The sequence below is a fragment of the Mus musculus genome, chromosome 10 (genome assembly GCF_000001635.26).
Source record: "Mus musculus strain C57BL/6J chromosome 10, GRCm38.p6 C57BL/6J".
Lineage (NCBI taxonomy): Eukaryota > Metazoa > Chordata > Mammalia > Rodentia > Muridae > Mus > Mus musculus.
Window position 1 is genome coordinate 102,734,997 of NC_000076.6, and position 144,179 is coordinate 102,879,175.

At 37.8% G+C, this 144,179-nt stretch overlaps 1 pseudogene; it reads left to right on the forward strand.

Moving 5' to 3' along the window:
- Positions 1–30,983: 30,983 nt before the first annotated feature.
- Positions 30,984–84,966, forward strand: Gm5175 (annotated as a pseudogene).
- Positions 84,967–144,179: the final 59,213 nt, after the last annotated feature.

The following is a 144,179-nucleotide window of genomic DNA, read 5'->3' on the forward strand; positions in this document are numbered from 1 at the left end:
CTCTCTCTCCCCCTCCCCCTTCCCTCCCTCTCCCTCTCCTCTCCCTCTCTCTGTCTCTCTGTCTGTCTCTCTCTGTCTCTATCTCTGTCTGTCTGTCTCTCTCTCTTTCTCTCTCTCTCTCTCTCTCTCTCTCTCTCTGTGTGTGTGTGTGTGTGTGTGTGTGTGTGTGTGTATGTGTGTTTCTGTCTCTTCTCCTCCTATACACATGTGTAATATGTGTAAATATCTACTTTATTGGTATGGATGAAATTCAAACACAAAAGCAGGCAATGTCATATACAATGGCCAGCAACACTACGGCAGAAGTTATTACTGGTTATGGTGTTGCAATAAAGAAATGACCAGGACTAGACATAACTTGTAGCAAGATGGTTAGTAAGGAGTCCAGCTGTGCCTATTTAGGATCGATCTAATCGAGGTGTGGTGCCATCTAGTGGCAAATTTCTCTCTATCAAAAATGCTAATGAAGCCAATTCTAGGCTCTTGAGTTAAGAACTAATTTTTCTTTGCATCTCAGGAAGCCTGGAGTCTTTCCTCAGCACCTTTGAGGAGTCTTTTTAGGGAAGTAACACAGCAAAGACCTCTCAATGCTCTCTGGCAGGTTCTCTCAGCTTTTTGTCTGATGCTTGCCCCAGAGTGGTGTCAGGGGATTTCCCTTGCTTCTTATTTCAGACTGAGTTTCAGTAAACTGGGTGTAGTACCAGTTCTGTAGCACTTCAAACGGGAAAATCCTGGCAAGGATCATCTTGTCATAGCTGCAGCATTTGGGGAGTTTGCTAGGAGTATAGAAACAGGATTTTGTGCATGCCTTCTAGTCCCATTTGCATGCCTATAAACTGAGCAGATTCCAAGGGGCCCCTTCCTTGACACCACACTAAACACACCAATAGAAGCCCGCAGGGTAGTTGCTTGCCTGGTTATTTGTATTAAAAGGAGCTGGTGAGGAAGGAGGGGTGAGGCATCCTCTAACTGGCACTTACACTCCTTCAAATTTTTATTGAGACTTCAGATACTTTCCTTTTATGTGTCCATCTGCTGCTTCTACCTTTTATATTCTTTCAGAGAAAAAATAGTTTGTCTCTCTGTTGTCTAGGTAGGGGTCTTACCACCATTTGGAATCTGCTTAATCTTGTCCCCTAACAATCACTGCTTTCTGAAGAAATCAAAAGGTATTGGAATATGGAGAGTCTTCCATCAGTTAAAGTAAAAGATAGCAGATTCCTAAGAATTCCTATACCATGACAGAGGTAGGGTGAAAACTAGTAGGTAGGTAGTGTGGAAACTAGTTATATTGAACTATAACCTTGATGCATTAGTTTTACTGCTCCAGGTCTCTTGTTGACAGAGCGTTTTTACTTTCTGGTATCAGTGACACGTCTATGCTGCTATGATACCTTGCTCACATGTCTATCACTAGCAGCTCTGGGAACACTTCTGAGCCAGTGAATGCATCTGATGTGCCATTACAATAACTCACACATTCATATTTGATGAATATTTGCTATGAAGAATCCTCTTTTGCACTAGAGCTTTGTAACTGTATTGGGTGTTTTTATCAACTGTATAAGCAGGCTTCAGAAGTGTACTGGCTGGTTTTGTGTGTCAACTTGACACAGTAATTTGGAAGTGTAAGCTGAATAAACCCTTTCCTCTCCAACTTTCTTCTTGGTCATGATGTTTTGTCCAGGAATAGAAATCCTGACTAAGACAATTTGATACCAGCATAGTGGGATATTCCTGTGACAACCTGAACATGTTTTGGGGAGAATTGTGGAAGCACTTTGGACCTTTCGTCCAGAAGATTCATTTGGTGTTAAGAGCTCTGTAGGATGTTGTGTAGGAGCAGGCAAGATAATGTTGAAGAAAGAAAGTATTTTAGTGGTGCCCACAGTTAAGAGACTTTAAATTTTTAAAAGGCTTTGAATTTTAAAAGATATTGGATATTTTAAAAGGATTGAACTTTTAATATGTAAAGACTGTTGGACTTTTAAAGTTATTTAGATCTTGGGGATGAAAAAGAAAATAAGGGTTGAGACTTAAGAGTGATTTGTTTGTGTGTCAAGTTGACAAGGGGTCAGTTGTACTGGCTGGTTTTGTGTGTCAACTTGACACAGGCTGGAGTTATCACAGAGAGAGGAGCTTCAGTTGAGGAAATGCCTCCATGAGATCCAGCTGTGAGGCATTTTCTCAACTGGTGATCAAAGTGGGAGGGCCCATTCTGGGTGGTGCCATCCCTAGGCTTGAAGTCTTACTTCTATAAGAGAACAAGCTGAGCAAGCCAGGGGAAACAAGATTGTAAGAAACATCCCTCCATGGCCTCTGCATCAGCTCCTGTATTCTGACCTGCTTGAATTCCACTCCTGACTTCCTTTGGTGATGACCAGCAGTGTGGAAGTGTAAGCTGAATAAACCCTTTCCTCCCCAACTTGCTTCTCGGTCATGATGGTTTCCCCAGGAATAGAAACCATTACTAAGACAACAAGTGTACAGCCTTTATAATAAAATATAAAACCTTGTTCCCCATAAAGTTTTTTATTTAGATTAAAGTTCTTGAAATTCTTAGTAATTCCTGTCTTGAGTTTCATGTCAAACCTGGGAGATGATGTGGTACAGACTGAGTGGTGTTGGTTCAAGGGTGGACTCAGGGCTATAGGGTTGATACTGGAATTAAGCAACTGAAAAGGAGGCAGAACATATAGTTGCAAATGACAGGAAAAACAGGGCACTCTGTGTCCCTTCAATGGCCAATGTGATCTGAAGCCACATTAATAACTATGGTATAAAATATATCTGGTGGTAGCTGTGTCCTTGGCTATAATAAAAGTGATTCAACTTCTGAGCATGTGATTCAACATTGTCACCATGGGAAGAATAGAACTGGGCATTCCATTGCCAGAGCATATCATGGAGCATGTACACAAAAACTAACTCTTCCACTTGGGGAATCCACAGGACTGTTAATGCCAATGCATATATAGAATGTTAGGGCATCTTTCACAAAATGGAAAAAGTCTTCATAGTACAATAGAACACTTCAAGAACCGACTGGGATTCTTCAATAAATGTGGGAGACTGGCTTAGTGCAGCGATGTTGGAAATCAAATATTCACAACCTTCCAGAAAGAAATTACAAAGAAAACATAATTTCCACATGAACCTAAAATTAACTGCTGAAACAACTTTAAAATTGCTCTTCCTTTTAATCAAGAATACAAAGATAAAATGCATTAGGAGACATTTTGAGTTATAGATGTATCATGAATCCACTTTTTGCTTCTTAAATTGAGCCCTCAAATTACAGGATATGTCAGAGGAGTATTAAAATATCGTTGTCTAACTTTTAATTTAAAATTAAATTTAAGGTTACATGAAACCAAATTGTGTTAGTTAAAAATATTCTTAACACTACTTATAGTGACACCTTTAAAAAAGAATCTTCTCAAATTTAAAAATTACCAAGTATTAATTGTCAAGAGTGTCTGATCAAACTTTTAAATAAATAATGGGAAAATAAAGCTGTTGCAAAAATTTTGATAGCCTAATAAATTAATTTGGATAAAAAAGTGTACCCGAATTTTATTCAGTGAATTGAGGTAAAAAGTTAATAGCTATCATTTTATTATACTTCATGAAACTGTAAGACCAAGTAATTTCCTTTTACTGTTTTAAATTTATTCTATTAAACATGTACCATTAATTTTATATGTTCTTAAATATTGTGATACAATGAAATTCTAAACGTATTTTCATTGTTTTGGTAATTTTAATATCGTTTTTCTTCTTTTTAAAATAGGCAACCTATATTAACATTCACAGATATTTAACAAGTTTGGAACTGAGAATACAAACAGATGAACTGAGTTTAAAAAAAATTCAGATAGAAAATAATCATAATTTGAACCCAAAGATGAGCCCATCAAATCTGAGGTCTCACCTCCTAGGCTAGGTACGACTTATGCATTATGAAGTCAAAACTGCTGTTTAAATGTATGTAGCAGTCAACTAGCAATAAAAGTGATAGAAAAAAAAAAACAAATTGTATCTCTTCGAACAATGCAGATCCTGTTCCTTGACTTCAGCCTCCTGAAGAACTTAATTCTTAACAACCAGGACAACTTACCAATAATCTTAAGATGGCTGCTCTTCTACTTGAAAGGGCTTTGTTCACAGTAACTGACCTTAAATTGAAAATGTCCACTCCACAATGCATCCAGTATCATAAATTAATGTACTAGACCCTGTTTGTTTGATTCCTGCTTGTATAGTTTGCCTTAGAGCTCTCATTTCATGCTTCTGCCTAGCATGCTGATGGAGAATTATACAGGATATAGCTAACATGAGGAATATTCAAGAAATTGAGGGATATATCAGAGTGTCACATCTCTATTCCTCGTACTCAGGAGGCTGAGCTGGGAGCACTAAGAGTTGGCAGTAGCCTGTGCTGTAAACCCAATACAGACTCAACCAGCATAAGCAAGAGCCTGTCTGTAAACTGTGAGGAGAAATGGAGAAGTGCAGTTGTTACTAAGCATCACCTTTGCAGTTCTGAAAGTGGAAAAGTCCAGAGTCAAAAGTTTCTAAGTTCATTTGGGATCATCTGTACCCGTGGTAGTTGGCTAGACTCACAGGAACTGAGTATAGAGCTGGAAGGATGAAGAAATGTTTCAGAACATTTCAGAGTTTCAAATCTCTGTGGGATCCATGTGCTGGTGAATCAATACTTTGCAGCCTGGGAGTGAAAACACTTCCAGAACTTTCTCCATAGATTGAACATGTTTATCTTACCCTTAGGTCCCTTTACGTCATCTATGGTTTAGTTTTGCTCTGTTTGTTATTGTTTTTGTTGCTGGTTTGGTTTGGTTTGGTTTGGTTTGGTTTGGTTTGGTTTGGTTTGGTTTGATTTGGTTTGGTTTGGTTTGGTTTGGTTTGGTTTAGTTTTGGAATGGTTTCCCACCTTGAGTGTCTCTGTTAAAAAAAAAATCTCTGTTCTAAAAATATAAATCATATTTGATTGGGTCTTAAATTGAACTTGATAGGTGTCATAACTTAGCACTTTAATTAAGTTTAATTAGATAACAATTCAGTTAAGTTCTGAATTTAGAGGGTACATTTTTCAGTCCATTATACTGCTATGTGCTGTAATGTATTTTCATAGTATAACAATGAAGATTAAATAAAACAAAATAAGTACGAAGAAAACTATGGCATTTTATAACTTTTATAAGAGACGTTGATATTTTCTGTTTCATAGAACTCTAGCTCATGTCCATTTCAATGTCTGGAGATACTAAGACAGTGTTCAGTACTAAACTATCTGTTAAGGGTATGCATTCTTTCAACATTTCATGATCATTTTCTACTGTAGATACCAATAAAATTCAGCCAAATAAATTTTAACATATGTCCTGCCATAGAAAAATAAATAAAACCTTTAATGGCATTGAAAAGACAGTCTTGATTGAGTAGTTCTGAAAAGTGGGAAGGAAATACATTTTCCAAATATGCTTTTTCAAACACATAGTAATCTTAAGAAGATAGTTGAATAGACAAAGGAAAGGCATCCGAAATAATTGGTAGCAATTGAAAGAAAATTTGAGTAAAGTGCATGGCTCGATTTTTTTCAATAATGACTTGTATCATAGAAGCAGCTTATGATAGAAATCAAATGTTGGTCTAGAATACTTTGCAAGAGAGGGAGATCTGAATAACAGCATGTGTCATGTAAAGGATTTTTGCTTGTTTTATCTTTTACCATGAAAGTTAACTAGGCGAAGAGACACAATTTAATTTTGAATACTGTTTAATCATCCTATTCTTGACCTAAAAATGAACGCTGAGATAGTTCAAAGTGTTAATTTCTACAAAACCAGATGGAGAAGGGGAAGTTCCTCAGGGAGACCATTTTTTATAAGTATCCCTGATGCTTTACTCTTGACCTTCATATCTTAGATACTTTGTATTGTGCTTGTGGGGTCCCTTGATTTTAAGGGGTTTTCAGAGCAATTCTCAAAACTGCATGAACGTATGTATCTAGGCATGAAAACAAAATGCGGAAATTAGTTCACATTTTCAATACACTCAAGTGTAAATCATAGATCTATGGAAAAAAATCCTCTAAATCTAAGGATTTGTGCAGAAGAATAAAATGTTCCTACTGTCTCTAAGGACAGCTATTTGGATGCAACTTCTGTATCTGTCTTATGTATCTTGAATGGGAGACTAGTTTAGGTATCCTTAAAACAACTTTCATAAAATTCTGTGAGTGCAGTCAAGTTTAAGAGTTTGTTTAATCATTTAAGTTTGAGAACTAAACTGAAAATGTCTAATTGAAAAAACTAAGCTATACTTTACCTATGTAAGTGCAAAACTATTTTACTGTCAAACAAAGCAAAATTTTTCTTAACATTTCTAAGCTTATTTTTTGAGTATGTGTTAAATAACATAGTTCACATAGTGCAATGTGAACTGGGAACATTAGTTAATATAAACTATAAGTACAGGTCAATCAGTTAGGCAGTCTGGTACAATGAATTCTACTATAGAGATAATTCATGTTAAGAATTATAAACTAATAAGAGATTATATTTTAAAACTGACTGGGTTTGAATTGATTGCCATTTCTTCTACATTGCCACATAAATAGTGGACAATCAGAGAGAATGGCATGGTGGTCCATGACAGTTGCATTACGCAGAATTCCAAGATGGGTCCCATGACTCCTGCTCCTGACATTCATCATTTTGTATAATCTCTTCTCTTTAAATACAGACAGAAACTTTATCTTGTGTTTTAACTGATAGAATATAGAAAAAGTAAAAGGATTATGTAGATATAACTCAAATTTCTAATCCAAAAGAAGATCACCGTGTGTTCCTCTGACATAAGCAGGTAATCCTCTTTAGAAAGTATCATCCCTGCATCCCCTGAAGGCTGAGACAATATCAGCAGATGCGCTTCTGTAGCTCTGAAGAACAGCAGCTATCTATGAACTATTGTTTCTGAGGTCAGGCTCCAAGAACTCTGAGCAGTAATCCTGTGACAGGATGAAGTGCATTCTATCAGCAACTGTATAACTGAGAAGATGAGTCCAAGTTCCGTCGCCTGCTGACAACTTCACCAAAGCCTGTGCCAGCCAGAATGATCTCACACTTCACCCAAATCCTGATCCATGGAAACAAGATTACAAATACGTATTGTCATAAATCACTATTTGAAATAATTTATTATATAACCACTAAAAATTAATATAGCAGTCATGAAATTCACTGGGACAAAAATATGACAACATCATTATATAAATATCACCCCGTTTTTATATAAAACTCAGCTTGTTTAAATATTTGTCTTACTTGTTTATGTTTATATAAGTATCACCACACACTCTTACCTGTTTATATAATGATTTGTTTGAGAAGCCTCTTAAGAAAAAAAAATAGCATTCAAATAACTGTTGTTAAGTTATAAAGTCAGTATTACTTGGCCCCAGGTCAGATCTTTTCCAGAGTTTCTAAGTTCCAGAACTTGTATGTACTTGCTCATTTCAAAAAAACTGACTGTATTAATGTGCTTCTCCATTTCCTCTTAGGTAATATGGCATGTATTCAAGTTGAGAGGTAACACTGTAATTCTGTGCAAATATAAGGGGAGTTGTTGATAGAAGATTTTGAAGTTTGGATGGATTAAAGCTATAAAATCAAGAGTATTTTTATGTAATTTATGACAATAAGCAACAATTTGTTGAGGCAGAGAGTCATAATTATTTATGGGTATTTTAAATAAGTTTTGTGTTTGGCTTCATGGACATACTGAAATGTGAAACAAAGCTGTAGGTAAGAAAAATATATAAGTTTTATGATAGAAGTTGAAGAAAAAATTGTGGGGATTTGATCTTTACCTGCTGACTCTGTGAAAACTCCTCTATGTTGTAGTAATGGAGTTCTGTTGTTGTGGTTGTTGGTCTTTTTAATGCTTTATAGTGTTTTGCAGTTAATATTTTACCACCAGAAATAGTATACATACATGCTCGCATAAGTACATCTTGTTTCATACAGCAATGATTTCAAAATTCCAAATGTGAGTTTACTGAATGTGCCTCATTGTTGCCAGGCCAGAAGAACTGATACATCTTATTTTCTTCTCTAGATTTTATATTTTACATTGAGGTCTCCTATCCATTGTGTGTGTGTGTGTGTGTGTGTGTGTGTGTGTGTGTGTGTTTATTTCTGGGTTCTATGTCTTTAGATGAAAATTAACACATATATCAGGCAGGATGTTTCCTTTGTTGTGCTGTCTCCTTTACTCACATAAAGGATGGTTCATTTATATAAGTGCATATTTAGAACCTGGCTTACTTCCAGTTGTAACTCTATATTTACTTATTTTCTTGCTAATTTGGCCTATTTTGACCCATGGCTCTTGTGTCATTCTCAAAGTCCCTTCCGTATTTTTGCTTCTGATTTTCTGGCATACACAATGACATATTCTTACCTCTGCCTTCATGGTACACTCAGTCACTTCTCCCAGGTATTTGGTGGGGGTTGGTCTGGTGCTGTTTTATTTATAAGCTAAATACTATACCCCCAAATCTTGTTACCCCAAGACTAGGAAATTCTCACTTACACCAACCAGCCTTTGTTGTGCAAACCTTACTGGACAGTTTAAAACTATTGGTTAAATAAAGCCCTCAACAGCCAATTACTGGGGGATAGTAAAGAGAGCTGGAGTTTGATTTAACAGTCTGAGGGCCTGAAGGTAGGGACCAAGAGGAGAAGGAAAAAGGAGAGAAGAAGAGAAGGAGCAAGGAAGAGGAGGAGACAGAGAGAACAGGAGGGCTCCTTTAGCCATGATTACCTAGTAGCATGTGCCAGTGCCCCAAGGAATGCCACTCCAGGACACTAGACTGCTGGAGCAAAAATAACCCAGGAACTTCTAACAGCAGGTATTTGTGGAGCACATTTGGGGAAGAAGCCAGGCTAGCATTAAAGAATTAGATTAGGGTAATCCCCCAGTACTTTCATAAAGCCTAATAAATAAATCATAGTTTGAGATCCATTCATTTGAAGCTAGACCAGGATAAGCATAATTTTAATTAATTTACAGGTGTTGTGGTATTTTCATTGGAAAAAAATGATGCATGTTATCTTTTAGACATGGATTATCTCTTTTCTGAAGTAATTAAAATTAAATAGCTCACCACAAGCAAGTATTTTTCTAATTCTCCCTTCAACACTGCTCAAAGACCTATTCCATTAATTCCATCACAGGCATTCCACACCCTTGCACATGAAGAAAATCCAGGTCTCACTGCTTATCTTCATGTTTCTTTAGACTGTAAATTAATGATCAAACAAGGAAATATAAGCTTCTCTGATTGCCTCCAAACTTGGCTTAGTCCATCTCATTTTCCAGCTTGAACCAAAACCAAAACCAAAACCAAAACCAAAACCAAAACCAAAGCAAAAAAAACAAAAAACAAACAAACAAAAAAACAAAAACAAACAAACAAACAACCCCCCCAAAATAAAACAAACAACAACAACACAAAACAAACAAGCAAGATTCTAATATGAAGTGACTGATGTCTTGAATCATGATCTTAATTATCTCACAGCTACCTCCAGACATGGCTTCCCAACTCCCTCCCAACAAGTTAGCAACATTAAATTGCTAACTCTAGCACATGAAATCTAGGGAAGTTGGTACCCAAAGGGGGCCGCCCTCTTCTTGGAGGAGAAGGGGAGAGGACCATGGGGAGGGACCGTATGAGGGATGTGGGTGTCAGGAGAGTATGTGGGGAGTGTGATTGGAATGTAGAGTGAATAAATAAATAAATGGAGAAAAAACAAAATAAAATCTTTCATAAGGTTAAAAACAATGCTTAATTCTGTTGAGTTTCCTTAGAGGTTCATGTTTGTCTTCACCTGTCTCTCCAGATGAAGCACTCTGATACCACCTCAGTTCTAAGCATTTACCTCACAATTTCAAATTTCTCTTTCATTTTCACTTTTGCCCGTAAGTATGTTTTATAGCAGTAAGCCAAAAAAGAAGTAGAGATTTGTGCAATATTTGAAAATGGGATTTTATTTTCCAGTAATGAGACTTCTGAGTCTGGGATGGACATGTATGGGATGGAATGACATCATTCCACCATGGAACAGAGCCAGCAGAACATATGCCTCGTGAATGTTGATGTTGATGTGGGCTTGTTTTTTATAATACTATACATATCTTCATGTTTCTCCTTTGAGGAATATTTTCTCTGGTAAGGTTAATGACTCTATGATAACCAGAAACATCAAGAGCCCAAGAACCCAGGAGGTAGGGAGTGTTTCTATGTCTCAGCAAAATGGTAGAATTCTGTGTCCTTTAGGACAGCCCTGAAGGCTGTGGGAAAGAATGCTGAAAACATGAGTTTGAAAATACATAATTTCTCAACTATGCAAAATATAAGGATCCAATATGATTTATATAAAGAGCTTTACAGATCTAAAAGAACAAAGGCAGCTGCATTATGAGCAAACTTGTCAGAAAGATGGTAAGGAAGAAGATAAAGAGAATCAGAGAGTGGTGATCACAGAGCAAAATCTGATTCAGCTAAGTTCTTAGGTGTTTTGATTTTGTTGTGGTTGTTTCACCTTTTTTTTTTTCTACAAAAACAGACAGATTCCTGAATTCAAGGTCAGCCTGGTACAGAAGAAGTTTAGGTTCAGAGAAAGGCATAGTAGGATTTGTAATTTCAGGGCAGGGTCCATCTAGCTATTGTCTGGGCTTGTGCTTGCTGTTTCTTTCTAAGAATCAAGGGGTTAGGGTCATGGGACTCTGATTCATGGGATGATCAATGAGGAACCTGGGGTAATGACTGTATTAATATGTAAATAAAAGACTTGGATTTTGGTCTGCATGAGATGAGCTAGCAGTGATCCATAGCAATATTCTTTTTCTTTTTCTTTTTCTTTTTCTTTTTCTTTTTTTTTTTTTTTTTTTTTTTTTTTTCCCTAGCAAGAGAAAGCTGTCTGGAAATCTCTGGAGAGCAAACACAGCTCTTCAAGAATTTGATCTAACAAGATTTCTGACTTTGGCCAGAAAAACCATGATGAGAAAACACAGCTATTTTAAAAATTTTAGTAGCTCTTTTAGAATTCTTCCTAATGGATTTCTGACCTTGGTGGGTCAAGAATCCCAAGAATTAGTTAGAGAACTAACACAGCTCTTTAAGGAAGTTTTCTAGCAGCTATCCTGAGAAGGCTGCCTGAAGAACAAGCACAGATCTTTTAATTGGTTATTTTATTTATTTACATTTCAAATGTTATCTCCCTTCCCAGTTTCACACACACACAAGTCCCCTATACTACCACCACCCCTGACCCTTGCTTTTTTGAGAGTGTTCCTCCATCCACCCACTTCTGCCTCACTGCCCTAACATTCCCTTATACTGGGGCATCAAGCCTTCACAGGCCCAAGGGCCATGCCTCCCATTGATAAGGCCATCCTCTGCTACATTTGCAGCTGGAGCCATGGGTGCCCCTCCATGTATATTCTTTGGTTGGTAGTTTTGTCCTTGGGAGCTCTGGGGGATCTGGTTGGTTGATATTGTTGTTCTTCCTATGGGATTGCAAACCCCCTAGCTCCTTCAGTCCTTACCCTAATTCCTCCATTAGGGTCCTGAACTCTGCCTGATAATTGGCTGCAAGCATCCTCTTCTGTATTAGTCAGGATCTGGTAGAGTCTCTCAGAAGACAGCTGTATCAGGCTTTTGTCAGCAAGCATTTCTTGGCATCAGCAATAGTATCTGGGTTTTGTGTCTGTATGTGGGATGGATTCCCAGATGGGGCAGTCTCTGGCTTTTCAATTTTCTCACAGGATTTCTAAATTAGTTGGAAAATTCAATATTTTTGTTTTGTTTTGTTTTGTTTTATAGCAATTTTCTGACTTTGGTCTGAAAATGCCTGAGCTATCCAGAGAGCTCTTAGGACATTTTCCTAGCAAGAGTGAGCTGTCTCAAGTAGAGAGGGCTGTCTTGAAAGAGTTGTCTCAAGCAGACTGCAGAGACAAGTGCTATCTATAGAGAGCAGTAGAGCATAGCCTGTCAGCTTGGAGCCATGATTTGGCTTTGAGCCATATGTGTGAGCCATATTGTCCCCACTGAAATGTAACAGTAAAGGTTTGTAGTTGTGATGGCTAATCTTGGCTCTGTTCACCTTGATTCCCTTTCCATTTGTGAGGAAATTTCTTGATCAGATTAGTTGAAACAGGAAGATCCACCCTAAATGTGACCACACATGGAGAAACAAAAACTATTCTTTTTTCCCGTTTCCCCTCATACTCACTGGTAAATTCCTTTACTGCTGTTGCTGTGACTGGTTTTAAGTTCAGTGTTTTCAGAAATCTAGTGTAGACTGAAGAACAAAATCTCTCCAGGACTCCTGCACTAGATCTGAGCTATATAGAAGCCCAGACTCTGAGGCTGAACAATTACTGGATTCTTGGCCTTTCTGTTGTGAGAAATTTGTTGCTGCACTACTCAGACCACATCTTATAAGCTTATTATCTATTTATTTTAATCACTTCAGCTCCTTTAGAGAATCCTGACTAATATAAAACATGCCCCTGAGAGTACAGGTTTGGTGTATACTACTATTAAGTGTGTGGTTATATATGTGTATGTGCATTAAAGCTGTCACTAAAATAGTAACATAATAAGAGTCAGTTAAATGACTATTAGATTAGCCCATAAGAGTCAGTTAAATGACTATAGATTAGCCCAATAAATTGTTGCTGAATAACTTGTGAGTATGGAGTTTTATCAGCAGGATATAAATAATGAAGAGTTTAGGATTGGCAGTAAGTTAAAATGCATCTGTTATGCATTATGTATCAACTGAGTATTATGAATATATATATATATATATATATATATATATATACATACATATGTATATATATGTGTGTGTATATATATATACATATATGTATGTATATATGTGTGATTGTGTGTGTGTATATACACATATATATGTGTGTGTATATATACACATATACATATATATGTATATATATATATTTCTCAAACAAACTACAATACCACTGGATACGTAAGAATATAAACTGAGAGTGGCCATGAGTAATACACTAGGCAATGCAATTACAAAAGGAAACGTGATAACTGAAAGCTGTAGAAAGTGATGGAACTACATCTGTCAATGTTTCTCCAAAGGCTATTTGTAAAGGTCATCAGTCTACAAGTATGGAAGAGGAGAGGAACTGGGATCACAGCGGGTATGTCATAGGGAAGTGGAAGCACAGTGAAAGGCATGGAAACAGAACGAGCAGCAAACATGGCAGATACACAGAACACTAGGATCCTTCTAAAATAGCTTTGTTTATTAAACAGCTTTCTGAGAGCAAAGAATAACTATGATAACTAGCATGAATATATCTTTTTTTCTATTAATTTAAATCTTCAAAATACTCTGCATACTTATATGGCATCATAGTCTCCATCTCTACTAATTTCTAATTAAAAGAACTAACTTAATATAACTAAGCCTAACATATTCCCCATGCAAAAATTGCAATAACATTTTCCCCTACTGATCTTCCAAGGCAGTTTTCAGTAATTCTGCAAGACTGCTTATAACATTGTATGTGTCATACTTAAAATTTTACAGCCTGGAATTTAAATGTTCCTATTACTCATTAATTAGAATTTGATTCTTTGTATGTACATATTTAATCACCTAAACAGAACAATATACTCGTACTATAACGTTGAAAACTGAAACATTTCATGGAAGTACAGGTTAACCAACCATTGACTGGCTTGCTTTCTCTACCCTTTGTGAAGAAATACTGTCAGTTTCAGGCTATGAAACACAGCAACCTACAAACTTGTCTTGTCAATGATCTTAAATGATGAAGGGTAAATCACATTCGGGTTTAGAAATCTTTAGTTGTTCCAAAAGCATCAGGATCTTCGTATGCTGGGTAAAACTATGCTTAGAATCAAAAAGACTTTAATAAATAATTCAAAATCAATTATCTTCTATAATCACTCAAAGAAATGCATTTTCATTTGAGAATTAAAACTGTGATAACAGCTTTTAATTTACCTTTATTCACACTACTGAAAATGAGATTATCTTTCCTTACAACTACTTCAACTACTGTGTCTCTTTCATCCCAAGGAACAACTCATCTAGAATTTGCCATTTGTTTTATTCTAAGTAGCTTTTAAACGTGGGGTTTCTATGCTAATGAATTACAATTGTCTTTCATGTTAGCTAATTCTCTTATCATGGTAAACTTTTATTGCCATTTACTCCACGGAGTTTAAAAGCTCACTTGGAGTAATTTCCCTGTCTGCCTCTAAGCAGATGGATCAGTCTGTGTGATTCCAGAGAGGTTTATTCTCCCACATATCCCTTAAATTGTTGCAGAAGTGACCTCAGGCAACTGTTTCTGGGAAGAACTTCAGCTAACTTCCAGTTACTCTTTGTCTCCTTGCATTGTGATTTTTTTTCAAACATTTTGTCTTTGTTAAATTCTTCTTCTGCCTTCCTGCCTTTATTTGCATTGTTTGAGGGAGGGAATTTCATACATGAACTCTATATTCATATCATTGTCCCCCTGTGGGGACTGGAGGCAATTCTAAGTGAGTGAAATCTTTAGTATATTGTAGGTACAGGAAGAGCCATGTCAAGGACTCCAAAGTCTCACACAGGTAGAAAATGGCAAAGGCTTCCCAGACTTGGCTTAGGGAAATGGCAAAGCCTTTCCTGAGGGTTCAAATTAGAGTGTTGACAGTATGAGCAGAAGATTTCCACAATAGACTATCCCTACCAACATTAGCTAAACCTGTCTCCTTGATAAAGAGGTATGCCATAAACCCTGTCTGCCTCCTTCTTTATCTATATGGAGTAAACTGACCCTCTTGTTCAGCTGTATGCAATAAGCCTGCTGCTCTGTTTTATATGTACCAAACATTCTGAGCTACTGAGAGCACAGTCCACCAAAACCCAGCTTTGTGTTTTTTTTTTTTTTTTTTTTTATCTGACCTCTTGGTATTGGATAGCTAGCAGGAATTTCTCTCTATAGATAGATAGATAGATAGATAGATAGATATATAGATAGATAGATAGATATAGAGAGAGATAGAGAGAGATAGAGAGATGATAGAGAGATAGAGAGATCAAGAGAGAAATAGATGAAGAGAGAGACACCAAGTATGTTTTCTCAAACAAACTACAATACCACTGGATAGGTAAGAATATAAACTGAAAGTGGCCATGAGTAATACACTAGGCAATGCAAATACAAAAGGAAACATGTAACTGAAAGATGTAGAAAGTGATGGAAATATATATAAACACATATATATCAGCAGCCATTATTTTGCCTGTACCTTTTCATTGAGGGTTATCTGAAAGTTTTTCCATATTCACATCGGGATGCCAATGGGTATTGTCATTGTACAGGTTTTATTTAGCCAAGAGTGTTGTTAATATTTTGTGGGACCATCTCCTTTCCTGTTATTTCAATGTTATTTCTTAAGTGACAACCTGGTCCTCTTGCTGTTACACTCTTTATATTCCCTTTATACAATATCCCCTGACATTTATTCAGAGAAATTATATCATAGATGTAGCGCATGTGGCTAGGGAAATTCCACAGTCAGCTCTTCTCTCCAATTTGGACAGTTGTCAATTTTTGTGATGATCTCCAATTGTTGCAAAAAAATGAGAAGCTTCTTTAATAAGATGTAAGAGCTATACAAATCTGTGGACATAAAGACAGGTATGTAGAATACAGTTGGAATTATAGGGAATTGGCAGGAGTAGGCTCACGACTAGGGACCATGACCTCACCAGCCACAGATAACTGGCTAGGTTTATATTACCAGGCATGATTCCATCTTATTGAACATCTCTGAAGTCTTCTTTGATGGGTATTGGTTACCTCAGGCACAGTTATCGCTTTTGCAACCTTGGCTGTATCTTGCAATTCTGATTACTGTTGGGTTCAGAGGCTTTACAGGTGTGGGACTCTACCAACATTTCGCCAAGTTAAATTTTATGAAGAAATAAAAAAATGAAGAATAATCCTGCTAAATCAAGTGAAAAAATCAAAATTTCAATTGTAGAATCCTCAGTATTTCAACAAACGCTGATGTAGTCAGTAACTGTACTAATTAGGGTTTTACTGCTGTGAACAGACACCATGACCAATGCAAGTCGTATAAAGGACAACATTTAATTGGGGCTGGCTTACAGATTCAGAAGTTCAGTCCATTATCATCAAGGCACGAACATGGCAGCATCCAAGCAGGCATGGTGCAGGAGGAGCTGAGAGTTCTACATCTTCATCTGAAGGCTGCTAGTAGAAGACTGGCTTCCAGGAAACTAGGATGAGAGTCTTAAGCCTACACCCACAGTCCTACACCTACTCCAACAAGGCCATACCTCCTAATAGTGCCACTCCCTAAACCAAGCATATACAAACCATCATAGTAACTACTCCATTCTTCCTACCTATACAGCATATTCCATGAGTATTCCATGGATGTCTTCATGATGCTATTAGATTTTGATGTTAATTATGAGAACACTAATCAAGTTTACTCGATATGAGCACTGTCTTGGTCCGCGGTCTATCGCTGTAAAGAAATAATATGACCACGGTAATATTTTCTTATAAAAGAAACCGTTAAATTGGGACCTGCTTTCAATTTCAGAGGTTTAGTCCGTTGCCATCAGTGGCAGGGAGCATGACAGCCTGCAGGCAGACATGGTACTGGAGAAGTAGCTGAGAGTGCTACGTCTGAATCCACAAGCAATAGAAAGAACGGTCCATTGGGCCTGGCTTGTTATTTCGAAACCTCAAAGCCCATTCCCAGTGACATACTTCCTCCAATAAGGCCACACCTCCTAATTCGTTCAAATAATGACATTCCCTAAGTGTTCAGTGTACCTGTGGGGGACATTCTTAATCAAACCACCACAAATATCATTATGATTTAGGTGTCTTTATAACAAGTGTTAATTCCCAGCAGAAACGATTTCATTTCCTAGGGGATATTTTGCAATTTCTGGAGCTAGGCTAAGGCCATGAAACTAGGCAGTATCCCTGGCATCTATTATATGCATTTATGATGCTGCTCGGGCCTCCAAAGCTGCACTAGATAATTCTCCACAGCAAAGTATTATCCAGCCTAAAATGCTGATGTCAAAAGGAGAGACCCATATAGATGGAACTAATTTGGGATTCTCGCAATTTGACAATTGCTTTGTTGTTTTCTTGTTTGAGAAGTCACATGGTTGATTCCTCACTCCAGAATAGCTAGCTCTCTTATACATTAGTTTAATTTGAGATGTGCTGTTCTTCACCATTGCCTCTGTAAAGTGCTCAGACGAGAGGAGCTTCTATTACATAATGAGATAGAGTGCTCTAAATTGTTCACATAGGGAGGAGGGGAGGACCATTTTGGTGCCTCTGTCTCATGAAAATAATGGCTATTACTGTATTAAGAATTATGTGCGTAGCATGAAAGCGTTATGTAGTATATTCTGCATAATTTACACATCAATGTAGTACTTAGCCTCCAACATATCCTGGTTGAATTTTAATGGGAAAAACTAGGGATAACTATTTTCCTCTTAAATGTATTTAAACATTTTTTGTGTCTCTAACAAAATCTGTTTTAACATTTTTATGCCCTATTTGTTTTTCTTTAAGTCTTGAATTATGGGTGTTTATAAATAGACAAAATAAGCATTACAACTGTCAGAAATTCTATTGAGGCTACAAGGCTACTTGGGAAAAATCTACAAATAATGTGTTAAAGTGTTCAAAAGTAAGGTAAATTTTTATAAATAATTTGTTCATTTTTTTACTTTAGATTTTTATATTTTCAGTTCACATATTCTCAGTTCTTTGAGCATATACTTGAAAAGCCCCTAAAATCTATGTATAACTCCACCTAGGTATATTTTTAATTTTTTTGTTTCCTTGGTAAATGACTTGAATTGTGAACTCTGTTCTCACAACGAATTCATAGGAGAATTCTTGTACTGTAATTTCTTTTCTCTAGAAGAAGAGCTAGTCACTTAAAACAATCACTTGATACTAAAGTATTAGTCTATTAAACTACTAAACCACATTTACCTCTACTAAAACAGTAGCATCTAATAAGTTTTTGCTATTGACAATACAAGAAATATAACAACCTTATGTGTCAATGTAGAATCTATGCTAAAACAATATTAATTGGTTTTGTGAAAAAGAACTCTGCACATACATATCTGAAAGGAAACTATTTAGCTGATGGAATGTAACAAGCAGGCTTTCCAACTCTTAACAATCTTGCAGTGTTGATCAGGTATATCAATAAGTAACTGATAAACACTTCAAATGATAGCATAACTAGCCAGATTTCTTCTGTAAATGATATGGCATATTCCAGGCTGTGACCTAAGACATTAGGCTATATCTTTTTGCTATTTATACTGACTCTTCTAACAATATATGTTTATTAGGGTCTGATAACATTACAACCCAGTTCCATTTTTAGATTTTTATTCAGAGAAACATTATTCACAGCTGAATTGTAATTACCATGTATTTCTAAAAATACCTTGGAGATTTTTTTTTAGTGATTTGAATATAGGTACAGTTGTAGTCCACAGGTCTGATTGCTTTTTATGGTATAGCAAATAGTAATATCTCATTCTGATAAAAGACTTTCTCTAAATGTGCAATTAAGATAATGTGTTTATAGCCTCTGTCTTTATGGATCAGAGGTAGTTGGGATTTGTTAGGACTCTTCACCTTGAGTCCTTAGTAACTCTGATACATCACATAACAACTCCCAAAGCCAGAATGAAACATACTTTTATTATGTTCTCTGTTTAAATGCTTTCCAGAATGCCTAAGTGCCGAGAAAAATACAGATGTGCTATTATGAAATTTTGGTTTAAGTCTTTTCTCAATAGTAATTTAAATTTCTTAAAAGCTGAACACATAATTTAAATTGCTTACTTGCAAAACTCATTTAGCTAATACCTTATTATTGTTCTTCATTTTAAGGTGCCAATCTTAAATTAAAGAAAACAAACAGTGTACTAAACTGTACTGAGTTAAATAAGTTTGATTATAATAATTAACATATGCAGCTTTTTTGTTCTGGCTGAAGATTTTATTTAAAATATTGGGTGCAAATTTCTGTTTTATGAAACATAAATATAGTTTCTGCTGCAATATCTTACACTTTGAGATATTGTAAGATAATTCTCTATTCTCTTCCAAGAATAACTAGGACAACTGCTAAATCAATAATATTTTTAGATTTTATTTTAAAGCATAATCTATTTGGAGTCTTACAGAAGTTATTCCTTTTATGGTTCATCATGAAAATGCCCCCCCCCCCTGCCCTGAGCTCATGTCTCTATCTGCATATGTATCAAAAGATGGCCTAGTTGTCCATCACTGGAAAGAGAGGCCCATTGGCTGTGCAAACTTTATATGCCTCAGTACAGGAGAACGCCAGGGCCAAGAAGTGGGAGTGGGTGGGTGGGGGAGTAGGTAGGGGAGGGTGTGGGGGGACTTTTGGGATAGCATTGGAAATGTAAATGAAATGAATTCCTATTTAAAAAAAAATAGGACTGACTACATATTAACTCACAATGTACACAAGGCCTATACTGGATCAAGCCAGATAGGGTCCAAACTCTTACAGGGGGCATGAACAAGGGCTCCAACTCCTAACCAAGATGCTTTCTGCCATTAATACCACTTGCAAAGGATAAATTGATTTTCTCCAGTGGGGTCTCACTGAATATACTAACTATACTACAGGGTAGGCCCCATGCCAAGCGGTACAGAGTCAACACAACATGAATTTAAAGGTTCTCTTGGGGTTTCTGATGCTGGGAAGAGGCAGGATGACCACAGAAACTCTTCTAAAAGAAAATATCTAATAGGGGAAGACTTACAGGTTCATGGGTATAGTTCATTATCATCATGGCACGAAGCATGGTGGCACACAGGCAGACATGGTGCTGAAGGGTTAGCTGAGAATTCTACACTGGAATCAGCAGGCAGCAACAAGAGAGGGACAATGGGCTTGAGCTTCCGAAACTTCAGAGTCCATCCCCAGTGACACACTTCCTCCAGGAAGACCATACCTATTCTAATAAGGCCACACCTCCAACAATGACACTTCTTATTAGTCTATGGAGTCCATTTTTATTCAAACCACCACAATGGTATTTTCGTGGGGTTTTTCTCTCTCGTTGCTTTGGTCATGTATTTTCTTATTTGACTTTTTGTGTATGTTATGGTTTCCAATTTTATGTGTTTGAAGGAGTTTGTTTTTGTGTGTGTAACAATTTCTTAAATTTATTTTTATTAGTTTTGTTTACATGCCTTTTAAAAGAGAGAACGAGAAAGGAAGTGAAGCTGGGGAGGTGGGTGGAAGCAATTAGGGGAGGATTGAAAGAGGGGAAAATACAATCAGAACATATAGTGCGTGAAAAATTATTTTTCAATGAAAAAGAAAAAAGGGATTGTACCAAAAGAAACAGAGCCATGATTACACTTATGCCATTAACATTTTTGAATTAAGCAAATGGCATGTTCAGGTGACAATATCACAACCATATATTAAACACCAAGCTAAGAAAAAGGAATTACTGACATGATATGAGTTCCTATGCATTTTTATGTTTTGTCATTTCTCAATGACACCAGGGTTTATTATTTCCATTATCTGGCATATGCCATCCTATGTGTATCTATAATGCACATTGTGCACACAAACACATGCATTTTAGGAGATTCTTTACTTAGTTTGTTAGAAGATGTTTGTTTAACCTCAGCAGCCTAGAGAAAGGCCAAATTCATGGCCTTCCTTAGTTGCTGGGTCTTGGAGTTAAATTATGAGAGCTGGCCTTATTTCCTGGATCATTACCCCATGAGTGACATGATCCTCACTGATTTTCATGGGAAGCTGAGGGTCAGCAGATCACCTCTTTGGTAACTGCTTCCAGATGACAAGGGTCTATATTCGTTACCTATGGGAGATAATGCAACACTCACCTTAGCTGATCCAAAGGAGATGGAGACTTATCAATTTCTTTTTTGGGGTCAGAAACCCACTAAAATAAAATTGGAGGTTGAGAGCTTCTTTCATTTTCAAGGTCTAATCTCAATGTGAGTCCCCATATTTCTTTTAATAATTGAGAAAAAATGTTATATCGGTTATTTCTGGGGCTTGTGTAGTTCACATGCAGGGTAACATACACAGTGTCTTAGATTTCTTCTGGCATTGAAATAAAGGCCTTCAACATGCTGATGTTGTCGTTTGTTTCCTAAAGCAGCAATGTTCCAGCCAGTTCCCAGAATCATATCTTGGTACACACTCTTCCAAGAAAGTTCCAGCAAAGCCTACTTTTCCTTCCTGAAGTTTATAGCCACATCCTCTGAAGCCACTGCCACCAGGGCCCTGCTCCACTGAATTCTCCTTGTAGCAATGCTCAAAGCAGAACGCATGTGCCAGCATGTACCTCCCTTACCGTGGAGCAGAATCCATAGCACCAGGGCACACTAGAAAGCACTGAGCATTAACTTTTTCTTAAATATTTTGCTTTTAAGATTTATTCATGTTGACCTCTTATTCTTAATGCTCCTTAACTAAACATATTCTCACATAATCCCAAATACAGTGATATTAAAAAATATACTTACCATATGTGCTTGTGTCAGTGCCACATCATACAAGTGGAGGGCTGAAGATAACTTCTTGGAGTCAGTTCTCTTCTGCTACCTTCAGAGGCTCAGAAATTCAACCCAGGCTTTCATGGTAAGACCTTTTGCTTACTGAGCCATCTCACAGACCCTGCAAGCATGGTGACTTATTGATTTATGTTTGTATTGTTGCATTCATATGTGTGCTCATGAATACATTGATAGATGTTAGATAGTAGACATAATGGATAAACATTCCCTACCATACAGTGAGTGATCTCTATATGCACAGTCATGTCAGATCGTCTAGGAAATATTTCAGGATTAAAATTGCTGCTTCTAAGTGAGGAAGACTTCTTAGAGGTCAATTAATAGCCAAATGCAACATCTTTCTAAAGAGTTGTGTCAACTTGCATGCTTACCAGCACTATATAAAATTTTCCATTTTTTTCATATTCTTCCCACAATATACAATCTGAACTCTTATATTTTTGATCATTGGTTTTGAGATGTAATGCACTTTTTCTTCATATGTCATATTTGAAATCTCATTACTGATTTGAGCATTATGGAGTTGAAGGCATTATTACAGCTTATTAGCCTGAACCTTGACAGCTTATATTGATGATCCAGGAATGTAAAACTGTCATTAACTGGGCCTAAATTGGTTATGAGGTTTTATTTTCTGCTCTAGTGACTCTCAATAGATATTCCTAGAAGAGCATCATGAGGATTATCTAGGAACTACTTTCAAGTGCAAATTATAAAGTACTACCCTTGGGCAACTATTTCTGAAATATCATTGTGGCTAGATGTGCCCCAGCTCTGTTGGATTTGAAGTAAAATTAAATCAGAAAACAAGCCATCTTTACCACAGAAGTGCTTTCTCTCTTTCATCTCCCTTTGTATCCAGGTTCTACTCCCTACGTTGTCTTTTGGCTTGATGTAATTTTTATGGTCATCATTTAATTCGCAAGTGTCCCCAATCTTTCCATATGTTAAATCTTGTTGTTCAGCATTGGCTATATTTTGGGAGTTCATGTTAATATTTGGAGGTGGGAACTACCTAATGTAAATTAGGGATTATGGGTAGGTCTTTAAAGGTTAGAACTACTACCTAGTTCTAATCACTCCTTGCTTCCTAGTCTGCTGTGATGTGAGAATGCTCTGTTGCATGTTCTCACAGACACAGGAGTTGGTGTGTCATACCTTTCCTGTTGTGATAGATAGTAATCCTACAAACCATGAGCTAAAATATTTTATTTTCTTAAGTAATTTTTATTGGGTATTTTGGTTACAGATATGTATAACTAACTACTACATTTACTGTGTCTTTTGTGTTGAACTTTTGAGCTTCCCCAAAATGTAGTAAGATGGCTGAGTGTTCTAGGCATATGGAATGGAAGTCCCCAGTTGAAATATCACTGCGTTATATGTTTGAGGGTATTGCCTTTTGAAACATTCTGCTGTTTATTCTCCAGGGGAAATGTCAATGTTTCACAAAGCTTCTCCATGAAGAACGTTATGCAGAACTACATTCCCAGTGTCAACTCCACATCCTTAATATTGCCTTCATAGAGTATGATTCTGAAAGCATTTCCAATGCTCAGCCACAATTACATAGTTAAATGAGACAGAAATACCACAAATGTATGTTTGCATGTCTTTCTTCCCATCTGGATTACAATTTGTTTTGGTACTTTATAACATACTGATTATACTAACTGATTTTGGATTAACATGTGCTAACTAAATGACTATATTCCATTTGACATATAAAACTGAATTTTTGAAGTAAGAGAGATGAAGAAAATATATTGAAATTTTGGTCTTCTCCATAAATTCCCGACCATATCTGTGGGGTGGGGTGGGGTGGGGAGGTGAGTGTTTTATGTATACATGCATAATTGTCTGCCTATGTGAATATGGAGGGCTGGGGTACAAACTGGTTATTTTTTTCAGTAGTTCTCCATCATAATTTGGAGGTAGAATCCCAAACTTAACCCTGAGTTTTCTGTTTAGGCTATACAGGATGGCCACTCAGCTCATGGAATTCACTTGTCTCTGCCTCTTAAAATGGGCCACATTTAGACAATGGCATTTGAAATAAAACTGACACAAACTTTCATTTACTGTCTATCAATATTCATAATAATAACTCAAATTGCTTTTATTTTTCTAGGGTTGAGATAAAAAATAAGAAAAAGTAATATTTGATTTTCTAGAATCTCTTATAAAACAGCTTTTACAAATATATTTAGAAGCTATATAACTACACCCTTTCATAATTAAAAATTGTAAGAAGAGAATACAATTTTTTTTTAACCATTGAGCTGGTTCTGAGCTTTACTTTGTTTAGAAAATCCCAAAATTGGTAAAGATGCACTTTCATTTGTGTAATTTAGCAATTTCCCCAATTCTTTGTCTATCATACTTCTGTAGACTAATTTTGATCCATAAATTGGTCCTTGAGAAATGTTTACTGAGACACCAATTAGCTAGACAAGTGACACAATCTCATTTTTTTTAAACAAATTAATTAGTTAATTAATTAGGTCCATTTGGGGGATGAGGTGCTAACAGTAAAGAGGGCTAAAGAGATGGTCTAGTGATGAACAGCCAGGTCTGTTATGGAGGACCAAGTTCAGCTCCAACATCCATGTCTGGCAGCTCATAACTATCTGTAAGTCCTGCTCCATGGGAGACATTCTCTTCTGGATTCATACCCTTGTATACACATGGAATAATCTTATATACAGAATACACCTTTGTAAATCTTTAAAAATATTTTAAAAATTAATCTTACACAACCTTGGGTCCCAAAGCCTTTGTCTCCAGAGCAAGGAGTGGGTGCCCTATAGTCCAGGTGCCCTCAGTTCATTGTAGGGTGGAGAATTTGCAGAAAACCTACTTCATGACTAAGTCCATGTATCAGAAAAACGAAAAGGAATCTCAAGCTTCAGAAGGATGGGGGATCTGATGGTGGGGCTAAACCAGATCAGCCAAAGAGTCTATCACTCTAAGGGGAAATGAGCACACTGATATACTGCAATCAACAACTATTAAAAATTATATTGCAGGGAGGAAGAAAGAGAAACAACACAGAAACAAAGGAGTACATGTAGAAGAATTAGAAGAAATTGAGGGGGATTGAAAAAGATTAAACTATGTTGTGTGAAATTTTCAAAGAATTAACAAAAGTATAGTATTTGGGGACATGGAAAAAGGTATACTGTGCCAGTTTGGAGTACCAGCCATTTTGCCTTTTCACCAGGTTGATACCCACTTCTTCAAGTTTATATTCAAAACTGTTCACCTTTGTTACTATCTTGAACTTTTTACTAAGGGTCTTGTTTCCCACACAGAAGAGTAACTGTGGCTTTTAGAGGTCAGGTTGTTGTAACTAGAATACAGTGATTCTAATAATTCTGATTTCGTATTATCAACCTATCTCTCATGATAAGCTTAGCTGAGAGATAGAAAACCACAAATGTGAATATGCGGGATGAAACACATTTTTATACCTTGTTTGTAAGGGTATAAATTAGTTCAGCCACTGGGGGAAAAATTGCAGAGAAGTTCCTCAAAAGCATTGAAAATTGAATTTCTACAATATACAACTAAAGTCTATTGAAAATATAATAAAAATAATTACATAATAAAATATGACTGTTCAAAATAGCCAAGTAATAAAATTAGGTTAGTTTCCCAACAACAAAAAGATGAGTAAAAACATGGTTTTATGTAAATGCATATATATACATATGCATATATATATATAAACAGCATAAATATGTATATAGTAGATACAGCTATAAATACATATATACAAATATATATGTGACAAATATAGGGGTACACTCACATACAAACAAACACACACATATATATGACTGTTCTTGGTTATCATCTAGACTACATCTAGAACTAGAATCCAAAATAGATTTTGTTACTTAATTTGAAGTAGGAATCTACTACAGTTTAATCTGGATCTTTGAGTTAAGAATACAGACCTTTAGTTTGGATCTTGAGACTGCAAAACACAAGTTAATCTGGGCCATACATTCTGCTGGAAGCTTATATAAGGCCATGGAAAACAAAGTCTTTTGCTCTCATCTTGCTAGCATGTCCATCCCTTCACTGACACTGAAATCTATTTCTTTGGGATGCAAGCAGACACTGAAGACCATCAGAAGCATCCAGCCTTGTAAACTGAACAACTACCAGACACATGGACTGTCCACTCACAACCAGCTGTAGCATTACCCAAAGATGCAACACCCAGCAGCAGCAGTGTGTGGTGCATTGCTCGCTACCTGCCCCAGTGTTCTGGGTTCCCAAATGAAAGCCACACACATGCATCCTCATATTTTAAAATGCCTTAAACAACTCATTGGCTGAGCCACTTCCAAACCCCTATGTGGCTAACACACTCCCTTCTGATATTCCTGAGTTATATCTTACTAAATCTATATTCCATCTTTGTTGCCCTAGACGGAGTGAGGGGCTGGGGGGCTGGGGCTGCTCTTCCCCAGCTCTTATGTGTTGGCTGGCTGGCTGTCCAGCACTTCTCAGGTGAGATGTTTTCTCTTCTTCCCCTACATGGTGGTTATCCCCTTCTTCTCCTTCCTCATTCCCTTGCCCAGGAATTCTAAAGTCCTGCCTCTATCTCCTTGCCCAAACATTTGCCAGCTGCAGCTACATTAACCAATCAGAACCAACTGGGAACAGGGTCCCTCAGAGTCTTAAGTGGGGATTCTCATGCAAATTTGGAGACAAAATTAACATAATATAAGCAACATTAGATCAAATCTACAACAGTAGTCAGGTTGAATTTGCTGAACTGCAGTCTATAAGTCCTTCTAATAAATCCTCTTTATATACATAAATATATTCATTTTTAAAGTTCTGTTATTCTAGAGAATCCTAATATATATAATTAGAAAGATATGATATGTTACCTATAATATATGACATATAATATGTAATAGGTAGTATGTGATATGTGATATATGATATAATAAACAATATATAATATAGTGTATAACATGTAACATATAAAGTATAACACATAATATACAGTATATAATATATAAATATAACATATGATATGCCACATATGACATAGGACATAGGAATATAACATATAGTATGATATGTGATATATGATGTATAATGTATTAGCTGGAGAGAATGTGTCTCTGGTACTCAAAACGCAGCCAAAATCTATGGCTAGGAAGTTCATAGGCCCTAGGAGGGAACCTCACTTTGTAGTTTAGCTAAATTAACATATCACCAAAACATAGTGTAAACTTTAAGCTAATACCATTGACAAAATCTGCTCTCGCCCTTAATTAGAGAAATTTTTTTCAGCTGGCAATTATGCAAAAATTCATAGCTTGTAGGAAAGCTGTGTTGCTAAGGCCTAGGTCTGATATGACCAGAAACCCCTGAGGTAGGGCCAAATGATGCACTCCCTTTGTCAGGGGGGTTTCCTGGGGGATCCCGGAACCCATGGACCGTCCATCTTCAGAATGTCTTATAGCCTTAGTTAGATAATAGATTCAGTTTCGTTTCTCCTGATAAAAATCTGTTCAGCAATCACCTGATATTCCTGTAATGCCTCCCTGTGCAAATGAGGTATCACAGTACCTTAGCCTTTAGACAATAACCTTTGCCCACCCTAGATATTTCTACCCCATTTCCCAAAACTATACAACCCTTGATTCACCCTGAGTAAAGTTGATCTGTCTCCCGGAAGCTGATCCTAGTGTGTCATTTCTGTTTGTACTCATGTAGCTGCCAAGCCTCTGTTCATGGCCCCTGCTTCATTTGCACTCCTGAGTCAATATTAGCTGATGATCTTCAGAGGCAGAGAGGGTCACCGTGGCTGTTCACTGTGCTCAGTGTAGACAATGGTTGATTGCTCAACACTAAACAGGACATGTATATTTTCATTCTAAGGCTGGTGGGGATTACAGAAGAAACAGAAAGTTAAGAACTAGATTAGAGAGAGAGAGAGGATGCAAACTGCTATCTCCCTGGCATGACACAGGCAGAGCAAATGATCTCAAAGAAGCTGTGTTTGACTGCATTGGGCCCACCCAAGATTTCTTTGCTTAGCAACTAATAGTGATTTAGGGAGGACCTCAAAGGACCCAATATCTCCATGTAGAATTATTAGCACATGATGAACTCTGGAGAAAGGTCATCATTTTCATTGGTTATCAAATGGTGAGCCTACAAGATACCAATGAATAGTTCTAACCCTATAGCAGCACAGGCAGGTCTGATTAAAATCAGTGTGTCACAAACAGAACAAAATTCTATGAATATGAGAGAAAGACCTGAGGAAGAATTGCTAGGAGTATGGGAGAGGTAAGAGAGAGTAGGGGAAAGAACAAGCATAATGCACTCATGTATATGTGTACACTTGGGCTTGCGTGTGTGTGTGTGTGTGTGTGTGTGTGTGTGTGTGTGTGTGTGTGTAAGAAAGAGAGAGAGAGGGAGGGAGAGGGAGGGAGGGAGGGGGAGAGAGAGAGAGAGAGAGAGAGAGAGAGAGAGAGAGAGAGAGAGAGAGAGAGAGTTTTGAACTGCACAGGAATGTGTTTGGTTTGTCTTTCATATTTAAAGGTATCTATAGATGCCCAATAGGAAGAAAACTAAACAGAGTTGTCATCATACAGATTTTAAATTTTCTCTGAAACTGACTTGTGGCAAGTAAATGGAACACAGACACTTAAACCATTAGCACTGCAGCATCCAGGAGAAGCAACAGTGGTCATTTCAGCATGTGGCCGGGCTGTTACAGCTGCAGCCTTTTCAGCAGGTTGCAGAAAATGTGACACACCATTGTGCCAGTTTGGGATTGCAAATTTGAATCTTCTCCAGCATAAAAGTGGATCCTTGCTGCTTTGAAAACATTAAGAGCTTCAGTTTTCTTTTGCAATGGCAAGAAAAATGCCATTTCTTCTGCAAATGGGGTTAATTTTAACCTGCAGTCCTGAAGACTGAATGAGGAGTGAGAACATGATTTCAGAGCTTCGAGCTTATTGAAGAACATGAAGAGTAAACACAACGTACCATATTTCAGCAACAGTGAAGTCAGCCTGGTGTATGTTTTCCAAATAATTTCACGTGCTCTCAGGGTGTTGAAACAACCACTCAGTGTATTGCAAAGCAAAGGTAGCAATGAAAGAAGTGAGTTGAGACAGGTTGCGCCACAGGAGAACAAAGCATTGGGTTTGGAGGCTTCTCTGAGAAGCTTTCAAAGTTTCTACAGGTGGTAGAAGCTTAGGCTGTAATCCAGCACTGGGAAGCAAAAAGAAGAGGATCAGTACAAATTCAATGCCAGCCTGCTCTACACAGTGAAACCCCATGTCAATAAAATAAAACAGACAAAATATTTAGTGTGCTAAATGTGCTGCTAAGCCAGAGAAGAATCCGACCCGTACGAAGAATCAAAAACCTTTTTAGAATTCTAAGCCTCACACCTTACTCTTACTGCATGCCAGAACAATGCTCCTAACCATGACTATCTGATCTGTTTTTCTGTTTACATCTTTAAATTATAGTTACCTAAGGGTAAAGCTGTCCAGTTAGCGATTCCCTCAATTTCTTCTATTGCTAGTCAGAATAGACATCTTAAGAAGACTGCCCCACCTGGGGATCCATCCCATACACAGCCACCAAACCAGGACACTACTGTGAAAGCTACAAATTGCGTGTTGATGGAAGCCTGATATGGCTGTCTCCTGAGAGGCCAGAGCCTGACAAATACAAAGACAGATGCCCGAAGCCAACCATTGGACTGAGCATGAAGGGTCCTCGATGAAGGAATTGGAGAAGGGACTGAAGGAGCTGAGGGGGTTTGCAACCCCATGGAGCAAGCAACAGTGCCAAGAGGCCAGACATCCCAGAGCTCCTGGGGACTGGACCACCAACCAAAGAATACACAAGGAGCTACCCATGACGCTGGCTGCATATGTGGCAGAGGGTGGCCTTGTTGGATATCAGTGGGAGGAGAGGCCCTTGGGCCTGAGGGTGTTTGATGCCCCAGTGTAGGGGAATGCTAGGGAGGGAAGACAGTAGTGGCTGGATGTGTGGGAAAGCACCCTCATAGAGGCAGGGGAGGGCAGATGGGATAGGAGGTTTCCAAAGGAGAGACTTGGAAAGGGGAAAACATTTGAAATGTAAATAATGAAAAATATCCAATAAAAAAGAAAGAAAAAAAAAGAAGGATACAAACCATTAATTGATTTGATCTCATATTTTACTCTTTGCATTGTCTTCTCAGTGTCATGTGCTAGACTTGGAAGGAACCTCCAGACATTAGATCATCATCAGTTCTCCTTGAGGTAGGACAGATTTCCATTACACCAGACTGAAAGGCGTCGGTCAAAGATATCCAGGAAAGAAGATCTACTTGTCTCCTTTGGAAACACGTTCCAGTACCAGCATCCCTGACTCCACAGCAGTGTGTTCTCACACATTTCCTGTTGCCATCCTTTTCTCCAGCACTGTTCTGTCAATATTAATAGCATTGATCACAAAAATCCTAACTCCCACCAGCTAAAATTTAAGCTCCTATGCAGATGGTTTCCTGCTTAACAACATCCCTTGTAGAATAACCCTCGACGTGCTTTAAGACTTTTAATTGACCTTGGCGCACATGGAGTAATAAAAAAAATACACCAATTGCTTAAGACCTGTGTATCTGGTACCGGAGTTGGCTTTCCTTTAATGATGTGATTCCATCCCTTTATAATCTCTCTACCAGAGCATAAAGTTCAAGGACAGCTAATTGGGATGAGTGTATAAAACCATTCTTTGTAGAAACTGCTTTAATTTGATTAGCACAGAGGCCATTTGAGGAAGCTAAGTTAAGGGAATATGTAGCATTTGCCACAAAGGGAGCTTGTCCTTTATATTTTTCACATCTGCTTCAGCAGATGTAGGTAGACACTTGGGAAACAGTTGTAGGTGAAGCTTAGGGTGCCGCAGCTCCTGCTCCTGACACTCTGGCAGCATTATGGTTTGCAGCAAGCACAATAGCAGTAGGCTCTCCACATGTGGTATTCCTAAGAGCCAAGGGGACTTGCCTAAAGATGTCACTCTACAAAAACCTTAATTCTAATAGGAAGAGGTCACCCAGACACCTCTATACACTTTATACACTCAGGGGGTGGGGTGAGGATCAGACCAGTGGCCTGAGAGGAAAAATAAGACAGGAACAGCTAACAGTGATGGAGACTGCAGGTGAGAAATATGCTCCTGGGAAAACAGGCTTCACTGATTCCAAAGAAAAAGAAAGACGCGAAGGTAGCGTTGTTTCTTCATAAAAACATCTATTGAAAGCTCCCTGAGTGTAGTCAGAACACGCTCTCTTCTCCTGTTCCCATTTTATAGGGCAGAACATTCTGGGCTCTTCCCTCACGCTCTCGGTCTCTGTTTTAGCATTTCTTTTTATAAGAATTAAACAATCTGTTCCATTTAAAAAGGTATGACAGTAGGCTCAGGGAAAGATGTCTGGCCTTTCGTTTAAGGATGAGCAAAAACAGAGATTCACCATCAGCTTCCCATAGATAGTTCTTTCTTTCTTTTTAATTCCTGTTCCCTTTTATTCTCAAATGGACAACAAAAAATGTGACCATCCTTATGTTCTAAACATGTTTCTGAGGGGTTTGTTTTTGATTTTTGTTTGTTTGGTTGGTTGGTTTTGGTTTTTTTTTTGGGGGGGGTGTTAGTTTTTTATTTGTTTTGTTTTTGTTTTGTTTTGTTTTGTTTTGTTTTGTTTTGTTTGTTCTTCAAAGCCTTTACACTTCCTGTAGTCACCAAAACCTTTGGGGCTGAAGGAGACACTTGGAGGCAGAGCTCTTGCTCCAGGGTCTGAGACCCTGACAGATCTCCAGCACTAAATGACATGGCTCTGAAAGCATTCCCGCTCCCCTCTACCCCATTTTTTCATTTTTTTCCATTGTTTTTATTTCAACATGGCAGGAGGTTTCCAGATTAAGCAATATCAGAGAAGATGAGAACTCTGTCCTTAGAATTTGCTAGATGAGTGTAAACACAGTTGTATCACTTGGTTTTGTTTGGTTGTTTCTCTGTTTTGTTTAAGTTACCTGACTCTTATTTAAGAATGTAGTTTCCTGATTTGTTTGTTTGTTTGTTTGTTTTTAGTCTATATGATACACATCCCAATACAGTTCATGTTATGGCTCTGTCTGAGTTTCAGAATTTAGTAACTCTTCACACCAGTGTTTTCTTGCATGGTTTGGTGTCACCTGTAAAAGGGAATGTCACGTTGTACAAAATGTCTTACATAAGTAGTTCTTTAGGTTCTAGGATAAATCTGTAGTTTTGTTGATCATGTCTGTGGACCAAGCTGCACACTTTGAGAATGTGTGTGTGTGTGTGTGTGTGTGTGTGTGTGTGTGTGTGTGTGTGTGTGTGTGTTTGTATGTCCACATGCTCCATCAATGTTATCAATTCAGTTCTTCTGTTTAAAATAGCTTCTTTGAAGGTGGATGTGGGGATGTATATAAATGGGGGAGGGGGTCTATACTTAAATGTTCTTACCGTGTTCCTGCACTGAAGGTTCCAATTTTTTATAAGTTCAATTTTCTCCTACTTTTTTCTTTGTTGGGGTGGGAGGAGCAATGCATCTTGGAAAATGTAGTTTAAATACTGAATATAAGACAACAAAATTTAGTAATGTCCATTATCAAATAAAGTTTGTAAAGTGGAAAGTTAAAAAAAGAAAAGAAGAAAAGAAAAGAAATGAAGAGAAGAGAAGAGAAGAGAAGAGAAGAGAAGAGAAGAGAAGAGAAAAAAGAAAAGAAAAAAGAAACGAAAAGAAAAGAAAGAAAAGAAAAGAAGAGAAGAAGAGAGAAGAGAAGAGAAGAGAAGAGAAGAGAAAAGAAAAGAAAAGAAAAGAAAAGAAAAGAAAAGAAAAGAAAAGAAAAGAAAAGAAAAGAAAAGAAAACGTTCAGTCTATCAACTAAGTGCTGATACCTCTAGAGAAGGAAAGAAATGCACACACCAGGTCTGGCCTCACTGAAACCCTCTGCACAATGCGATAGTTTATGGATTTATTGCTCAATTAGACCATTTCTCTTTCCTTTTGAGAATACCTCATTAGATCATTCATGTAAGAAAAACTAAGCAGTAAGCTGGATCTGCCTTCACATTTATGGTGAATTTTCAGCTGAAAGTTACAGAATGTAAGAGTTACTGACAGAAAGGGCTTTGTTAAACTCTAGTGCACTTTGATAAAAATGTCAGGGGAAAGTGGAAGAAGCATACAGTGATTTTTTTCCCCATAGATTCGTGTCATAATACCATGTCTGTCAAATCCAGGAAGCCTAGTTATTTCATGAGTAATTTGGATTTTAACAGATATTTTTGACATAATTTATTTTTATTGCTGCAGTTTCCCCCGGGAGCAATTTTATTTAATCAAGACTAATCTGTAAATTAGTTGGCCTCAGAAATAGTGACTGGCAAATGGTAACACATAGAAAGCATTGGAAGTGCTTTATCTTTATTTAATGGGGATGTGGGGCTGCAATGTAAATCACTCAAACAGAGTATTCCTACATTAAAAATCCATAAAGCTTATATGATGATCTTAGGGAATAAAAATATCTTAATAATGAAACTGGGGCTTTCTTTCTTATGAAAATATGGAGTTTCTACAAGTTCACAAAATATTCCTATACTTTATCTTGTTTTGGATACTAGAAGCTTCCAACATCATGACAGTTCCCAAACTGTCAAAAACACACTCACAAGCATCTCAGAGTTAGCATATGTTTTCCACTTCAGCAACACATCAGTCTCTTTCATTAAGCTATTATCAATTAACCTCTATTTTTATCCTTATGTTTTCTTTTCAAATTGAAACAGCAGTAGATTTTTAGTCTCTAGAATATTGAACAGTGATACAAAATTCAATTTATAGGAAACCCAAAGTACCTTTTCATAGATATGTAAAAGCTACATGTAAATATTCCCACCAAGTATATATTTAAAAACTATCTGATTTGGGTAATTGCATCCCTAAGACATAGCTTGCAAGAGTACATAGCAGAAAATGATCAAAAGTAAGACCATGTAAAGAAAGATAGGGAAACCATAATTAGTACTAAATGTGGAAGGCATTCTTTGTTCTTTTAAAGCTCACAGGAAGCAATAGCAAATCTGATGTCAGAACCAGCATTCCAAGGTAGGGAGTTTCAGCACTTAAAGAAATGTGCTCAATTAGAAATTTAACAATTTGTAATAGACATCTAAAATAGGAAAAAAGGAGAGTAACATGGAGGGAAGAGAAAAGCAAAAGAGAGGATGGACAAGAGAGATGGTGGGCAAGAGAGGAGGTGAGCAAGAGAAAGGGTGAGCTAGAGGGAGGGTAGGCAAGAAGGAGGGTGGGCCAGAGAAGAGGTGAACAAGAAAGAGGGTGAACAAGAGGGAGGGTGGGCAAGAAAGAGGGTAGACAAGAGGGAGGGTAGGCAAGAGGTAGAGTGGGTAAAAGAGAGAGAAAGGAATAAAGAGAGACTATCTAGATCTGTACCGGAGGAGGAGGAATTCATCAAGGACATGAAGCATTGTGAAATTACTATTGTTATTTCCAATGTATGTAATTGATAGCCTAAACTTTAGAAGGTATAATTTTAAAATGAATAACTGCCTGAGTTGAGAGTATAACTCATGATACTACCATTACATTCACAGATAACTTTGAAAGTCTTTCTTTGTTTAGTGCATTTGGTGTTTTGATTATTATGTGACTGGAGGAATTTCGTTTTGGGTCCAGTCTATTTGGAGTTCTGTAGACTTCTTCTATGTTCATGGGCATCTCTTTGTTTAGGTTAGGGAAGTTTTCTTCTATAATTTTGTTGAAAATATTTACTGGCCCTAAGTTCGGGATCTTCCCTCTTTTCTATACCTACTGTCCTTAGGTTTTGTTTTGTTGTTGTGTCCTGGATTTTCTGGATGTATTGGGTTAGGAGCTTTTTCTTTTTGCATATTTTTGACTGTTGTGTTAATGTTTCCTTCTGCATCTGAGATTCTCTCTTCTATCTCTTGTATTCGGTTGGTGATGCTTGCATGTGTTACTCCTGATCTCTTTCCTAGGTTTTCTGACTCCAGGGTTGTCTCTCTTCGTGATTTCTTTATTGTTTCTATTTCATTTTTAGATCTTGGATGGTTTTATCCATTTCTGGCCCAGACTGGAAGCCACATATAATTTTAAATTTATTCATGCTTCCTTGAGCTATATAGAAAATTACCAAACATAGGCTTAATTTTTAGTGTATTTTTACTATGTCTCAAACATCTTGAAGAATATTACACTGTTCTGTAAGTATCATGTACATTATGGCAATATACATAAAATTTTAATGTATATCATAATTCATGGCTATCTGGGTATCTTTGATAAGTGTAAGGAAAATTGTAAAATTGTTAAGTACCATTTTGGCATTATATTAGAAACATTACCTTTAAGAATTTAAAGAAGTAATGAAATCTTTAAACATAATTTATTGAAAATGAACAACACCAAAAAATCATGGAAACTTCTACTTTTTCTAATGGCTTATCTGCCTAACCCATTATGAAATAGCAATTAATATTTTCTATCAGAAGACAAGAGGTAGCTACAAATGATTAATAGCCATGCAATCAGAATAAAGAACAATTACAATAATGAAAATTTAATAGATGATATTTATTAATCATTTTAAGTGCAGAAAGCAAGATATATATGCGTAAGAGTAACTATGAAAAAGAAAGAAACTTCTTTTTCAAGAAGTTTGAATTTGTAAGTAGGAAGATACAGTTAACTCACACGAATGAGCAAAATAATCCTGAATTTATAAAATTTTCAAAGCTGAAGAAAGAAGACTCATAGAATAAGGGGAAATTGGTTAGAGAAACTCCTTTTCTGTCTTGAGACCTAGGGACTTAGAGTGTCTCAGATGAGTGGCCAAACCATTTCTTGGTCTGAGGCAACAAATGCTTCTCCCAGTTTTATTTCTCTACATCCCTCACTGAAAATATTTCAACAATTGTAAAATAATTTCAATATGAAAGACATAGCAGTAAATGTTGAGAAAAGATAAAATTATATATTTCATAATAGAAACTAGAAATGGATTAGGTGGCTAGCAAGATTTCACTAACTTATCTAGGAAATGTCAGTGGGATCTGAAGCTGCTATTGATTATGAAGGAACCTAAACTTCCTAGTGTAGGTAAAATTACAAACAAAAGCAGAGAGAAGGCCCATGCAGCAACTATAATTGAACACTGATATCTGGAGCCATTAGGCACTATCATGGCTCTTGAAGTTCATCAGTGACTGAAATCAATTTTGAAGAAGTAATGTAGTTCAAATAGATATGCTAGGATAATAAACTATCAGAAAATGTGGGTGAAAGGTCCTGGAATCCCATCAAGTCTAATCTATAATCATAATGTATAATTTTCACTCACTGATAAGCAACTATAGTCAACATTCTATTAGTCAATTTTAGTAATTTTTATAATTCCAGTAATTAATATGATTGGCTAAATGGAATTCATATTTTTCCAGTTACATAAAGTTTATTATTTTCAAAGTACAGCAACAAATTCGAGACTATGCAAGAAATGTTTAAAAAAAACCTTGTAATAGTGATATATACATTTCTGCCAACAGAATCATCTAACTTCTTTCTTATTGCATAAAATTCCAAATAAATAAATAGAATGCAAAATTGCTAGAATAATAACCAAAAAACCATTATGAGCATTATTACATTATTCATGAAGTAAGTTGTAAACTTCATGACAGATTACGTGCAATACACAAAATTCTGCATGTTTCATTAATCTGACTTTTGATTCTACCCACCTAACACTGAGAGATTCCACAGGAAAACTCTCTTATTTTCAGTCTTGTAAAGCTCAGACTTTGAGCCAATTCAACCTTTATGGCAGATGCACAGCCAAAGAAGCATCTCAGCAATCCAAGTGCCCAGCCTTTCAAGTCTCTTTGAATCACTTAGATCATCTAAAATGATGCTCCAAATATTATACAGTAGAAAGAAACTTCCCTTCTGGGTCCTATTTACATTCTTGAATTAACACTTTGAGAATGACATTTTTTTTTTGTACATCAATGATATTTGGGATACTGTTCAGTAATAGAATTTGGCACTCAAAGTGGGGTATTGCCCTAGCAAACCCTAAAAGCTTAAGTATTGGCTTAACTATTGAGAGCCAATGGAATTCAAAATGGGATCAAGGATGTGCATGTATACATGTGCATGTGCATGTGCGTGTGTGTGTGCATGTGCGTGTGTGTGTGCATGTGCGTGTGTATGTGCGTGTGTGTGTGTGTGCATATGCACATAAGTTGAGCTAGGACTATCAGTGTTCACTATTAAGAAAGCAAAGAGAGAAAGGAGAGAAAGGAGGATTTTATCTTTCTTCCTATAGGCACACTCTGTAGTTCTTTACCATCATAACCACTTCTTAAGATTGTAGCATCATTGTAGAATATAGAATTTCAAGCTCATATTAAGTTTTGAAAGGCACACACACTCAGCCCATGACCCATTCTATTCAGAGAGTGAAGGAAATATTCAATTTTCAAGCCCAACTAAGAGAAAGCTCAGAGATCCAGGAGTTCCTGGGTTTAAAATTTCTCATAATGCATGGAAAAGTCTTAAGGATAAAATCAAGAAAACACTATAAAGTTATTTTGAAAATTCATGATCAGTTATGTGAAACACAAAATGCCTCCTAAGGAGATCAAAAGTTTACTGTACATAGATTCTCCAATAAAAAAATGAAATATAAAGGATATAGGCTCACAATAGCTTCCACAGACACCGGAGACAGGAATTAAATAATTTCCAAGAGCTGATCAGGCATTATTTTTGTGTGAGAGGATGACTTACAAATCAATATATACTGGGGTCCACTTAATCTGCCAAGGAAAAAATGGACCATCTGTGAATGAACAATGAGGAAGTACAAAATGAAGCAGACTTTGGACATATGGATTGATACAAATAAATATTCAAAAAAAGGGAAACATAAGAGTAAGTTAGATGAGAAATTATTTTATTGCATATAGCAACTGTATGGAAAGAATCGGGCCCAGAAAATGGAAAGGTCTATAAGCAAGGAAATGTCAAAGCCCTGACTGGATTGTAAAAGCTACTGACTGTTTTTGCTCTTTGCTCCCTTTCATTGATCTTTTTAGTTAGAGTTCCCATCTCAGATATTCTGAACTCTTCGTCCACATTTATTGAGGCAGAGAGTAGAAAAAGTGTCCAAGAAGCAGACTTTGAAGACCTTTATTAATTTCCTGATCTACCTTTAATAATGAGGTGCTAGACTTCTAGCTTGAGTCAGATGCCAAAGCAGAATGAAGCTTTTCTGGGTCCTTGGATACTTTGGATAGATTTTGCATTTGTCATGAATATAAAGAATTTGTCAACAGAATAGAGATAAGGAAATTATAAACAAAGTCTTTAGTTGAGTTGATAGCCTTCCCAAATAGGAATGATATCTTTGTACCTTTCGATTGAGTAGGAGCGCACTGCTATCTGTGTGACCCCAGAATGAAGTAAGTGATCTTCTGACTTCCAGGTCTCTGAAAAAGACATTCAGCTCCATCCTTACCCATCTGAGGCTGTGCTCTGCTCATTCACAAATGCTTCTTCGTTTTGAATTGGTTTCTCTCAGGAGCTACCCATAATGCAGCAAGAAAACAGGGTAATATTCAAAGCTCATATGTAAGGTTTCTGGTTGGAAAGACAACCTAAGCTTAAGTTTTTAGTAATCTCAGGCACTAGAAATGTGGGTAAAAATAGGTCAAACTGGTTTTAGTCACATGCAGTGTCTCTAAATATTCCATTTTCAAGCTGAGACCTAATGTACTGGCAGAAACAAATCACCTCACTTTGTCGTGCTTGAATTTCTGATCCAAGAATAATAGGTTTTATGAATTTATGGCAATAACCCTTGGGTGGTTCTTTTTATATCACAACTGTTATTTCGAGAATTAGACAAGTCGGCTTTAGATTTTACTATGACTGTGAAACTTTAAATGCTGAAATACTTTGTCCTTGACTTAATCTTATGGTGTGTGTGTGTGTGTGTGTGTGTGTGTGTGTGTGTGTGTGTGTGTGTGTTCTGGTCTACCTGTGTCACTGCACACAAATGGGGTTTAAAGAACAACCTTGGGTTTTGGTCCTCATCTTCTACTTTATTTGAGAAAATGTTTCCTGTTGCTCACAAAGAAGTACACTGGGGGAGCTGACTCTCAAGCATCTCAGAATTCTCCTTACTCCACCTGCCATCTTGCTGGAAAGATTCTGGTATTCAGACCTGTAATACTACATCTGTGAATACAAACTCAGACCCTCATCGTTTCATGGCAAGCCTTGTTTGTACCTATTGAGCCATTTCTTCAACCCTATACTGAAAACCTGAGTAAATATTTCTAAGACAAATAAAGCCATTGCAAATCATTTAAAATATTTTATTTTATCAATTTTAAGCTTTTTAAAAAACAAAGTATGCTTATTCATCCACAGTGATGCATTTTAGAGTTTCTAAATACACCAAAATAAACCAAGACTCTGAGTGGTTCAAATTCCTAACATGTTACTTTTTGACATTCAGGGACAACAAATCAGTAGTAGCAGGCAATCTCAGAATTATGGTTACTTTAAACATAATGAAAATCTATACATGCTATCAGTATCTTATTATAACTTTAGTATTCACTCAGTAGTATTTATCAAGTATAAATTATTTAAAATCAAGCCTTGACAAAATCCCAACCTAGAGCTTTGAGGATACTTATTAAGGAATAATAAAAACTGGGGTTTTATTAAAAGCCCCGGTCAATAATTTAAATCTTGTTACTACACTTGTATCAGCTAAAGTGAAATTATCACAGTAAACCAAAGGTTTGTTGGATGTGTGTCCAGCAGATGTGGCAGCAGATTTGATAGCCTGGAGAGAAGACAGTTCAGATACTCAAAGAAACATATCTTAGGAGAATTCAAAACAGAAAGCAGTATATCCACTTTTTCCATTTTTGAGAGAGGTTGATAGCCCCACAGAGTCAGTGCCTGGGTCGCTTGAAACATGTAGTATAATTTAGAAAGCTCCTGAATTTTGTCCTAGCAATGGCAGTGCAGGAAATACATAGACCCTAATAAGCGTGTGTGAAGGCTGTGAGCCCCAACCATATTGATTACCCTAAGAATGGAGCTGCAATAGACATGACAAGGTGAGTAATATAGATGGTTTTTATTGCTTCATGGAGTCCAGGAACTTATTCCCTTCCACGGACAGTTATACAATTTCATAAAGCATTAGAGGTTTGTGCTGAACAATTGCCTCGGTGTATTTAAATGAAACATTTAAAGTAATAGATTACCAACTGGTCTTTCTTCAAAGGCAAAAACTTAAGGACAAAGCAGAATATTATATGACATAAGAAAACGTAGACATAATTGAATTTCAAACACTTAAATCTGGCCTGTGAGTGATTATATCTTTTAAAAGTATTTTCAGTGGAGGCTTAGAACAGAGAAGTAATTCAATAGAATTTTCAGTTGTTTCAAGCTTCACTCAAGAGTGATCAACTTCTAATATGAAAGGTTGAGTAAAATAGTTTCTTTATATTTTATTTCAGGAAACAAGAAGGTGCATCTGTTTTATCTCAGTCTTTGGAGTATAATGAGGTTGTATTGCTTTCCATCTCTAAAGGTCACTATCAGAAGAGAGAATAGTAACTTTGTATGTGCAAGCAAGGCTGGGTGGAAAATGATCACATGGACACTGGGTGATAGCCCATTGCTCTCATCTTACAGTCACATCCCATGTTTCCATCACAGCTATGTCTCTTCTCAGAAAGTTTTCTCAAGAAAGATCTTTTTCTGCTTCATATGCAGCAAGAGCCATGATTCCCACCATGTATTTTCTTTGATTGGTGGTTTAGTCTGAGGGAGCTCTGGGGGTACTGGTTAGTTCATATTGTTGTTCCTCCTATGGGGCTGCAAAACCCTTCAGCTCCTTGGGTACTTTCTCTTGCTCTTTCATTGTCCAACGAATGGCTGTGAGTATCCACTTCTGTATTTGCCAGGCACTGGCAGAGTCCCTCAGGAGACAGCTATATCAGGCTCCTGTCAGCAAGATCTTGTTGGCATCCACAATAATGTCTTGTTTTGATGGTTGTAGTCATCAATGGGTTCTGTGAAAGTTCTATGCCCCAGTATAGGGGAATGTCAGGGCCAGGAACCAGGAGTGGATGGGGTGGTGAGCAGGGGGAGACAGTAGGGGATAGAGGATTTTCAGAGGGGAAACTAGGAAAGGGGATAACATTTGAAATGTAAATAAAGAAAATATCTAATGAAAAAGTAAGTAGATTCGTAGAAAGAAAGAAAGAAAGAAAGAAAGAAAGAAAGAAAGAAAGAAAGAAAGAAAGAAAGAAGAGAGAGACAGAGACAGAGAGAAAGAAAGAAAGAAAGAAAGAAAGAAAGAAAGAAAGAAAGAAAGAAAGAAAGAAAGAAAGAAAGAAAGAAAAGTTTTTTCTTTCTAACCTTGTTACATACACTGACTTTTGGTATTTGTTTGCAGTGGTATTAGGAATCATTGTGAAGCCTATAATTTATGGCATATTAAATGAATTAAGTATCAACTGCCTTTATTCACTAGATAGTGAGATCGAAGAAGTTAAGCATTTTTCAGATTATTGTCCTACATAGCTTATGAAATTAACTTGGTTTGAATGTTTTTGATCCACCTATGATTAACACAGGATTGTATGAGAATAAAGACCCAGGTTCTATTACCTATCGAGCAAAAAAAAATTTTTGCAATCCATGTTTACAAGTACTATGAATCTAAAGTCATTTGTGATATAGTTGAGAAACATTTTTAAAAGAGAGGAAAAACCTAATATTTTTGCTGTGTCTCTCTGCTTGAGTTTGTTCCATTTCATAGCTACCTTCATTATTTTTACTGAAAAAACATCCCTAGAGTATAAGATCTCTCTCTCTCTCTCTCTCTCTCTCTCTCTCTCTCTCTCTCTCTCTCTCTCTCTCTCTCTCTCTCTCTTCTCTCTCCCTCTCTGTTCTCTATCTTCCCCTTCACTTTCTTCTCTCTCTACTCTCTCAATCTCCCCTCATCCCCCACTCAGTATGTATATCCCCCACTCAGTGTGTGTGTGTGTGTGTGTGTGTGTGTGTGTGTGTGTGAAATAAATATAAGGATATATAAAAAAAAATAAGTAGATCAAGCAGTTTCTGCACTCTGCCACTTGATGCCCCTACGTTCCCAAGATCTGCGGCCAAGGCTAGGCCAATATTACTAGCCTACACTATACTCTAGTGACTGTGAAACTGCTCTTGCCATTTCTGCCTCCAGATGTCTTCTTGATTAGTAAGTAGAAGTGACCCTGTGACCATGATAGAAAGATCCGAACATAAAGGCACAATGCTACCAGAACTCAGAAGGCAGACTTGGGTTTCAGTAAGAAAAGAATCAAAGGTCAGAGTCTTTTTAGGAGAAGCCTAGCAGGAACCAAAGGTTATCACTAGGCTGTAACTGGAAAACAGATGAGAGATTCTGTGAATCTCTGCCTGTTTTCATTCGAGCCTCTCCAGAGCACGGCTCCAGAAGCCTTACTCTTTGGAAAGCAGGAAAGGTTAAGGTTAGTTCAGCTCTGGTTTTACTCCTCACTGAGAAATTTGGTACCTGGCATCTGACAGTTTCACAGGGTTCAGGTCCAAAATTAAACTATCTTCCAAAAGCTAAGCAATAAAAACCTTTGTAAGAAATTACTTTAAAATGTAATTGTACTGCCTGTGACAGGGGGTTAAAAAAAGAAAAAAAAAATAATGCTTCCTTCACTTTATCAATAGTGAGGTCAAATCCACCAGGAAATGATTTTATTATACCCACTGCTAGTCTCCTGCTATTTACACAGATCAGTTGGGCAGAAAATGCACAATTAAGGTCTTTTCCAAAGTCATTTAGAGGAAACCCTGAAACACAATGCTAAACTAGTCAGTCATATTTTAAGATGAGCATTTAATGATGATCTTAAATGGCCCTGGTTCTTTTTTGAGAGGTAAGTAGGTGTTAAAAATACCACATAAAATTACTTTGCATTAAAGAAATTTTTTAATAGAAATCGTTTAAAAGTTCAATATATCCAGATAATAAAAATCCCACAAAAGAAAAATCTATCAAGCATTACTTAAATTTTCTTGTTTGAAGAACAAAGAATTTTTACCAATTAAATTTTACCAGGCACAAAATCCCAGTAAAATATTTGAAATGATATTGCAAAAATAAAATATATTTATTTAAAAGAAATAAAGTTTTTATGTTTACCAAAGGCTTACAAAAAAAGTTGAGTTTTCTGATTTTTTTAATCAAAGCTCACATTTAAAAGGAAATTCAGGAGGAGGAAGCCTCCATGAGAAGGGGAGAGGAACCATGAGCTCCTGGCCAAGAGAAAGAGCAAGTATCTAGGGTTCACTGCTGGGAGGGTAGCCAGGCCTGCAGTTAGAAGAGCAAAATAAGGGTGACCCCCAGTAATTGCCAAAGCCAAATAAAATAACCATAGTCTGAGTCTCAAAATTAAAAAAGGAAATTCAAAATTTTAAGACAAATTATCCTATTGGTAGGAATTGCAGGGGAAATTTGATACAATTTCAAGCTGATTCTTGTTCATAAAGAATAACGACATTTTTATTGTCTGAGAAGTTATGGCTATTTTATTTTCTCCTTTAACCAGGTTCCTTATTAGACTGTCTTTCTTTAGCTAAAAGAAAAAAAAAGATAACTAACACATCAATTTGTCAGAGCCACTCTCTGAAAACTAACAAGTTACTATTCAATTAACTGACCTTGGCCTGAAAGTTTAGAGTGAAATCGAGCAATTAGTTGGCAATAAATATATGTGAACTTTCCTGTCAATATCAAGTTTTATACCGGTTTACACTCTCTTCCTGAAATTCACGTCTTCATGACAGCTGTATTTATCTTACATTACCACTTGAGGTTTGAGACATTGGATAGAGTAGTAGGTGCTTTCTCTCTGCTACATCTAATCACACAGTAATGTAGAAAGTAAATAAGTATTAGATTTTATGGGTAGAATACATTTTATACCTAAGGAAAACAATATTTGAGCCTGCAAGAAGTGTAGTCATCAAGTAATCACAGGTTTTTTTTTTTTTTGGGGGGGGGGGGAAGGGGAGAGCATAATACTACCTGTAGGTCCAATCCAAATGGTGTGCCCTTCTATATTCGTTATGGAACCTGAAGGAGTCATGCTTCCTCCAGAGAATTGGAACACATGTAAAACTTTAAATTCAATACAATCTGAAAGTCTACAGAAGAGCAAAATTGATAAAAGGAGCTGAAAAATCTAACTTTGAAAATTTCTTCTTTTTTATTAATTTACATTACAAGTGTTATCCCCATTCCCAGTCTCCCTTCTGCAAACTCCTGACCCCATCTCCTCTCCCCTTTGCCTCTAAGAAGGCTCACCCCCATCCACCTACTCCTGCCTCACCTCTCTCGCATCCCTCTTGCCGAGGAAACAAGCCTCACACAGGACCAGGCACCTCCCCTCCCACTGATGCCAGATAAGGCAGTCCTCTGCTAAATATGTGGCAGGAGCCATTGCCCAACTCATGTGTACTCTTTGGTTAATAGTTTAGTCCCTGGGAGTTCTGAGGGATCTGGTTAGTTGGTATTGTTGTTCTTTCTATGCAGTTGCAATTCCCTTCAGCTCCTTCAGTCCTTCCATTGAGGTCCCTGAGCTCAGTCCCTGAGCAAGGCTGTGAGGATCTGTATCTGCCTTAATCAGGTGCTGGCAGTGCCTCTCAGAGATCAGCTATATCAGGCTCTTGTGTGCAAGCACTTGTTGGCATCAGAAACAGTGTGGGGTTTGTTATCTGCAGAAGGGATGGAACCCAAAGTGGGGTGGTCTCTGGGTGGCCTTTCCTTCAGTCTTCACTTTATTTTTGGTCCCTGTATTTCGTTTAGACAGGAACAAGTCTGGATTAAAGATTTTGAGGTAGGTGAATGGCTCCATCCCTCTACTGGGGGCCATGCCTATCTACTGGAGGTGGTGTCCTGAGGCTCTATCTTCCCTCTGTGGGTATTTCTGCTAATGTCACCTCCATTTGGTCCTGGGAGCCTCTTGCATCCCTGCTGTCTAATGGTTCTCCCTGTTCCCACTCTCCACTGCTACATATTTCTATTCATTCTCCTGGCCCTCTGTGCTTCTCTCCTATCACTTTTATGCTTAATCCTGCCCCTTTCTGGCCTCCCCTGTCCAACCCATGTTCTTCCCTACCTCCCTCTTCCTCTTGTGATTATTTTGTTCCCCATTCTAAGTGGGATTAAACCATCCACACTTCGGCCTTCATTCTTGTTAAGCTTCATAATGGTCTGTGAGTTGTATTTTGGTTATTCTGAGCTTTTGGGCTAATATCCACTTATCAGGTAGTACCCATATACCATGTATATCCTTTTGGGTCTGGGTTACCTCACTCAGGATGATATTTTCTAGTTCTATCCATTTGCCTGCAAAATTTGTTATTACCCATCATCTCTTATTATCCAATAGCACTTAATATAAAATAGTAAACAACATATTTATAAGGTTACTTATCTATTCTATGCATAATTAGGAGCCATAATTGAGCAGACTCATAAAAAATATGAGGAACTCACATAGTGTGAGACCCCGACTTAATGCATTTCTCCCTGGAAGGTAAAGCCACTGGATGTTCCCCAAGCTTGTTTTCCCTGATCTCTAAAAATACAGCCAGAAAGAAGCTCTTTGTTCTCTATAGCCAGCAAAAAGGCTTTTTGTTTCAATACTTTACAACCAGAGATGCCTGCCTTCCTGTGCCATGGAGATAAACATTCAGAAAGAACTCACTCCCCACTCCCGCCTTGTAAATTTCACCAAGGACACCCAGAAGAGAAGAACTCTTTTCCCAACTCCTCCCAAATCCTCCCAATTCCTCAGCTAGCTGTTAAAAACCCCCTACTGTCACCTCTCTGGGTCGAACTCCCCTGACCTGCACAGCAGAGGGACTTCGTCCTCAGCTAGCTGATAATAAAACCTCTTGCAGTTTGCATCAGGTGTGGTTTTCTCTAGGGACACTGGAGTGCTGGCCAGCTCATCCCGGGACTTGAGCGGAGGCCCAGCTTCGGGGTCTTACTATAGTAGTTGCATTTTATTAATATATTCTTATAATTTTCTAAAATATTTATAAATATACAAACATTTCTGGAAGTCTTAGTATGGATATTTGAATTCCTAAATACTACATAAATATTTATTTCTACTACATAGATATTAACATAAATAGAAACATTTTTCCTCTGTAAATACAGAAACTGTACAAAACAACTTTACTCTTCTCCCCCCTACCCCAAGAGTCGATTAACCAGAGTTAAAAGGAACATAGAAATAGACAGGAGATGCTGATACTTCATTAAATTTGATCCTCATGATTTCGTGGTAGCTTTAATATTATTATATCAAATGCTTAATTTATGCTTAAGAGTCTCTTAAGTACATGTAAAACAGATATTTTTCTCAAGCACTGCTCATAGATTCTGGAACTGAAATGTAAGTACATCAGTAAATGAGTAAGTAGGCTAGTGTACTGAAGGAAGAATGAGAATTGCAAAGTATACTACAAATGGAAGGCATACTACAGGAATGAAGGCAATGGACGATTGCCAGACTGGAGATTCAAGTCAGACTTCTAAATGTAAGGTCCCAACAAAGCCTCATTAAGCTATTGTTCAGAGGCAGTATACAGTCAGTGAGTTCTGGGGAAGGATAGATTCACTGAATCAGAATGTCCAAGAGTTACTCAGTACTGATAACCTCATAGCATGGTTTGGAAAGAAAAAAATGACAACACAATGATTTGGAGATGATTCCTAAGCCATGGATGAGGAAGAGGGAATGCCCTAGATACTGGTAGATGCCCTCGATGGAAAGGGATAGTATTAGATATCCAACAAGAACTTACAACCTAATATATGATAATGATCCTTGAGTGATACTTTAAATCAAAGATGTATTTAAACTGTACATTTGGCTGAATTGAGTGAAGGGGTAAGAAAATAACTGGTTATCAATGTAGCTGCTGGGGATATTCAAGAAGTATGATAGTGTCTTCTAAATGTCATGTCCACCAAACATCACAGAAACTTACTTTCCATATTATTACTAGCAGATGTAACTAAATTAAAATGAGATCATACTGGATTAGAGTAGGCCCCCAAACTCAATAAACTATGTAATTATAAGTATAAAAGATATCTAGAGAGAGAGCGTTCAGTGGTTAATAACACTGGTTGCTCTTCCAGAGGATCTGGTTTCCAGCACCCATGTGGCTCACAACCTTCTATAACTTCAATTCCAGGGGATTCAATGCACACTTCTGGCTTTTGTGGGTAACTGGCATGTAGTAAAGACAAGACACTCATACACATAAAGTTGTGAAAAATGATTTAAAGGGAATATAGGACACATAGGGCACAGAAAAGAGAGGTCTAAGAAAAGTAGAGGCAATGTTTAGAATCACATTTCTAAGGTGTTCCGAATCCACCAGCACCTAGGGGGAGGCACAGGCATAGTGTGTTGTAGGGCACAATGTAGAATCATCTATATTTCATAACTCAGGATCCTTGGTTATTAAACATTATATTTGCTTACTTAAACCATTATTTGTATTATTTTATGAATGTCAAAAAACTCACACAGAAGAAACTAGGTTATCAGCCACACTCATAAAAGATGAAATAATGGAAGATGGGAAGCTTTGTATTTTAGCCAACACAGACATGAACTGATATATTTTTGCCTGGAAATGGAAGGAAGTAATTTGTTTGATTCATAAGCATACAGGACTAATATTGTAAAATGCAATTTGACCTATAGCACCAATTGTTCAAAACAGAAAATGAAGAGTTGAGAGACAAGCTTGGCATATTAAATATTAGCATATTAGCTTGAGAAGGCTAATGAAACCCATGAACTCTACAGAAAAGAAAAAAAATGTTAAAAAAACATTTTATGAATAACTTTTGAAATGCGTCAGGATATCACAGAACTCAGAATTTGAAGCCAGATAGATTTACATAGCAATCCTTTTCCACCAGTAAATTACATATATTTTGAATACCTTTTTTTTAATTTAGCATCTCTGATTCTCATCTTGCTTTTCTATAAAATGAGAGTGTTACCTTGCCAGAGTTGGATGGTGCTCATGGTATGACTGATGCTGAGCTTCTTGCAAACTCTGCTCAGTATATGATTATATTATTATAAGGATAGGTGAACAATTTCATAGGTTTGTTGAAAGGTTGAACATATGTAAAAGTCACAGGAAGCACTTCCTATAGATTAACTACCATTTAATATCAGCAATACACTCTTCCTTTTGAATTCCTAGAGAAGAGGTACCTGGATTAGAGATGCAGTCCAGTAGATGTCTTCTTCTGATAGTCTACCTGAGATTTCAGCATTCCACTGGAAAACATTAGTTTGCTATGATTTTTATAAAACAAAATATAAGTATGAATGAGAAAAATTCTCCATCCAAGTTACAAGAATATATTTTAGTATACCCCATTTCTAAGGTGTGGTCAACTCAGACAAAATGTGCTGATAACAGAAAAGACTTCACCTGTAACATGATATTCTTGGAACACAGCTGTGTTTTTATCATACTTTGTCATTGCACAAGGGTGTACATAAAAGCAACAATAGATTGCTCATCATGGGAAGTGCCCTAAGCACTTATTCACAGTCTCTGATTTACATTGTTCCCAGAGGTTCACCCCGAGTAAAAAGAGGATAAGAAGAACAATGATCCAGTTCAGAATAAAACATAAAACTCTCAGATAGGAAAATACAACATTGTGGCATTCTGACCTATCTTTTACATTGATAAAACACTATCTCTAATTAACTATGAGTCATTAAATGTTTTCTAATTCCCCTCTTAATATTTTAGACACATGTTCAAGGTTATGACCTTACCCACCATGACTATTTTAATCCCTTGTATTACTCTGGTTTTTTGTCAGGTAGGTTATTTCTCCTGTGCATGTTCTCAAGCATGCACTCCAAGTATTTTCTAAAGTAATTGACAATTATGTTGGTGATAGAAATTAAAAAATAATAAAACCTACAAATAAAATAAGCAAAGGAGAAGGAATAGTCATAGCTGCTGAGGGTCTGTGGATATTATTGAAAACTAACTTTTTGAAAGCATCTTCTCACTGTTATTTGTAGTTCTCACTCTACTGTTGAGGGCCTGCTACAGTTTAGACTTCAGCTTGATAAACAAACCCTGCTAGCTTTATTTTATTTAATGGTAGCCTATGAAATGTATAGGAGGCCTGTCTGCTGAACTGGGAGGAAGGAAAAGAGTCTTCAGAACAAATCTAACCCAGACTTCATACTTTTTGCAGAAATTCGATTTATTTTACTCTGAAGGATAAGCATAAAAGCATCCATTGCAAATTAAATAGAGGAAACCAGGATGTAGACATGTATAAAGCGAACATTTTTATAATTATGCTTGTCTCATTCAAATGCTCTTCATTAGAAAGAACCAGAGTTCACTCACTAAAATAACAAAAGAAGATCCCTGCTGTGTAGGACATAAGGTCAGCATTTATGACACCTGGAAATGTAGAGATGCTAAAAGAAGCACCAGGGAAAATACAATAAATATCAAACTTTGTATCTTATTCATATTCTCATGGTATGTACGTATTCTTGTTTTAAAACTAAAAAGAACACACAGTTATATTACATTATATCTAATGAAGGCTGATCTACCCTACTCATAATGCCAGCTTTCCAAAATTGGATTTAATTAGAATGCAAATTTATATTAAGTTGCAACTTTAAAAATCCATAAGCAACAATAGTCAAGCTCTATTGTTCCTCTAAAATTCCTCAGAGAATATTTAGAATAATACATTCATCTTTTTATAAATGACCCTTTATCAAAGTCTGATGATAACTGTCATGAGTAGTTAGGAGATTCATGAAAATAAAATAACTTATTAATTATCAAAAATATTTATTCTCTGAGGGAAGCATGTATTAAGGTAAGATGTTAGAACTAGAAGTCCCAAAAGCATGTGGTCCCACCTCTATTTTTCACTGAAAGTTCTTGATTTTCATGCAATAAACACAACACAAAAACCTACTTTAAACTTTGGCATATTTAATTTGAAGTTGCTACTATAAAGTGATTTTATTTATATAATGAATAATCAAAATTAAAGCTAAGTATCTATAAAAAGAGAAATAATTAGTGTATACCCAAGAGGAGTAGATTGCAGAAAATAATTCAACTCAGGGCTGAACTCAACCAAGTAGAAACATAAAAGAACTATACAAAGAGTCAACAATCAACCAAGTAGAAACATAAAAGAACTATACAAAGAGTCAGCAAAACCAGTACCTGGTTCTTTAAGAAAATCAACAAGATAGATGAACCCTTAGTCATACTAACCAGAGGGCACAGAGAGAGTATTCAAATAAACAAAATCATAAATGAAAAGGAAGATAGAACAACAGACACTGAGAAAATTTTTAAAAATCATCAGATCCTACTACAAAAGCCTATACTCAACAAAACTGGAAAATCTGAATGAAATGGACAATTTTCTAGACAGATTTCAGTTACCAAAGTTAAATAAGGATCAGATAATCCATCTAAACAGTCCCATATCCTCTAAAGAAATAGAAGCAGTCATTAATAGTCTCCCAACCAAAAATCCCAGGACCAAATGGATTTAGTGCAAAGTTCTATCAGAACTTCAAAGAAGACCTAATACAAATACTCTTCGAACTATTCCATAAAATAGAAACAGAAGGAACAGCCAATTCGTTCTATGAAGCCACAATTACACTGATACCTAAACCACACAAAGACCTAACAAAGAAAGAGAACTTCAGACCATTTTCCCTTATTAATATCAATGCAAAAAATACTCAATAAAATTCTCACAAACCGAATCCAAGAAGCTATCAAAAGGATCATTTACAAAAATCAAGTAGGCTTCATCCCAGGGATGCAGGGATGGTTCAATATACAGAAATACATCAATATAATCCACTACATAAAGAAACTCAAAGAAAAAAGCCACACGATCATTTCATTAGATGCTGAAAAGGCATTTGACAAAATATCCCTTCATGTTAAAAGTCTTGGAAAGATCAGGAATTCAAGGACTATACCAAAACACAGTAAAAGCGATATTCAGCAAACCAGTAGCCAACCTCAAAATAAATGGAGAGAAACTTGAAGCAATCCCACTAAAATAGGGACTAGATAAGGCTGTCCACTCTCTCTCTATCTATACAATATAGTACTTGAGGTTCTAGCTAGAACAGACAACAAATGGAGGGCAAAGGGATGCAAATTGGAAAGGAAGAAATCAGAATATCATTATTTGCTGATGATATGATAGTATACTTCAGTGACCCCAAAAATTCCACCAGAGAACTCCTACATCTGATACACAACTTCAGCAAAGTGACTGGATATAAAATTAACTCAAACAAATCAGTAGCCTTCCTCTACTCAAACGATAAACAGGCTGACAAAGAAATTAGGTTAACGACATCCTTCACAATAGTCACAAATAACATAAAGTATCTTGGTGTGACTCTAACCAAACAAGTGAAAGATCTTTACAACAAGGACTTCAAGAATCTGAAGAAAGAAATCAAAGAAGATCTCAGAAGATGGAAAGATGTCCCATGCTCACGGATTGGCAGAATTAATATAGTAAAAATGGCTATCTTGCCAAAAGCAGTGAACAGATTCAGTGCAATCCCTATCAAAATTCCAACTCAATTCTTCATAGAGTTAAAAAGAGCAATTTGCAAATTCATATGTAATAATAAAAAAACCAGGATAGTGAAAACTATTCTCAACAATAAAATAAATTCTTGGGGAATCACCATCCCTGACCTCAAAGCTGTACTACAGAGCAATAGTGATTAAAAAGAAATGCCTGATATTGGTACTGTGACAGACAGGTAGATCAATGGACCCAGAAATTAACCCACACACCTGTGATCACGTGATCTTTGACAAAGAAGGTAAAATCATCCAGTGGAAAAAAGACAGCATTTTCAACACCATCCCTGACCTCAAATCTGTACTACAGAGCAATAGTGATTAAAAAAAAATGCCTGATATTGGTACAATGACAGACAGGTAGATCAATGGACCCAGAAATTAACCCACACACATGTGATCATGTGATCTTTGACAAAGAAGGTAAAATCATCCAGTGGGAAAAAGACAGCATTTTCAACAAATGGTCCTTGTTCAACTTGCAGTCAACATGTCGAAGAATACAAATTGATCCATTCTTATCTCCCTGTACAAAGCACGGGTCCAAGTGGATCAAGAACTTCCACATTGAAACAGACATGCTGAATCTAATAGAGGAGAAATTGGGGGAAAGCCTTAAGCACATGGGCACATGGGAAAATTTCCTGAACAAAACACCAATGACTTATGCTCTAAGATAAAAGGGCAAAATGGCAACCAACAGATTGTAAAAAGACGTTTATCAACCCTACATCTGATAGAGGACTAATATCCAATATATACAAAGAACTCAAGAGGATAGACTCCAGAGAACCAAATAACCCTATTAAAAATGAGGGACAGAGCTAAACAGTGTATTCTCAACTGAGGAAACTCAAATGGCCGAGAAGCACCTAAAGAAATGTACAGTATCCTTAGTCATCAGAGAAATGCAAATCAAAACAACATTGAGATTCCTACTCACACCAGTCAGAATGGCTAAAACCAAAAACTCAAGTGGCAGCAGATGCTGGTGAAGATGTGAAGAAAGAGGAACACTTCTCCATTGCTGGTGGGATTACAAGCTGATACAACCACTCTGGAAATCAGTCTGGAAGTTCCTCAGAAAATTGGACATAGCATTACCTGAGAATCCAGCTATACCACTCCTGGGCATAAACCTAAAGATACTTCAACATGTAACAAGGACACATGCTGCACAATAATCATAGCAGCCTTATTTATAATAGCCATAAGCTGGAAACAACCCAGATGTCCCTCAACAGAAGAATGGACACAGAAAATGTGGCACATTTGCACAATGGGATACTACTCAGCTATTAAAAACAATGACTTCATGAAATTTGCAGGCAAATGGATGGATCTATAAAATATCATCCTGAGTGAGGTAACTCAGTCACAAAAGAACACACATATAAATGGATATTAGGTAAACAGTGTGGAGTACCCACAATACAACTCACTGACCACATGAAGCTCAAGAGGAAGGATGACCAAAGAGTAGATTCTTCAGTTCTTCTTAGAAGGGGGAACAAAATAATGAAGGTAAGTAGAGTGTGGGAGGGCCTTGGAAGAAAAAGAGGGGAGGGGGAAAAGAGGGGAAGAATCAGGTATGAGAGGAGATAGAGGAGATGGAGGAGATGTACATAGGGTCAGGAAATCAAACACAGTTGTGTAGCAATGGGGAATGGGGAACTAGGGGTAGCAACCAGAAAGTCCCAGATGCCAGGAACACACGAGCCTCCCAGAACCCCACATGAATGACATTAGCCGAATCGCCCCACAGAAGGTAAGGTTAAACTGTTGAGGCCATATCCAGAGGTCAGGCATGCTTCCCCAGTTGAGGGATGGGCCTACTGACCCAGTTCTAAAATTTTAACCCAGTATTGCTCCTGTGAAAAGGAAATAAAGGGACAAAGAATGGAGTAGAGACTGATAAAAAGGCCATCCAGAGACTGCCCCACCTGGGGATCCATCCCACAAGCAAACACCAAACCCAGACACTATTTCAGATGCCAAGAAGTGCTTTGCGGACAGGAGCCTGATACAGTTGTCACCTAAGAGGCTCTGCCATATCCTGACCAATACAGATGTGAATGTACATAGCCAAACATTAGACTGAGCACTGCCACACCAATGGGGAAGTTATGGAAAGGACTGTAAGAGCTGAAGGGTTTTGCAACCCCATAGGAAGAACAACAATATCAAAGAAGTGGACCTCACCAAAGCTCCCAGGGGCTAAACCACCAACCAAAGAATACACAGGGGATACCGAACACTTGAGCTAGATATACAGTAGAGGATTGTCTTATCTGGCATTTCTGGAAGGTGAACCCCTTGGTCACTGGAGGCTTGATGACCCAGGATAGGGGAATGCTAGGCCACTCAGGCAGGAATGGGTGGATGTATGGGTGGGTGTGGAAGCACCCTCCCTGAGGCAGGGGAAAGAGAAGGGAATAGGGGGCTGTGGAGTGGAAACTGGAAAGAGGGATAACATTTGAAATGTAAATAAGTAAAATAACCAATAAAAATGAAAAAAAGAAATAATTAGTGTTTCTATGACGTTCATCATTGTAAGAATGTTTCACTTGATGACCTGAATCAATAAAAAAAAATCACTAGCTATTTTTAACAAAAACCCTCAAATTTTATCTAGCCTTGTTTTATACAGAGTAAATAATACATTGTGTTTTGGAATTGGTGCTGAATATGAACTAAGAATGTAAAATACATAGTAAACCTTTTTCATTCAGTGTATCACTGTATCATGGCTTGATTCCCCAAGGCAAAACTGAAAATGAGGATTCTGAGTGACTCCAGATACAAGTTCACCATCTTAGCTACATGGAATAAATGACAGAGTAAGGTGTGGATGCTTCTGTCCTTCCTAGCAGGGGGAACAAAACACTCATGCAAGGAAATAAGGAGACAAAGTGTGGAATAGAGACTAAAGGAAAGACCATCCAGAGGCTGCCCTACCTGGGTAGCCATCTCATTTACAGACACCAAACCCAGACATGATCGCTGATAGCAGGAAGTGCTTGCTGACAGGAGCCTGATAGAGCTGTCTCCTGAGAGGCTCTGTCAGAGCCTGACAAATACAGAGGCGGATGCTCTCAGCCAATCACTGGACTGAGCATGAGGTCCCCAATGGAGGAGCTAGAGAGAGGACTGAAGAAGGTGAAGGGCTTTGCAGCCCCATAGAAGGAACAACATTATCAACCAATCAGAACCCCCAGAGTTCCTGGGGACTTAGCCAACCAAAGATTATACATGGAGGGACCCATGGCTCCAGCTGCATATGTAGCAGAGGATGGCCTAGTGGGTCCTCAATAGCAGGAGAGGTTCTATGAAGGCTTGATGCCCCAGTGTAAGGGAAAGTCAAGGCAGGGAAGTGGGAGTGGGGGGTGGAGCACCCTCATAGAGGCATGGGTATGGGGGATTGTATATGACATTTCCAGAGAGGAGATCAGAAAAGGGGATATTTGAAATATAAATATAAAATATCCAACAACAACAAAAAAGACATTACAGAGCAACTAGTTCATATGGAATCGTAGTTACCTAGTTTTTATATTCTACATTTTGGCTGAAATTTAACTTTGAGATGGGAGGAAAATAACAATAAGACAACAATGTGTTGCACTTTTAAAAGATGTTTTTACAGTTTAACTATGGAACTGATTTTATTTGCTGAAATTTAGTTTACATTTTTCATTTCTTTATAGTTTGTTTATTTACACTCCAGATTTTATTCCCCTGCTCTTCCACCCCCAACTGTTCCACATTCCATATCTCCTTCCCACCCCCTGTCTCCAGAAGGATGTCCCCAATCTCCACCCAACGTGGGGGGCCTCCAGTATCTTGAGAGTTGGTTACATCTTCTTTGACTGCATCCAGACCCATCAGTCCTCTGCTGTACGTGTTGGGGGCCTCATATAAGCCGGTGTTCTGTGGTCCAGGGTTTGAGAGACCTTGGGGTCCAGATTAACTGACACTGTGGGTCCTCCTACAAGGTCACCCTCCTCCTCAGCTTCTTCCAGCCTTTCCCTAATTAAACCACAGGGGTCAGCAGCTTCTGTCCATTGGTTGGATGCAAATATCTGCATCTAACTCTTTCAACTGTTCACTGTGTCTTCCAGAGTGTGTTCATGTTAGGTGCCTTTATGTGAGCACTCCATAGCCTCAGTAATAGTGTCATGTCTTGGGACCTCCCCTTAAGCTGGAACCCACTTTGGGCCTGTTGCTGGACCTTCATTTCCTCAGTCTCCTCTCTATTTTCATCCCTATAGTTTTTGCAGACAGGAACAATTATGGGTGAGAGTTTTGACTGTGGGATGGCAACCCCTCCCTCATTTGATGCCCTGTCTTCTGGTTGGAGGTGGACTCTATAAATTCCCTCTCCCTACTGTCAGGTATTTCATCTAAGGTCCCTCCCTTTGACTCCTGAGAGTATCTCACCTCCCAGGTCTCTGGTGCATTCTGTAGGGTCCCGCAACCTCCTACCTCCCCAAGTTGCCAGTTTCCATTCTTTCTGCTGGCCCTCAGGATTTCAGTCCTTTTCCATCATCAAATACCAGATCAGGTTCCACTCTCCCCCATTATTTATTTTACACATTGGAATATTCTATCTGCATGTACACCTGAATTCCAGAAGAGGACATCAGATCATATTATATATGGTTGTGAGCCACGAAGTAGTTACTGGGGATTGAGCTCAGGAACTCTGGAAGAGCAGTGTTCTTAATCTGGGCACCATCTCTCCAGCACATTTTTCATTTCTTACAATAAATTGTCAACCTTGACTATATTACAGAACAGAGACTAGAGAAAAGAAGGGTTTAATAAACATAGAGATACGTTTATAGGCTATTGTTGAATACATACCTACTGAATAATAACATTTAAAATACCTACAGACAGCATTTAAAGTCTTTTTCTCTTTACTTCTCTTAATAAATGGCAAAGGCTTGAATCCAAGTATCATTGACATAGAATCTCCCAGTGTGTTACCCATGTCTAGTTATTGGAATGTCTCCTTAATCCTCAAATTCTTCATTCAGGATTTTCCTTTTAGAGAATGCCTGAAAAATCAGTTTACTAAGACAAACTTCTAACAGTTAATCAGAGAAATTGAATTTCAGGTTGAGCTTCTTAGAAAGTCAGGCTAACTTTATCAAGTTATTTCCAAGGACTGTACTACTTTTGAATCTTATGTGTAATGAGACATTTATGGATAATTTCTCTTACTTTACATAAATAAAAACCAATCTGCACTTTGAAGGCTTATTGGTGTGTTAATTGATTAATTTTTTTAAAAAAGTCTCCATTGGGAAAAGATGCACTCTCTTCATCACAGGCTCAAACAAACATAACACTTTATAAAACAAGGTTAGAAAAGATAAGGATTATATCATCCACTGTGAATAAGAAACAGTAGTTACCTTTCATTTCAAAATTTAGAGAAAGTTTAAGTGAGTATTTTTTTCAAGTTAATTTATACCTCTGCTTCTTGAGAGGAAGAAACTTCCTATACTTTTGGAGGAGAAAGGTTGTGTTGACTGAACAACTCAATTTTAAAAAAGAAAAGTACATGAGTAAAATTCCATTTAAGATACCTGCCTGCCAGTAGGCCAAAGAAGCAACTTCCAACTTTCTCAGACATTCTCTTGGAGACCCACATGCTACATCTTCCAGAGAAGCAAGATGAGGGAAAGTTTAACAACAACAACAAAATGCTGCTGGCCACTCCCTTAGTGGCCCACTCAAGTTTATTACCGCAACAATTTAACTCTATTCCTTACCGCCTTAACTGTCATATTCTCTCAGGTTTTTTTTCCCCTCCATAAAATTCTCATTACTACACAATGTTTTATTTTTTTCATTCAGAATATATTCTTTTATTCTATTTTACTCCAAGTTGTTTCATTGTTTTGTTTCTTTTTATTAGAAAAATAACCTCATTAAAGTAAAGTCTAGAAGCAGAAAACTCGCTTAGTCATCAAGTCCAGGAACCAACCATCAAACTTTGTTGTGTGTTCAAACCCTGGGGTTTAAATGGTAAAGAAACTATCACTTCTCAAAGTTTTAAAGTTGTCCTTTCACCTCCATGTGGGAGTCAGAACACTCATGCACCCATACAAATATATGCACCTCCGTGCACATACATATATGTGTATATATATATATATATATATATATATATATATATATATATATATATATGAAAATAAAAGGGGTCAGCATGATGCCTAATCTTCATTGTCAACTTCCCTGTATCAAGAATCAACTAAAACCTAAGGTAGTGTACACTCCTATGAGAGATTTTCTTATTCAGATTATTTGAAGTAGGAAAGAAAAATAACATCCCTATATCCATGTCACATCATCTGGTGTCCACTCACATAAAATCTTTTGGAAAAGGGAAATCTTGTTTTGACTGATTGCCCTCACTGTCTTGAGCAAGTTTGTCTATCCTGTTGCTATGGCCAATATTAAATCCAAATGGGTTAGGATTCCAATGTGAACTGAAGAGCAGCAGCCCTTTAGGAATTCTTGTGAACTAAGCAATTACCAGATTTTTGGCCTTTTCATTGAAATATGACCATTGTTGAACAACCGAGGCTACTGCCTGTAACCAGTCTAATAGAAAAATAAACACATACAAACACATACAAACACATACACACGGGGTTGGGGATTTAGCTCAGTGGTAGAGCGCTTGCCTAGCAAGTACAAGGCCCTGGGTTCGGTCCTCTGCTCTGGAAAAAGAGAAAAAAAGACAAAATAGCACACACACACACACACACACACACACACACACACACACACACACACACTCACAAACATCTATAGAGATAGTATTAAAAAACTAATACAGGCTGCAGTTGATACATCTTTGAATTCAGTGCTTTAGCACAATGACACACTAGGTGCCCTCCAAAATCCTTGCTACTCCTAATAGAATAGATTTGTGTCTGTGTGAGGTTATGATGAAAAGCATATCTCACAATGCAAATAAGGTCTAGAGCTAAGTACATGAACTCTATCTTTAAATACAGTATTAATTGTGGCTGCTAGCTATAAAATAAATTTGAAATTCATAGTTTAAGAGAGGTTTGAAAGGATGTAGGGTCTCCATTGTTGGGTTTGAACCCGGTCAAGAACATGTACTTCTAAGAATTCAGTCCCACAATCACAAAAAAGTTAATTGTACAGTATCCATGTGAGCTTAAAGGAGACATCGGAAAAATAATGTGTGCCACCGGATAGGCATGCCATGCCATATTCATTTTGACCTTAAGAAACAGATCTGCTTTAAGTTATTCTTTTTGATGGAAACACTACTTATTCCTAAACTTTGGATCATCACAAATGATACTGAGTACAACCATTTCAACAAAATACTCATCAATGACCACTTTCTTGATAAATTCAGCAGTGGTGTTTAAGTCCATCTTTGCAGTACCACATAATATCCAGAGCATCACTCAGTTGACTATTTGTCACTTCTACAACTAAGTATTAGTCTAAACCTAAAGGAAGTCTTTATGAAGAATTTTATTTCATGAACGTCCCTTTCAACCTTAATCGTGTATTTTCTTTACAAGCATCAAGCATAAAGTTGGGTACATCACTTCTTAGACAAGATCCTATATTTTCTTCATCTCACTAAGATTTAAAGCATTAAACATTACTTCCCTGATCTCACCCACAGCTGCATCACTGATTCTACACAAAACAACTGCATTCTTCATCAAAAGTGTATTACCTACCATGATCCTTCATTCCTGCCCTTTCTACCCTTTGTTAAGTTCATACTATAACAAGTCTTTTCCATCCCCCATTCTCTTTGGCCCCTCAGAAGGTTCATTTAGTTGGTTTGGTTTATTTTTTTATTTTATTTTTGTTCTTCTCTTTCACCTATTTGTTCTTCAGTATTCACCTATTTCATACACATCTCAAATCTCTAAAAATGGTTTACAGTTTCAGATGTTCAGTCCACTATCGTCATGGTGGAAAGCATGCTAGCATACAGGCAGACACAATGCTAGAGAAGGAGCTGAGAGTTTTACATTTTGATCTGACAACAGCCAGATGAAGAGTCTTTCTCAAGCATCCAGGAAGAGGGTCTCTACCACACTGTAAGGAGCTTGAATATAGGACCTCAAACCCACTCAATACATTTTCTCCAACAAGGCCATACCTACTTCAACAAGGCAATATCTACTAATAGTAGCACCTCCCATAGGCCAAGCATATTTGAATCATTACAAACCATTTTAAAAGCAGAGTCCAGTCTCCTCATGTTGTTGCCAATAATAATAAAATAAGCCATGAACCAGAAAAGTTCTATTCTTTGTTCCTTCTTAGTTTCACTTAAAATTTTTCTCTATGTAATTTAGCAAATCCTGTTTTATTTCCAGTAGAAGTATATACAATTTCTTCTTAAATAAAAATCATGTTTCCATTTTGGAAAACCAAAAAGAGAATTGTTCTTTATCTTATTTCATTGCCTTCATCACATAATATAAAGCAACAACTCCTAAAAGTGAAACCCAGATAAAAGGTACTTATGAGATCAATAACTCAAATAAGTGCAATATTGAATACCAAGTGACTGACAGTAGCCATTCACATAATGATAAAGCAAAATATTTTATAATTTTATTCTCTAATATATACATACTCAGATAATATCCACTATTTCCATCTTAATAAATCATTAAAGAAACAAAATTTAAAGGATAAATCCATAGGTAAATGAAATAAGTAATAAATAATACAGAAAAGTATAAATAGGCCTTTTGATGTAACAAATATTTAACCATATTCTTTTTAAAATATGCTTAATATCAAATACATGAATATTTTATCCCTGCAAGGAAGGATCATATATTTCTCTCCTTATGAACACAAATTAGTATTATTTCATTTGCTGTTATCTGTAATTAAAAATGGAGCAATGAGAAATATGAATTATTTCCTTCATAAAGCTACATGAAATGAAATAATTGCTTATTGTTAAATTTAGTGAGCAGCTGTCTTTTCTCTCCATGTGTCCTCCCCATCTCTACATTCTAAATTTACAAATGGCAAAAAGATAAGGAAATTTTAAGTAGTTACTAATATATTCAAAATTGAGCTGATAACTAAAATTCTAAATTAACAGTTTCAAAACATTCTTCAGACAGGCTCCCAAAAATTTAACTTTTATCCCATTCGTAGCACTATAGAGTACATAAAAGGTATGTGTATATATAGGCAATGATTTGAAAAGACACATTATGCTTGCTTAGATTCAATTATTGCAACTAGATTTCTATCAAGGGAATAACTCAAAATAGTTAAAAAAAAGGACCTAAATATTGATTGAATAATATTTATTTGGTATATAGTAGAATTTAAATTTCCAATATTGGATATGTAGTATTCTGTACACTGTACACTAGTCGAAATCATTGCCAAGAGCTATGCATTGTAAGGGTTTATATGTACACACAAATTTGGTGTCACTCATATTGAAACTGTATATCCAACTTCACTAAATTCTTTCATGATGAATATGCAGTAGGCATGGATAAAAATGTTTAATGGTGTACAAAAGGATTTTTAAAGGCTATAAAAATGTTTTGCATTTTGTTTGTATATTATGCAGTATTTCTAATAAAACAGAAAATTGTTTGCAAAGCAATATCTTCTTATTTATTTGATTATCAAAATAACAATTATATCTAATTGAAGGGTATTCAAAGTGATGAACGAGAGACGTATTTGACAGAATGAGTTAGAGATATAGGATATGCCCAAATCTCAGGAAAGAGAGGCAACTGAAAGAGAAGTGAGGGAAAGAGATTCAGTTAAGTTCAGTTCCCTTTGTGGAGTTCAGAGGCAGCTTTCGAAGCACAGCAATTCAGTCAGAAGCTGAGAGAAGCCAATTTGAATCAGTCATACTGGAAAGGAGTTTGAACCCTAAATATTGAGTTCAACTAGCCACCCAGAGTTTAGAAAGAGCTACAAAGGGTGAACTTATTCAATAGTAAGTTTCGGAGGCTAGAAGATGAAAATGAAGCTATCAAGGTCCAGGTTTGAAGAAGAATAGAGTGTTTAGAGGCTAGACTCTTCCAGGCCTAGGTCTAGGGATAGGATTTATGTATTCATGTACAATAAAAATCCACTTGTACCTTGATAAACAGAAGGGGGAATAAAATATATGGAATAGACTGAATAATGCTTTATTAACTTTAAATTTTTGAATGCCAATTGGCAGGATCAACAGCTGCTGAAAGGCACTGAATTATAGGAAAACTTACTGAATTAGATTAATTTACACACTTTAAAGATGTTTAAACATCAGAATGCGAGTCAGGTTGTGTGTTACAATGGGAAGAGATGTTATCTATATTTCCAAGGGTGGAGAAAGACTATCGGTTCCATCAAAATTAATAAGGATCATATTTGAATAAGAGAAGCTTCCACATGAAAGGCAAGAATCCAGGAAGGATGAGAAGCAGAAAGACAGCAATGCAGATGATGAAGAAACCTGACCTCACCCCCCCCCACACACACACACACACTTCTGCTATGAAGAATCATCACATCACTTCATCAGAGGAAATGAAGCAACATTTACAACAAAGACTTTAAGCACATCTCAGTCCCAGGAAGTTCCAATGTTTTATATTCTCCATATAACTTGCTTTCAATTCACAAAACCACTGATCTATTTGAACTTCACCCAAACAATTCAGCCACTACCTACCTACGCTTCTATTGCAGGTTATATTTCAGTTATGTGAACAGTGCCAATCCTGGCTTGACTGAATCATTTACAGAAGAATTAATTTCTAAACTTCATGTTTCAAAATATTTAGTGATTTTTCTGTTTCTTATACAGCAAAATTAAACATAATCTTCAACCTGGAATTATATACTTAGCCCTAAAATACTTAACTATTTTTCTAAAACTATCTACTTCATTCTCCAGCCAAACATGTGCAATCACTTCTGATATCTCTCTGTTTATCACATCCTACTTAATATTGTGTTGCTGTACCATTTGCACATACTGAGTTATCTTCAAATTCACAAATTCACATGTATTAAGATGCCTTTCTTCTAAGAACAACTGGTGGAACCCTAACTTGAATATTTGTTCAATATTTCATAATCATAACTAATTACAGTTACTTCGATTTATGGCTAGAAGTGTTTTATCTTATTACTAATTCTAGAGTATATCATTGAAGCAAATCCTCTAACTTATTCTAACTGCAAGAGAAACATAAAAATAGGGAAATATTCTTAATTAAATAACTGCTTAAATCTTATTTTAGATAATTATTAGAATATAAATTTATGAAACTCATTTGGTGTATTTGTTAATTTTATATATTAGTGAGTATATTTCTGTTTTCAGTTAATAATAAAATGTTTACAACTATTCTGTAACTACTACCTGTAATGAAATACAGCTTTTTGATTCATTATAGGAGACATAAAACTATGATTTATTAATATATTATTTAGATTCAAATTTCAGGCTTTAGACTTTTTATCATTATGCTGTGTTAAAAGGGGTGACAATACAAAAAGTGCATAAACATCATTTTCCCCCAGAAGTAATAACAAGGTTGAGTAATGCAAACAATAAGTCAACAAAAAGCAACAGCACCATCCCCAAACATAAGATATTCTATGAATAATATAATACAAAATTAGAAAACACACAGAGAATGAAAGGAGTTGAAAGAGTAAACATATCCACTTGTGTTGTCACAGTTTATTTTTCACTACCAGTCTGTTTTGGTTTGTTTTAATAAGTTTTACATGTTAATTGAACTAAATTGACTCATTCATCCTTAAAAGTACTTGTGATGGCATGTCTCTAAAACTTCATTACTCAAGTTGCAATATCAGGTAGTGCAATTTTAGTCCACTATTCCATTGAGACATAAAATCTGAAAAGCTGATCTCCATGCAATTATGTGTTATGAGTTTGCAGTACACAATGAGACATCAGACCGCAGTCCATTTATATAATAGTCTATAAGCTCATATAACTCATTACATTTTATGCTTCATTAGTGAAAATTTGGCAATATGCTGTGTGATTTTTAGTGTAGGAGAATAAAGGTTATGGAGTAGATGATTCAGGAGATCATTAGTGAACACCTCCAAGCTGACTCCAGCTTCAGCTCTACTTCTTTCGAGAATAAATATTATTATGAAGCAACAACTGCTGAGAAATAAAATAGCAGTGCTTTTGATTCAGCAGCTAATAAACTATAATCTATACTATAAAACTGTCTGTAAAACCTGATTATGATTTGTTTATAGCACTTAACTTGTGTAACAGATTCACATACATAGATGAGGGATAATATTCCTTTCAACAAAATCAAGGAGAATACCTGGAATTCCCAACTCCGATCTCATTTCCAATCAAGTGATCATTTCTTGTAAAGGAATTTTCAGAGTAAATGTGTTGATTTAAAACTAATGATAAAGACGTATGAAATGTAAAAATCAATATATGTTACCCAAAAGATGCCCCACCATACCAGAGGGACATGTGTTCTATGATGTTCATAGTGGCATTATTTATAACAGCCAGAAGCCAGAAACAATCCAGATGTCCCACAATGGAAGAATGGATACAGAAAATGTGGTTCATTTATACAATGGGCTACTACTCAGCTATTAAGAACAAAGGCATTATGACTGTTGCAGATAAATGGATGGCACTAAAAAATATCATGCTGAGTGAGGTAACCCAAATTCAAAAGGGCATACATGGTACGTACTCATGAATAAGTAAATATTAGCCAAAAAGTACAGAATACGTAGGCTACAACCCACAGAATTTATGAACTTTAACAAGCAAAAAGGTCAGGTGAGGATGCTTCAATCCCACTTAGTACCAGGAAGAAATAATCACAGGAGGAATAGGGAGGGAAGGATTTGGGCAGGAGAGAGGAGGGGAAGAGGAAAAGGGGAGCAGGATTAGGTATGTAGTTCAGAAGAGAAACCCAGAAGGCCATCAGAATGGATGGAAATGTGAAGCTTCAGAAGGAAGGAGGTAGCGAAACCCTCTAGAAAGTACCAGAGATCTGGGAAGTGAGAAAATCTCAGGACCTTAGATGAAATGCCCAACAGTGGGAAGAAGGAACTCAGTGAATCCATCTCCAGTAGATAGGGTCTCAGGAGGAGGGATGGTGCTACCAGCCTACATTCAAAATTTCTGACCTAGAAGTGCTCCTGTCTTAAAAAACAAAACAAAACAAAAATCCCTGCAAGAACAAAAATAAAGAAAAGACTAAAGGAATGGTAGTCCAATGACCAGCCCAACTTGGGATCTACCTCCTGGGGAGACACCAAGGCATGACACTGTTACTGATGCTATGATGTGCTTATAGATAGGAACCTAGCATGTCTGTTCTCTGAGAGGCCTAGCCAGCAACTGACTGAGGCACATGCAGATACTTACATCCACCCACTTAGAGAAAGGATGGAAGAAGCAGAAGTGGAGGGCGACTCCATAGGAAGACTCCTGGATCCCTGGGTGCTCCGAGACACTGAACAACCAACCAGACAGCATATCTGAGCTGGTTTGCGGTCCCCAACACATGTGTAGCAGAGGACTGACTACTCTGGTCTCAGTGGGAGTTATATCTCCAGAGACTTGAAGTCCAGGGAGAGAGTAGGAATGGTGGTGGAGCATCCTCTCAGAGACAGCAGAGAGGAAGAATGGGATGGGAAACTGTGGGAATTAGGACCTGAGATGGGGAAAGGCTGGATTATAAAGAAAAAAAAAGAAAGAAAGAAATTGAATATATATGTATACGTATATATGTATATATATACACACATACATATACACACATACATATATACATATATTCATATACACACATACATATATACATATATTCATATACACACATACATATATACATATACACACATACATATATACATATACACACATACATATATACATATACACACATACACATATACATATATGCATATATGCACATATACACATATACATATATACATATATACATATACATATATATCCATTTTAATAAGCTTACATTTTATGAAGATATATCATGTCTGTTAATGAACACTGAAAATATTAGCATATTAAGAGAAGCAGAATTAAGGTTTTATGTATATCTGTATATGCTTCTTATTTGGCATTACTCGAAAATATAACTTAAGCATTATAGGTACATACATATATATGCTATATATAATGATCAAATACTCCCCATTGTCTCTCTACTAATATCCTGTATGACTAATTGGCAGTGATATTTTTGAGCAAGTCCTAGTCATTTTGAAAACTATTATTTTCTGTTTCGACATTCTGTTGCCACATGGAGTGGCATAGTTTCCAATAAAACTTCATGTTAATGGTTACTAATTTCACTCAGTCTTCCATATTGTAAACTGTCCTTCCTCTAATTTGTAAAAATGAACAGACCATGGATCAGTGGGGCTAGACATCACCTAAAGCTCAAGGAATTTGGGCGGAAAGATTTGAAGGGCCAGAGGAACAGGATGTCTACTGTAAGAATGCATCTCCTAATGTAAGAGAGATTGTACTCATAAAATTTCCACACCATGGCTAAACAAGACCAGAACAAGGATAATACCAACAGACATGCTACCGTGGACAGAAGGAATATCACAGGGTCTAACCCTATGCTGGGTTCCTCCCTTTTTCTCCTGTTGGCACCCAGTACAAGAGGACAACCGGAGCAGAAGTGAATAGCAGGGTTAATGCGGCTATAGTTATGGCAGAATGACCTTCAGTTGCCTCTGCAGTGACACAAAGGGATGGTTGGTTATAATACAGCACCTAATTATCATGCAGGCAGGCAGAAAGCCAGAATCAGACATGTGCGTAGAGGGATACAACCTTGCCAAGAGCTCTGTACAAGGTCACTTTTCAGACAAGGCCAGGCACCTGTGTTCAGGGACACTCTCCAAACAGATGATGATATAAGAAAGCCCTGCCAAGAAAGTGAGTCCCCTATTTGGCACCTAACTCAAAAATCCATTTGGTTATGGGGGACTGCTACTTTATAGCAATGTTCCCCAGCACTAGACAATGAATTAAGGGATTCAGAGAATGAGAAAAAATAGTCTTCCCATGAAAGAGACTTCATAATTTCTGACCCAATACCAAGAGGCCAGCCATGAAGTCATGCACACAAAAGTTAACACTGTACAAAATGAGCAGATTCGATTTACATATTTAACAACTGTTGGGAACAAAATAAAAAAAGGGGAGGGGGCCTGGGGGCCTGGGGAAGAACTGAAGGAAAAAGATGCCCACACCCCACCAGAGTTTCCCTATTCTCTGGTCAGTCAGGCATGGGAAGGCTGCTACCTACCCTATTCACTCATCCCTGGGTGGTCATTCCTCTATCCCACTCTTCAGGGGGTTGCCAAGGGGCAGCTCTGCCTGGGGACCCTCCAGAGCTACTTTACTAAAGCCACCAGGGTTGTGGGAGAGAGGGAAGAGGGAAGAAGTTCCCAACACTGACCAGAGTGCGCAGTGGAACTTGAAGGAGCAGAGCAGAGACTCTATGGTTTTAGAGCTTTATTATTGAAATGCAGGGGAAAGAGAGAAGGTAGAAAGGAGAGAGAAGCAGAGAGAGAGAGAGAGAGAGAGAGAGAGAGAGAGAGAGAGAGAGAGAGAGAGAGAGAAAGAGAGAGAGAGAGAGAGAGAGAGAGAGAGAGAGAGAGAGAGAGAGAGAAGAGAGGAAAGAAGAAGACAAAGAGAACGGGAAGAGGAGAGAGAAGTGAGAGAAGAGAGAGGTGAAGGGACAAAGGAATAAGAGAGTGAGGTACAGGCTGAGCACACCTTCTTATGGTCTTCACTGTTGCTAGGTAACTGGGGAGGAGTTTAGCCTGAAGGTCAGAAGCTTGGGCCATTGCTTACATGACTACTGACCATGCTTCTCTTGTGGGGGCTGTGGGAAGTGGTACCTTAGACAGGGGCTGGAGTTCCTGGAGCATGAGGGAACACCTACTGTGTCATGTAGGTGAATTATGACCATCAGGGTTCAGACCTCAGCTCGACTGGAGACCAGCCTGCAATTCCCCACAAACAACAATTAAAGACAAAGAAGCCAGACACCATGAATTTCAATCAGATCGAGGTGTGGAAGTGTAGGGTACATTGGAGTTAGAGAGTATATTAATTTGGGTTTCCATTGCTGTGAGGAGACACCATGACCAAGGCAACTCTTACATGAGCAACAATTAATAGGGACTGGTTTAGACTTTTAGAGGTTCAGTCCATTATCACCATGGCAGGAAGTATGGCAGTGTGCAAGCAGACCTGGTGCCAGAGGAGACAAGAGTTCTGCATTTTAATCTGACTGCAGCTAGGAGGTAGGTCTCTTCTGCACAAGGTGGAGCCAGAGCACAAGACTTCAAAGTCTGCCTACACAATGGGACATACTTTCTCCAAAAGACCACATCTATTCCAAGAAGGCACACCTCCTAATAGAGCATATTTCCCATCAGCCCAGTCTATTCAAACCACCACAGGATAAAACAAAAAAGGGGAAATGAGGTAGTTATATTTTAATTCCAAGTTTTCTTAAGGAGCAGATACATAGTAATTTTCAAGGTACGTTTCATTTGGTAATGAGGATATTTAGAAGTAAAGTGTATTTTAGATCTCAAGTACTAAATTATAAACTTATAAAATGTCTTAAAGTAGCCCATACTATGTTCATTCTTTTAGAATATTGGAGTGGTTTGTCTAAGCTTTTTGTCCTTGTTTAATCATTTCTAGTAAGCCATAGATTCAAGTCACTGTAACATTTGTATAGCTCAAGTTATCTAAAGATGAATTGGCATGAAATATCAGGATTGGAGAAGGGGTTCTTGATGATTAAAGAAACCTATGAAGTGGCTGTACATCAGGCACAGGGAATGTAACAATATTTGGACAAAGAAATGGGGAAACATTGCGAACCTGATATACATTTGAAGAGAGTTGCAATAGGTTTGGACTCTAATCGAATGAATCATCTCTCTAGTTTCCAACCTACACAAGCCCATTTTCTGATGGACTCCTGGTAAATTATGATTAATCAATTCATCTCATCTGAGACAAACATTTATTATAACATAAAACTGCCAGTCTTGTTAGATATATATCTTTTTTTCCTTTCTCTCCACTTGATGAGTATCCATGTATAATGCATGTGTACAGCAAGTATGCCTTTATTTTTCTAGTTCACTAATCTTTAGTAATTCATCAATGCATAAAATTTGCCTTCTTCTTAACCTTGAAGCAAAAGCTGTGCTGGTTCCTCCGATTTCCTGCTACAAAGAGCAAACACAGTCTATCTTCAATACTCACAGACTTGTCTGTTACATTATCATTCTCCATTGATGTAGACACTTCCTCTGCTTCTATCTTGTTCCAAGCTTCTTATATTTGTTTGCATAAACTCTATTTTCCTGTTTTTCCCCATTTCCTTAAATATTGCTTTGATTTGCCTGTCTTATTCTCTGCCTTCAACCACCACTACTGACCTGTACTGAACTTTAGAAACTCATGAATGAACTCAACTCCACTGCACTTCACTCTTTGCGCTGACTCTGTAACTCACTGATACAACCCCACTGCACTGAGCTAAACTAATTGAACAGAACTGCCTAACTCTTCCTATATTGCTCTTAAATAGCTTCTCTTTCTTGTATCTTCTCCTGTGAGTTGGGTATATCCTATCTCTGACACATTCAGTCAAATCTTACCCTGATATATCAAGTTTTCTGACTTTCAACTAGGCATTACTTTCAAACATGGTTCTTTCGTTCTACAAAGTAAATTCATTGTTATGGATTAAAGGTGTGTACTGAGGGTGTATCTGTATCCCAGCTAGGGCTGCCCTGTAACTGCATTAATATTCCTCTATAATTTCTCTGCCCTTTCTCTCAAGTGGCATCAAGTTGTCTCATACACAAGTGCTACAGAACCTGCCACCAGGTCTCCCTATTGCAAACAGATAAACAGTTCTCCCATGAGTCAAAGCCACTATGTGTCAGAATAGCAACCTGCCATTAAACCCTCATAACAAATCCAGGATCTCTCTGTCAGGTGAATAAGATATCTGAGGTTTCCCCACTACAGAGTGAAGGAAGTCCAGTCCAGATTATAACTAGGTAGTCTCTGCTGAGAACAATCTCCCCTTTGAAGGAACTTGCATAAAACTCCCAGCAAATTTTACTGTTTGTACTTTCTTAGGTTAAAGAAATGACTAAGCAAAGACAAACTAGTAATGGTCATAATCTTCTCAGAGAGAAGGCTACAGTTTGATGTTTGAGTTGATAGTCTTACTGTTTGGGAAAATAAAGTAACTCTGTGCACCACAGATAGAGAAGAAAAAAAATAAAGGTAACATATTTGTGTCTTCTCTGAATAATACAACAGGCAACTGGTTTACATTTTAGTAAGCCACCAAAGAGAGTAGAAGATGATGAATTTGAAGGATAGAGAAAGATATAAAAAGAACTTATGAAGAAATGGAAGAACTAAACTATGGAGGAAAAAAACAGCATAAACCTTCTTGGAACATGAGGCACATAGGCTTCTATAAAAATGACTTATCTGGCATATTTTTCTTGTTTCATAATTCTACCATATCCTACAAAGTTTCATTAAAAACAAATCATGTGCAAAAATACAAACTAGTGGTCATTGTTGGGAATATTTATATATATATATATTGCAGCCAAAGAGACTATTCAGTCTATCTTAGTGCTTTAGAAAATGAAAACTCTAATGTCATGGCACTCGCTACTTTTCTCCATGTTCAGAGGAAGATTTACAGGACGGTCTCACATTGTTGGACCTCTTGTAGAAAAGCATAGACATGAAAGCAAAAGCTATTCTGAATCATTGCTTGTAAAGTTTATTCAATTAAAATATCATTGTACAAACCACACCTGTCTTGCTAAAATATTTATAGTACTTTTCTTCACATTCAATTTATTCTGTCTAGTTTTCCACTAAAATCTAGTGTTCTTCTTATTCATATTCTCATTTGTTCACATTTCAGTCAATCAATTGTCCATTATTTTGTTTACATATACTCCCTTTTACATAATGTATAGCATCATCTACATGATTATTTGCTTTAAAGTCATGAAAGATGGAAGACTGAGGAGGTCATAGAGAGCCACTGAGTAGTGCTGCTTTGCAGAGGCGACTGGTGATGGTGCAGCTATACAGGTGCAGTGGAGGTCCCAGGATATTGGAGATGTTAGACCATATGGCCACTCATCCTGAAGAGAGCCACTTGTGAAGAGGGGCTGGTTTATGACATCAGAGATGCTTTGTGTGCTCTGGATGGTAGTGCTCTGAAGAAGTCAGACTTCCTATGTTCTAAGGAACTCAGTAGATCATTGGGAATCTCATATGTCCGATACTAAGCTCTAAGATTTGAACTATCACTGTTAGATTTTTTGTGTCTGTTTTTATGGGATTGTATTTATGCCTAAGGTCTTCCTTTTGGGTATAAGACTGTTTAAGAATGTAACTTTTTAAAATAGGATCCCAAAGTTAAAGAGATTTTGGACTTTAAGACACTTTGAACTTTTAAAGGGTTGAAATTTTTAGAGACCTTGTGGATTATTTAAGGATAGGCTCTGCTTTATATTATGTTATTAACATGAGACTTTTAAGACAAGGGAAGAAAGGTTATGATGTTAAAACGATGTGTTTGTGTGGCAACTTGACAAAATGTGGTTTGTGAAGGTTAGTTTTAAGTGTTATCTTGCCACAAACTAAAATCATCTCTGAATAGAGTCTCAATTGAGAAAATGTCTAGATCAGTTTGTCCTACCTTAACTGTGTCCAAAGTCAATGCAGCAATTATTATATAGACTCTATACCTATATCTGTATATATCTATATCTATATCTATATCTATATCTATATCTATATCTATATCTACATCTACATCTACACCTACATCTATATATTCAGTTATACCTGTTCTTTTTAATTATTGTAACAAGCCATCATAAATTTGGAGATCTTAAACAATCCAGGAAGACACTTCTGCAAACTCAGAGGCTCTTTTTGTCTCAGTTATATTTATTTGAGATGAGAACATGTCAGCATGGCTGATTCTTTCTAGAGTCTCCAAGGGAAAATTTATCCTTTGTCTTTCCCAGCAATAATAAGTCTCCTCCTCTGTGTGTGTGAGTGTGTGTGTGTGTGTGTGTGTGTGTGTGTGTGTGTGTGTTGAGTGTGTGCATGTGAACATGCTTGTGTGTTTGTAATTCAGCATTATCAATTACTACAATTGTTCCAAAAGCAGTCAGTATATGACTGCAATGTGTCATATGAAAATATATACAAGATGATTGTCAGATATTTATGGAAGATCACCTTTTCTAAATTGGATACTGCAAGCACTAAGCATTAAGCATTCTCTAATATCTTTCTACTATGTATAAACCCTACATAGTCCTCAAGACTTACAGCTACTACAAGAAAAAAAGTCTGCTTTCTTTAAGTGTAAGTCTTTATGGGTTGACCACACACTGGGACAGGCCCCACTTTCAATGATACCTGGACAACAAAAGCTGCACTCTATGAGGAAAGAAGAAAAATCAAAAGCAACAAAAGAATCTCAACGTTTAGTGGAAAGGAATGGGAAAATGGTATTGAGAGGAGTTTGGGAAGACAGTGAATTTCCTTACATTTGAGGGGGAAGAAAGAGAGAGAAAAAAGAACAAAGCATTCTGATGTATAATAAAATAACTTTGAGATCTCTTGACTAAAAGTTATGGGTTTATAGAAATAGGAAAACACATTTCCTCATTTGCATGTGTGCTCCCTCACCCACATACTTGTTTGTTTGGCACGCTTAGTGAATGAGTGCTTAAATATATGTATTTGGTGTTTCAATAAAAAGTTTAGCTAGTAAACAGTATTTTTGTTGTAAGCAGCTTCTTTTGGTTTTGCCCTGTTCATTAAAATATTTGTATTAAAATTTAAAAACAGGAAAACACATTACTGTTTAATTACAACACACAAGGTAATAAATCACTCTCTAAGGTCCTTATAATTTCTAGGAACAAATATTAATAATAACCAATGACTGTCACTACTCTTCTGTAAGTGGAACTGTACATAGAAATATATGAGAACAAGATAAGTTCATTTATATAAGAAATGAGTGTGGATATACAATCCTTATATATTTACAATAATAAACAAAAGTAAAAAACCCAAATACTCTTCAACCAACACACTGAATAAAACAGGAGTTGGGCACAAAGGCCTACGTCTATACCTCTAGCCAAGAAGGTATTAGCAATTGCAGATGCTTAGAGAGGAAAGAAGAGAGACAGAGACAGAGAGTCAGTTTTCTCTAAGTGTGTAATACTTGATACATCTCCAGCACTCTAATTGATGGCCACACATCCAATTACATCTACAAAACACAAATTGTCCTTGACAAGGGAAATAAATGGATGCAAACTTGGATAGGTAGGGAAGGGAAGAGTTGCAGGAAACCAGGAAAGAAGTAAAAATGAAAAAGACACATATGAAATTTTGAAAAAACTAATAAAATATTTTAATAAAATTACATATTCATTTAATGAAAGTGACACTCTATAGGGGAAAAATCAGGGAATTAAACTTTTTACACACACACAAAAATAGATAATATGAAAATTCTACATAAACTATTTTCCTTTGTTTAACATAGAAAATATCATACTTTTTGAAATTTATAACTGCAACAAATTTATTCAATAGTAATTAGGAACCCAAATAGCAAAGATAATTATTAGACAGTTGTTAAAATATGGATGTGGTAGTTAATGTTCTAATTTTTAATAATTTCCAGCACAGAGATTATACAGTTGGATGTATAGTAGAAAGCACTGTGCAGAGAAAATAGTCACACTGGATTGCTCAAGAAAAACCGAAATGACTATGTTAGTCTGGAAAAGAACCAAAATCTAGAAGATGAGAAATGATGACCAACCCATCCAACACTCTCAAGTCTTCTTCCTAAATTACTACCTTAAGAGATTATCTATGAGTCATTCCATACTCAGTGTTCTATCATATATCATCTTGAAGAGCTGTATACCCCATAGATAATTAGTTATACAGCTTTGGATAAGAGACTTTTAAACTATGTACCTCACTTTTGATATCTTAGTTAATACACCGTTTACTACAAGAAAAACTGGATCCTAGTGTGTAGCAAAAGCTTTATAATCTAATGTTTGTCATGTACAGAGGAAATATTTTTCTACAACATGCACATATATAATCATTCTGTCACAGTCTTTAAAACAGTGAACTAAAAGGATCTTATGATTACTCACAAGCACACTCACAGGTACATCAACCAATATAGGGATTATATCTTGTGTGCAACATATCTTACCAGATGATGAGGACTAGTCAATGACAGTGAAATCCAGCAAGTAACAAATGAATATATCTATCATGTGAGAAGGGCAGGAGAATACATAAATTAGGAATAATGCAATACCTATGCCTAAATCTGTCTTCCTAGAGAGTGCAGATTATATAGTTTTATGCCACATAATAATGTGGCTAGACATAGTTTCAGTCATATTAGCAAGAAGCTATGGAAATTTAGAAAATGGGGTAACTTCTCCTTAGGAAGTTAATATTTCCAAATACTTTTCAACTTACTTAAATATTAAGACATGATTTTTCCAATAACAAGTATAAACAAGCATATAGAGAACCTGACCAAGCTAAAATATTTACAGAGCATTCCAGGAGTAACCATGAAGAAAAGTAAGGGATGAATAGCTATACACTGAAGGTCGAACTTGTTTGTGATGGATGAACAAAGCCCTGGATAATTTATACTTCAAGGTACAAACATCTCTTATGTATAGAGAGGGCAATGTGGAGAATTGGAGCATTGGTCTAGAGATTATACGTAGGAATTTTCCTTTCTGCTTAAACTTGTGGTGACTTTCACTCTCCAAAAAAACAAACAAACAAAAAACAACAACATTCCCCCAAAACCAACCAACCAAAAACAACAACAAACCCCACTTTCATTTATGGAAGGGACTCTGGCAAAAGTGTCATAGGCCCAGAGCTCATCAATTTAGTATCTCGCGCAGATTTTATTTCCTTGCCTTATGTTTATGAATACCTGGAGGCCTGTTCTTTTCTGAAGGAAAATGAAGAGCAGTGGATGTGGGGAGGGGGAGGTAGGAGAGAGGACTGGGAGGAGTGGGGGAGGGGAGCTGTGGTTGGGATGTATTGTATGAGAGAATAGATAAAATAAACAAACAAATAAATAAATATTCTCTAAAACCACTTTTGCAGCTAAATCAAAACTATAACTTTAGCCAGATGTATTTAAAACTGATCTCAGAAGAGCAGATATTTTAGGTATAAAATACCAAGCTTATCTATATATTGTTTAGAACCTGATTGTGTGTGTGTGTGTGTGTGTGTGTGTGTGTGTGTGTGTGTGTACATTCATTATTCCTAAACAAAACTTCAGTCTGTTCAGTCTGCATAATGTTTTTGTGTATGTTTCCATCCGGCATTGGATAACCAATTGGTCTGTTTTTCCCTGGGGAAGACTACTTATTTTCATTTCAGCATTGCTTATCTGCCTGTAGGGCTGAGTATAGGCTTTTCCAAGTCTACTCTGCTATGTATGTTTATTGGTGTCCTTCTTGTGAAGCTCATACTTGAGTAGACATGTTGGTGAGACTTAATAGTGTGGCTTGCAGCATCACTAGCATACATTATCTCAGTTCAAATTTGCTGATCTTCTAGTTCTCACTATCTCCGACCCTCTTATCTACAGTGTACTATGACTCTTACCTTAGGGAAAGTTAATCTAAGCATTTGTCTTTATACCCACCAATAAAGTGTTGTCTTCACCTCTCATCAAGGAAACTTTTCTTTGCAACAGATAGAGAAGACTACAGAAAACCACAACCAATCAAAAAGCAGTGTTATAAAGCTAAATTCAAATAGATATAATTTTTCTTTAATTTTTGAGATTATAATATAGTTACATTGTTTCATTTCCTCCAACCTTTCTTCCACTGAAATCATACCACTTTATTTGTCTTCAAATTTATGATATATTGTTATGGTTTTGTGTTATGTGCATATATGTGTGTATATCGACATATATATATATATATATATATGCACACACACATATATGTGTGTGTATACATATACATATATTTAAATGAATATAAACATGTGCATATATTTCTAAATATAATATACTCAGTCTGCAAAATGGTACTTGTATATGTGCTTTCAGAGATGTTTGGCATTTTAAAAAGCAGTACTACAATGGCTTCTGAATTGTTGATCAAACCATGAAGATAAGAATCTTGAAAGCTACCTTCTAGAACATTTGAATTATTCCTTCTTCACAATTAACCTAAGAATAAGTCTTAAAATTTCCTCTCAGGAATCTAATAAATGAATTTACAATCCACAGGTATATGAAATCTCTTATTTGGCCAATATGATTCTGAATTTTGTGATGGGTGTGCCTTGGTATATAGTAATTAAATTATGATTAAGTCAATTTAGATGAATATCTCCCAGTGTTTTGTGTTTAACTTTGAACGCAATAACAGTATTAGTCATAGTACATACTAGGCACACCAAATTGCCTAATGAGGTATCTTTATTAACACATAAACATTGTAAACTATAATTTAGGAAAATGTAAACTTTGCAAAAGACATAAATCAAGCCATGTTGTCAGAGCTTCTCTAAAAATAGATGATGATTTTGTTTTTCCCTAAAAGTCATGTGCTTAAAGTACCATGGAATAATCTTTCAAATATATATGAGCTAAATTATCACAGACTAAGTTCCAGTACACAGAACATTACATTCATTTATGTACATTGTTGAGTATATGAGGAGAAGCAAGTTTCACTTTCCATTTAACTATAGAGTATCTTATTGCCTATTTTCTAAATCAATGGGTTCCTGTCCTTTCGCTTTTGAATATAGAGGCCAATGACATAACCAGCTTTGTGTTTTTCATAACTCATAGTCAGTGAAGTATTTTTGTAACTGTCACACATGCAGCTGGTTCCCATTTAGCCAAAACAATAAAAATACATTATTCAATGCTATAGGTAATAGATGGCTATGCAGATAAGTAAATACTCACTGAACTTTGAAATTCATTTATTTACATTCGTGATGGGAAATCCTCAATTTTTATTAAAAAATGCATTTTCCATTCATTTTTTACCTGCCAGGTTTTGAAAAACAATTATGCCTTGTCCTGTTCATTTGAACATAGTTTATAATCACATGTAGTTTGCAGTAGCTCAAGGTAAAATAAAATTTAAAACCAGACATTATCTCTATTTTTCTACTATTATCCCAGGGACAGGGAGTGTGTTCATTAGTGGTTTATATTTCATGTCATCAGGCAAAGTAAACAATTATAAACATACCCTGTTACATAAAATTAAACTCCAATAAAAGACCAATATTAAATGATCTGTCTCCTTGGGGCTACTTTACAGACTAGTAGAATAAATAGATATATCAGTGTTTGGGGGCTTCAGTACTTCATACATTATACATGTTTTCCAGAATGGTAAGACCAACAATTCATGAAGCGCAATGTAACATAACTACAAAAACTCAGAACAAAATATTTTACTACTAATACTAAATATTATGCAAAAAATATATTTATTGCAATCAAAATTATGCTTAAAAATAAAAACAACCCAAAGGATTAAAATCATCTTATCTTCAATTCTTCAGGTTTGCACTTAAGCTTCAGAATTGAGATGCTGGCTGTCTCACCAGCATAACAAGAAATAGTAATGGTGCTCTCTAGTTTAGTTCCAGGGACTACTTTCCTTTTATAAAACTTAAATCCAAGTAGTACAACATGAGATGCAAAAAGTGCCTAATGATAGGCTCTCATTCCATCATTCTCAAAAGATGTCTCACAGAGGCAGGCCAGAGTTAAGGACATGATCAATGACTCAGAAAGTGCTAGCAGAAAAACCTTTACCTGAGCTTTTACAAAGATCTGACCCTAGAAGAAATAATGTACATTCCCAGAAAAATAACTCTCAATTCAGGTCTGACTGTAGAGAGGGAGAGGCAGAAGCTGAGAGGCAAATGGGGACATAGGAGCAGAGCTAAGTGACAATAATGGCCCACTTAGAGGGAAACTCTAAGAAGAGAGTCACTCACCATTCTGCTTTTCACCCAATACTGAGTTCTGTAACATGCTTTACTGCCCTTGATGCTATATCCAGATTATATTTTTGAATATTATGTTCACCTTCGAAAACATACTGTACCATTGTGGGAGATAAGGCACAGTTGTGTTTCTATAATATGCTGACACTGACTGTTAATTTTTTCTCACTTGCTTCATTTATTATACTGAGTCCTGGGCAAAATCCCCAAAAGGAAATGTCAACAAGCTTACAACATTTGCTCTTCAATACATTTCCAATACTAGGAAATTCAATAACCTGTTCAATAGTGTTTTCAAAGGACAGCAAGGCTTCTGGAAGTTACAGTGTTATACAGGAGTTCAGCGTTGTATGGTTTGTTTCCCTTAAAAGGCAATTATCTCAGACTTATCATTAGATTTTGTTGCAATATTTTCCCTGAAATTCTCTAAAGAAGCTTAACTCCAGCTGCAGAGGAAAAACAAATGAGAGAAGTGAAGGATGGGGACAAAGAAAATATGCCAGTGACCAGGTCAGCAGCACAGAGTCCCAAGAAAGGCAGTGAAGGGATATGGAGTCAGCAATCAGGACCACAGCTTTTTAATCTTTGGCAACTCTGTCCAAAACTCGTTATTCTAAGGCCAAAACCCAAGTTGCTGGCTTCTGGTAATAGACTCCTGCTAGCAACAGCAGGGAATTAAGAGAAAAAGAGGCTTAATTTCTAGGGTTCTTTTCTCTCTGCCCAAGGATCTAGCTCTGGCCTCGCCAGAGGCTTGGAACTCATTAACACTTCATGAAACAGCGCGCGCGCACACACACACATACACACACACACACACACACACACACACACACACACACACACACACACACACATTTGGTAGATGGAGCTGAGCCTCAAATGCCATACGCATACATTTTGGCTGGATGGGACAGCGCTCCCACGTCACCACTTTATTTCTTCTCTCTGGCCTTTTTATACCTTCTTAGACAAAAGTTCTTTAGAAAATTACCTCATATATAAAATGTTACACAGACGGGTTGATGCAGAGGATGCTGATAGTAAATTCAGTGTTTTATTCTATAATCTCATTATAAGGTCAAAGCAACAGCTTTTCATGGCATCCGATCACAGTGCAAACCAGTGGCTTCTTCGTCTTGGATCTGTCCTAGGATGAATGTTTTTCGTTGATCACAAATTTGTCCCAAACCTATTTCTCTTCTCAGTGTAATTATGAAGGCTCATTGTATCCATCCCTGCTTATGCAACCTTTACTTAATATTCTATGAGGGTGCACATTCGATTCTTGATTCTAATTTCACTACATCTTTCTAGCAACACAACTAAAACCATCTCCTGAAGTTTTCTCCTTAAAATTACTCAAATCAGATCAGGAATTCTATAAAGTCATTAATTGATCTAAACAGCATTAATTCATGAAAGTTTGTCTTCATGTTGACCTGACCAAGAAGGTGTGATGATGTTCAGGAATGATTGGGCCATGTAATTGTGACGGGAAGGACATATCAGTATCAAGAACCAATTCTAGGATGCAATTTCTAAAGACCCTGCATTCTTAGAGCTCACCCAATGCACCCCAAGTAAAATGGTGGGCCATCTTCAAAAACCTCATTTCATGCCTTTAGCCTTTCCTAGATGGCTTCTGACAAAATTATGTTAGGTTTTGTCCAGAATATGAAAAGCTTAGATCTCTTCCATCTTCATTTGGCATTCTTCACAGATTTTACATAAAGCACTCCAAGAATTGACAAACAAAGATGTCAAGAAAGGCTACGACACACAGTTAACTGTACATGCAGATTCTTTCAAAATTATAATAGAAGACATTTTGTAATTTTTTTTTTGAGTTTTACAATTCCCTAGGCCAACAAGAACAATCTGAAATGGTGTCATTGCTTTTCCTAAACTGCTGGTGTATTTAAAGAAAGACATCAAGAGGCCGGGCAGTGGTGGTGCATGTCTTTAATCCCAGCACTTGGGAAGCAGAGGCAGGTGGATTTCTGAGTTTGAGACCAGCCTGGTTTACAGAGTGAGTTCCAGGACAGTCAAGGCTACACAGAGAAGTCCTGTCTCTAAAATCTAAGTAGATATTTCCACTTTAAAAAAAAAAAAGAAAAGAGAAGAGAAGAGGAGAGGGGAGGGGAGGGGAGGGGAGAGGGGAGGGGGAAGAGGGGAGGGGGAGGGGAGGGGAGGGGAGGGGAGAGGGGAGGGGAGGAGAGAGGAGAGGAGAGGAGAGGAGAGGAGAGGAGAGGAGAGGAGAGGAGAGGAGAGGAGAGGAGAGGAGAGGAGAGGAGAGGAGAGGAGAGGAGAGGAGAGGAAAGGAAAGGAAAGGAAAGGAAAGGAAAGGAAAGGAAAGGAAAGGAAAGGAAAGGAAAGGAAAGGAAAGGAAAGGAAAGGAAAGGAAAGGAAAGGAAAGAAGGGAAGGGAAAGGAAAGGAAAGGAAAGGAAAAGACATCAAGACCTGGCATATGGATGTAAACTCTTTTGACCTGGCATATGGATGTAAACTCTTTTCAGTTTTCTCAAAGAGGGTTTAACCTAAATGGTTCCATAACAGTGTGGTGATTTGAAGTAGCTCCATAGGTTCATGTGTTTAAATGTTTTGTCTCCAGTTGAACTACTTGGAACAGATTGGGTGGTAGGGTCTTGTTGGATATGTGTCATTAGCAGTTTCCAAAAACTTGTACCGTTTCCAGTTCCAGTTGGTCCCCCACCCCCTGCTTCCAACTTTCTTTTTTTTTTCCATTTTTATTAGGTATTTAGCTCATTTACATTTCCAATGCTATACCAAAAGTCCCCCATACCCACCCACCCCCACTTCCCTACCCACCCACTCCCCCTTTTTGGCCTTGGCATTCCCAACTTTCTAATAATACGTAAGCTATCAGCTATTGCTCTAGCACTATGGTTCCTCATCTCTTGCCCTTTTCCTTTCCATGATGGTCATGGATTCTACTGCATTCTGGAATTATGAGCCCCAATTAAATGCTTACTTTATAAGTTGTCTTGGTCATGATGTTTTGTCAAGGTAATAGAAAATTAGAGAAGACAACATACAAAAGACAGGGCATCCTACAGCTATGGATCCTCAGCCTCACAATTCTGGTTGTTGAGTGGAAAAGGTCCTTGAGGACTCAGCCACAGGGTAGATGGGTACTGATAGGAAAGCTTGTATCAGTTGACATTTGTAAGTTTTGTGTTTCAGATGCAAGAATCCTGTACAGACCTGGGTCTAGGTGGGCTTCATTTTAAGATGTTATTTTAAAGCTAAGAAATATCAGGAAGAAAGCCCAGAGAATGCACAGCTGGAAAACACACAAACACTTTCTATGTAAATAAATCAATACACACATAAGCAAACAAGCAAATAAATAAGTAAGTAAATAAATAAATAAATAAGGTAATGAACCCTAGATTCAGTAGAATATAGGATTAATATTTAAAATTTATAGTCTTTTACAGGTGAAAGATAGGCTACATATATAGTTTAATTGTGTCTAAATGGGCAGGTTCACTCTTTTCTCATACATAATCATACCAGAACTTGGGCCAACGTCCCAGTTGATGCATAAGGTGAAAACACTATAGTAATTGATAATATTAGGTCTTCTTTAAAATGTCATTATTGATGAGCTATTTCCCTGCCAGTGAAATGGGCATATCCAAGCCAGGTTAGATTGCATTAAATGCAGGTTTATCCAGAAGCTGCTCATCTGTGAGTTACTGACCCCAAAGACCAAGGCCAGGGAAGTCACCAAGTGAGAGGAGAGAGGAGAGGGGGAAGAGAGAGAAAAAGCAACTTATCCTTCTCAGGTCTCTGGTCATGTGGACAGCTAACCTGAATGTAGCTTGACAGATAGAGAACAGGCAACTAGCTCCTCACCCTAAGGTAATCCACCCCCCTGCAATTTATTATTGAATTTATTGACTAGTTAAAACTACCAAATGTCTGATTAGAAAAGCGAACAGGTTTGCCTTGTTCACAGGCTTCATGATAAAAGGTAAACAGGTTTCAGATGTACCCCTCTGCTCTTCCTTTATCTAACGTGACTCCCTTTTCAATCAATGACTGTTCCCAGTGATCAACACCCATGTCTCATGGTCAATAATTGCATAGGAAAAGGTATAAGGTTTGAAGGTAAAAGTGTATGCAGGTCTAAGAAAGTGTTTGAAGGTCTAGGAACATGAAAGATGTTGGTAACACAAGTTAATGAAGGTTAGAGAATGTGTAAAAAATCTTAGAGGGTGATAGGAAAATGACTTATCTTTTTGTAAACTCAAGAAGATTTGATGGGCGTGGTGGCGTACACCTTTAATCCCAGCACTTGGGAGGCAGAGGCAGGCGGATTTCTGAGTTCGAGGCCATAAATAAATAAATAAATAAAAGATTCTTATGAGCTTCAGGAAATCCATTTCCCACACTCAAGTGACCTTAGGATAAGTATTGTCAATTAACAGCCTGTTTCCTTCCCTGCCTAACTCTTTGTGAGGATAGGCTGTATCCCCCTTTTGTTGGTCCTTGGACACCCCACTCCTCAGAACATGCATCCAGGACAGTTCCAAAGTAATGACCCACAGATGTTCCAGCCCAGCCTCACAGATTGCTTCAACTGAGCCTGCAACACTCCTACCCACAGATGATCCCCCACAGCCTGGATAGCAGTAAAACAGCCAGCTCTTCTCAGGCTTGGCCAACATTTTAGCTTTTTTATCCCTCACCACATAACGGCACCCCAATATCAGTAGGAAGTAGTCATAGATGATTGCTTTGCCCCTTATTCATTATCAATAAAAGTTTGGAATGTTTGGACTGAAGTGCATATTTTGCATATCAATGTAGACCTGGCCTCCAGGTTCTTCCAGCATTCCTCAGTCCCTACTTGGCATACCCTGCCACTATTGCATCTCAAATATTGAGGGATTCTGTTCAGGTTATCATTTCGCAAACTTCTTTGGGCATGGATCGTAGTTTCAACATCTTTGCTCAGTTATTCTTAAATATAGATGTTGAGATTTTGTTTAAAAATAATTGTTCTGTGAAAGTAAATCCATAAAAAATTCTAGTCTTGTGTGCTTTTCACCTCATTGTTGTGAGAAAAACACAGACTGACTCATTTTTGTTACCTTTAACAAAACCATTTTCAAAAAGTTTGATCTTTTCTATTTTTCCCACCTTTTCTGTTTAATAAATGAATTCTCCCCACATTTAACTAGTTTACTTAGTTAAGGTTCCATTGTTTTGAAGAGACACCTTAACTATGGAAACTCTTATAAGGGACAACTTTTAATTGAACTGGCTTACAGGTCCTGAGGTTCAGTCCATCATCATCATGAATGGAAGCATGGCAGAATTCCAGCAGACATGGTGCTAAAGAAAGAGCTGAAAGCTCTAGCATCTGGATCAGAAGGTAGTCAGAAAAAGACTTACTTTTCCACACTGGACAGAGCTTCAAAGCCCACTCCCACAATGATACACTTCCTGAAACAAGGCCACACCTCCTAACAGTACAACTCCCTTTGAGCCAAGAATATTCAAAACACCACACTGGTTATATTTTTTCTAGTAGTAGATGACATATACTGTATTTTACAACACTGGCATCTTAAAATCTAAATCTCCACAGAAAAATGAAATCCCAAATGCTTTTGTGTTTCTTACCTATATCTGTCAAGAACACTTCTACAAATCTAGAGCTTTCTATCACAGTACTTACTGCATAGTATATTACAACTGGTCATATTTTAGTAAGGAATTGTCTTAGCCACATGATTTCTTCTACATTTACAAAGAATTAAGAGAATTGCAATTTACTAGACTTCCTTACAGAATCCCAACATATGCTCATAAGTCTTGATGGTTATTCCTGGTTGTCAATTTGACTACATCTGGAATGAGCTACAATCCATAAATTGAGGGCACACCTGGATCCAGATCTTGAGTCTGGAAGACACAGACTTCTGACCTGGATCTTGACATGGAGATCTTGAGGCACGGTGGCCTTAAAAAGCTAAGGCCACTCGGTAAGGTAGTGCATCCCTTAATTCTCCAGAGATGTGGCAGCAGGGCGTGTGAGTTCAAGGCCAGCCTGGAACAAAGCAAGTTCCAGATCCAGTCATGGTGGTACATAACTTTAATCTGAAAGACACCTTCTGCTGGAAGCCTCCATAAGTGCATCAGAGGAAAGAAGACTCACTCTTCTTTGCATGATACACGTAACACATACTTGCCAGCGCTTCTGTTGGAATCTGCTTCTTCAGAATTCCAACTTACAGAGAGGACCAGCTGAGACAACTAGCCTTGTGAGACTGAGAAACAGCTAGATTTTTGAACAGCTGCCCCTTGTTGGGTTAGTTGGACTGCAGACTGTAAATCAATAAAATAAATTCCCTAAATATATCAAGACGACTCTCCAAGGAAAGCGGGGAACTTCTATGTGCCCACAGAACCAAAACTGGCCTTTGTCATCAGAATCCGAGGTATCAATGGAGTCAGCCCAAAGGTTCGGAAGGGTCTGCAGCTCCTTCGTCTTAGACAGATCTTCAATGGCACCTTTATTAAGCTCAACAAGGCTTCAATTAACATGCTGCGGATTGTGGAACCATACACTGCATGGGGGTACCCCCCTGAAGTCAGTAAACGAGCTCATCTACAAGCGAGGCTACGGCAAAATCAGCAAGAAGCAGATTGCCTTGACAGATAATTCCTTGATTGCTCGGTCTCTTGGTAAGTTTGGCATCATCTGCATGGAGGTTCTAATTCATGAGGTCTATACAGTTGGGAAACGCTTCAAGGAAACAAATAACTTCCTGTGGCCCTTCAAATTATCTTCCCCAGGAGTTGGAATGAAGAAAATGACAACTCACTTGGTAGAAGGTGGAGATGCTGGCAACAGGAAAGACCAGATAAACAGGCTTATTAGAAGGATGAACTAAGGTGTCACCCATGGTATTTTTGTAATCTGGTCAGTTAATAAACAGTCACAGCTTGGCAAATTGACGATCCCTAATATATATATATATTATCAAGATATATATATATATATATCAAGATGATCCCTAAATTCTGTGGCTCTAAAGAACCCTGAATAGTACAAGTCTCACATTGGATAGGGTTTCCAAGGTGAATAGCTTTTTTTCCTGTTCTCTTTAAGGAACATATTTGGCATGTCTTCTGTTGGTATTAAGAATAGCACTTCTCAACTTCATGTAGCAGTCATACACTGGTTTTCTTCCTATGCCACCATTTCCTTTTTGTCTACATATTCTGAGGTCTTTTAAACACATTTTCAAAATGTGTTTTAATTCTGCTATTCAAATTAACTTTGGTGGCTTCAAATTTTATTGAAAACGGCAAGAAAATAACATCTCATTTTTCGTGTTTCCTCTTATGTAAATGGCTGATTGGGTCTATGAATTTTAACAACTGAGCCAAAGGATGTGAATAAGCAGTTTGTCTAAAAGGTGTTACCATGATGAATTTGTAGCTGATGGAATGTTTTCTATTACCTAGCATACATATATATACTTTACTTCTCCCATCAATACCCCATTATCTCAGATCCTGAGATGCATACTTATGGAGAAACCATGCTAATTAAGGTTGAATTCTACCATTATCTAGATAGCCTTCTGAACTTGGCACAAAATGTCTTACTCCCTTTGCCAGCAGGGCTTCTTCTCTGACCTGTCTCCAGGGTTTATAAGCATGTACTACCAAAACTAATTTATGTATACTGGAGATTGAATCTTGGTCCTCACAAATGATAGCCAAGCACTGTACCAATCAAGCTATAGCCTCAGACCCCAGTCCTCCTACCAAAGTTCAATTGTCTTACCTCACATAGCATAAATTCAATCAAGCAATCTCCCACATTTATGTTTTATGGGTACAGAAGAAAGTTTGGGGAACAAGCAAGAAACCCCACCCCACAAACTTAAACAAGCACAACTACAAATTAATATTATTTTTCTCTTAAGAAATATAACTAGGAAGCCAGGCGGTGGTGGCGCACGCCTTTCATTCCAGCACTTGGGAGGCAGAGGCAGGCAGATTTCTGAGTTCGAGGCCAACCTGGTCTACAGAGTGAGTTCCAGGACATCCAGGGCTACACAGAGAAACCCTGTCTCAGAAAGAAAGAAAGAAAGAAAGAAAGAAAGAAAGAAAGAAAGAAAGAAAGAAAGAAAGAAAGGAAGGAAGGAAGGAAGGAAGGAAGGAAGGAAGAAAGAAAGAAAGAAAGAAAGAAAGAAAGAAAGAAAGAAAGAAAGAAAGAAAGAAAGAAAGAAAGAAAGAAAGAGGAAAAAAGAAAAAAAAGAATTATAACTAGGAGTATCTGAAAGTATGTTTTTCATAGTTTTCCTAGGATATTCACGCCAATAATATGTTCATTGTTGTATAGGAATGATTAAGGATGATTACAAACATGACTATGGACATTGCAGGCTCCAGGCCCTTCACTTGAGAATACCGGAATGTGAGGGCTTAACACTTATCAATAAATCATGGAAGAGACTAGGTGCATCCTGTGGACAGTACCTAGGTAACCCACTGTCAGAATTATCTCCAGCCAAGGAAAGCCTGACCAGTCTGCGTGCCCCACTAAGTTTACTTCAGGCATAAATGAACATTGAGAAATAGATGGTTATGACAACTTAACAATTTTCTGGAGAACATCAACAAAGATGAAAGCCAAAAGGCTTAGCTTTAAGCTGAATATTTTGCTGTTCCAAAGTAATGACAGAGGCAGACTTTGTGCCAACACAGTACGTTTTACACATTCCTTTGTCCTTTCTCTTCATTTAGTTGGAATTGTGCTTTCTCCCACCCAGCATAATAAAGCAGATTATTAATTTTGGAGCCATAAAGGCCAAGTACATTATGATATTTAAAAATTGTGCTTCAAGCAAACATTGAGAGAGGAGATAACAAGCTTTCCAAGTTCCTGGTCTGCTCTCATTTCATTCTGATTATTGCTTTCTGTTTCTCTCCCTCGTCTCAGCCTTTTCTAGACATTCCCTCATCATCCAGGAGTTGGGAGCTGCAGTCACTCATGGCTATGCAGGGGAATAAAGAAACTTCCTGGAATCCGTGTTAGCATCCAGCTCAGAGAATAACCCCATTAGAACCTCCTGATAATCTGTACCCTATCATTAATAAAGAGAAATCAATATTTCAAATCAGGTCAGTTAAGTTACTAATTTGTTGAATGTCCAATATCCTGTCTGATAAGAAACTAGCAGAGATGCTACAAATCTTGTTGCTCTCTGACTTGGGTTTCCAAAGACAAGAAAATAATCACCTTTTTCTCTTAATCACAATAACACACCCCACTCACATCCATCCTTCCAGTTTGTCAGGGGGTATCTGCTCTCACATAATTTTCATATGTTAATTTACAAAATTCTTCTGTTGTTTTGAGAATATCATGGGTGCTTGGAATTTGTCTTTTCGTGAGAAAGTCATTCTAGGCTGTAGTCCTGGGCATTCATGAAGACTATACACCATTTCATTTCATTCATGAACACTGTACACCATTTTTGGTGACAGGGAGAAGAGTGCTCCTTTTAGACCTCTCAGCATTCTAGCCTCTCTTCCTACTTGTGCTCAGGTTATGACTTCAGGAAGGAGCAATCGATGCCTAAGATGTGAGATTTAACTTTAATGCACACTTTAATAAAACCTGTTATCTGTATGTGGCTCAGTGTAAGCACATTCCTGTTCTTCTATCTCCTCCCCACCCCCTGTTCAGGCACTTGCTTGAGTGTCACCTTCTCAGGAAGAGCTTTTATTACCAAGCCAGCTCTCGTTCCTGGTGCTCCTCTGTGGTTCATCAAATGACATTCAAACTTTCTATGTTAAATAATCTTTGTTGGTTTCTCTGGTCTGTTATTAGGACTTAACTTTAGTAGACCTCAGATGAATACTCATTATAAGATTGAAGAATTGAATGGATAAGTGGATAATTGGATAGACAGACCTTTTCTCCTCTGTGTTAGGCTTAGAATTCCTCTCTCTGAACAAGTGAGGAGAAAATTCTGACCTATAGGCAATTTCTGAATTAGCATAGGCATACTCAAAACTAGCTTCCTAATCACAGAGCCTAATTTGATTCATTATCTCCTTTTATTATATTTCATTTGGGATTTCATATCTTGATCACATGATAAAAACAATAACTACATGTAAATTGCCAAGAACAGTGGTCAACATGGGTGTATCTTCCAGACTGATTTTTGCTTTTAACAACAGGTGTCTTACTGTTCACATATGTGCCGATCATATACTTGTGCTTTTGGTAAATGTCTTAGAGAAGCCTGTCTGGTTTTTAATGATTTATCACTTCAATTTGTTATTTTCAAACTATGTCCTTGAAAAAACAGAGTGTATGTGCTCTGAATATTTATGACAATACTCCTATACACTATTAAGAAAAGTGTGTTCTAAGGAACAAGACTTTTATTCTGACTACATTTTTGAGTGTTTATACATAGATTTCATTTAAGGAAAATGAAAAACAGTTTCTGAAACTTATTAATACTAATGATCTTTGCAGGAATTTTTATTAGATGTCTTATTTATACTTTGACAGTTGTTTTATTTATAAGTCAAAGAAATGCATAATAGAAAATGTTACCTCCAACTTTGTATTAGTTTTCTCTATCAAGGTGTGCCATCTAGTGGTACCATTAGAAATATATCAAGAAGCATTTTCATTAAAATTACTGCTGCAGATTATGAAATTTTTGTGTTATATATTTTAAATACCCATGCATGCATTTATAAATGTTCACAAATTATAAATAGGACAGATTCAATAATTATACAATTAAAAATTTACAAAATTTGAAAATTTACAAAATTTTACTTTTTGTTACTTTTTAGTTGTTATTACCACTTGTATAGGTGTCACATTTAGCAATATGCAAGACAAGAATGTAAAATTAATGGATGTTTTTAACACAAAGAGTCCTTTGATTTTGAACTTAAGTTAAATGAGACAGTAATTGAGAATAGAAATCTTATAGACTAGATCCACAGAGGTGTCCTACATCACATTTTCATACCTTCCTCTTTTTCTAAGACAGAACTCTGAACCACTTACACCACTCTGAGATCCCAAACGGGGGTCACTCTGCCCTACCCAGATGCTCTCGATCCTGGACAGAAACACACATACACACACACTGCCTTTATATTTTAATTTTAATATGCCTTGGCTAGCTCCATTTCTGGGCCACTCCTGAACCTCCACGTGGTTATCACTCTCCCCTCCGATATTCCTGAGTGAATACTTGCTAAATCTATATTTTATCTTTGCTGTCCATGGCTCCTTCTGGGCAGCCCTCGTGGGGGCCGCTTTCCCCTTTGTACCTACCTACATTTCAGCCATCTCTCCCTCCTGCGCATTCCCAGTGTGGTCTGTCCCCTATGATCCGTGGCCTAGCCTGTCTCATGGAGGAATCCCTTTCTCTCTTCCCTGCATTTCTTCCCTGGGAATCCTAAAAGTACCACCTCTGACTCCCTGCTAGTCATTAGCAGCTGGAAACTTTTCACAGTCAGAGCCGACTCGGGGCAGACTTCCTTTAGCCTACATGCTGGACACTGCAGACAGGTTTTCGGGTACCATAATTAGCAGGAGAACACAAGCCGCTACAGAACTCAACCTTATAAAAGAAAATATAGAAGATAATTAAATCAGAGTGACTGGGAGATATAAGCAAAAGAAACAGTTCGGTGTTTACCACTGCAAGGTTAAATGATAAGTTCCACACATTTAAATTTTTATTGAAAATATTTTTTTCATACAACATATTCTGATTATAGCTCTCTCTCCACAAGACTTTCTTCCTTGTAAAAAAAAATACTAAAAGCTTCTAAGGGAGTATAGTATAATATAATTAGATTTAAAGCAAAAACAACCAAATTATCATAGAGCAAAACAAACAAGAAAAAGAGCCCAAGGGTCACAAGAAGTAGATATAGATACAGAGAACCACTTGATTACATACTAAGGAATCTCATAAAAGTACAAACCTAGAAGCCATACTTTATAAGCAAAGAACCTGTATGGCTTAATTAATTAATTAATTAATTAATTTAATTATTTAAAAATGAAAATAAAAGCCCTGACACAACATTATGAGACAAAGAATCTCCCAAGAAGCCATTCAGTTTACTCTCTGTTGGCCATCTACCACTGGGCATGCCTCCTACCTGTAAGAGTGGTTCAAGCTGCCCTTGAAGAAAAACAAATTTTCTTCAAACAAGTAGCTAGCCATTGGAGGTAGCTTCTGAGTTAGGATGGGAGCTTGAGTCCACTTCTTTCCGTGTAAGACATCTTCTGGTACAAGCTGGCACTGGTCCTATGTGCACCCTGCTTCAATTTCTGTATTCATCTATTTATCAAGCCTGCTCTGTGTCAGAAACCTTGTTTCCTCAGAGTCTTCACCACACCTGGCACTTTCGCTCCTTCTGCCCCAACTACTGCAGGGTTCCTGGAGCCCTAAGAGAGGAGAGAGATCTGATGGAGCCATCCCATTAGGGCTGAATATTCCAAGGTCTCTCACTCTCTTCTTGTTGTCTGGTTGTGGGTCTTTGTACTTGTTTCTATCTGCTGCAGGAGAAAGCTTCTCTGAGAATGGCTGAGCAGCGCACTCATTTGTGAATATAGCAGAATGTCATTGGAGTGGTATGGTATGGATTCTTGGTCAAAGAGTGGGCCTTAAAATCAAATCAGACATTGCTTTGGCTACTCCCACCAGTCTATGTCACCACTGCGTGGTCATACTATGCAAGGAGAACACCATGGTAAACTGAACAGTATGCATTTTTTTCTTTGGTAGAATACAAAGTAACTTGCAGTGCTATGAACATTAGCCAGTAGGGGTGAAAGCTTTCTGTAGACACTAACTCAACTTCTCCATGCTCAATGAGTTGTTAGGCACTGCCTTCAGTAATAGAACACTGATTTCAGTTTATGCAGAGCCTTGACAACATCATAGGTTGTTTGCAGGTTACAAAGGGACCACTTTAAAGGACCACTCAATTATATAAAACCAAATCCCAGTACCAGAAGTTTGTTTTGGTGAGAAGAGATGTCCAGTTGGGGCTCTGTCTCCCCTTTATTTGTGAATTAATTTAGATCACGTTTGTATATGTGTATACACTGCATTAAGTTTCCATACTGCAACCCAAATGGCCCTTACTTTTAGCTGTCCCTCCATTGTTCCCATGTTCCTCTTCATTGCCACTTTGATCCTCTTACTTCACACCATTAGTTATCTGCCTTTTCTATTTTGCTTTCCTAAAGACATCTATTTGTCCCCAGTAGTCCTTTTATACCTAAGCACTGTGGGACAATGGACTGCAGGTAACAGTAACTTAAAACCTAATATCTGAATATAAGCAAACACATACCATACTTAACATTTTATATCTGCGTTATCTAACTCAGAATGACTTTTTTCTAGTTCCTTCTATTTACACGAGAATTTTATGATGAAATTTTTAAATAGCTGAGTAATATTCTTTTATGTAAATTATTATATTTTCTATACTCATTCATCGGTTAAGGGACTTCTAAGTTGTTTACAATTGCTTGCTATTATAAAATGAGCAGCCCTGAACATGGTTGAACAACTTTCTCAATGGTAGGATGAAGCATCCACTAGGTATATGCCAGGGTAGGATAGCTGGATCATGAACTACATTGATTTCTGCCTTCCTAAAGAAGTGCCGCAACTATTTCCAAAGTAGATATACAAGATTGCACCCTCATTAGCAATGGAGGAATGTTCCTTCCCAGCATAAGCTGTCACTTGGATCTTATTAATTTAGACATGGGTTTTAACCAACACCATCTGTTGAAGATGATGCCTTTTTTTCTCTTCCCAGTGTGTAGTTTTTGCTTCCCTATAAATATCAGGTGTCTATAGGTGTGAGGATTCATGTGTGGGTCTTCAAATAAATTTCATTGATCAACAATGTGTTATTTTTCTGCCAGTATTATGCTGTTTTTATTACTATAGCTATATATTACAATTTGAGGTCAGGGCTGGTGATACCGCCAACATTTCTTTTATTATTCAGGATTGTTTAGCTACTCAGTGATCTTTACAGTTCATATGAAGATGAAAAATGTCATTAAAGTCCCTTAACAATTGTGTTGTGAATGGGAAAGAGGAACAGAGGGTCAGTAAATCAAATAAAAATATGTAGCAGTAGGGGATGGGGAACTGGAGATAGCCCCTGGAGGCTCCCAGACTCCAGGGAAACGAGAGACTCCCAGGATCCAATGGGGATGACATTAGCCAAAATGCACAGAGAAGAGGAGTTAGAACCTGTAGAGACCACCTCCAGTAGATACGTATGCCCCCGGTAGAGGGATGAAACTGCCCACCCATTTTAAAGTTTTTAACCCAGAAATGTTTCTGTCCAACAGAAGAACAGGGACAAAAAAAAAAAATGGAGCAGAGACTGAAGGAAGAGCCAACTGGGGAGTGCCCCACCTGGGAATCCATCCTGTCTGCAGACACCAAACCCAACACTGTTGTGGTTGCCAAGAGGTGCTTGCTGACAGGAACCTAGTGTGGCTGTTCCTTGGTAGGTTTGAACAGCAACTGACTAATGCAGATGTGAATGCTTGGAGCCAACCTTCAAACTGAGCACAGGGCTCCCAGTAGAGGAGCTGGCAGAAGGACCGGAGGAGCAGAGGGAGATTGCAGCCCCATAGGAAGAAGAACATTGGCTGGCTGGACCACCTAGTGCTCCCAGAGACTAGACCAACAACGGGGAAGTGTAAAGCGAGTGATCTATGGCTCCAGATATATATGTAGCAGAGGATTGCCTTATGTGACATCAATGGGAGGGAAGACCATTGGTTCTGTGGAGGTTTGATGCCCCGGAGTAGGGGGATTCTGGAGTGGTTGGGGGAGATGGTGGATCGAAGGAGGAGCATCCTCATTGAAGCAAAGGGGAGGAAGGAGAGGGTGGATATGGGATGGGGGGTTGTGGACAGGCTACTGGGAAGTGGGATATCATTTGAGACGTAAACAAATGGAATGATTGTGACCATTGATGTTGATAGTTATCAATGAGTGTGGTTTCCTGATTTGTGATCTATTGTTCCTGTGTTTTTTCTCCCAGCTCTTTTGCTTTGCTGGTCTGGCATTATTGATTCCTTGTGTTTTCTTGGGTGTGGATCAACTTTTAAGGTTGAAGTTTTATGCTTCTAGCCTGTTCTGTAGGACTAGATTTGGTTTTATTGTTGAATGCCCTTCATTCTCCATCTATGGTAGCTGACCATTCTTATGGGTATAGTAGTCAGGGATAGTATTTATGGTCTTTTAGAACCTGTCTTTTAGAGTCTCTACTTCGATATCAGGTGTTATTCCAGTAGCCTCACTGTATAGGTTACTTGGTCTTTATCTCTTGTACCTTTTAATATTATTTGTTTGCTCTGTACATTTTGGTGTTTTGATTATTATATGCTGAGAGGAATTTTCTTATCTAGTCTACTTGCTGTTCTGTATACTTCCTATACCTTAATAGAGATCTTTCTCTTTATGTTAGGGAAAATTTCCCTTGTGATGCTATTGGAAATATTTTCTTTGCCTTTGACCTGGGTTTCTTCTCCTTTCTCTATCCCTTTTATTTGTACGTTTCATCTTTTATAGTTTCTGTGATTTCCTGAATATTTTGTCGTAACAAACTCACCTCCACTGCACTCACTGCACTCAGCTGAACTGCTCAGGACTAAACTGAACTGAATTCAACTGACTCCATTGCATTGTCTGAACTCAACTGAACTCCTCTGCCTAAGCCATCCTCCTCTTTTAGGAATGAAAGGTGTGTGGTAAGGTTGTGTCTGATTCCAATGGAGGGATTAAAGGTGTGTCTGTTTTCTATCCAGACCACATAGACCTAGAAGGCTGAATGGGATCCCATGTTGCTGGATTAAAATTCCTCTACACTAATCTATGAACAACAGCAATGAAACAATATTTTCAATGATTTGAACCAATGTGAATAAGAAGATGCATGGTAGACAAAGCATCTGTAACAAATTGAAGATTAGGTTAGTAGTTGCTGCTGAGCAACTAACCCAAAACTTACTAGGTATATTATTGCATATTATGTTTGTTTGTGAGTGGAAGCTTGAACACAAATTGTTGGAGGTAGAAGAACAACTTTTAGTATTATGAGTGGACACTTAGACACAGAATGTTAACTATGAGGAAGCAATTCTTGAGTTCTGGGTGTTAATGATGGAAACTCAGAAGAGTCAGCTACTCAAGAAGGGATGTTATGAGGAAGGTGAGAGGAGCTAACTCACTGCCTGTGTGGAAGAACGTGAGCACACTGCCCCAGCTGACCCAGTACCAATTTAACCCAGTCTCAATTTGGTTTCAGGATTCCAGCAAGGGATGCTGAGGGAACACAGCAAGAACTGCATGCCTTAGGAAGACTTAGCCTTGAAATTCACACAGCACCACTAGAGTTGGATTTTTAGCTGCAAGCCCATACAGAGCAACATAGGTAATTCAGCTCCTGATGTATAAAGGAGGAAATGATTTTCAACCATCTTCTCAAGCCACTAGGCATCGAAGGCAGAACCATTGAAGTGATTAAGACTGTGTCATCTATAAAAGAGGCAGAGGTACCCGTGAATTTCTCCAATTATCTAAAGGGTAACCGAGGAAAGTGAGGGGATGAGTCATGTGCCCAACCCAGAACAGTGATGTTGGGATAGTAGATGGAATAATAAGCAAAGATTGCTAGTTTCAGCAGAGTTTTCTGATGACTAAAGTCCATTGAAGTCACAGGCTGGTTTGAGTCATGGTGAACTATTATTGCACAGGCAGCTGTCAAAACTGTTATTGATATGTTGCTGACACTTAGTTTAGACTAAGTGATATTGAGGTTACAAGCACACAGCTGTACTGAAGGAGGCTCTTCTTCATGCCTATATAGTTAATTTACACGTCTCTGAAGGAAAGAAGAGATATCTAGTGTAAGGGCCAAATAATTGTGACATAACAAGGCACTCTCCTGTTCCCCAGCTTTACCTATTTTTTTAAAAAGAGGACAAGACCTTACTATGTTACTATGTACCTAATGCTGCTCATGAATTTACAATCCTCTTACCTTAGTTCCTGAGTGCTTAAATTAGAGGCACCTACCATTTTCTGAATGAGCAATGGTCCTATTAAAATGCATTTCTGTGTAGGGAATATGGATACTAATTCCTTTTAGTTTCACTTCAGATTCCTATCACCACAAAAAATTTTTCAGACAAGAATTTTCTAGTTATACAGTACAAATTATCGGTAACTATATGCAGAGTGGCTGTGAGCAATGGGCTTTATTCTTTCAATGACCCGAGTAATTTCAGTGTCCATTTGGGACTGAAAACCAATGCGTACACAGAAAGCATGCTTAGCTTCTCTAGCTTCATCCTGTACACGCTGTGTTTAAAGGCACAGACACTGTAGAAAGCAGAGTCACAACTTATTACTAAAAATAACAGAAGGAAATTACGGTGCACTTTTATTCAGTATGCCAATAACAAGACATGACTAAAACATCATGTAAAGATTGTATAATCCCTATGCTGCCTTTGCAGAGCAGTTGAGGAAAGGTTATAGTTATAAACCGCATATGGTGTACAGAGCTCATTCAATTACAGGCATGGCCATCTTGTTAAATCCATACAGACTATGGCCAAGATAAGAATAGAAACCAGACCACACATATTTGGGGAATTTCACTGTGTAATACCCTTATCTACTTAGCAAGATATCAATAATCACATTTCTGATTGAATAACTGATTACAACAAATTGATGGATAATACATTTTGAAGACATATATTAAAAGGTTAGAGCTGGATATATCTGTCTCCTGAGAGGCTCCACCAGTGCCTGACAAATACAGAGGTGGATGCTGTCAGCCAACTATTGGACTCAGCATAGGGTGCCCAAAGGAGGAGCTAGAGAAAGGATCGAAGGAGCTGAAGGGTTTTGCAGTCCCATAGGAAGAACAACAATATGAATCAACCAGTACCCCCAGAGCTCCCAGGGACTAAACTACCAACCAAAGAGTACACATGGAGGAACCAAGGGCTCCAGCTACATATGTAGCAGAGGATGGCCTTGTTGGACATCAATGGGAAGAGAGGCCCTTGGTCTTGTGAAGGCTTGATGACCCAGTGTAGGAGAATGCCAGGACAAGGAAGCTGGAGTGAGTTGGTTGGTGAGTTAGGGGAGAGGGGATGGGAGGTAAACCAGGAAAGGGTGTAACATTTGAAATGTAAATAAAGAAAATATCTAATAAAAAAACAAAAACAACAAACAAATAAACAACAACAACAACAAAAAGGTTACACTAGAGAGACAGAGGCTCATTAGAAGGAAATATTTGTGAATAGCAAATTTTCTAGCCATGTGTATATGTCAGGCTGATCATTTTCATCTGAACTTAAGCAACACTGTGATATCAATTACAGTGTTATCAGTTACCTAGTTTTGATATTCTGGTCATTGTGAGCCTGGTCATTTACAGCTGAGCTATCCCTCTAGCCCCACTTACCTATCTTTGAGAGCTCTGGCTATTATTGAAGTTACAGAAGGGAACAAATAACCCACAAAGGTCAGTGTGTCCAAAGCTATTATTTCTAGTATACTATGCCATGTGTTATTCGGTATAAAATTCTTTCAAATCTAAGTGAAGGATAAAATCAAATTTGCCGTTTAAATGTAATGAGGTAAGCACTGTAAATCTCTCAGGACCCACATCACATCTCAGTTTGGGGGCTGCTTTGGGAGGTGAGTATGTGAGGAACATACTCTGAATGTTGGTGCAAGCACTGTAATTATCCCTCCTTTTTCTTTTAGAGCCTGAAATTGTTAGCTGCACCACTGGATTGAGGCAATCATCAGCTCCAAGGACCAGGCCCGTGTTCAGTGAAGGTACCTCAGGTCGTGTTCATGGTAAGTGTTCACAGCATGACATGCTGACACTTATTAACAGAAAACTCTTATAAAGGATGCTTGACAGTCACACTGATCTCTTACAACTTCAACTAGGAATTATTTTATCCTGTGATCCATGAAGAATTAGTAGACTGCTGTGTTACATTTTGCTTGGGCATCGTTGCACATGAAAAAGCATTTGACAGTCTTACTTGCCAGTCCTGAGAGTGGAAATTTATGTAAATCAAAAATTATTTTCAAGTTTGTAAGGTTTTTTTTAATATACTTTTTATTAGGTATTTTCCTCATTTACATTTCCAATGCTATCCCAAAAGTCCCCCATACCCTCCCACCCACTCCCACTTTTTGGCCCTGGCGTTCCACTTTATATGCCCCGTACAGGTTTTTAGTGCAAGTCCAATGGGCCTCTCTTTGCAGTGATGGCCGACTAGGCCATCTTTTGATACATATGCAGCTAGAGTCAAGAGCTCCGGGGTACTGGTTAGTTCATAATGTTGTTCTACCTATAGGGTGGCAGATCCCTTTAGCTCCTTGGGTACTTTCTCTAGCTCCTCCATTGGGGACCCTGTGATCCATCCAATAGCTGATTGTGAGCATCCACTTCTGTGTTTGCTATGTCCGGGCATAGTCTCACAAGAGACACCTATATCTGGGTCCTTTCAGCAAAATCTTGCTAATATATACAATGGTGTCAGCATTTGGAAGCTGATTATGGGATGGAACCCTGGATATGGCAGGCTCTAGATGGTCCATCCTTTTGACACAACTCCAAACTTTGTCTCTGTAACTCCTTCCATGGGTGTTTTGTTCCCATTTCTAAGAAGGGGCAAAGTGTCCACACTTTGGTCTTTGTTCTTCTTGAGTTTCATGTGTTTAGCAATTTCCTATTTAGTGTGTCTTACCGATAAAAAAGATTTTTGTAGCATTTTATTTTATGAAAATGAGGAAGATCTATAATCAGAATATTCTATATTAAAAGTATATTTTCAATTTTTAAAATGGGATTACTGTATAAAGCAGAAGTCGAAATGAAAGAGAAAGTAAGCCTCTTTGGAGAAGAAAATGTGAGTGGCTGTACTTTTACGTTTCTAAGCAAGGGGCACTAAACATTGACTGTTTCCTTCTTGGGAGCGGACATAGAAACCTAATCTACCATTAGAATTCTCATTATGAAGTCCAACATAAAGCAGCAATCAAAGACCTTTTAAAATAATGATTAATTAATCCATGAGTTCTCTTTCTAACAAAGGCAAGCTGCTTTGTGGGCAGGGTTAATAATATTGCTAGTGGGAAACTAATTCTTAATGAATATATTATAATAATGTCTACTAATTCTGAATAATGTATATTTTCTGAATGTAAGCATGATTCATAGATATATAGATACACAGATGTATATGTATTAATGCATTTGCTTCCGTAGTTTCTCTTAATTTTATTTTACTATGTCTAATTACTATCCCCCCTTTTACTATAAACATAGATTTTAAGTTGCAATACTGAAGCAGATAAGTAGGTATGGTAAAGTCTGCTGCCAACTCTAGTGGTACCAATGTTAGTCTAAAAGGATCCCAAATACCTTCAAGAGCAAACCCCAGATTCACCTTTTGCCTAGTCAAATAGGTATTATTATATTATATTATATTATATTATATTATTATTATTATTATTACTATATTAACTGTTAAGAATGGAGATGTGTAGGCTTAGATTTTCTCTACCTACTTTATTTGGGATTCTTGAATGCTTTAAAAGAAAAGATATGAAAAAGGAGTTGTGGACCTGTTTAGAAGTAATTTGGGAGAGGGCAGTTCTACTCTTCATTGCCAGGATACCTGCAGGACAGTCTAAGAGCAAACACAAAACAGGAATCTGTAGCAGCAGTTCAGTCCAGCTGACACCACAAGATCCCTTTGAATCCACACAAGTCAGTGGAAGTGGCAAGAATCAGCTCTAGTGCATTTCTCTCCAAACATTACAGGGTCTCTCAAGCTCTGCTTCAGCAAAACATCCTCTTGGAAGCTAGCTTCCCAGAAAAACATCAGATGACACAACTGAGTTTCCAAAGAAACCAGAAACTTCCACTTCAGAGATGGGTCTCCATGACTGTGCCTTTGACTGCTTGAATCTGTTTTAATTTTCTCCCTGCAAACCTCTTACTTTTGTTTTATGCTCTGTCTTGTAGCATCATTCTCTTTGAGTTTTTCATCTGTGTTTTGGTTTCCGGCATTTTATAAAGGAATACAATTTATTAACACTTTGACTTCCATGTATGAAACTATTTCATTCTTTGACCTCACAGTCAGAAAATCCCCCAACGACTTAAAGAATATTGTGCCCAATTTGCCACAATTTGCCACAATTTGCCAAGTTGAGACTTGGGAAAAAAAAGTCTTATTGTTTGGTCGAAAGCTTCCATGGCTCTATTAGTGATGGGTGTGTTTGGAGTTAGTGTACTTTGCTTTCCATTTCATAAATAACAATTCTCCTGTTGGATAGCCTGCTAAGACTATGACACCAATTCTAGCTTTCATCAGCACCCATTTAAAAAGTAGAACACTCAGGTGTTAGGAGGAGGAAATATAGCTCATGAATTAATTGACTTGAGCCAACACTGCTTTGTACCAGAAGCAGTAGAGAAAACTAGCCTCTGACAGCCAAACAGGTGACCAACCTGTGCCATCACATGAGGGTCCAGCCTGTGACATCACATGAGGGTCCAGCCTGTGACATCACATGAGGAACCAATCTTTGAGATCAATTAGAGAAAAAAATCTGTGACATCAGACAGAAGACCAATCTTTGACAGCAGATTGGGGACCCACCAAATCAATGATCATCAAATGAGCAACCAACCTGTGAAACTGGATGGGGAACCAAGCTGTGACATCAGTTGGAAACTAACTATGGAAAGGAAGAAAAGCTATAGTTGATCAGGAATGTGCCAGTGAGATGAACAGAAAGACAGACTACATTCTGGGGACAGTGTTTGGCTGCACTCATTATTATTCAACAATATAGAGTTGAGGAACCCAGTGGAAGTAGTTATGTGTTTACAGCTGTGTGCTTGAATTACAATGATCACTCACATGAATAGCAACATAATTAGCTCTGATTCAACAATAAAACACAAGTTTTCTTTTCAGAAACAATATGGGGGTGGGGGGATGAGGGAAGCAGTATTTTAACAACCCAAGGCAATCCTGAAAATCAAAATAAAATTCTTTAATTGGAAATGATATAATTATACATGTTTTTTTAAAAAAATCTATGAACCCTACCAAAACTAGCTTTGTAATTGAATTTAGAAAATTCAGTATTATTCAACATCATATGAAGTTTTCTATAACAGAGTTAGGCAGTCTGGGAACAGAAAAAGGAAATATGACCAGTGCTATTCAAATATCATACACCTAAGAATAATGTGTGAAAGACCATGTTCTCAATACTAAACAGCATAAAACTTTGCTAGAAACATGAAGTAGTCAGCAGATGGAAAAATCAGCACTGATTTTTTTTGTCTCTCTTTTTATCCCTGCACAAAACATCATGACCAAGAAGCGAGTTGGGGAGGAAAGGGTTTATTCAGCTTACACTTTCATACTGCTGTTCATCACCAAAAGAAGTCAGGACAGGAACTCACATAGGGCAGGAACTTGGAGGCAGGAGCTGATGCAGAGGCCATGGAGGGATGTTACTTACTGGATTGTTTTCCCCTGGCTTGCTCAGCTTGCTTTCTTATAGAATCCAGGACCACCAGCCCAGGGATGGCACGACCCACAATGGGCTCTCCCACCCTTGATCTCTAATTGAGAAAATGCCTTACAGATGGATCTCATGGAGGCATTTCCTCAAGGGAGCCTCTTTTCTCTGTGATAAACTCCAGCTTGTGTCAAGTTGACACACAAAACCAGCCAGTATATTCTGTTTAAATTAAATATTCTAGCTGGAAAGATGGCTCAGTGATTAACAGTTCTTGCTCTAGCTCTGGAAGAAATGAGTTTGGCTCCCATCATGCATGCCATAAGCACCTGTAATTCCAGTTCCAGGAAACCTGGCTCCCTCTACTGGCTATATCAGGTCACTACATATAATTGGCATTCACTTATGGGTAAACACACATAGATAAAAATAAAAATGACTGGCAATCAGGGCGGCTAACAGAATCAGTCTTCCCCATCAACAAACCCTTTAATAGGTTATCCAAAGCTAAGTGGTCAGCCCTAAACATTTGTACCTACAGGCAACAAGAACAGGAACTGGACTCAGTAGGTTTTACATATCTATGAAAAGTCATAAATTCTAGGGGTGGGGGGAAAGAGGTTAAGAAATATAGAGAGGGTGGAAATAATGTAAATATTGTATACTTATGTGTAAAATTCTAAAAAAAATATTAAAAGTGAATAAATAAAAATAATCTTTAAAATAAAAAATAAAATTGTGTGTGTGTGTGTGTGTGTGCACGTGTGCTTGCGTGTATCATATGTGGATTTTTATGATGTTTGACTTTTCCAGCTCCATCTACCTTCTTTAAGTTTCTCCAAATTATGTTCCCTTGTTACATGTATTCTTTTCCTTCAATTTTACACTTCCCTTAAATCTTACTCCTCCCTCAAGATTTACAGAGAGAGGGGAGAGAGAGAGAGAGAGAGAGAGAGAGAGAGAGAGAGAGAGAGAGAGAGAGAGAGAGAGAGAGAGAGAGAGTCAGTCTTAAATCTAGGTTATGGATACACGAGGAAAGTTAAATTTGTCTCTTTCTGCTCACCCTTAAGTGCACAAGCCCTGTACTGTTGGAAATTGAAAACTAAACTGACTCAGGAGTGTCACCTAGTGGAACTTTCTAGTGCAACAATTCCCTCAGGCTTTTCTTAAAAGTAAAATAGACATTAAATTGCAAGGAGTGTTCTGTTCAGAAAATGGTATGTCTGAGCTAATACCTGGAAATTAAAGGAAGCACTTTAAGCGTAGAGTCATAAGAAGAAGGCAATGATAGCTACTGTTACTTACTTCTCCTTTTACCAAACCTCCCCTCCCTAAAAGGAAATCTGGAGGCTGCAGTGCCTTGGAAGTCCCGTGGATAGAGATAGGGACTGAGGGGTTATCTCGGTGTGCACAGTTTTCTGGGTGGGCAGAGCTGTCATGGCATCAATATGAGGCAGAAGAAATGACAGATGCAGGAACCAGGAATTGAATGAAAGAGTTCCACTTTTGGTCAAAGGGCTCAGGGAGGCTGTGGTGTGGATGTGACTGCAGTAAAGTATTTTTAAATTGTTGTTAAGAATGAACAAAAGAAACGCCCAATGGCTTTGAGGGGAACAATCATTGTCCGAGAACAGGAGAGAATTCTTACAGTAAGACAAATATGTTGGGAGCACGGGGTAGCCAGACATCTAAGACTCTTATTAAAGAGGCAGTGTTTTAAGCCTCTGAGGTGCACATACCTCAGAGGCTTAAATTCACACCTTTCTATGCAGACATGCTTGCCTTTTCTAATGGTTTGTGCATTACAGAAGAGTGAGTCTTTTACTAAATGCTGCAGTTTCTTAAATGTTATCCAAGCAGGTGAAAACATAGATGCTCTCTGTTGATACTCTAGAAATGTACTCCTTAAAGACACAGCCCCCCCTAATTTTATTGTTCTACATTGTATCATAAAGTATTTATTATAAATGTGGCTTTCCAGGCCTTGTCATCTGTGATGTGAAGGTATATGCTAGGTGGAACTCAAGGGCTTGCATTTTCAAAACCATTCCTATTCTGATGCAGGAGTGTAGAATAATGATGTCTACTGAGCCTAGGGACAAAATCAACAGATGACTGCTCACTCTGAGGAGAAATTCGCACAGGTAAGAGCTGGTGGTATTGGTGGTGCCCAGCTGCTCTGCAGAATCTGAAATCTGAAAGAACAGCTACTCATCCTTGCTGTCCTGGACATTTTCTGGTTTTAATCCATAACTACATTTTTCTTTGTTTTAGTCCCTATTTCCTCAAAAGAGTCATCAGTTGTTGAAGATACTAGAAGAGAAGTTGGCAAGGAGCCAGAGGCCCTCTGATGTGACACAGACTGGGGGCATCAGCTGTTTGGGTCATGTGATAGATATGTCAACAAGAAGAGATTGGGTGCATCAACTGTAGAAGCTACATTTCCTGACAGCAGGGAGTCAGGGACACAGCTCAGAGCACTTGATACATGCCATTGTCACAAGACAATAGATGCCCTACACTGTTAGAAGACAACTACTCTGCTTTTAAGATTTAACGCTATCTTCTCTCCCAAAGTTAAATTAAATGATGTCAGGGATTATGAAAACCAAGAGGAATTTGACAAAAGTTATGATCAGGAAAACCATGGTGGTCTTTGGGTATTATGAGTCGTTCCATGCTAATTCTATTCATTTGCATCATGTGGACATAGAGTGTGATTTTTCAACATGGCTTCTCCAAAATAAAAAAAAGGTTTCACCAATGCATTTTATTACCCAAGAATCCTGGGCACTGATATCCTAAGATATTACCAAAATAGTCAGTAAAATTGTGATAAAAGACAAGCTTAGGAAACAGATGTGACTCTGAAATCAGAGAATGAGGCTACACACGTACAAATCTGCTGTATATTATACTCACGTATATGTTCATGTGTCAGATATGAATGACTTCAATTTCAATGATGAAAATCAGGAATTGAAAACCAGGAAATTCTCCAACTAGATCTGTACTCTGTGGTCTATTGTGTTCTTGTTGTGTGCTATCTAAGGATAAGCTATCCCGTTCTTACACCATTGATGAATGGGGGAATTAGCAAAAGGTATGGCCGAAACAGCTGGTGGCCAGTGTGAGTGTGGCTTCTACTTGGTAAGCACACAGCTGGTCCTTTCCTTTTCCTTACCTGTGGCCATTTGAATCATTTCCATCAGTGGAACAGAAAATGACACACACACACATGCACAGACGTAGGCCCGTGGCAATGTGCTGCACATTATCTTCAACAAACATCTCTTTTCATGACATTCAGAACCGTGGTGCAAAAGATATTCTCAGAAATATCTCTACAGAGGCTCACCATCACTGATCCCAGGGTGTTAACAACAGTTAGAAAGGGATTGAGACCAGGCGCTACCCTGAAAGGGAATTTCTTTTAAGCAAGAGCAAGAAACTTTCCACAAAGCGATAATTTTCTAAATGGAAATGTTGCTAAAGTAGTTAGATAATTATTGCTAATTTCAACCAAATCCTAGATTAGATTGAATTGTGGAAGGACTCTGTACTGGCTAGTTTTGGGTCAACTTGACACAGCTGGAGTTATCACAGAGAAAGGAGCTTCAGTTGAGGAAATGCCTCCATGAGATCCAACTGTAAGGCATTTTCTCAATTAGTGATCAAGGGGGGAGGTCTCTGTGTGGGTGATGCCATCTCTGGGCTGGTAGTCCTGGGTTCTATAAGAAAGCAGGCTGAGCAAGCCAGGGGAGGCAAGCCAGTAAGGAATATCCCTCCATGGCCTCTGCATCAGCTCCTGCTTCCTGACCTGCTTGAGTTCCAGTCTTGACTTCCTTTGGTGATGAACAGCAGTATGGAAGTGTAAGCCGAATAAACCCTTTCCTCCCCAACTTGCTTCTTGCTCATGATGTTTGTGCAGGAATAGACACCCTGACTAAGACAGACTCCTTCTTCATCTTCCTATAGTCAAAGATATCAAGGAAGTGAGTATAGACTTTGCTTTGGATTCATGTCCCTTCAATGAAAAGTACATCTCCTGAGCCCATTCATTTTCTAGAGGGAATATGCTTACATGGAAAGTTATTTTGCAACAAGCAAGCATAGTTTCTTTCTAATTTATGTCTACTAAATGTATTTAAGATTATACTTTTGAGGTAAATTTTTCATCACAGGAAAATTGTCATTATGCTTACACATAATATTTCTTCATGTTAAAATTTGGGCTAACCATAGTTTTTCACATTATCAGTTGCTTGGGAGGCTATTGAATTTAGTGTCCATATTTGAAGACATGTTTAAAAGTCCTAGGGACTCATAGAGTAAGGAGTGGCTTCTATGTGCCAACAGCTTGAAAAAAGAAATTTCTAAGTGAAGCAAGTGTCCTCATGAATGGAAAGCTTAGTTCGGTTGAGGATAAACTTTCATGGCCACAGCTTTGGGTTTCAAGCAGCAATGCCAAGATTCAATTTTATAATTAGATCCCTATTTTACAAAGATGTCAGTTAGTTTATTCAGCGGTTTTATGATTTAATTACTGACTAAGACAACTTACTACAAGCACAAGTAGTTTTAATAGTAAAGTATAGCTTTGATTACTAACTTGATGTTCCAGAGGGACTGCTCTCTTGTGAAAGGGCAATTCACGGAGAAGACTTCCCAATGTTCATAACAGTTCTCACTCTGTGCAGGGCATTTCATGACTCTGTCATGCATGCAACTATTTCAAAGCAGAAGTTGCCTCCCTCTCCATTCTCAACACATATACATTCCCTCCCCTATAAGCATAGTTATGCTTATTTCTGCAAAGACTGGGCCTAGCAAACACAGAAGTGGATGCTCACAGTCAGCTATTGGATGGGTCACATGGCCCCCAATGGAGGAGCTAGAGAAATTACCCAAGGAGCTAAAGGGAACTGCAACCCTATAGGTGGAACAACAATATGAACTAACCAGTACCCCGGAGCTCTTGACTCTAGCTGCATATGTATCAAAAGATGGCCTAGTCGGCCATCACTGCAAAGAGAGGCCCATTGGACTTGCAAACTTTATATGCCCCAGTACAGGGGAACGCCAGGGCCAAAAAGGGGGAGTGGGTGGGTAGGGGGTTGGGGGGTGGGTATGGGGGACCTTTGGGATAGCATTGAAAATGTAAATGAGGAAAATACCTAATAAAAAAAAAGTTTAATGGCTCAAATGATCAGAGTGTCTACATTGGTTCATAGCCCTATGAAAGAAAAGCCTAAACCAGTAAGTAGGATGTGGTACACTAGGCAGCAGTGTTGCAGGTCCTGAAGCGACTGCATAAAGCCTTGCTACACAAAGCTGTGGCCCTCACCCATGGGGAGGCCAAACAAAGGATTCTGCCACAGAGAGATGGTGGGTGTTCCTATTGTAATGGAAAGCAAACCAAAGGAGAGTAATGGGTCTGCATAATAATAATTCAGGATAGCAAACAGGAGAGAAAATTCTAGAATCATTCAACACATTTTGTAGTTAATATTCCTCCTAAACCAAGGAGTTATAGAATCACAAAGTTCATTAATAGAACCTAAGTTGAGATTACACATACTTTATAAAACTCTAAAGATAGAATTCAGCTAGGTCTATAATTATACGTTGAGTATCACGTGCAGACACATAGAGCCATGAGTATCTTAATGATAGTGATGCCCTCTGAGAAATAAGCGGCTGGGTGATTTTGTCTTTGTGCAGACTTTATAGAGACGCCTACACAGATATAGGTGGAAGAGCTTACCACGCCCTCGCCTATGTGCACAGCTTATGGGAGTGCTATTGTATATAGTGAGTTGCTTATGTAAACAGTGTTGTTTTTCTACAACTCATAGCTATGTTTTATGATTTGTGTGGGGTGAAGAAAGAGAAAGATAGAAAGGGAGAAAACAAATACATTATCTCCATGGATTAGACTAGGTGAGGAGAAGAAACAAGATGTATAAAATGCAACAGAAAATAGTGCCGTAACACACTGGGGTTAATATCAAAACAAAACTACACGGTGTTGTAAAAAAAAAAAAAAAAAAAAAAAAAAAAAGATTAAGAAATTCTGTCTCAGGGTTTCTTCCTGACTTAGACCATTTATATTCCAGATGAAACACACACACACACACACACACACACACACACACACACACACACACAGCCTTATATTTTAATATGCTTTAAGCAGCACAGTAGCTAGGCAGCTGCCTACCCTCCTTGCTATTAGAATCTACTTTCCTACCAATAACTCCTAGTTACTAATTTCTGTGTTCCATTTGTCTGCTCTTGACCCAACTGAGTAGCCCTCAGGGCCACGTTCTCTTGGCCCTTAGCACACGGCAGCTCTCCTTCTCTTTCCTGCAGTGTTCTTCTTTTTCCATGGCAACTTCCTCTTCCTTCTCTCTCCTGCACATCTTCTCTATCCAGGGCTGATTCTTCTCTTTTCCTTTCTTCCTCCTCTTCTTGATCTCCAGCCCTGGAAACCTGAATCCCGGCTGTGTCTCTTCTCCCCAGCTATCAGCTGCTGACATCTTTATTTGACAATCAGAATTAACCTGGGGTCTAATCTCAGAGTCTGGACTCCAGATCTTAGAGACCAACACTCAACATTACAATAAACAGTAAAAAGACAAAGCCTCAGCCATTCTGTATTCCTTAGTTGAGAATTCTTTGTTTAGCTCTGTACACCATTTTTAATAGGGTTATTTGGTTCTCTGGAGTCTAACATCTTGAGTTCTTTGTACATATTGGATATTAGCCTTGTATCAGACGTAGGACTGGGAAAGATCTTTTCCCAATCTGTTGGTTGCTGTTTTGTCCTATTGACAGTGTACTTTGCCTTACAGAAGCTTTGCAATTTTATGAGGTGCCATTTGTCAATTCTTGATCTTAAGGCATAAGCTATTGGTGTTCTGGTCAGGAGTTTTTCCCCTGTGCCCATGTGCTCAAGGCTCTTCCCAACTTTCTCTTCTATTAGTTTCAATGTATCTGGTTTTATGTGAAGATCCTTGATCCACTCAGATTTGAGCTTTGTACAAGGAGATATGAATGGGTCGATTTGCATTCTTCTACATACTAACCGCCACTTGAGCCAGCAACCATTTGTTGAAAATGCTGTCTTTTTTCCACTGGATGGTTTTAGCTCCTTTGTCAAAGATCAAGTGACATATGTGGGTTCATTTCTGTGTCTTCAATTCTATTCCATTGATCTACCTGCCTGTCACTGTACCAATACCATGCAGTTTTTATCACAATTGCTCTGAAGTACAGCTTGAGGTCAGTGATGGAGATTCCACCAGAAGTTCTTTTATTTTTGAGAATAGTTTTCACTATCCTAGGTTTTTTGTTGTTGTTGTTGTTATTCCAGATGAATTTGTAAATTTCTCCTTTTAATTATGTGAAGAATTGAGTTGGAATTTTGATGGAGATTGCATTGAATCTGTAGATTGATTTCAGCAAGATAGTCATAAAGAAATGGTCAACATCCTTAGTCAACAGGGAAATGCAAATCAAAACAACCCTGAGATTCCACCTCAAACTAGTTGGAATGACTAAGATCAAAAACTCAGGTGAAAGCAGATGCTGGCAAGGTTGTGGAGAAAGAGGAATACTCCTCCATTACTGGTAGGATTGCAAGGTGGTAAAACCAAGGTGAAAATCAGCTTGGTGGTTCCTCAGAAAATTGGACATAGTACTACCTGAGGACCCACTAATACCACTCCTGGGCATATCCCCAGAAGATGCTCCAACATGTAATAAGAACACATGCTCCACTATGCTCATAGCAGCCTTATTTATAATAGTCAGGAGCAGGAAAGAACACAGATGTCCCTCAACAGATGGAATGGATATGGAAAATGTGGTACATTTACACAATGGAGTACTACTCAGCTATTAAAACAATGAATTCATGAAATTCTTAGGCAAATGTATGGACCTAGAAAATATGATCCTGAGTGAGGTAACCGAGTCACAAAAGAACACACATGGTATGCACTCACTGATAAGTGGATATTAGCCCAGAAGCTCAGAATACCCAAGATACAACTAACAAACCACATGAAACTCAAGAAGATGGAAGACCAAAGTGTGGATACTTCAATCCTTCTTAGGAGGGGGAACAAAATACCCATGGAAGGAGTTACAGAGACTGAAGGAATGACCATCCAGAGACTGCCTCACCTGGGGATCTATCCCATATACAACCACCAAGCCCAGACACTATTGTGGATGCCAACAAGTGTTTGCTGACAGGAGCCTGATATAGCTATCTCCTGAGAGGCTCCACCAATGCCTGATAAATACAGATGTGGATGCTCAAAGCCTACCATTGCACTGAGCACAGGTTCCTCCATGAAGGAGTTAGAGAAAGAACCCAAGGAGCTGAAGGGGTTTGCAGCCCCATAGGAGGAACAACAATATGAACTAAGCAGTACCCCCTGAGCTCCCAGGGACTAAACCACCAACCAAAGAGTACACATGGTGGGTCTCATGGTTCCAGCTGCATATGTAGCAGAGGATGGCCTTGTTGGACATCAATCGGAAGAGAGAGGAATACCAGGTCCAGGAAGTGGGAGTGAGTGGGTTGGTGAGCAGAGTGAGGGGGAGGGTATAGGTGGGGTTTTTTTTGGGGGGGTGGACTAGGAAAGGGGAAACATTTGAAATGTAAATTACAAAATCTATTTAAACAAAAAAGAAAACAAAAAGACAAAACCTCAACCACATGGTACCAAAGGAAAAGTGGTATCATGTGATATGAACCCTTAACTGCTTAAATTCAGTCTCAGCTCTGTAGCTCCCTGGTTAGAGGGCACCATGAACTCACTTCACTTTCTCAGGCCTCACTAAGGGATGGAAATGCAGAGTCTATGAAGCACCTTCCATTTCTAAATCCATGGTTTTAATTTTACATTTAAAGAAGGCAGTAAGAGAACTGAAAGAGAACAAGTCTTGAAATGGGCTGTAACCAAAGAGTAGGTTCCAGGAAGGAAGGAAGGAAGGAAGGGAGGGAGGGATGGAGGGAGGGAGGGAGGGAGGGAGGGAGGGAGGGAGGGAGGGAGGGAGGATGAAGAAAGGGGAACTATGAAACACTGGACTGTGAACATGAGAGGCAACATGGTGTGTCTAATGGAGTGTCATGTCTATCTAACCATGCAAAGTTGTCTGAATTATCAGAGGATCTGTGGCAGAGGCAGGGGTCATACCATAGGAAATGTTCTGGAAGACAGCATCAGAACAATAGCGTATGTTTTTATGATGCAAGAAAAGAGATATACTTAGAGGATAATAGAAAGGCCCAAGTGTTGAAGAAGTAGATTGACAGGATCACATATTCTAAGGGAATAAAATGATAACTTTATGTATCAAGTCTACTGCTCTAGAAACTGATTATTCAAACTGTATGTTTTAAATGAAAATACAATTATGTAAAATACAGATATACCAGTTTTAGGCTATCTTTAGTCAATGAAACAATAAATAAATCAAATTTATGAGTAAAGAATGAACCGTCCTTTTGCATGGCATACCTATGACCTTATCACTTAAGAGTAAGAGGCTGAGGTGAGAAGATTGTTTTGAGTTTGGAATAGTATGGGAAGCGCTGTCTCAAAAATGCCAAACAAATCAAGAAAAACTAGACTTCAGTTTTATCTCTCATCTGTGTCTATAAAAACAAACCATCCCTGACTTTCAATATCATAGAGAAACAATAAAAGGACCATTTGAGTTTTATAAACATTCCCATGACCATAAATTCATGTAACCATCAAAACTTCATAGTGTTTAGCACAGTTTCACCACAATGAAAGCATTGGCACATAGGATGCAATCTTCTAACTGTATCATTCTAGGTAATCCAGCTTTTACAGTGTAACTGATAATCTGATGATAGGTTCAAGCATGGAAGAAGCACTTTGAGAGTTTCCTGGAAAAGAAGAGAGGGTTCTTGACATTTTTGCAGTAGATCTTAATCAACTCAGAGACCGATCACTGGAAAAATGCCATGTTCCGGTACAGAGTGTGAAAACCAGAAATATACAGGAAAGAAGACACATCTGACTCAGACAGTGAAGAGGATGTTTAGCATTTCTGTGTAAAAAAAATTGCAGAAGGTGAATTTGTTTGGGAACAGTTGTTTTTCATAGACAGGAAGCCACAGAACACTTACGTATTCATTGTATGAATTGCTTCTGTATGAAAGAAACACAAGCTAAGGGAAGGTGTTGTCACAGTGAGCAGTTGTAGAGTTGTTCCCAAATCTCATGCACATATCTGTCAGTGGAGAAGGATGGAATAATAGCGCCCAGAGTATTAGACAAGAAACGTTATTTCTAAAGTCTGTCTGATGGAGAGTGACAGGTACAGCATTCAAAATGAATATTGAATATACTCTATATGCAAACTGCTTTTTCCTAAGGAACTATGAGAGGTGTTTATGTCTGTCGAACATATTCAACGCTCTTAAATAACCCTTATCCTTGTATTTAAGAAAAGGGTTTAATTACACTCTCCTGCAACATAGTGTGGTCATAAATTACAGTCTGTCATTATCCAGAAAGAGTCATCTCGTGCTTAGAGAAACAGCACTGAGGGTATCATTGCATTCACTTACTAATGAACTCCTTTCAGTTTTATTGAGTTGTAGCTATCAATCAATATGCTGCAAATATTCAAAAAATGGTATGATGAGTATGTGATCTGTCTTGTCTCTATTAAACTACTACTACAATGCATGTAACAACAAGGAAGGGAACACTGAGCACAATAGAGATGATCATAACTTTGAACTATGTAATTACTGACTTAAACCATTAATAAGTTCAACTCACTTAGTCACTCTAAGTAATGAATAAAGTAGATGTTATATTTATCTGTCTTTAAGAAAATAATGGCATAAATCAGTGAAGTAAACTGCTCGAGGCATCAAATAGTTTTTGTTGTTGTTGTTTTTGTTTTTTGTTTTTATTTTGTTTTGTTTTTGTTTTTCGGGACAGGGTTTCTCTGTGTAGCTCTGGCTGTCCTGGAACTCACTTTGTAGATCAGGCTGGCCTTGAACTCAGAAATCCACCTGCCTCTGCCTCCTGAGTGCTGGGATTAAAGGTGTGTGCCACCACGCCTGGCACGAGGCATCAAATAGTTAATGCCAATTTGAGTTTGGCCCTAGGCATTCTAGAAAATAGATTATTCATGTAAAATCATTGTTCTCCTTATGTATTGATGAAAATACAGGATAGAGATAGAATTTATTTTATAAAACTAAACCAAGTTAAAAGAGTCCATGTTACAGCAAGGGTAGTAAATTTAATTTTACTCGGATTTAATAAAATATACAAACAGAGGTGAAAATGAAGGAATCATTGAACTTTAAATAAATTTTACTTTCACTACAGATATTATTTCAACAAGAGTCCTATAAGCTTAAAAAATAAATGTCTTTAAGCAGTACTATAATAAATGGAAATCGGGAAGCTAATTGGGTTTGTTTAGGGTCCCTGAAGATCTAGAGGTAAAATACTATTTAACTTGAATGCAGATGCCTCTTATGACACTGTCTGGGCACTCTGCCACCTGAGAAGCTCAACGCCCTGGAGACAGGGCTAAGGATGAGGGAGACTCAGTTTAAACCACTGGGACTTCTGAATCCAAGAGAACATTATGTTTTGGTGGTGCCATGCTCCAAGCTGCTCCATAATGTGTAGAACAATGCTTTGCAGACTGTGCCTTATCCTAAGAGACTCCATTTTACAAACAGCTGGTGGTGCCATTTTAAAGTTGGAGGAAAACTCCGCACCAGAGTGAACACTGAACTCAGCACTGTGCATGCAGCACAGGTTGTTATTCCTGGAAGAGAAAATGATGCCTACCTATTAGTTTATTTGGATGAATTTGGACTATAGAGGCACATGAACCTATTAAAACCATATCAGGTAAACCAGGTTCAAGAACTTATTAGAATCAATGGATCAAGTAAAGCACAGAACTCCCTCAAGTGAAGTTCATAGAGATAGACACAGAGTGAATCAATGATGACAGCCCCCTACCCACCTGTTGAGGATCTCATAGCTGCCCTGTGCACAAGGCTGTATGCCTCAGCAGTTTCAAATTGATGATAAAGACCTTCAGAATCCCTGGAGAGTCAAGGGTTTAGTGTCAGTAAATAATGACAGCAACCTCAGCAGAAATACGAAGGTAGATTCACTCTCCAGCAGTGAAAAGGCAGCCATAGCTTTTTTCATTATATAGCATTCTTTATGTTTTTTTATTAATTTTATTTATTTACATTCCAGCCCCTTAAGCACACACCCCCAGTTTCTTATCCCATTCCCTACCTTGACTCTGAGAGGGTGCTCTCTCAATCCCCAGGTATCCCTCTTCCCTGGGGCCTCAAGTCTCTGCAGGATTAGGCACATCTTCTCCCACTGAGGCCAGACCAGGCAGCCCTCTAATAAATATGTGCCAGGGCCCCTCAGACTAGCCTGTGTTTACTGCCTGGTTGGTGGATCAGTTTCTGGGAGATCCCAGGGCCCTGGATTAGTTGAGACTGCTGGTCTTCTTATAGGGTCACCCTCCACTTCAGCTCTTTCAATCCTTCCCCTAATTCTTCCATAGAGGCCCCTAATTTCAGTCCAATGGTTGGGTGTAGGTATCTGCATCTGTCTCAGTAAGCTGCTGGTAGGGCCTATGAGAGGACAGCCATGCTAGGCACCTATCTGTAAACACACCATAGCATCAGTAGTAGTGTCAGGTCTTGGTGTCTTCCCCCCAACCCCCAGAATCCCAAGTGGGGCCAGTCACTGGACAGCCTATCCTTCAGTCTCTTCTCCATTTTGGTCCTTGCAGTTATTTTAGATAGGAATAATTCTGGGTCAGAAATTTTGACTGTGGGTTGGTATCCCCATCCCTCCACTTGGGGCCCTGTCTATCTTCTGGAGGTGAACTCTTCAAGTTCCTTCTCCTCACTGTTAGACACTCTAGCTAAGGGGACCACCATTGAGAGTCTATCACCTTCCTGAGAGTCTCTCACCTTCCAGGTCTCTGAGACTTTCTAGAATGCCCCCCTCCCAACCCCAGAAACTATATATTTCCATTCATTCTCCTGGCCTTCTGGACTCCTTTCCTGCCCCATCCCCCATCATACATAATCCTGTTCCCATTTTCCCCTTCCCCTCCCCCTTCCCTCTCTCCCACCCAGGTCCCTCACTCCCTCTGCCTCCCATGATTATTTTGTTTCCCCTTCCAAGTGTAATTGAAGCATCCTCACTTGGGCCTTCCTCCTTCCTGCTTGTTAACCTTCTTACAGTTTGTGGGTATTCTGTCCTTTTTGGCTAATTTCCACTTATCATGTATGTCCTTTCATTTATGGGCTACCTCGCTTAGGATAATATTTTCTAGTTCCATCCATTTGCCTGCAAAATTCTTGATGTCCTCATTTTTAATAGCTGATCGTACTCCATTGTGTAAAGAAACCATATTTTCTGTATCTATTCTTCTATTGAGGGGCATTTGGGTTGTTTACAGCTTCTGGCTATTACATATAAGTCTACTACGAACATGGTGAAGGATGTGTCTTTGTGGGATGATAGAGTATCTTCTCTGCAAATCCCCAAGAGTGGTATAGCTAGGTCTTCAGGTAGAACTATTTATAATTTTCTGAGGAACTGACAAATTGATTTCCAGAAAGGTCATACCAGTTTGTAGCACTCTTTAAAACTGCCCTACCATCTGAAGGTTTTTCGCAGTCCAGGAGACTGTCACCCTTGTCCTTTATTCTTTAAATATCCACTTTGAGATTTTTCCTGAACCTATTCCAAATTCATTAAAGGTGACAAACAAGAATACTCTTCACATTTGTTTTATTTAGAAAATTTCATGTCTGATAATACATGTGTTATTTTACCTGAAAAAGCTGACATGTTCAAGTTAGTATTACATTCTCACAGCTTTAAACATCTTCAATGAAATTTCACAAATCAATTGCTTAATCATTTCAGTCCTTCTTTGGTGATAAGTCTACCTAACTCTTCTGTATCTACCTATTTTTCTGTATCTACCTGATTTTTATGTGTAGCCATTGTGAAGTAATTATTAGAGTAATCTGATAAAAATCACTTGGCATTATATTATTACAATTTATAGTTTGTTAATGCATACTATAAAGTTTGAATGAATGGAGCCTCATCTAAATTCTACCACTTACTGAATGTATGAATATGAATAAATTCTGTACTATATCATTTTAAAGATTTATTTTCTATAAACTATGGTTATGAATCAGCCATTAAATGGAGATAACACATAAAACACAGACTATCATTATGACAAATGAAAATGTATTTGTGGACTTTTATCATTTATTTTTGTTGATAGTTTTTATTGACACTAAAACGTGATTATTTTGTTGAAAGTCCCCTCTGGCCTAGCAAACACAGAAGTGGATGCTCACAGTCAGCTAATGGATGGATCACAGGGCTCCCAATGGAGGAGCTAGAGAAAGTATCCAAGGAGCTAAAGGGATCTTCAACCCTATAGGTGGAACAACATTATGAACTAACCAGTACCCCTGAGCTCTTGACTCTAGCTGCATATGTATCAAAAGATGGCCTAGTCGGCCATCACTGGAAAGAGAGGCCCATTGGACACGCAGACTTTGTGTGCCCCGGTACAGGGGAACGCCAGGGCCAAAGGGGGGGAGTGGGTGGGTAGGGGAGTGGGGGTGGGTGGGTAAGGGGGACTTTTGGTATAGCATTGGAAATGTAAATGAGCTAAATACCTAATAAAAAATGGAAAAAAAAAAAAAAAAAAAGTCCCCTCTGTTTCAAAGTAATAACCACAAACCTGATAGTAGTAATCCTATGATTGAATTATAATATTTGAGCAATTATATGGTACTTTTTAAACTCACTTCATTATATAGATTTGAAAAGAAATTTTCACACTGAAAATTTATGATGTATTATTTTTAGCATCCTATGTCTTCTTACTAGAAGCAGGAGACTAGGGAAAACAAACAAGACCCAGGTCTGACAACCTATTTTTTTCTCACAACATAGATAGTTTTAATAATGCTCTATTCCGTTTGACAGAGAACAATGAAAATGATTGTGTCTGGAATTATTATTTTTATAGTACAGAGTTTGTAATCACACTTGCATCAAACACTGTATGGTATGAATAAAGCACTGCAAAGGAATGCTATGCTAATGTCAGAGAACAAGTAGTGGTTCTTCTGAGAGAAGAAGCAATGCAAAGAATGGTAGGTTTTTGTATAGCAACGCATTTCATGGGCTAAGTCCTACTTCCCATTGGGTTAGCAAGAAAAGATGTGGAAGATATTTGAGTATTAGCATCAACCATAGACAGAAAATGTTGGCAAATGGGTCAAGGAAAACAATTTGTGTGAGTTTAACACAGATAACAGAAGACTTTCAGTACTGCCTATTCCCAAGAGTCCATATGTAATTTTAAAAACATATATAAAATAAGCTACAGACATATATAATCAAGAACTCAATTTGTTTTCAGTGGGAAAAAAACTCATTCAAATTATTTTCAAATAATTATGTTCTTTAAAATATTTTATAGGTGGTTTCCTGAACAGTTGAACACATAAAGAGGAAGAAAGTTTAATTCCAACTTGAGTACACTGTGAAACTTTTTAAAATCATTCAGACTGTGAAAGGAAGTCTAACATGTCTTTATTTTGAAACAGAGAGCTATTCAGAAAGGGAGATTCTGCACATGCATCAGGACACCTGGGAACAAGCTTTCTAGCCAGTACCAGTTTGATTCTCCTTGGCCTGTGATTGGTGTGTTGTCATCCACAAAGTAATCTTACCTTCAGGCTCCAGGGAGCAACCAAAAGCAACAGCAATCATCTGTATTGCTTATGGGATCTCTGGAAATCCCCTGAGCAGTGTCTCTAACAGAGGTCTCCTACACCTGGCATTGGGGCTTTTTTATTTGAGGAGCAATACTTGTGGAAGGGGTATGATTTCCCATGTGTAGTAAGACCTTTTAAACTTTTTTTGATGCAGGCGTCCTTTGGAATTTTATAAAGTAGTAGATTTTCAGATGGCTTTCCAGACATCTTGAGTGTCATTATCCCTGTCTTTTCTCATTCTCTGCACTACTCTTTCCACTTATAACCCCAGTTAATAACCTTTACAATTATTACCCCATCATCCTCCATATCACCTCTGTTCTACTATCCCTCTCCCTTAAGCTATTTTCTCCCTCATATCCCAATGTTCTCTTTTTAGTCTCCTGGTTTCTACATTTACTCTAACCTAACCACATACATGGAACTGTCCACAATTCCACATCTAATAAAAGATGAATATCCAAATATATAATGAACTCAAGAAGCTATATATCAAAACATAATCCAATGAAACACTGGGGTACAGATTTAAACAGAGACTTCTCAAGACAGGAACACAAAGCATACTCCATCCTACCACAGGAGCACTTGCTCAGCTATGTTCATTGTGGCTTTATTTACAACAGCAGAAAACTGGAAATGGCCTACATGTCCCTCAAGCAAACAATAAAGAAAGCAAATATGGTACACTTACATAATGAAGCTGTTTAAAAATAAAACCATGAGATTTGCAGGCAAATGAGTACAACTAAGATAAAATTCATTCCAAGTGAGGTAACCCAGGCCCAGGAAGACAAATGAGGTATCTATTCATTTATAAGTATGTATTAGCTGTTAAGTAAATGATAATACAGTTATAATCCACAGACCCAGAGAAATTAGGTAAAGAAAAGAACTCATAGGGTATGCATGAATTTCCCTGGGAAAGGTAAACAAAATAGGTTTAGCAGGTGGACTGCAACCAGGTGGGGACTGGAGCAGGAGGGATAAGGTGTTGCAGTGGGGATAGTTTTGGGTGAGACAACTGGGACTAGGGACCATTTGGAGTGTGGTGTGAAAACCTACTGCAATGGAAACTTCCTGCAAACTATTAGGGTGACCCCAGTGAGTCCTCCTAGTAATAGAGGATAGTGAGTCTGAACTGGATATCTGTTGTAGCCAGGCAAGACTTCCAATGGTGGTCTGGAGTTGCATTCAGTCAAGTCTTTTGATGACAGGTCTCAATGGAGATTCTCAAACAATGCAGACTGCATTGTTCTAGCTCTCAGCTAGGACAAAGGATCTTTCTCCAAAACCTGGTCCATGGCACCTTTGCCTAGGATAATATCCACACAATTCATTGAATGTGAAGAGGCAATGTTAGTGCCTGCACGGAACTTTCAACCCTACCTCCTAGTCTCTGTTGTGGGAAGTTACTCTGCAGGCTACCAAAAGAGAAACCTGGACACCAACTCAGCCATTAAACCTTTAATCTGTCTTTCCTACCTACTGACTTAGGTAGAACCAAACAAAACTGGGGGAAAAAACAATGAAATTATTCCTAAGGATATTCTGCTGTACTCATAGATTGGTGCCTTGTTCAGTCATCATCAGAGAGACTTCCTCTGGCAGCAGATAGGAGACGTTTCAGAGACCCACAGGTAGACATTATGCAGAAAGAGTCCAAGTTGGAAGTCCCCATCTACTCCATCAAGAGAAGACAAGACTGTAGGCATCAGGTGTGTTGAAGGACACCAGAAGAATATGGCCCACTGCATCAGGTGAACAGGCAGGACTCATATGGTCTAGCAGAGACTTAAACATCAAACATGAGGCCTTCCTGGGTCTGCACTGGGTCATCTCTTTATATGTTAGGGCTGTTAGCTTTGTGTTTTTGTAGGAGTGGGTGTGTCTCTGACACTTGAGTGCTCTTAGGACTCTTTCCTCCTATTGGGTTGCCTTGTCTAGCCTCAATATGAGGGCTTTGGGCTTGTCTTATTGTATCTTGTTTGTTTTGTTTTTGGTTGTTGTCTCTTGGAGTCCTTCTTTCTGAATGGAAATGGAAAGTGAGTGGATATGGGGGAGAGGGGATGGTGGGGGGGACAGGGAAGAGTAGAGGGAGGGGAAACTGTGGTCAAGATGTATATTTTGAGAGTAGATTCTATTTTCAACAATAAAAGAAAAACCAAAAGTTCAAAGCTAGAACCCACATATAAGGAAGGGTGTGTGGAGTAATTATTGGTTTGGATTACTTCTCCCAGTATGATTCTTTCCAGTTCTATTTGCTTGAGAATTTCATTATGTTATTTTCCTTTACAACTAAAAAATTCAGTTGCCTAATCGTATGATGTTTCATTATATGTTCATCAGTTTATGGAGAAATAGAGTGTTTTCATTTCTGAGCTGTTGTGAATGGAGCAGCATTAAAAATGGATAAAATGGACAAGTGTCTCTGGAGACAGACATAGAGTCCTTCCAATATGTGCTCAGGGGTGATAAATCTTGTCTCTACAAGTAGATATATTTCTGGCTTTTAGAAGACATGCCACAGTCATCTCCACAGGGACTGTATCAGTTTGTCTACCCACCAACAGTGAACAAGTTTTCTTCTTTCCTCACATTTTAGTTAACACATGCTCCCTTTGTTATGCTTTATATGCATGTCTTTGATTGCTAAGGATCATGAAGGCTTATTAAAATAAATTTTAGTTCTTAGTCATTAATGTTTATCAAATTTTTATTAGGTATTTTCTTCATTTACATTTCAAATGCTATCCCAAAAGTCCCCCATACCCTCCAACCACCCTGCTCCCCTACCCACCCACTCCCACTTTTTGGCCCTGGTGTTCCCCTGTACTGGGGCATATAAAGTTTTCAAGACCTAGGGGATTCTTTTCCTAATGATGGTCGACTAGGCCATCTTCTGATACATATGCAGCTAGAGACATGAGCTCTGGGGGTACTGGTTAGTTCTTATTGTAGTTCCACCTATAGGCTTGCAGACCCCTTCAGCTCCTTGGGTACTTTGTCTAGCTCCTCCATTGAGGGCCCTATGTTCCATCCAATAGCTGACTGTGAGCATCCACTTCTGTGTTTGCTAGGCCCCTGCATAGTCTCACAAGAGACAGCTATATCTGGGTCCTTTCAGCAAAATCTTGCTAGTGTATGCAATGGTGTCAGCGTTTGGTGGTTGATTATGGGATAGATCCCTAGGTGGGGCAGTCTTGGGATGGTCCATCCTTTCGTTTCAGCTCCAAACATTGTCTCTGTAACTCCTTCCATGGGTATTTTGTTCCCAATTCTAAGAAGGGGTGAAGTATCCACACTTTTGTCTTCTTTCTTCTTGAGTTTCAAGTGTTTTGCAAATTGTATCTTGGGTACTCTAAGTTTCTGGGCTAATATCTACTTATCAGTGAGTGCATATCATGTGAGTTCTTTTGTGATTGGGTTATATCACTCAGGATGATACCCTCTAATTGATCCATTCCTATCTCCTGGTATTAAGATCAAGTCTAAGTGGATCAAGTAACTCCACATAAAACCAGAGACACTGAAACTTATAGAGGAGAAAGTGGGGAAAAGCTTTGAAGATATGGGCAGGAAAAATTCCTGAATAGAACACAATGGCTTGTGCTGTAAGATCGAGAATTGACAAATGGGACCTCATAAAATTGCAAAGTTTCTGTAAGGTAAAAGACACTTTCAATAAGACAAAAAGGCAACCAACAGATTGGGAAAGGATCTTTATCAATCCTAACTCAGATAAGGGATTAATATCCAATATATATAAAGGACTCAAGATGTACTCCAGAAAATCAAATAACCCCATTAAAAATGGGGCACAGAGCTAAACAAAGAATTCTCAACTAAGGAATATTGAATGGCTGAGAAGCACCTGAAAAAATGTTCAACATCCTTAATAATCAGGGAAATGTAAATCATGGAAATTCCACCTCACACCAGTCAGAATGGCTAAGATAAAAAACTCATGTGACAGCAGATGCTGGCGAGGATGTGGAGAAAGAGGAAAACTCCTCCATTGTTGGTGGGATTTCAAGCTTGTACAACCACTCTGGAAACCAGTCTGTTGGTTCCTCAGAAAAGTGAACATAGTACTACCGGAGGATCCTGCAATACCTCTCCTGGGCATGTATCCAGAAGATATTCCAACTGATAAGAACACATGCTCCACTATGTTCATAGCAGCCTTATTTATAATAGACAGAAGCTGGAAAGAACCCAGATGTCCCTCAACAGAGGAATGGATACAGAAATTTTGGTACATTTACACAATGGAGTACTACTCAGCTATTAAAAACAATGAATTTATGAAATTTCTAGGCAAATGCATGGATCTTAGTCATTTATATTTGATCTTTTGAGAGTTCTCTGTTCAGTTCCATAGGCCATTTTTAAAATGAATTGTTTTGTTTGGTTTTTAGTTTTTAGTTTTAGACTTGCCTTCCTTTCTTTCTTTCTTTCTTTCTTTCTTTCTTTCTTTCTTTCTTTCTTTCTTTCTTGTTTTGTTTTTCATGCATACCAGAGACTAATTTGTCAATTTTATGGTTAGCACAGATATCTTATTCATTCTGTAGGTGACTCCTCACTCTATTGATTGTATCTTATGCTGTACAGAATGTTTTTATTTAATAAACTCCAACCTGTCAATTGTTAGTTTTATTTTCTAAGCTACAGAATGTCCTATTTATAAATTACTTAGCTATAACTGTAAGATGAAATGTACTTCCTACTGTTTCTTCTAGCAGTTTTGCACATCAGCTCTTATTTTTAGGTCCTTTTACCCATTTGAATTTGAGTTGATGTTTAGTTTTCTCAATGTCATTTAGTTGAGATGCTATCTTACCACAACAAATGCATATAATTTGGTCTCATGTTTCGTATATATTGCTATTTAGTGCTGCTAGTTTATACATGGATATGGGACCATCTTCTGGAATATGGGAAGTCTCTCAGTATCTCTACCCAGGAAGAAACCTGTTGCTCCTTCTCCCAAAAGCCACCAATTGCTGATCTCTCTTTAACCAGGGCTAGGAAATCCTGATCTCCTTCCCATTCTCTGCTGCGATTTTGTCTGGTTTGAGCTTGTGCAGGTCTTTGGCAAACAGTCACAGCTGCTATCATTTTATTTGTGTATAACTGCAATGTTTTGTCCAGAAGTCAGTCTCTTAGTGTAGCCATCCATTGCTCTGCCCTTTAGAATGTGCCCAGCCCACTGTTCCAAGACTCCTGTGCCTTGGAAAATGGGTATGTGATAAAAATGTTCCATTTAGAGCATAGCACTGGGTATTAAGTCACTTTGTGTACCCTGACCAGGTGCAAGGGGTGTTAATTATCAGCTACTGCAGAAGCTTCTTAATGAGCACTGAGGGATCCACTCATGGGTGGGTGTGGTCAGAGTTGGTTTGATACTACATTGTCTCTTAAGAAAATTATTGAGTGCAAAAATTTAATTGAGCTGTATATTTTAATCATCCAGATTAAAAATAATAACACCTCCTTTATGACTTATAAATATAGCCCTTTGCCCAATAATAATATTCCTGTCAAGAATATATACTGCATAAACAGTTGATCCTAGCATATTCTTTTACTTGGTGATATCTTGATTCTCATAACATTTGTGCCACTATTCCACCACTAAATCTTAAAGTCAAGTAATTGTTTTGGTCACAGAGTTCTCAGATAGCCATCCATGTTCTTATGACTTCCCCATCACAACTCAGTCTTCTCTTCTCTCCAGCACTTTTACTCTGTCCTTCAGCCCACAGAGAAATGATTAGTTAAAACCACAAGTTCAACTTACAGTTTCCTTATCATTATCCACTTCTGAATTTCTCAAGGGTGTGATTCCAACACAGGCCAACTTTCTCTCCTTGCTATGTTAATGAGAATTATAAAAGAATAAAATAGACAATCCAAGAGCTTATTCTGTGACATTTAACTCAATCTACCTTTCCCCAGTGTTGAAATTCTTGTAGAATTGGTATTTTATGGTAATATTATAGCAAACAATTTCATCCCATTTCATTTATTTAACAGGTGCCAGGAACTGCCTCCAGCCTTTGTATGCTTAACAAACCTGTGATAAAACTGCCTTACTAAGGAGATTTCAAAGATAAAAAGAATGAAGTTTATTGGTCATACTGAAGAGCTACTTTTGATGATTAACATGGACTGCACTGCTGGAACCACCCAATTTAACTACTTTACTGGCCACTCCATGATTACTCAAAACTGTTACTGTTTATAACAATTAAAATGGAAAAACTATTAAAGCAAGTGAAGTAAAAGAATAAAGTAAGATAGAAAGAATAAATTTTTATTCAAGTTACTGACAGATATTAACTTATAAAAATGGAAACTTCACGTTTATATGTCCATCCCACAGAGTGTCAATGGATAGCCATTCTATCCACCCCTGTTCTTTTCTTAGTCATCTATATTTTAACTTGATAAACACATATGGGTTATATTTCCCATTAACTCTCTTAAATAATATGCAATGTGTGAGCAAGTTATGGGAGTAGACAATTGCTTTTTAAATGGATTTCAGCCCCACTCGATGAGATGGAGTCCTCACCTGACAACTGCAAAAAGTGGTCAGGGATCTGACCCTATGGGCAAACCTATGGCAAGTATGCTGCCAAAGGAGCATAACAATAAAATAACTGCTAATGACATATGGTTATACCTATAAATCAGTGCATCACTCAGATCTCATCAGAAAACTGAAATAGATGATAATTAACACAGACACCCACAACTAGACAAAGTGCAGAGTGAGAGTCTTTGGAATACCCATCACTAAGGAAGATGTCCCTCAAGACCCTAGGATCTACGTAGAAGGAGAAGCAAAAAAAAAAACCTGTAAGAGGTTATGTATGATTCAAAGAAACAAAATGGCACAGACACAACAAGACCAATGCTCACATGAACTCATAGGGTCTATGACAGCACATATAAGATTTTCTTAAGTTCAAGTCAGATGAAAGAATCAAGTTCCAGACCCTACCCAACAAGCTGTTTACAACTGATACCACATGGGAGAGGAAAACCAATTTTTCTTCATTGGAGTAATAATATTGGGTATAGCAATCACACTCCAGGGAAGGCACTATGCTCAGAAGTAGTTGGCTCATCCAAAATTGACTCCAATTTTTGTGTGTGCTTTTGTTTTGCTAATTTTTGATTTCACGTGTTTTGCTTTGTTTTTTTTCTGAGAGAAAGAACATGAGGTAAGATGAATCAGAAGGAGGTGAGGGAAGAGAATATGCTAAGATATGTTGTATGAAAAAATGCTAATAAAAATTTTTAAATAAGGAGTTGGGTGAAGAATAATAGAAAGTCTGATTCATAGAGTACAGAACACTCTATAAGTATAATTCAGTGTTGACATCACCCCACTGTAATTTTTGTGTGTGCATATGGAAATCAGAGGCTGACATCATCAGGTCACTCCCTTAGTTTTGGGACAGGATCTTTTATTGAACTTGTACCACACAGACTGGAATAGTTGACCAGTGATTTATTGGGATCTACCTGCCTCTAATCCCTCCAGTTCCAAGGGTTATCACTATTCAAGGTCTTCACAGTCAAAGAGAATGGAGATTATAAAATGCTTATTAGTAAAATAAAGTAGAGCCACACTGTCATATAAGGAAAATGTACATAGCATCTTTGAGGGAAACAAGACACATTCATTTTACCATTCAAGCACTTTTAGAATATTTTAATTTGAACTATGTATCACTGAGAAATTGACTAATATTTGATATTTGTCTTTGGATTAGATTCCTAGAAGCTTCATATATATCCAGTAACTGAAAACGTAGCATAATAGTTCTACATCTTTGATAAGATTGCTTTACATCCCTTTGAGCACAAAATCTCATAGTTTTTTTAAAAAACCTTAATCCATGAGTGTGCTATGCTACAAATATAATAACAGAAACACAGAATCACTTTATAAAGGTATAGTGCATTTTAAATGCCATGAGAAATATTAGGATAAATTGAAAATCACCAGATAACCATAAGCAACACTTTTTTACCTTCCAGAAAGGAATTATAGCTAAATCCATTATATATCATCTTGGGGTCCATTTATTTTTTCCCTAAAACTGAATGTGTCTCTCTCAGGAGTTAATATGTGCCACTACATCAGCAATACTTCTTGGCTTGCCACCTCTGAATGAAGGTTAGAGATGACATCGGCAAATAGTAAGAGCAAAGCTGCCATCAAAACAATGTGACTCATTTTCTGTATCCATTCCTCTGTTGAGGGGCATCTGGGTTCTTTCCAGCTTCTGGCTATTATAAATAAGGCTGCTATGAACATAGTGGAGCATGTGTCCTTCTTACCAGTTGGGGCATCTTCTGGATATATGCCCAGGAGAGGTATTGCTGGAACCTCCGGTAGTACTATGTCCAATTTTCTGAGGAAACGCCAGACTGATTTCCAGAGTGGTTGTACAAGCCTGCAATCCCACCAACAATGGAGGAGTGTTCCTCTTTCTCCACATCCACGCCAGCATCTGCTGTCACCTGAATTTTTGATCTTAGCCATTCTGACTGGTGTGAGGTGGAATCTCAGGGTTGTTTTGATTTGCATTTCCCTGATGATTAAGGATGTTGAACATTTTTTCAGGTGCTTCTCTGCCATTCGGTATTCCTCAGGGGAGAATTCTTTGTTCAGTTCTGAGCCCCATTTTTTAATGGGGTTATTTGATTTTCTGAAGTCCACCTTCTTGAGTTCTTTATATATGTTGGATATTAGTCCCCTATCTGATTTAGGATAGGTAAAGATCCTTTCCCAATCGGTTGGTGGTCTTTTTGTCTTATTGACGGTGTCTTTTGCCTTGCAGAAACTTTGGAGTTTCATTAGGTCCCATTTATCGATTCTTGATCTTACAGCACAAGCCATTGCTGTTCTGTTCAGGAAATTTTCCCCTGTGCCCATATCTTCAAGGCTTTCCCCCACTTTCTCCTCTATAAGTTTCACTGTCTCTGGTTTTAAGTGAAGTTCCTTGATCCACTTAGATTTGACCTTAGTACAAGGAGATAAGTATGGATCGATTCGCATTCTTCTACATGATAACAACCAGTTGTGCCAGCACCAATTGTTGAAAATGCTGTCTTTCTTCCACTGGATGGTTTTAACTCCCTTGTCGAAGATCAAGTGACCATAGGTGTGTGGGTTCACTTCTGGGTCTTCAATTCTATTCCATTGGTCTACTTGTCTGTCTCTATACCAGTACCATGCAGTTTTTATCACAATTGCTCTGTAGTAAAGCTTTAGGTCAGGCATGGTGATTCCACCAGAGGTTCTTTTATCCTTGAGAAGAGTTTTTGCTATCCTAGGTTTTTTGTTATTCCAGATGAATTTGCAAATTGCTCCTTCTAATTCGTTGAAGAATTGAGTTGGAATTTTGATGGGGATTGCATTGAATCTGTAGATTGCTTTTGGCAAGATAGCCATTTTTACAATGTTGATCCTGCCAATCCATGAGCATGGGAGATCCTTCCATCTTCTGAGATCTTCTTTAATTTCTTTCTTCAGAGACTTGAAGTTTTTATCATACAGATCTTTCACTTCCTTAGTTAGAGTCATGCCGAGATATTTTATATTATTTGTGACTATTGAGAAGGGTGTTGTTTCCCTAATTTCTTTCTCAGCCTGTTTATTCTTTGTATAGAGAAAGGCCATTGACTTGTTTGAGTTTATTTTATATCCAGCTACTTCACCGAGTACTACTCAGCTATTAAAAAGAATGAATTTATGAAATTCCTAGCCAAATGGATGGACCTGGAGGGCATCATCCTGAGTGAGGTAACACATTCACAAAGGAACTCACACAATATGTACTCACTAATAAGTGGATATTAGCCCAAAACCTAGGATACCCAAGATATAAGATACAATTCCCTAAACACATGAAACTCAAGAAAAATGAAGACTGAAGTGTGGACACTATGCCCCTCCTTAGAAGTGGGAACAAAACACCCTTGGAAGGAGTTACAGAGACAAAGTTTGGAGCTGAGATGAAAGGATGGACCATGTAGAGACTGCCATATCCAGGGATCCACCCCATAATCAGCATCCAAATGCTGACACCATTGCATACACTAGCAAGATTTTATCGAAAGGACCCAGATGTAGCTGTCTCTTGTGAGACTATGCCGGGGCCTAGCAAACACAGAAGTGGATGCTCACAGTCAGCTAATGGATGGATCACAGGGCTCCCAATGGAGGAGCTAGAGAAAGTACCCAAGGAGCTAAAGGGGTCTGCAACCCTATAGGTGGAACAACATTATGAACTAACCAGTACCCCGGAGCTCTTGACTCTAGCTGCATATGTATCAAAAGATGGCCTAGTCGGCCATCACTGGAAAGAGAGGCCCATTGGACACGCAAACTTTATATGCCCCAGTACAGGGGAACACCAGGGCCAAAAAGGGGGAGTGGGTGGGTAGGGGAGTGGGGGTGGGTGGGTATGGGGGACTTTTGGTATAGCATTGGAAATGTAAATGAGCTAAATACCTAATAAAAAATTAAAAAAAAAACAATGTGACTCTTCTCTCTGAGCATGTTGACTAAAGCACACACCTTATGGATTCTTGGGGAATAGCTGAACATATTAGACCTCTGTTGGCAGAGAAGGCATAATAATAAGTATGTCTCAATTCTGGGTTTGCTCCAACATGAGGGTGAAGGCTTCCCTGTCAGAATGATGTCCCCTCCAGCTGCAGGAGAAAACTGGGTCATAACTGGAGGGCTTTGGAGAATCTATACCACAGTGGATGGTGAAATTAAAAAAAAATGAACAAGTTGCTATATATGTCTATCTTGCCAATTCTGCTGAATAGAATCATTTCAGGTATTTTATATACAGTTGTCTAGCTCCATGCTTGCTGTGCAGATGATTCTGGGGAAATAAATTAATTGAACTTACTATATTACTTTAACTATGCTAAAAATTTCATTAAATTGGCAGACTCATATAATAGAGGACACTTCATGAAGCAATTATGCAACACTTCCATAAGCGATACGTGCCCAGGAGTACAGGGATATGTGTTTTAAACAGGAGTAGAAATCCTGTCACGTAATTACTTCCGGGTTGAAACCAATTGCATTCTATTTTCTTGAATCTGTGCTGCATTGAGTTTAACGGGATTAGACCTTTGTACACTGATATGATACTGGACTTCAGCCAATAAATCCCGTATATCAGAGTGTCTTTACAGAGTCCATAAAATTTCTTCACTAAAATTATTTCAGCTTCTTGCCCCAAACATTGTGCCCATTCCTCGTTGCCCTCGTTGAATGTTTTCAATGTTTATCTCTCCCTTTCCTCTCTTTCCACTATTCCTCAATGCATCCTCTGTTTAGGGCAAGTAGAATGTAAAAGAGTTTTGTTTAATTTAATTAATGCAAAGGAAATAGCTATTCTAACAAGAGAAGCAAAGTAAACAGTTTCAGAATACCCTCTGCCAATGAATGAAACTTTTATTACCATGTGTAGATAGGGTTAAGAATAGCAAGATAATAAAGGAACCAGACACATAAACTGAAATAATTTTAAAGCTATTGAGCTATTTGAAGAAAAATGTTTTAAAATTCAATTTATAACTATGATTTGGTTGTAATTATATTCTGATTTTGGAATATAACAAAATTTTGTTTTGAAATATAACAAATTTTAAAATATAACAAAACCAAAATTTATAGAAAGGTAAAGATTTAAGCACACTGAGAAGTAGAATATATGCAAAGTAGCAGAACCATCACATTGTATTATTTGAAAAATAGTCTGTTACACTCCGGTAACTTCAGACGTGTTATAACGGTGTTTCAAGGTTGGATAGAAGATTTTATTCTTCAGAACTAGCTGTGTAGACTATGTAAAATCTTGTTAGGCATAGTGGTATACTCTTAGAATCCTGTGCTGGATTATGCCAAGGCAAGAGACGCTCAAGTTTGAGATCAGCTTGGAATATGTAGGGAGATACTTCTAGGAAAAAAAAAAAACAAACAAGGAAAAGCAGAAACTGAAAAATTTACAGAAGACAAGAATCTTAGATTTTAGATTCAGGTTAAAAAATCCAAGTGGCCCAAATATCTGAGTTTATAAAGTTTCTTTAAGTATTTTAAAAAAATTGGAAAAAAAAATGGAGATAGTGACACACACCAGAAGGAAGAGGGTAGGGACTTGATAAGTGCCCTCAACTACAAAGCAAGTGTAAGGTCAACTCAGACTACATAATGATCCTGTCTCAAAAGAAAAATATATATTATTTATATAATAGTCCAAATAAAATTTTAAAAAATCAGTTGCTCAGCAAGTTAAAGTTTTGTATAATAAGAGACTTATGATTAATGATTAAAAAGCAGTCACAAAATTAGCTTTAGGACATATTGGCTGTGCTGTGAATACAGTATAACGTACCAAGGACAGAGATTTCATGTTTGGCTCGAATTATATCACATCCTCATGATATTTTAACTCTGTACTCAGTTGAATATGTGGCAGGGTTAAATGTTTTCAGCTTGTGTTTTGAGAAACCCTCTTGGTAATCTCTCACCAGAAGGACCACACAAATGTGACCTGAACCAGTATCCCTATGACGATGCCAAACTGCACAGGGAAAAGCCCATGAAGCCATAACCCTGAGGTTACTGAGGAACTAAGGAAGCCAAGAAGAACTAAGAGCAGGAGAGGTGGTCCTCCCCAGGGAAGAACACATTAACTGTTGTCCAATGCCAAGAGTCACCCCTGAAAACACACACACACACACATAACATTTTAGCACTCATCAGGTTATGTTTAGGAATATACAAGTGTATACAGTATTTATATGCATGCAAATACAACTTGTGATAAAAGAGACCATGAATTTGAAGCAGATGGGGAAGAACTATGTGGGAGCAGTTGGAGGGAAGAGAGGGAAGAAAGGAATGTCGCAATTACATTACAATCTCAGAAATAAACAGAACAGAAAAACTATAAGGCAGTTTGAAACATGTGTGATATGAAGTGACATTCAAACTGTTTCTGAGTTTAAAAATCTCGCATCAATGAAAGTGGCTTCTAAAACTCTGAATAACTTCCATATAGATTTGCTAACTTTCAACCATTTCTTCAAACATTCACACAGATAAAAGTGAGATAGATAGATAGATAGATAGATAGATAGATAGATAGATAGATCACATGTAGGTTTATCTTTCTGTCATTTTCCAGAAAAAAATCAAGATTAAATAGCAAGCATGAAGATATTTATACCTAATTAAGGATCATAAAACCTTACCCATTGTCTCCTACAAATCCTTCTTCCATTTTCCTCCCTAGAAAAATCAACATCAATGAAATAACAGTCATCTTATTAATGCATAAAAATGTTATCAAGTATTTCAGCAATATAATTTTTTCTTTCACCAATCATTAAGTAATAATGGAATGTTCTATCTATTTTTTGTCCCATTAGCTACTTTCACCTAGAAATTTTCAGACTTTGTGACATTTACATTCTTACATTGAGGCCAGTTGTATTACAGACATTCTTACATTGAGGCCAGTTGTATTACAGAATGTCTCATAACTTTATCCAAATGTATTTTCACTAATATATTCGGGTTATTTAACCGATATTCAGAACAGATTTTACCCATAACCCCCAGCTGCCACCTGGGAAGGAGAACCCTCCTTGCTTACAAAAGTGAGCCCCAAAGGACAAGGTGAGAGGTTATTTAACCTCTTTATTGTTAACTTATTTATTGTTAAATAACAATAAATGTAAGGTAAAAAAAATGTAAGATGTTTTTAACCAAAACTTGCTTATAAAGCAATTCAAAAAGGGTGGTCTATATTTGGGCATTGTTCCAGGTTTTATACTTCCTTGTGGTGAGACAGGCAGGGGTCAGGTGCTGGAAACAGCTGATCTCAGTTCATCTATAAGCAAGAATTACAAGGAGGAAGCTGGTGTTCAGCTCACTTTTTTCTTTATTCAGTCCAGGATCACACCCTGTAGTGGCTCTTCCTACTTGTTAACTTGACTATATCTGGAATGAAGTACAATCCCGAACTGAAAGACTTACCCGGGATCCAGATCTTGAGGCTAGAGAACACAAGTTTCTGACATGGATCTTGGCATAGAGATCTTGAGACATGGTGGCCATGAAAAGCTTAGGCCCAGACGATGTAATATATGCCTTTAATCCCAGGAGACTAAGGAAAGGAGATCTCTGAGTTCAAGGTCAATCTACAGACAGCCAAGCATAGGCAGTAAAGGAGTTGGAAAAAAGGAACCTAGTGATCACGTAATAGAACAAGGGGGCTGTATTTCAACTCCTGCAAACAGCAGAACTCAGCAGCTTTGGCCATGTGGCTCTGGCTTTAGAGTCAAGAGGAGGAGACTACTGAGACTGTTGATGCTGGTTAGCAGGATCTAAGAAATTAGCAGTGATTAAGAAAAGACCAGCATCACTGAGGTGAAATCTTCTGGGAAGCGTTTTCTTAGAGCACAAAGAAGCTGGGTTCTAGAGCTAGCCAAGGTTATATACCTAGTGCTGCAGCTGTACTTGGTAATATGTAAAAATCACCCAGATGGTAGTAGTTTTGAAGGCATGAAACGGGTCATGAAGAACAGCTGAGGCTCGGTACTGTGAGAGGCCATGGAAGTCCATTGGTGAAGGTGCAGCCTCAGTTGTAGTTGATGGCCCAAGACTGAAGGGGTTATGCAAAGAATCTGAGGCATGACACCATACAAAGAGCCTATAAGAAGCCAGAAGAGGATATTGGTATTTGTGTTATATCTCTCTTCTTTACTCTCTTAAGACAAGTTTCTCTCACAAACCTGGACCTAGGGGTGTAGTTAGCAAGCCCCAGTGATCTTCCAGTCTTCACCCTGAACGAGTGGTTCTCAATCTTCCTAATGTCACAGCCAACTATCACAGTACCTCATGTTGTGGTGACTCCCAAGAACAAAATTATTTTGTTGGTACTCCATAACCGTAACTGTGCTATTGTTATATAATAACAATATAATATATATTATATGTTATATAATATATATAATAACAAAGGGTTTGTGATCCACAGTTCACAACCTGCTGCCCTAAAACATTGCAGTATTGGGTGTGCCAGTGATCACATTTAAACTTTTTACAAGGTTGCTGGAGATTAGAACTCAGAACTTTATGCTTCTTCAGCAATTACTTTAAGCACTGAGCCATCTTTTGACCCTACAGCTTTTTACAAGTCTCATCACACACACACACACACACACACACACACACACACACACACACACACACATTATTTTAATCAAAAAATAAAGTTCCTTCTTTATCATGGATATTTTCATAACTTGGTCCAAATATTTGTACAATAAAATACAAGGATGAAAATTTTATGTTGCACCACGTAAATGTTGCACATGATTAGTATACATCCCAAGATAAATAAATAATTTTTCTGAAGAGCCAAACACTACATAGTACAGCAAAATGTGCCACAGAGTCATTTTCATATTGTTTTTAAATAAAATTGTATAGTCTTTTCCACAAGGTGGTGCTATATCCCTACCGCCAAGCCTATAAACGGATCTGTGGGATGAATATATAACTATAAAATGCAGTATATGAGACAAAAGGTAAGTATTCTTCTATATGAATTAGAATCGCAAATAATTTATTGTCTTCTATGTCTATATGCCTCAAATACTCTTAGATTATTAATATATTTCTTAATACCTTAGTGTGACATTAGCATATGAGACAAGAGAGAAATTTCCTTTAAATGAATTAGGATCAAATACAATTATCTTTCCTTAATGTATATCTTCCTCAAATACTTTTTTCATAGAGCATAAAGCTTTATTAAGAGTTCCATGACCATCCCACGAAATACTCAGTTTTCTCCCAAAGTAATGACACTCATCACAGATCCACCACATCCAAACATGAGTTCTTGAAGTACAAACCATTCCAGCTGTTTCCAAAGCTTTGGCCACAGCCTGCACATCTTGTCCTTGGAGAACTTACATTTTCAGAGCATCTGCCTCATTGAGAGCGCAAGTCTAGAGCCTGGATTCTTTTTTTCCTCCCTCCTCAATTCTTGCCATCCCCCTTTTCTTTACACAAGTCACAGAGCCTCCTTGGTTGTCTGCAAACACAATCAGAAGAGCGTTTCCACTTCAGGTCTTCCCCTTGCTCAGTGAGAATGTTCACCAAGATATCTGATACGTCATCATCACCTCCTTTTCAAACAGACCTTCTTTGGTGAGTCCTAACACTCTCCCCATATCTTCACTGCCTTCAAGAATTGGACTGAATGCTTCTACAGGGATTTAACTAGAATTACTCTTATATGTGTCTCTTCATTCCATGAGATCAGAGTCCTTACATGCATAATAAATTTAAACCAAAGGTCTTAAGCAGAAGATAATATCTACCAAGTGGATGAATTTAATCTAACTATTAATAAATAATATTCAAGCAAAACAAATTTGATTTGTAATTTTCAGAAGTCTCTCTACAAAGAAATCTGAAAAAATAAAATATCAACTTTACTACATAATTGGCACGTGTCAACAGTAGGTAAAAATAAGCACTCTTAAAGCTTCCCCAGACCCACTGGGCATGGTATGCTATAATCTGATATCGTTCTTACCCTGTAGATGATAATAGAAGTTGAACCAGAAGGTTAGGAAAGACAAACTAAGTTTCCTAACATATGTATTTCTGTGACACAAATGTATTTGTCACATAAAGACACACATGCACTTCCATTTAGTCTCAGCTTTTGTTTTATGTGAGGTTTTAATTGTGGCTTTTATGCCTAATCTGTGTATGTGCTAAGTGGGGGGAAGTGGTTGCGGCTAGAAGAGTCAGTTTGTCTAGTTCAGTAAGACATCCCTCGGAGAAGCTGAGATGGGATATGTAGGTTTCTAACAATTACACAGAAACGGGGTCAGGATTTCCAAACCAAAACTTTTGACCATATTCATCTCTGTCAGTCTGTTGGACATGGTTGAGGCTATAACTATATGTTTTATCAATTTGACTACTTTTCCTAGTTTTACTACTTTGGCTAAACACACTTGCTATTAGTTTTTTGACTAAATTGAAAAATGAATGGTTCGTAAACTCTAAAATTAGTTAAAATGTCAAAACTGATTACGGAGAGTCAGTGCAAGCTCTCCATAAAAAAAAAAAAAAAATCAGTGTTCCCCTTTCTAAGAGTGCTCACTTCAGATTCCTGAGTGTGGCATCGCTTGCAGCCTCTATTCTACAGCAACGGTCCCAACCCTCAATTTGGCTGTCAACTGTACATTCATAATCTTTTGTACATTTGTCAGTTTTAGCCCCAATGTTATAAATAGATTATATTTTGTTTCTGTTTTATAATATTCTGTATGGTAAGTTTATAAAACTTATGAATGACACCATTCAAATGTATTGTGTGAATGGTGGGTAGGGATAAAAAGAAGGGTAGATATTAAATAATTGAGCCATATCGCTCTTAAATGGCATTGTGACTTACTCAACAAAGTAATTTGAAGCACTCAGGTTCTTGGATATTACCTGACAACTGCATGTCATTAAGCAAGAATGATTTTTTTTCCATTTTTCTGGTTTGTCTGATTTAGATTTGCTTACTCAATCAAACACTTGAAACAACATCTTTTGTTTCCTTTTAAAGAATACATTTTTTATTAATTATTTTATTCATTTATATTTCAAATGATATCCTCCTTTCCAGTTACCGCTCCACAAACTCTTCATCTGATCCCCTGCCTTCCCTCTCCCCTTTGTCTCTATGAGCATGATCCTCCACCCACTCGCCCACTCCAGCTTCACCGCTCTAGCACCCCCCTTTGCTGGGGCATCAAACCTCCATAGGACCAAGGGCCTCCCCTTCCATTGATGCCAGATAAGGGACTCCTCTGATACATATGCATCTGGAGTCATGGCTCCCTCCATGTCACTCTTTGGTTGGTGGTTTAGAACCTGGCAGCTCTGAGTGGTCCAGTTAGTTGACATTGTTCTTCGTATGGGGTTGCAATCTCCTCCAGCTCCTTCAGACAAAACTTCCCCCAGCTCCTCCATTGGGGTCCCCAGGCTCAGTCCAATGGTTGGCTGTGAATATCTGCATCTGTGTTGGTCAGGTGCTTAAAAAGAAAGTTTCAGTACAGCTTTTCCTTTGTTGTTGTTGTTGTTTTATATTGCTTTGTTTTAGTGCCGTTGCATGTGTTTCCCTCTTTTTCTAATGTGTGCAAGACTCTAAAGACCTCTGTATGTGTCCAAAACACTGTACTTGCATAAGGCAAATAAATAGCTGTGAATACCAAATGTGATTTGCAATCTGCATCTTTTGAGAGCAGTTGGGCTCCCTTTGACCTCGCTTTCCCTGCTGGAGTGGCCCTGAGAAGCATAATTCCACACATATAATCTGAGTTTAATGAAAGTCCTTAGCTAATTTCCTGCAGAAATGGTCCCACTGATGTCTGAGATATGTGTGGCTATTTAGGAGGTAAATTTTAGAGTAACTAACCATATTGACTAATTGAAAACTATAAAATTATGTCCTGTTTGTGAAAAATTATGCTACCTTATCACTATTAATCACATAGCTAGTAATCTCTTACACATTTTAGTTTATTTCAAAATATTTAGCACAACAATCCCCTATGAGACTGCCACCATATTGTTAATTACTTAATCAGCTGAGTATCTACTTTCTGGCAGGTAATGTGATAGGGCTGGAGCTGCTAAGATGTATGGGCTCTATTCCAACCAAGTTTAGAATCTCCTAGACAGCCAGCTAACAAATAAAAAACACATCAATCCCATATGACAGATTCCCTGCGGGAAGAGACTGCAGGTCAGGAAAAGGGTGTGGTCTAATTGGGAAACCCAGGGAAGGCTGGCAAGAAAGATGTGGGTAAGAAGTCTGAAGCTGAGATCAACATCGGTGATGGAGGACTGGGCCTCTGCAAAAATCTCCATCTTCCTGAAGAAACACATCTACAATGACATCATTGTCTGGCTGAGAACACACACAACTTTGGAGCCAACACTGTAATTGCCAACAACTTGATCCAGAGAATGAGGGCTTGAAGTTAACATTTAAGGTAGGGGGAGAAAGCTTATTTTCATGCTTGTAAATTGAAGTCTAAAGTTGAAAACAAGTAGGAGCAAAGAAAATTAATTCTCTCCCAGCTCAAAAAATTCAAGAAACTGCACATTTGGCAGGAAAATTCTAAACAGTCTACAAGTGCCAATATCAGAGGAACAATCTTTACACTATGTTGAAAATTGCCAGTTAATCCTTCTCCAAAAATTTAATTTTATAAAATGAAAGCAAGTTCTGTGTTTTCAGCTATAGTAAAAGAGTATATAGTTCTCTTAAATTATTGGAAAATGTAAGTGAGATTTCAAACGGATTATTTCAAACAGCTTGAGACGACAATCTTCCTAATATACTGCTTAATCCTTTGTGTTTATAGAGTGATTGGGGCTTTCCAAAAATTTTTATATACATTATCTCATTTGATTCAAATAGATGAAATGTGCATATAATTACATTAAAATGTAAAAGTTATGGCAATACTATCACCCTGAGAATTAAACGTGATTCCGAAGTAAGCCCAGTCTGTCTGGGGCCAGAATGAAATAAAATCACATCCGAGCTGGTATCAAATAGCAAAAGACAATGAATAAATCAAGCAAGCACCGGAAAGAGGTCTTACAAATTCTAAGTCCCCAACTATCATAACGATCCTAACCTAACCATTCCATACAGTCATGATCTGTTAAAAAACATTGACACAATCCTCCTTCAGGACCCGCATTCCTCCAACAAGAGTGCCTCTTTAATAAGACTTTCTCTTTTTTTGTCCCTAAATGTCTTCTAAATGCATCAGAACCCATGTATTTAATTTAAAACAGGATGGTACAAGGGTACTTTAAATGTAGAACCAGATGTTCCCCCTCCTCCACTGTTTAAGTACTCTTGTGATTTTACTCCACAGTTCTCCTGAAGCCAACTGCCTCATTGACATTTGATCTTGTCACCCTGTTTTCAGCACAGCCATTAGAGTCTTCCTGCTGGGATGCTTTGCAGGTTACTCAGGGTCCTTCAGAGTATCCCTCCTCGCTATTTGCTTAATGTCACCTACTATCCTCTCCAGTTCGCTCTTCTCCAAACAAGAAGACCCTGCCGAATCCTGAAAGGGTTGTAAAGTCAAATCTGCCAGTCTAAGATGTGGGATGCAAGATAAAGTGAAAACACAAGCTCCTTCTTTCAAAATAAATAAATAAATACATAAATGAATAAATAAAAAAATAATTCCAAGACCTTGAGCACCTCTATTGCACATTTATAAAAATCATCCCTTTAAGAATGTGGAACGTATTAGAATTGGGAATGTACCACGTTCAGAAGTTCAAGACTGTCCTCAGATGAGTATAAGCTTCAACTCCAGCCTGTGCTACATGAGGCACTGCTTCCAACACCATTTTAAAAATTATTTTGGAACCCATTAAACCTGTACACCGTTGCCCTGAACACTTATATGCTAAGCTTTGCCTCATCCTCTTTCAAAATACTTGTATGATGGCTACTTGCTCTCCATTTCTTCAGTGTTTTTATCTATCTTAGTCTATTCAGGCTACCTTAGCATAGAAGTTTAGACTGCTTAACCGCACTGGTTTGTTTGTTTGTTTGTTTGTTTGTTATTGCTGCTGTAGCTGTTGTTGGTGGTAGTGGTGGTGGTGGTGGTGGTGGTAGTGGTGGTGGTAGTGGTGGTGGTGGTGGAGTTGGTTCTGATAGTAGTGGGTTTTTTTTTATTTTGTTTGTCAACTTACCATAATCTAGAGTCATCTGTGAAGAGGAACCTCAATTGAGAAAATGCCTCCATCAGATTGGCATTTTGTTAAATTTGTGGAGCACTGGCCTTATTAATGATTGATGTGGGAGGCCCACTCTGGATGGCGTCAGCTATTGGCCGGTGGTGGGACTAAGTGGCATAAAAAACAAGGAAGCAAGCTGAGCAGCCATGGAGAATACACCAGGAAGCAGCACTCCTCCATGGCTTCTGCTTCACTTTGTGTGTGCCTCCAGGATCCTGCTTGAATCCCTTGCCCTGATTTACTTCAATGATGGATTATGATCAGGACATGCAATCCAAATTAACCTCTGTCCTCCTAAGTTTCTTTTTTGACCACTTTTTTTTTAATCACAAACAAACTAGGGCAATACTTAAAATAACATAAAAGTACTGTTCATGGCTCCGTAGCTATGAGGTTCACATTTAAACAGTAGGATATTCAAAGTCACATGAGGATCTATTCCTCCTAGAAAGAGTTTTTCATCTAACTATGCATCTCACGGTAGAAAGGAGACAAAAGATTCCTTTGGGACTGTGTACTAAGGACCACATTCCCATTCATGAAAACAGAAACGCCAGAATGGATCACCGCCAAAGGCCTCACTTGTTACCACTATCGCACTGGGAGTTGAAGTTAAACATGGGGATTTGTTGGGGTGGTGAGGACACATACTTAGGCTATAGATGCAATAGAATTAGCACTGATTATAGAGAGTGGTCATTGTTATGGGTCAGTGTGTGGAGATTTTAATGGCAGAGCAATGTCATGATGGCCCCATATCCAATGAAAGATGATGAGGAGTAAAATATATTACATAAAATAAAAGTGCATCTGTCACAGAATGCTGTACTTAAAATTAATAATTCAGAGGGGCTACTATCACTGATCATAGTTGGTTCGTAAGTGCTAACAAATATATTACTGTAGTTTGGACTGTGAAATATTCCCTCAAAGTCTGTATGTTGAAAGTTTAGCCCCAGTGGGAGCAAATTTGGAGGTGGGGCTTAATGTCACTGGAGATGTGCTTTCAAAGAACAAACAGGGACTCTTCTTATTCACCTGCTAGCTATTGTGAGGTGAGAAGTTATTCTCTTTCTCATGTCCCCTACCATAAAATCAAGCCTTGCCAAGAGAGTGAAGTAATTGGTTGAAAAGATTTCTGAAACTATGGGCCAAGGATCATTTTTCCCTTTGAGTTGATTTTCTGGGTTATTTTGTTACAGCAACAGAAAGCTGACAACCACAGATATTCCATGTGGTGATTACTCAAGAATGCATTTCCTTTGCAAAGCCTCACAAGTATAACATGAATACAGCTTTCTACATCTTACGAAATGCAGACTCACAAGAATAGATCTTATCAACAAACAAAATTACAGATACGTTCTGAAGTAGTATATCCATCTTTAAAAATGAGAAAAGCTTGACGCACTCATCAAGAAATAATTCTCCATTAAATCTCCCACTTTTGCAGAAAAAGAAGGAGTTTCTTATTCTGAGCAAGCCTTTCCAGAATATTTGTTTAGCCAACAGCACCCACAGAGACCTTTGCTGCCACTCCCTAGACTGCATGGTGGTCTAGTCATTGTCCGGAATAATAGATCCTAGCTTTCTCAGCTTGGAACTCCTCTCTAGAAGGCAAACCAGTGTCTTTCCAGGAGTGGAATGGACTGCAGTGCATCACCTCTTGAAGATCTGAGAGAGGTATGCTGATGCTCCTGTTAAGCAATGCCTCTCAGTCTCCAGTCATATATATATATTATATATATATATATAATCTCAATTATATATATATAATTTCCAATCAACAGCTGTAACCTTGTGTCAGGCTAAAGTGCCAACTGTAAAACTGAGGGTAGTTCTTGACAAACTATATCACAAATTATTTTATGACAGTTTTTAATGGTTACTCATTATGAAGGATCACAATCTATATTCTCCCCTGCAAATACATGTCGAATCGAATCCCCACTGTCCTGAAGCTGACACATTCTTCCTCCCAACCTTTGACAATAGAATTCTGAAATCCAGGACCTTTGAACTAGAGATTTATTTCTTCAAAATCCTTCTGGGTTCTCATGCCTTTGTCTCTGGACCAACAGACTGACTGTCAGCTCCTCTGCTTCTCAGACCTGCAGCTTTGGACTGATCCACTCTTGGATTCCTGAATCCCCAATTTGTAGCATGCATTTCATGATTATGTTTAGCTCTTATAATTACCTATCCAATTTGGATTTTCTCTTCGGAGAACAGTAACAAATAGGCAGGTGGATGGGATGAAGGAAGGCTAGAGGGGACATGAGAACTAAGGGAAGCTGGTAGAAGAGTTGGGACACCTACTACCTATTAGATTCGATTTTTCCCTAGTAGTCAGAGTTTGAAATGAGTACAGAGACTGTTTAGAGGATGTCAACAAAATCAAGGTGAATAGAGACTCTAAAGAGCCTTTAAAGGATGCCAACAAGAACAATGAACTACATTAGGCCTGCAAATTAAATTTTATTATATTCAAATAAGCTGGCAAAAGTATTTAAGAACTGGAGAGAACTCTAAAGGACTTTCAACAGCACAGAAACTCAAGAACTCATACAAGTCCTAAAGTTCACAGAGCATTTTACTGATTACATTTTTCTTTGTCATTCATACCATTTTTCTTTATAGGAAAAAAAAAACAAAAAAAAAACCCAAAAACCAAAAAACAAAAAAACAACAACAACAAAAAAAAAAAAAAAAAAAAAAAAAAAAAAAAAAAACAAGGAAAGATGAAATCACACCAGGACCAAGAAGTACTGAGAAGAAAACATGTGCCCCAGTCTTCCTCAAGTCAGAAAAGTTTGTTCTATAAAGCAAAAGTGTTCACAGAATATACTGAAGTCATAAAAAGACACTCTCACCACTAAAAGCAAGAGTTGTTTCACCAAACAATTCACTTGTAGCTGTAAAGATCCACTGGATTGTGCTTTAGGCATATTTAGATCAAATAACAAAAATTTTTAAATTTAACTACAGATAATTAAGTTTTACTTCTTAAACGTTCCCCTACTCCCACTTAAGAGGCACCAAGAACATTGTTCTTTTAATATTATGACCGAGCAAACTTGACATTGTTAGCTAGCATGCCTTAGAATCCCAGCAAGGCCAGTGCTACTTCACAATGGGGTAAGACATGAAAGACAAATGAACTCTTTTAGAAATATCTGGGCACATATTTCCTGGTCTCGTGATGGCCTGAAAGAGGAAAATTAGATACTTAGAAATACACTAACGCTGAAAATTCTTGTTCCGTAGAATATATCTTTATAAAAATGAACGGGGAGACAGAACAAGGAGGGAGATGCATACTCAAAAATGAGTACAGACATTTCTGCATTTAATTATCACAATTTCTCACACTGTGTATTTTGATCGTGTTTTCCCCATCCCAACTCCTTCCAGATCCTCCACAGCTCCATATCCACCCAAATTTATGTTCTTTCCCGCCTCAGCAAATAAAACTAAGAAATGGCACTGGAGGCCACCTCACTAGAGAGCTCATTTTCAAATTTTACATGATTTTTATCTACTGTTACTGAGTTTGGGAGATTCAAACCCCCCTCATTTCACAGCCAACACACTGCAATAGTGAAAAACTTGCATTATTCATTTTACTGTTTCTGCTAACTCTCTTCGTGTCATTTAAATTTACTCACCCAATTACCATACCTAATTATTATTGAAGTAGTTAGATGCCATTGTCTTAATCAAATTATTTAGAAAATTTCATTACATTAGAAAATATCATTACTTTTTTACCGCCTTAAGAGAAGCATTATACAATGCTGAGGAGGCAAAAGTTTAAACCCCACCGGATATCATGGGGTTTGGTTTGTTTCCATGTTTGTCGTTGTGATGATTTAAAATTTGTTTTAAGTTTTTCAAAAACTATTTCGCAAATAATTATTTCAATTTATTAAACATGTTATGTTGTGTAATTTGAGAGGTATTAGAAGGGAATTCTGCCAAAAATACTTTTCCATCTGCGTGGATCATAACTCTCTGTCTCTCTTTTCATCTTTGTTGTCTTTGAGGATGCTTTGAACTTTAGAAGATAGCCTACTACTGAATACACAGGCACACAAAGACACACACAGACATACACAGACACACACATATAGATATAAATATAGACATAGAGATGGTGTAGATGTAGATGTAGACATAGATATAGATAGATATGGATATATCCATGAACTTTAGAAGATGTAGGAGTGACACAGAAGGAACAGGGCAGGGGAAGAGTACTGTAAAGACAGTTCTCGTGTGTGAAATTCTCAAAAAATTAATGAAGCCAATAAGAAAGAAACAGTGGTTGCATTTATCAGTTTCAGCTTTAGAGCTGTTTTTGGTAAACCCAAACAACATCAGCATTAGGGATTCTGTCTTCACAATGACAACAATAGCTAGTAGTGCATTCTGGCTGCACCAGTCATTTTACTCAGACTGATGACCTGTTAATTGCAAAAGACTAATTACTTCTTTACTGCCAACACATGTCTACCTGAAAGCCCCCTTTCTGTCTTAAGGAGGTCTTTTCTACCTGAAAGCGCTGTACAGTTCCAGCCTCCATTTGTAGAGCAAGAGAGAGAGTAAAACAATCACAGGACTCCATTACAGAAATGTAATGAAATTGTTAAACCAATAGAGAAAGACCTCACAGTGCTCTGTCTCCTGGGTGATCAGCACGGTTCATTAGACAAAGTAAAGAACAGCAGGTTTCTCCAAATCAGAGTTCCCCAATGTAAGAAAGCCAGACCTCCAAAAGACAATGATGAGTTTAGGCTTACAAGGCTCAGTCATTTAATCCTAGCACTTGGGAGGCAGCGGCAGGCAGATTTCTGAGTTCAAGGCTAGTCTGGTCTACAGAGTGAGTTCCAGAGCAGCCACATCTCCCCCGAAAACATATCCTGTCTCAAAAATCAAACAGAGCAAGAAAAGGCAATACTGATGTGAACTAACATTCCATACTGAGATTCCCTTTGAAAGATCTCCAATAAAATAAAGTGAATATAAGCCTCAAATTCATTGATGAGTATTCTATGAGTATTCTATGAATTGTTTGAGCATACACGCACAGGCACTTTCTTAGGGTAAATAAAACTTCACAAAGGCATTGCCTTGTAGATCACATTAATGATGTTTATTCGTTAGACACAAAGTAATGCGTATTTAGTCTCAATGCCTTCCAACAGAGATTCATCTTTCTTTTTTTAAATTGAAGTTCATAGAGTGAGTCATGCTGTGTTGTAGGTAATTGGCTGACGTAATATACCTATTCTGCTTTGTTGCACAGAAATTGTCCTGACAATTGGAGTCAATACACACATTCAAAAAAATAATTTTAGTCTTTATTTTTTTGAATTCCAGATTATTAGCTGTGTACCTTAAGTTTCTTTACGTTCCCGAATGTTGAATTATTTTTCAACAGCTCAGCAGGCTGCTTAAGAGAAAGCCAGAGCAGAGGTCTGAATGTCGTTTGACACTATAAATTAGTAATCTTATTAGAATTACAGTAGTTATGAATTAATCCACTCAAGTGATATATTTTAAATTAGATTTTCAGTTTCCGGCCTGAGAGTTGGCTTCAGTATTATGGCCTTCGTGCGCCCTCCAGTGGACAAATTTATATGGACTTTACAATTTAAAGACACTACTTAAACGTCCAGAATTCATTATTTAATATATAAACTCACGGACCATCTGGATGAAATCTCATCACGGGAGAACTTGCAGTTTTCATTTTCTCCCGGAGCCTGGGGATCCAGCAGGACTTGGTGCTGGCACCCTAGAGGAAACTCCTCCAAGCTTTTCTGCCTACAGCATATGGTTAGAATCAGGGGCTCGCCCAGCGCCAGCTTATGACAATGGGCGTGCATAGGAATAACATGCAAGCAATCAGTCGAGAGCTGGCTTTCATATTCTCCACTTGTAGAGAGTGTTTTTTACACCTAATGGAAAAGGTAGGTTAGGCAGGGCTAATATTTTACTCCCCAGTTAAGACAACAAGACTGCAGCTAAAGTGATGTGAACTGTCTCCAGTTCAGCTTCTGATTCCCAATACTTTAGCTCTTTGTCAGAAACACTTAATGAGCAGCAACAGCAGCAACAAAAAAAAAAAAAAAAAAAAATCCGTACTCGTTATGGTACATGCCAAACGGAAACATTCTCATTAAATAAATAGTCTTAATAGCACCGAATATCATTTTAGTTGAGGTAGAGCAAGCAGAGGACCACAATAAAAGATTATTAAAAAACAAACAAACAAACAAACAAAAAACTACACTATTTTTTCCAAGTGTTTTGGAAGAATCATGAGATATAATGTTTGTGCACAAACTTGTGCCTATAAGGGCACAGCTAAACATTCGATGATTATAATGCCATACAGCGTCCCGATGCTGTAAAATCAGGTCAAGACCGCATGTTCCAGACCTGTCCTTCGAATTGACACACGTGTTGTTTAGAAAATATGTTTGAGCAAATGATCTTAAGCTCCGCTTGCTCCGGTCAATGTTGCTGCAGCGCTCCAAGCACAACCCAGGCAGGTTGAGGTTTCTGTGGTCTGGTCTCCCCGCTCACAGTACCTATTACCAGGCTTAAAAAGGACTCCGAGGCACTAAGAAAAGTTCTCGGTACTCAATTCATTAGGGACTTTTTTTAAAATTTATTTGAACTCGAAGAGACTCAGCTGAAG